Consider the following 118145-nt stretch of genomic DNA (forward strand, 5'->3'; position numbering starts at 1 on the left):
TTCTTGGTCACAAAATATTAACAGGCCACACTTTATATTTACTGGCACTTGTGGTGGTCTTTCCATTTGCTCTCCGAGCCAACGCTCTATGGTAATAACGGTCAGATTACCAGATATTCTTGTACGTGCACGATCCAGATGAAAATGGGAGTCAAAAACATCAAGCAAATTCCTCTTCTGTACCCGTAGTTCACTGGAGTGCTCCTGTTTGGATTTTTAACAGGGATAACTGGTTCATCTGATGTCTCTCTTTTACGTACCACTATTCTTCTGTCGGACTCTACCAGTGTATCCTTTATTGTCGCTGGTTCTATCTCATTTGTTTCTTCATCTATGTCGACATTCAATTCTTCTCTCATGGCAAGTACTCGAGCAATGAATGAGTATGTCTTGGCATATTCCAGTGGCGAAATTTTCCAAGTTGTCAATATTGTTCATGAACTCCAACCCATATAACACATATAAGCCGATAGCTGTTCATTCAGCAAATACTGGCTTAAGAAAACCTGGTATCTTCAATGAACTTGTACACAAGCGACATTATTGGCCGAAGAGCATACTTGTCTGGTTTGCGCCATTTTAGCTCCTCACAAAGCCCTTCCATCTGGATCCTTGCATTAGACAGGATCTCACTTCCTTTGGGTATCATTCTAGCAATGTTGTTATTTGCCCATCTTATAAGCTCAGTCATAGAACTGTGTGCAGTCACACTCACTTAGATACTGTAGCAGATTACACCTGCGTCAGTTGATGGACCTCTGCTAATCTTTTTTGCCTCACTGGTGGTTGTGGTTTGACCCACATGATGCGTGTCAGGTGGATATGCTGCACATGAAACTTTAGTTTTCTTTCCACAAAATCGCATCCCTAAAATGGACACGGTGAGTTACGAGGATCATCTTTCTTTTCTTCAACTTGTAAATGCAAGCTACCTTCTGATATTTCCTCATATACCGAGTTGTTATCATCATCCCTCGATCGCGAGCTGTTATCCCAGTCGTTTTTACTCTCAATCGCATCCAGCTTGCACGTTCTATTTACTTCAATATTCTCTGCCATCTTTGGAAACCAACGATGTTCTGTTTTTTCAGATTCTGATGAATCAATATTCTCACACTGAGACAGTAAATTTCTAATATTGGTCAAGTCTTCCTTAATTTATTTGGCACAACTTTTAGGAATTTTGGATCCTGAAGGCTCTTAAACTTTGTACTTGTTTGGCTTTATAAATATTTTGATATGATCGTCACTGATGAGTCTTATGTACAGGAAACACGCGTCTGGCGTACTAAATTATAATCCTGGTACCTTTGATATCTACTTCCTGAACAATGCATGTACGCTCCTTTTGAATATAAATTGTTCGTCCGTCCATGTTGGTACTTTAGATGGTAAATCTGATTTGGATATCTGTTCGTTCACTACATTGTCCCCAGTGGTTTCATCATAGCCTATATTAGGATAATCCTCGAACTCTTCCATATCCGCTATCGAATCTGTCCCGATGCTCTCTGCATCTAACAATGTGTCTTCCGAGCTTGAAGTTTCCTCAAAAACAATTTCCGCCTTATAACTGTCCATATTTTAAATGACCACTTCCATCGAGAGCAATATGTGACCGTCTACACGGTAAAGCACTGATAACTAAATCAAACTATCCGTATATATATATATATATATAATCCGTATATATATATATATATATACAACTACGCAAAATCAAATAAACGCAAACGCACACAAATGAAAAAATGTCAATAAAATGTCAATGTCAACACGGTCAAAACTGGATAAACCCTGAAATATAAAAAAATACAATAATTATAACTCCTATATACACTATCACTTTGCACGACCCACTTTCGGTGTTTGACATTTCGGACAGTGATACGTCGCGAAATTCTCGTCCACGTCTTGAGTGACATTTACGCAAGTCCCATGATACCAGACGTCGCAAAGGTCGCACTGTATCATGAACGCACCTTGATCCCCTTTTCTACAAATGCAAATGCCGTGTGGAGGCAGTAGACTGCCTCCCCGTGCTTCAGGTTTATGCTCTTATAATATACTAGATTATGGAGTGTGTGTCCGAGCGAGAACTGCTCTTGTTCATTACTTTAGGAATATTTATCAAAAAGTAGTATTTCAATATTCAGCCCCATTCTATTATTTAGTCAGCCATCAGTCCTACCCTGATATGCACTATCTTTTTCGGGTAATTATTACTGATAGCGTTTGACATTTTCAGCCGAACAAATTTATCAATTTTTCATACCTTAAATTATTGTATGCTGGTTCATTTTCTGGACGCTAATCTTTGCTCCTTTATTATATAATTCACTAAAAAAACAATTATGAAGCTTAGAAATGGAAAAATACTAAATACTAAACTTGTTCCAAGGGTATCTACACGTCTCAATCTTCAAAATCGGTTATCTAAAAATACTACCATCGCTAACGTTTTTAAAATTACAGACAGTTTACCCTCTCGGTCTAAATGATAATATCATGGGAATTGGTAATATATCTAGAACCAATTCCGTTAACATTTTGGATATAGTTTCTAAAACTGTTCGTAAAAACCGTTCTCACGGTCGTAGAACAAATCGCAATCAAAGAAAATTTCGGGCCAATCATACCAATATTTCGGACCTAATTTCTATTTTAAAAAACAACGGCAGACATTATCTGTTAACAAAACTCTGTTCATTACCGGTTAATAAGTTAAATAAAATTTTGGAGGATTGCAAAACAATTTCATATAGCAGTCCTAAGTATGAAATTGTTCAAATTATTATGGCATATTGTTATTCTAAATTAATTCCCAAAATTGATCGCCCTGAAGATCATTAAAAGATTTTATTAAAATTAAGTATGTCAATAAAGGCTTTGATTTTGTAAATATTGCCGGTATATTTAACGACCATTCTGTTAAAGAACAAATTCCTGGATATTTTGACAATACTGAGCTACCTCTTTTTTGTTATATTTTCAAGAAATCTACCCGGAAATTTGTGTTTAATTATAGTCAATTGTGTAAAGATTTTAATATCAGTGAAAAAACACCTACTTCATGTAATTGCAGTAATTCCGAATATATTTATGGACCCATTTCCCATGTTATAACAGGAGATCTTAACATCGTTCAAGACCTAGAGTTAAAATCATTCCTCAGTAAAGGGCCTAAATATCGTCCCCCGTCAATTATTTATTGGAATGAGTGTCGTAATATCATCCACGACTCACTCCATACATACTGTATGAAATGGATAAAACGGGAAAAAGCTGACAAAAAATCTTTGGACTCTTTTTTTAATTCAGTAATGAAGATAGTTGATATACGTATTCAACATTTTAAAGAAAATTTTACTGTTAACAATAACCGCAATAAACATATTTCTCGTATCGAACATAAACTAAAAGAACTAGCCAAAGAATTTGTTTTTGTCCCGGCTATGTATTGGCTTCCGAAGCTACACAAAACCCCTTACAAATATAGATTTATTTCGTCCTCAAGCCATTGTTCAACAACTAAATTGTCTATTCTTCTTACCAGCACACTTGGTACAATTAAAAACCTTATAATAAATTGTTCAAATAAGGCCTTCGAAAAAAGTGGAATAAATTACTTTTGGAGTGTCGAGAACTCGTTGGAAGTACTTGATAAATGGCATGCTCATATTGGTGATTTTGAATCTGTTCAAAGTTTTGATTTTTCTACCCTGTATACCACATTGCCTCACATTCTCATTAAGAAAAAATTCACACACCTAATTAAATGGGCATTCAAAAAATCAGAATGTGAATATATATGTTCTAACTCTTTTAGGTCATTTTTCAGTAGCAATAAACAAAAAAACTATTTTAATTGGACATGCTTTATTACTATATATGCCCTTGAATTTTTACTAGATAACATTTTTGTTCGCTTTGGTGATTCGTTATATCGTCAGATTATCGGAATTCCAATGGGGACTAATTGTGCACCACTTATTGCGGACCTCTTTTTGTATTGATATGAGTTACAATTTATGACAAAAATAAGCAAAGACCCATCAAAACAACATCTGATAAACAAATTTAATAATACTTTTAGATATTTGGATGATATTTTGGCTGTCAATAATGACGACTTCAGTATGTATATTAATGAAATTTATCCTGCTGAACTTACTTTAAATAAAGCTAATACTAACAATGACCACTGCCCTTTCCTCGATCTTGATATCTATATCACTAACGGAAAGTTAAATACTAAAATTTATGATAAAAGAGATGATTTTTCACTTCCTATCGTTAATTATCCGTTTTTAGATGGTGACGTTCCCTTGTCAACATCTTACGGTATATCTCAACTTGTACGATTCGCTCGTGTATGTAAAAATGTTTTAGATTTTAACGAGAGAAATCTATGTATTACTGAAAAATTATTACACCAGGGTTTTCGATATCACAAACTAGTCAAAACATTTACTAAATTTTATCATCGGTATAAAGACATCATTCGTAAATATAGCTCAACATGCAGACTTCTTATACGTCCAGGTATTTCACATCCAATTTTTTATGGAAATATTCTTTATAAAGCACAAAGGTGTCAGTATTCACCTCAGAAAACCTTTGAATAGACTTATTAAGAAGGGATATAATTACGATACTGTTGTCAAGTCATTAAAGATTGCATATTTTGGCGTTAATATTGAGTCACTGATAAGATCTTTGCGTCGGAACTAAACACATTTATTCTAAAAACAGTTGTTGGCATGACACGGGTTATGTTCTTCTTATATATGTTATGATGGTATGATACTAAACCCCTAACGGGAAGGATTGTCCCAGATGGTCATATATGTTTAAATCATAATCTTTCAGTCAGTTTAATTGAAGTCTGGAGCTGGCATGTCAGGTAACTGCTAGTAGTCTGTTGTTATTTATGTATTATCGTCATTTTGTTTATTTTCTTTGGTTACATCTTCTGACATCAGACTCGGACTTCTCTTAAACTGAATTTTAATGTGCGTATTGTTATGCGTTTACTTTTCTACATTGGTTAGAGGTATAGGGGGAGGGTTGAGATCTCACAAACATGTTTAACCCCGCCGCATTTTTGCGCCTGTCTCAAGTCAGGAGCCTCTGGCCTTTGTTAGTCTTGTATTATTTTAATTTTAGGTTCTTGTGTACAATTTGGAAATACGTATGACGTTCATTATCACTGAACTAGTATATATTTGTTTAGGGGCCAGCTGAAGGACGCCTCCGAATGCGGGAATTTCTCGCTACATTGAAGACCTGTTGGTGACCTTCTGCTGTTGTTTTTTTATTTGGTCGGGTTGTTGTCTCTTTGACACATTTCCCATTTCCATGCTCAATTTTAAAAAAGTCTCCATTATCTACTAAAATATTTTCACCATCCCGTAACTGATTTTGCGCTCTTTTCAGCCAAGCCGGAATATTGCGATCATTACACTTTTTCACTCGGTCAAGATTTATCACGAACACTGACTTTTCTAGTTTTACTCTATACACATATGACGTAATTTTCTCAACTATTATACCTGGCCCTTTCCATGGAGGGTCAAGTTTCCTACTCCGTCGTTTGACACTTGCAGTATCTATGATATATACTAAGTCACCTGGAACATATTCATTTTTTCTCATCTTATCATCATAGTCCCTTTTCATCTATTCCTGCGGAGATTAAGGTTGATGACGTGCGATTTCATGAGCTTGTATAATCTCTTCAATCAACCGACTGACATATGCCTCCTCGCTTTCATCACTCTCTTCTGTTGGTGGTCGAAAAACTAAATCTATTCATCTAGTTTACTTTCCTTCCAAGCATCATTTTATTATAGGCGAGCGCCGATTTGAGAAAAAGCCTCTCGTTAAGGTTTTTAATGCACATATCTAACACACAGCTAATTTTGGTATCAATTGAAAGAAAAACTTCTAGGGCGTACGATTTGGGTGGTCGTCAAAGTTCCCTATGGTCACGTTTCTTGCAAATCTCGCGAGAACACATACATATCGAAATGATTTGGATTATACGGTGACATTTAACATTGAATATATCGGCATTGTTGTAAATATATTTTTCATTTTTATCTAAGATAGCTTTGATTACATTCTAAAAAGACACCGAATCAAAAAAAAAGAAGATTTTATAAAAAAAAATAGTTAATTCAGAGGCATCTGTCAGACCAACCCTAAAATGTAAAAATAAATACCATCTTTTTTAAGATTGTCAGTGTCAATGACTTATTAAATCTCTCATATGTTTTGTTTTTAGAATTTCCATATACCTTGAAAAGACACACATCAAAGCTCAATGACTGATAATAAATGTTTGACGACTTCTCTAAAATCTGCATTTTTAAACGGTATTCCGGATCTGTATTGTGTTTATCCCACACGCTCAAAATTCATATAAATTGAGTGTCTATTATGCACAGGTAACATTTGAGTTGCCCCAAAACACAAGTCTTGTTTTAACATATTACTAAATCAATATTCGTATATGTGTTACCGAAAGACCATTTTAAGCATTACTAACAATATTGGCATGTGATATGTAAGCAGCAGACTGCATTTTGTAGAATAGTATATTCTTAAATATTATCATAATTTCTCATCATGGATGAGTGTCCAAGTCCTGTGAAATGTGCGTCACCTCCAATGAAGCGCGGTCGCATGTCCATAAATTGGCAACGCTTTTTAATATGTCAAAATATTGCACAAGAGACTCTCCGTATGACAACTGATAGAGGTTTTACAACCTTAATGAATGCTGTAAGGAAAAGACAAGATGATGTGTTTAGGTTGTGTTTGAGTGAGGTCAATACATTAGAGGCATTGTTGGTTTAACAAGGAAGAAGGCTACATTGATAAGATGGAATCTTACAAGGCATGTGCTTAGTCAGATAACATCGGCAATGAGAGCACGTTCGTGTCTTGTCCAGGTTGATGACCAATGTCACGATGCAGCAAAACCAGCTGCAATAAAAGGGATGAAAAACATGTACAAGACCTAATTGTTTATATAACAGAAAATATGACAAATCTATTTGACGTTGATAATCACCCCCGTCAGCTCATTTGCATTTCAACTGGTCTCTTTGCAAGTCACGACATTGAATATTCACTGTTAAAATCAGTTGAAACTGGAAGAACTAAAATGAAGCTATTTGTTGAGTCATCTCTATCAACAGACAATGCAGGTAGCTTTTACCATCCCATCAAAATATCAGGACTGAAGACCTTTGAAGATATGAACCCCAAAGTACAACTAAAATGTAAATCTGTGCAAGTTGTAAAAGGGCATTTGAATCCCAAGCTTGTGTTAAGACGTCCACTATCTATTACTAAATGTAGAGATGACGTATCTGTGGAAACTGACTTGTACTATCCAATTTGTCCCATTCCCACTGCATTATTTCATGACGTTGGAACTATGAGGAAGACAAATAAGTCTGATCTTGCCCATGAATTGGAAAATTTAGTAGGATCAGTCCCTTACATTCCTCTATTCGACCACAGTGTTACCGTACTAATAATAGATGGCATGAACTTAGTTCAGTCATTTGATTTTAAAAGGATGTCCACATTCGGAGACTTGACAAAATCTTACATTATGCAGGTACAAACAAGGTTGTTGTTTTCTTCGATCGCTATGACACTGAACATTACATAAAATCAGTAGAGCGACATAGACGATCGGCAATAACAACTACGCCAAAAGTTTAGCAAATCGCTGAAGGCCGAACTGTTCCAGACTGGACAAAATTTCTATCAGGCAACAAAATCAATCAAGCTCTGATTACTTTCCTTGGTGATTATCTGAGCAGAAATTTGTCTCATATGTTCAAGGAGGAAAATAATTGGTTCTTGCCGATGCATTTCCCAATCCAGAAATAGTGCAACAACTCTCTAATGAGAATGTAATCGCTCTCCCAGAACTTTTCTGTTCGCACGAAGAAGCAGAAAAAAGAATCTTGCTTCATGTTATACACTCTGATAAAATCTTTCAGCAGTTGAATATAAGAGGACGAATCATAATAAAGTGTTCCGATACAGATGTGCTTTTGCTCTGTGTTCATTATTTCAAGGTTCTTGTGTCGACTGAACAAATGTGTTTTTTGACGGGGTCAACTAATTCTCTAAGGGACTGTAGAAGGCACATACCAATTCATGAGTTAAGTAAATCTCTTTCACTTTTACTAGCTAACATTCTCCCTGTAGTTCATGCTTTACCTGGTTGTGAAACCACTACCGCCATATTTATTTTCGGCAAAAAGACTGTATTCAAGTTGATAAGAAAATCTCCGAGTAAGTTTACAAATCTTCAAAACTTTGACACGATTTATTTTTCCTCATCATTGTCAGTAACCAGAGAGCTTATTTCAAGCTTGTATAACCCAAAAGACAAATTCGCTTCATCATATGTTGACCTAAACAAGTTATGTGTTAAACTTGCAACATGCAAAGACACAAGTTTGTTGCGATTGCCACCAAGCGAACCTGCATTTAAGGAACATGTTTTGCGGTCATGTCTTCAAACGAAAATGTGGATGTCCTCACATCTCGATCACCCTAATCATTTGTCTCCTTATGAACACGGATGGAAGAAGAGTTCACCTGGCCCGGATCCAGTCTACTTTTTCGGCATGATGAAGTCCGATTTCCTGCAAGATTTACTATTTTCTTGCAAGGAGAAATATATATGTAGCACGTCATGTATTTGCCGAGAGCAGCAGATGTCTTCCTCTGAGCTTTGTCCATGTCAGGGTAGTGATACCTGCCAAAATATATATTGTAAAGAGGACACCGACCTCGAAGATCAAATGAATGACGATGATGAAGATGAAAACGATACCAGTGACTAATAGCGAAAGAGCATTTGAGCAAAGGGGCAACATAAAGTTTAATTTGCCTCACTGTTATTCAATGTAAATATGTATATTATTATCAATTTTGTGTTTTTGTAATAACTCTACCAGTTGAAATAAATGGTTGTGTACTTAAATTCCGTATGCGATAAAAATGGTAGTTGAAAATTGTGTTTTAGAACAAAAAAAAACAAAACAAAAAAAAAGAAAAAAACTCCCTTGCTTTTGATCTGCGACCTTGACGTGGTTGGCAAGCTCAAGACAATTAATTCATAATGTATTTATATTTGTCGAACTAACAGGAGACCAAAATAACATAGATTTTTAACTGTCCTGTAAAAATAGTAAATGTGCGCATTAAAGCAGTTTTACGTTGTGTTTTAATATAGTTTTATCAATATTTTGTCGGTATAAAAACATGCTAGGCGAGACATTATAACTTATAAAACTAGTTATATATGTTATTGATATAAAATCAATAGAATTTGTGTGTTTTCGGTGCAAAATAAATATAACCGAGCGTTTTGCGTCAACACCTGTAAAAATTATGATTTTCACAAAAATCCGCGATTTTTTCATTTTAACCACTTTTTTTTTAATTTTTATTTCAGAAACAAAAAATAGATAGACTATAGTTTATTAAATGATATTTTTCATCTTATTTTGCAGATGAATTATTTTTTAAAACTGCATTTTTCGAACAATATCGTCAAATTATGACTTATATTTTCCCCCCTTTTTTGCCGTTTTTAGAAAATTGTGACCATTTCCCAATTTGACGACCAGGCAATTCTAATAGTACTATTAAAGACCTTTCAAATGATATATCATATAGCCGTGTGTTAGTTAGGTGCATTAAAAACCTCCGAATCCTTGTTTTGGCGCTCGCCTATTAGGAGTCATTCCTGTCATTCTGTTATCTGATGATCTAATAGCACTAGCAAGTTGTGGAAGATATTCGTCCCAATCCTTTTGTGATTTGTTCACAAAACATCTTACAATATCCATCAGAGTCCGGTTCTACCTTTCTACCTGACCATTTGCAGATGGCCTATAAGCGGTGGTCCTTGTTTTATGTATCTGTAGAGTTTTACACACTGATTTAAACAGGTTGCCCTCAAAATTTCTCCCTTGATAGCTATAGATAGAGAATGGACACCCAAAACGTGTGAAAAACTCATTCACAGCTGCTTGTTTCTTCAGCTGTTTGTGATGGTGAAGGTATAATTTCTACCCATTTAGTAAACTGGTCTACCATAACCAATATATTTGTATTTCCTCTTGTTGTTTCGGTTAACGGTCCTAAGAAGTCTATATCATGTATATGGACTCGCTCCATGGGTGCTCCTGCATTATACTGAGTCAATTGACATCTTTCTTTTCTCGTTGGCTTTTTGTTCTTTTTTGCATCTTTTCCCGCAATACCAAATCCATAGCACGTGCATACGTGGATGGTGCATTGCAAAGTCGAAAAATCATGCGCGTAAACTAAAAAGTCCGTACTTTGTTATGAAGGCTGACTTTGCTAGGTCTTCCTTTGCCATTTTTACCTGCCAATACGCGCTATAAGCGTCTAACTTCGAAAACAACTAATTTCCGGCGAGTGTATCCAGACATTCCTCGATAAATGGTAACGGATAAACATCTTTTTTTCGTTACAGAGTTGAGTTTCCTGTAATCAATCGCGTAGCGCACCTTCTCGTCTAATTTTCTGATCAAAACTGGCGCTGACGCCCATTCAGACATACTTGGTTCAATCACTCCAGACTTTAACATTTTTTTCTAATAGTTGTTTTTCTTCCACAAATTGGAACGGTGTTCTTCGCATTCGTTGTTTGATTGGTTGTGCCTGTTCCGTGTCAATACTATGTTCTACTCCTCTGAATGTACCAACGTCAAATTCATCCTTTGAAAATATGTCGATGTATTCTGACAATAGCGGTTCTAACTGTTGTTTTTCATTTTCTGATAAATTCACACTAGAGCTATCTAATAACTGTCTTATTTCAGGAGATAACTCTACCTGCCCTCTTTTAGAAACTCGGTGACTTGATTCGTTGACATACAGGGTTCAATTTCATTAACCACTTCTGCTTTTGCAATTACATAATTTTTCTTGAGTGTATAATATCTGTCACTAGCATTAACCAAACAGATACTAGGTTTATCCTGATGGTTATAAAGACATCGTGGAATCAAAATCGGCAAATGTTAATCACATGGTTCAATTATATACCTTTGAAGTTGGTTCTCTAGCTTCGCATGTACCTTTACAACTGAATGTGGCGAAACTACAGTCCTTTTTCCAATTACTACTTTGGATACACCAGGTATATTTCTTTTCGGTCCAGGGGACATTTCTAACATTTCTCCTCCTATATTGAATGTGAGCTTACACCATACGCCACCATGAAGTTCAAACCTAACAACATGTCATCATCTATTGGCGCCACATACACATCTGGTTCATAACGTTTTGTACCCATCCTTAATTTTAATGGAACCACTACTATGGTCTTCATTTTCATGATCCGGCCGGCAGCATGCTTAACCGTCTCTCTCAACATTGACGGTTTCTTCTTGAGTGATTCAAAAGCTTTATCTGAAATAATGGTCACTTACGCAGCAGTGTTTATAGCCGCCACCAACGGTGTATCTCCTAACTCTAAAGCTCAATCTCAAAAGAGATGAATGACCCAACTGCATGGTTGTGAATATCCTCTCGGAGCCATCAGTCACTGTACTTGTCTCACTGATATCCACCTGGTTACCTACGTCTTTTCCTTTTGGGGGATGGACCGTAGTTAACAGTATTTCCACAGTTGTTTTTGTCCCCTTTCCACTGAATTCTTTTAAAAAAAAAATGTCAACTTTATTTCCAACACCTTCCTCCTCATAAACTACTGGTTTTCAACACACTGTTGTATCGGTGTCAACATCGTTAAATATTGTTTTATCTGCGTAAACATCGATTAATGTTTTATCTCTTTGATCAACGTTTACTGTTTTTACACTCTTAACATCGTTAAATGTTTTTTCTGTGTCAACATCGTTAAATGTTGTTTTGTTCAAATTGATCTTTTCATACTGGCGATTTTCATCAGTGTGGGACGGACCAACGCTTATTAGCCCGACCCCTTTAAGTTTAAAGCCTCTTTTGGTGTTTCATTAGACTGTGGACAAAACTTTGCAATGTGTCCCAACTCATGACAATTATAGCACTCCCATGTCGATCTATCTCTTCCTTGATTTTTGCGAGGTCTGTACTGCGACCTGCTTTGACCGCTTGTTCCGGTTTTCTTTATTTGATTCATGGTGTCCTTCATCAATTCTATTTCATCTTTCCATTTTCTCTCCATCCCTTTCATTTCTGCTCGCACAGTCTCGATGTTTTTATCAACACTGTTCTGAACATCCCCGATATTTGACTGAATGTGCTTCAAATTACGGTCCACATCCTCAGTCAATTTATCGATGCTCTGGACTTATTGCTGGTGCGAATCCATCTTGACATTATTCACTTGGAATGTATCATTCTCAAATTTTTCACTATTTGGCTCTTGGATCTCCCGTGTATTACGGGTACGCACATCCTGACCAAACAAAGTTTTGTCATTGTATTGTTGCCACTTAATTCGTTCCAATGCCTCATCTACTGTTTTAGGTCGAAAAGATGCTGCTACACTTCCTGAATGTTCATCCACAGTACTATGGCACAATTTCGTGATAACCTCACTTGTAACAAATTCTTCTGGCAACTCTCCAAACGCTTTGTCTGCCAAACTCAAAAGACGCTCTGTCCAATCGTCTAGGTCTTCTCTAGGGGATTGTCATGCACTTTGGAACTGGACTCTGACTGTCTCTGTTAATTTTCTCAAATTAAATCTCTTCTCCATACATTTCACCAGTTCAGCATATGATGTGACCTTATTACGGCGCACACGCCCCAAGTAAAGTATTGCTGCATTTCCTGTTACTGCCCAACACAGATGTGCACGTTTATCTTGTTCACTTAAACCTGCCACATCTGCATACATTTCAAACTTGCCCAAAAAAAGATACTCAATCATCTCCCTTGTCTGTTCCATCAAACTTGAGAGATTTCAACGGGGTAATAGAAGCCTTAATTGTCACAACTGATCTTGAAATATTGTTCGCTGTACTTGGCGCAAATTTTTGGCTAGGATATTGACTGCCTATTCCATAACCAGATGGTTGTTGAAAAGTTGTCATTGTTGGAGCTGCTGTAATGATGGGTTGTGCATTGTAACAGTAAGTACCTGTTGGTGCTGGTCTCTGAGTTTTCCATACTGTGCTTCCTGCCATATTTTGTGCTGAAAACATATTACTCCCTGCTGAAACTGAACCTGGCAACATAGTTTGTAGTTGTGGTGTAAACTGTTGGGGTGCGACAGGGCGCATTACTGACTGTCCCACTTAACGCTTTCTCTGAGCAATGCCTGTGCTAACTGCCTTTGGTTGGAATAATAATGTTGGTTTAATTTCATGCCTGTCTACCGGACTTGAATAGCTTCTTGGTGCCACTTGTTCAGATATTGGTACACTACCCATAACTTTGACTGATGTCACGGGATTTTGCACAAGATCAAATTGTATCTTCTTCTCTTGAGATTCTTGACCCAGCTGCATTTGTGGATATTGAAAACTAGATGCCTTTGGTGGTACAAAGGACTCATTTTTTTCAATAATTGTCTGCAAGTTAGGACATTTTGTCTCCTCTTCATCATCTTCATTTTGCTCCTCCCCCGAAAAGATGGAACACTTGTCAGCAAAATCCTCCAAATCATTCTCGACATGGTCCACAAATTTAAAATCACAAAGAGTGGTGTACAAATGTAGTCAATGAATTGTCGGACAACATCCATTCTTATACATGTTATATGCGGGATAGTCATTAACATTTCTGGTGTTATATCCCCTTGTTTACGCAATTCCCAAATACGGTCTGCGGTAATCTGACCAAAGGACGGAATTAATAACATTTCATCATAACCACAAACATTAACACACACTTTGTCCATTATTGATGTCACGTTATAAATAAGATATTTTGTTTAATTTTCACTAAACGCACTCAAAATTCACTCAGGGTTTATGATGAGAACTTTATACACTAATATAATATTTCTCCTTTTCTCTTAAAAAAAATATCAATTAACAATCCATATTTCAGAAAAAAAATCAAAGTCCCATTTGATAAATTGTTCTCTGAACACTTGTTTTTGTTCTTATCCAAAAAAAAAAAACCCACAAATTTTGCCCATTTGACCGTTCTCACGGTGATATGGTATAAAAAGAAAATCTAAATTTCCGACTAACGACAAAAAAAAAAAAGACTAAAGACTAAATTTCCAAAAACGTCTACTAATAATATACTGTGGCTAAATTGGCCACTTTTTGGTAAAAACTATTTTTTCCGTGACAAAATTTTCAAAATTTAAAAATTAACACAAAACTACTAATTTTTAATGCAAAATGATATAATTAATCACATTTATCCTTTATTCATGAATTCCACACAGTTATATCCGGTTAAACTTTCGCTACTCTGTGTTCGCGCTAACGAACTATTTTTTTCTGCACATTCCCTTTGGAAAGCTTTTCACAACACTTTAACCCAGCTCGCAGTCGCCATTTGATTATTGTTTAGCTAACTTACTAATTATGCTGTGATCGGCAAGGCTTAGGTCCTAGGTTTAAGTATTACCAAACTCTCTTAGTCTCTGCAATATATTCTATGGCACTCGTCTGCAACTGTCTTTCACACGAGAACGATTACTCTGCACACACACTTCCGGTTGGCCTCTCTTGTTCTCTCGTCCCAGTCCGTACTCGTCATGTCTAGCTTACGTAATCTTACCACAGTATTAATGTATAAGTGTGTAAATAGTCTTGCACCTGATTATCTTTTTCAATTATTGAACAATAACCAAAATGTTAATTGAAGAGATTATTTGCGTTCATCGGACAATAATTGTCTTTTCATACCACGTCCGAGAACAAATCTAATGAATAAAAACCATTTCAATATTCAGGTACAGTTTTTTGGAACATTATTCTTGTAGAAATGAAAAAGACAGAAACGATAGAACGGTTAAAATAAGTTATTATAATTTCTTGTTTCTTAATTATATTTAAAAAAATCCATATATTTGTCTTGTATATCTGACATTAACAAAATATGTTCATAAACCGATTTTGTATGTTTTTCGCCATTTGTTTTTGCATAAAGTTGTATGAATGTAAATTTCTATATTATATTACTGTTATATTTTAGTTTAAACAATATTTTATTTCAAGAAGTGCACAAAATATAATTATACAATATGAAATACAGGGATTCGGAAACAAGAAAAACTTATATAAATCCGTCTCCCTTTTAAAAAAAATGACAAAATTAGGAACATAGTATTAGAAACTCGTATAACGTAATTTTCAGGACTTAGCTAACATGTTTATTCTGTGGTTTGCCCGTTACTCAGAAGTCAGTTTGATCGAAAAATGTGATCAACTCGTATTTAAATAATTATAGTGCATGTAACTGAGAAATATGTTAATGTTTCGAAAATAAGGTTACATCAAATAAAGTTTCGAAATCTTAATCGACATCGACATAAAAATAATTGTTACGGACCAAATCTCCCCGTTTCTAAAATAAATCTTTGTACAATTTTAAAAATATTTTCGTTTTCCTCATCACTGATTAGTTCACTACCTGATAATAATGTTTGTATATTATATATTGGTAGTGTAGAAATGGTTTGTGTTCTGATGAGTCGATAATTATGACATTCTAGCAAATAGTGTTTGCTGCTCTCAACTTGCCCACATATACAGAGACTGGAAATAACAATATTTTTCTGGAAAAGGTGTTCATTTAAGCCACTGCAGTTCAACCGGAGTCTGGCGTGAAGTATTTGGCCTTTTCTACAACCAGCATTATAATATGTGGGGACTTTCTTAGTATCTCGATTTATATAATTTTTAAGTGTAAATTTTGAAGGATTACATCTAACATCTTGTGGAAGCCTGTTCCAATCACGAATTACAGATGGTAGGAAAGAATTTTGATAAAAAGTAGTTCTACAGTTCATATTTTGAACATTAAATGCACTTCTAGTATTATAGTTATAGACCTGATATAGTTGTTGAGGTACGATACTACAAAGATAATTAGGAGCTTGATCGTGAAACATTTCGTGAAATTTAATAATTTTATGTCTGGATCTTCGTTCACTCAGAGAAACCCAACCAGTATCATTATAAAGATTAGATTTAGAGCAAAGCTTAGTGGCACCTGTGACTATACGAGCCGCTTCTATTTGAATGCTCTCTAGCTTGTCCTTTAAGTAAATTGGTATGTTATCCCACACAGTGTCTGCATATTCGAGAATGGGCCTGATGAAGCTGATATATATAACTTGTAGATTATTACGCGATAGCTTAAACTTTAAACTCCTCATAAGATTTAAGCGAGGCGTAGCTTTATCAATAATATAGTTTACATGACTTTCCCAACAACCGTTTTCTTGAAAAATTAACCCTAAATGTTTATGTTCTTCAACCTCTTGTATCAGTGTATCATTCATGTATATTGGTGGATTATGGGGTTTTGCTCTTTTTCTAGATATAGTCATGGTTTCAGTTTTTTTTGGATTAAAATTAACGAGCCATTGTTGAGACCATACGTGAATTTTTTCTATATCAGAGTTCATTAATTCAGCTGTAGCATACTCGTTCTCAACAACTATATATAATGATGTATCGTCAGCAAAAAGTCGGATATTGCATGATATGTCACAGACAATATCGTTTATGAATAATAAAAATAATACAGGGCCTAAAATTGAGCCCTGGGGGACACCTGCTTTAATGCTATACACATCAGATGTCTGTCCTCCTATGACAACTCTTTGTCTTCTCTCGGATAAGTAACTTTTAAACCATTTTAATAAGTCCCCCCTTATTCCATATTTTTCTAGTTTGTGAAGGAGGCCTTCATGCCAGACCCGGTCAAATGCTTTACTGATATCACAAAACACAACTCATTTCTTTTCCAAAATCAAGGGCTTTAGCAATATCGTTGGTAATATAAATAAGTTGATTAACAGTACTATCTCCAGGCATAAAACCTGATTGCAAGTTTGTAATTATTTTATAGCGAGAAAGAAAATTAAATAAATATTTAAAAACACATTTTTCCATCGTTTTACCAATAATAGATAACAGAGAGATTGGTCTATAGTTTGATAAAATTTCTTGAGAACCACTCTTGAAAACTGGTATTACATTTGCTATTTTCCATTCATAAGGATAAATGCATAACTGAAGTGATTTATTGAACAACAGAGCTAGGGGATAGCTTAATTCTAAAGCCGCATATTTGAGAAATCTTGGACTAATGCTATCGGGGCCGGTTGCCTTAGACACATCTAACAAGAGCAGTTGGTCATAAACTTGCTCTTGCGTTATAATTATATTATCTAAAGTATGTAAAATTTCGTCTAAATTTAGATCTGGGATATTTGCAGACGAGTCATCAACACTCGATTGATCACAAAAATAACGATTAAAGGCATTTGCTTTATCCTTATTATCGTCTAAGTAGGTATCATTTAATAAAATAGGGGGGTAGTCTGAGGATTTAGAAGGAAATCCAGCCAGGTTACGCAATTTCTTCCACCAATTCTTGATGGAATCTACTTGTGAATGTAATGATTCACATTGTTTTTCAAAATAATGGGTTTTTGCTAGTTTAATCATGTTAACACATTCATTCCTAATTTTTTTAAAGTTTGCCCAAGACTCGGGAGTATTGAATTTTTTGGCTTTTTTGTGCGAACGTTTCCGTCTACGAATTTGTCTCCTTATAATTGACGTCATCCAGGGTGGATCTTTCGTGCGAACAACAATTAGTTTACTTGGTATATGCTTGTTAGCAGCGTCTAGAATTTTTTGTGTAACAATGGAGACTGCATTATTTAAATTTGTATCTAGTAAACTATCCCAGTCAACTTGTCTTAACTCCTCACAGTAGAGATTGTAGTCCCCTTTTTCAAAATCCCAAACTTTACGTTTAAATTGGGTATATTTCGGTTTGTGCAAATTTAGTATTCCACTTACTGGACAATGGAACCTAGTATTTGCTTCTAAAATATTTTCACTCACTTCGTGATATGCAAGAATATTGATATCATTAACTATAAGGGGATCGAGGAGTGATGAGGAATTTTCACAATAAAATGTTGGCTCAGTAATTGCTTGGTGCATACCATTATCTAATAATATGTTTTTTAAATTATTACGGTTTGCCAGTAATAAATTTTCGTTAAAGTCGCCCATGACCACAATACTTTTTATACCGCTGTTTACTGCGTTTTCAATTGACTGGTTTATATGATTCCAAATATAAAATGGTGAATCTGGAGGTCTGTAAAATAGGCCAAACAGTACCTTACAATCCTTAACCACTACTTCGACCCATAAACATTCGAGAGTATTGATTTCTAGATCATTTCGTCGCTTACTTGGGATGTTTTGTTTTACATACATGATGACTCCCCCTCCAAGCTTATCACCTTCTCTGTCGTTACGATAAGGAGCCTTAAAGTTTGATAATACAACTGAATTGTCGGATATGTTCGGCTTTAACCAAGATTCTGTTAACATAATTGTATCTCTATCCCCAAGCTCTGCTTCCAAAATATCAAGTTTTGTTTTGACACTTTGGATATTAATGCAAGTAAATGTAATCAAATCGCGAAGTTCTAAATTCGAAACTGAATCATTTAGGCTAAGATCATTTGCAAATGATGGCCCAGGATTTGTTTCAATATCACCAGAAAGCCAGATAGTAAAAACTACAAGAAATATCAAGTAACAAATAAGCTCAGTTTTCACAAAAAGACATCTGAATACTTCTTTAAACACTTTGGTAAAATGGTGTTCTTGGAAGTTGATCTAATTCAAAAATAACAGTATATAATAGAGCAATTGTGATCCCTAAATAACCATATCGAAGCATAAGTGAAACAAGAACAACAGTATTCATGTCAATACATTTTTTACGATGCAGTCGAGTTGACCTAGAATAATTTAACCCCACCCTTATTCTGTAAGTAGTTATATCAGTAGACATATATAGTTATATAAAAAAAGGTATACAAAGTACAAGGGTGGGGCTTCAACAATATAATAAACAATTTCAAACAGACAGAAAGCATGGCAAACCACAGAACAGGCATATAAAACAAAATAAAATAAAAAGAACAAGATAAACATATATACACAAATTGTTATATTTTGAATCATTCAGAGGGCATTAGGGGAGATTAGTATTGTACTAACAGATTTTACCCTCTATAAATAAGGTATTTATGATCATTATTATTATGTAGAGCTATTATTGGTAAAGCTTTTAAATCTTCAAAAAAGTATATGCCTCTTTTATTGATCTTTAAAAATAAATCTTTTTACATGGTTATACAATACTTCTCTACAAATGTTTTACATAAAACATAAAGCGAGTAGTCATAACTAAGAGTCAAGTCGATCTTTCCTCCATAGGGGTAAAGTTGAAGCCGCCATCTTGTGTAATCGAATATTCGACAACGGTCAAACGGTCAATGCAATACATTAATAATTTAGAGAATGGTCGTTTAGGCAATTTTAGAAATAAGTTTTTTATAAGTTCATTAAGATCATAATGCATATTTCAATTGTTTTCTCTCAATCGATTAATGGCTTTTGAACAGCGATGTACTACTGTTGCCTCTATTTATCAATCAAGAAAAGTTTTTAATTAGTCAAACGGAAATGAAATTAATTAATCAGTATGGAGGAATTTGAAATATATTATTTGAAGATTGAAAGACCCATTATATTGAACACTTTTTAGAACAGATAACATATAATAGAAATAGACAAGTGTATTTCGCTAGTCTTTTTTCCTTTACAGTACAGTCGTGACAAGTTCTACATTTATTTGGTGTATATTAACGGAAAGGTTGTAATATTTGCAATATACTTGCAATATACTTGCATGTATGTGAGCGTTGAAACCAATTTGTGTAAAGAAAACGTCTGTTTGTGTAAGATTTGTTATGTATATGAACATGAATTATAAAATAAAAAAAAAATATATGAGTTGTTTACTGATATACACTGACTAGCTAAGATCCACAAGGGTTTGTATACTTATTTTTAACTATAACTCGTTTGTGAAACACAATGCTATAGTCCATGTTTTTTTTTTTCTCTCTGTTTGTTAAAAGGCGAGAGTTCTTTTTGTCTCTTGAAATTTTGTTTTCATCTACAACTGTTATTTCGCGCATGGTGTCAAAATTTATATTTAGTGAATTTTTTAATTGAGTGTTATTCCACGTACAGTACATACAAACTATCTTCCAACAGAATACGGGGTTTCCAATTTGTAAGCACAAGTTTAAGTACCACCTGTTAAAACATGTGTCATGTTAATGGTCGGTACTTTATCTGCATGATCTCCTAGATAGCCTTTATATGGGATTCCCACTCATCATTTGGTTTTTACAATGAATAAAATTGAATCGGTATCTGAGTTCATGACACGTGGTCTCAATTTTTCTAAATATCTGTACAGTTTTAATAAAGCCTGAGCTGTAGTATATGCTGCTAATACTATATGTGTTCTTCAATAAGTTTCCAGGAATTCTTCCTTGTTTTCATCTACGTTTTATCATTTCCTCAGTAAGAAAGTTAATTCCAATTACGACATGTGTTTTTCACTGGTCAATAAATCCAAATATGTTGAGGAATTTGACAAATGCATAGTCAACTTTAGGTGACTTTTTCTGTTGTCCGAAATTACCCTAAAAGCTGTGCAAAATTGTTGTTGATCTTATCGGTTAACACTGGAATGAAATGGTTTGCGGGTAGGACACACTTTGCATTTGACTAGTCATTCATTTGATCCTAATTAAATCCATCAAAATTTTTAGTTACTATTTTTGGGTGACCTTATACAGCTTTTCCCGTTTAATCGTCTCGCCTTGTCGAAGTAAAAATGTGAGACATAGGTACGATGTTTCTGGCAAAGGCGGCTTCAACAATTAATTTTTTTTATTAAGTCTGGTTTATTGTAAACCACAAGTGGTAAATCAATGATCTCTAGTATACAGTTGTATTAACATTAACACAACTCATTTCCTTGGATATTAGTTTGCCATGCCCCCTCGGTCATGTTCTATTGACTTTAAAACGTTTGCTTAGTTTACAAGTATTAGTGTGTGATTCGGTTAGTTCAAGGGGAACAATAAGTGGTAGGTCAAGGTTAATTGGTATGCAGCTGTATAAGCAATATCACATATCATTTTCTTGGAAAATATTTGGCCTCACCCTTTGTGTTAAGGTTACTTTAACGGGTCTGACTTATGATAAGTCAATAGTATATGTATGCAGTTGTATATGCATTTTCAGATCTAATTGCCATGGGGTGTGTTCAGCCTTTAGTCATGGTGCAATGACTTTGAATATTTGCATAACTTTATTAATATAAGGATACAGATAGGTAACGTCATAGTATTTGATAGTATTTGATAGTATTTGATAGATGCATGGTATAGAATAAATGCCCCCATTCTACTTGTTGCAAAACTGTTTCTTGTTTCTAATGGAGAGAAATTATCAAAAGAGTGAATGAATCTTTTGATGCTCTCAAATTTCTTAATATCCTTGTTAAACTCACATTCCAATATACAACCTTATGTAAACCCTTGCTTTTCAATGTCGATTTTCTGTAACACAACACATGGTTATTTGGAACAGTAGTTTATGACAGCCGGCCTGGACCAGTGTCCATATCGGACAGTCTCTTCTATACAGTTAAATTCATAATTATAGATACAGAATATAAACAATGTCAAGGTTTCTATTAATTTGACCATTATAGTCATAAATCCAAAGATACAGTGATGAATATCTATTAAGTTGACTCTAATTGACATGTTTTGACCAACCTGGAAATTGATGTTTGAAGAATACACGTATGTCCCGTGTTTAAACTAATTGTTATTGCAACATGTCACCAGCTGGTCTACATGTAAACATGTTATAAGTCACGTAGCGGTCAATTGAACAAGCTTTTATAAGGTCATGATTTTCTTAATAGATATTCCCCTGTATTCATTTTATTCAATTTAATAAACAGTATGAGAATATATAATTATAAATATAAATAATCAAATGGCCATCCAACCGAAAAAAAAAAATCTGAATTCGTGGATTACCATCTTAGACCACATGTTAGAACAATGCCATCTTACATTCAAGATACAACAGATTTTTTGAAGAAAATGGAATCAATAAATCCCTTACCAAACAACACTATTTTGGTATCGATGGATGTATCTTCTTTATACACAAATATTCCCAAAAATGAAGGAATAGTCGCTTGTGAACAAGTATGCAACAATCGTAAGGATAAACATCCCCCAACAGACTGTTTGGTTCAGTTTCTTAGACTAGTGCTTGCAAACAACAATTTTTTATTCAACGACCAGCACTACTTGCAGGTTGACAGTACCAGTATGGGAACCAAAATGGCACCTTCTTTTGCCAACATTTTCATGGGGAGTCTCGAAGAACGCATTATTTCGAATGTACCATACAAACCCTTGTCTTGGCTCCGTTATATTGATGAAATCGACATCAAATGGAACGAAACTGCAGAACGTCTGCAAGAATTTCTCGATTTCTGTATACGTAACAACTTTCATCAAACGATAAAGGTCACATCTGAAGTTTAAAATTAGAAAATTGCGTTTCTCGACACCACCATAACTTTAGAAAACGGAGTTATGACAACCGTCCTTCACACCAAAAAAACTGATAAACAACAATTTCTATGATGATGATATAATACTAAACCCCTAACGGGAAGGATTTTGCCTGATGTTCATATGGTGAAATCATAATCTTTCAGTTAGTTTAATTGAAGTCTGGAGCTGGCATGTCAGTTAACTGCTAGTAGTCTGTTGTTATGTATGTATTATCGTCATTTTGTTAATTTTCTTTGGTTACCTCTTCTGACATCAGACTCGGACTTCTCTTGAACTGAATTTTAATGTGCGTATTGTTATGCGTTTACTTTTCTACATTGGTTAGAGGTATAGGGGAGGGTTGAGATCTCACAAACATGTTTAACCCCGCCGCATTTTTGCGCCTGTCCCAAGTCAGGAGCCTCTGGCCTTTGTTAGTCTTGTATTATTTTAATTTAAGTTTCTTGTGTACAATTTGGAAATTAGTATGCCGTTCATTATCACTGAACTAGTATATATTTGTTTAGGGGTCAACTGAAGGACGCCTCCGGGTGCGGGAATTTCTCGCTACATTAAAGACCTGTTGGTGACCTTCTGCTATTGTTTTTTATTTGGTCGGGTTGTTGTCTCTTTGACACATTCCCCATTTCCATTCTCAATTTCATTATTATCTTGAAATCATACAAATTAATCTATAGAAATTCATACAATTTATCGAACATCTATGAATGTGATAAACTTTTATTCCAACTTCATGTAGTTATAGTTACAAACATATGTTATGCAACATCAATCAATATGTTACACTTTCCTCAAATCTTGTATAGATTAAGCTACACACATATTTTTTTGTCATGCATCCGATTTCACTTTGAGAGATGCACACGCCTGATGAAGCTAATTTGTTTAGCAAAATATTGCGTATTTCTATTTAAAATCTAATAGAATTTTTAATGTATTAATGAGCGTGTTTAAGTTATATTCTTAGACATTTATACAATTTTAATTCAGTAACTGTATCAGTTTATTTTCACAAACTGATCCACGCTTAAATAGATTGAATGTTTATTGTTGCTTTTTTTTTTTTAGACATTATATATATATATATATTTATATATTTTTTAAGCCCATAATAATGTCACATTCCTCCCTTTCTTAAGAAATATAATTTTATATTTTAGTTAAAATCGGTGACAATATGAATGCTTGCAAATTTCCCTTTAAACAACAAAAAAATATTCATAAACAAAATCATTTCAAAAGTTCAATAACATCTGAATGTTCAGCTATGTAGTGTGTTTATAATTCTTGTGTGCATAACTAAGTTGTTAAAATTCCATTATAATATCGGAACTTCTTATTTCTAGAAAAAGACGCAACCATCAAATGCGGACCGTCTTACTCCGATTCCAGTGAACTGCTCCTCTGATCGTCGTTGTCAACTCTCACAATCCATTTATTTATCTGCACAGCCAATTTCCGTCATTGAAAAGTACTGCAATTACTCCGACCTGCTTGGATCCACCAACCGTCGTTGATAACTCCGACCTGCATGTGATCCACCATCCGTCGTTGATAACTCCGACCTGCATGTGATCCACCATCCGTCGTTGATAACTCCGACCTGCATGTGATCCACCATCCGCCGTTGATAACTCCGACCTGCATATTATCCACCATCCGGCGTTGATAACTCCGACCTGCATGTGATCCACCATCCGTCGTTGTTAACTCCGACCTGCATGTGATCCACCATCCGTCGTTGATATTACTCCTAACTGACCTATCTTACCTACCCTGTTGATGCAGGGTCCCTGACTAGGTTGCTCAGTTATCATTATTATGGCGTTGTCAGTTTGTTTTAGATTTATGAGTTTGACTGTCCCTTTGGTATCTTTCGTCCCTCTTTTATCACCTTCTGAAACATTACAGGCAAATCTACCTGTTATGCTGTAGAACGATTCCCTCTACCAATATAAAGTTATGTGTTCGTATAGTTTTATGTACAACTAAAAAGTAAAAACACAAAAATACTGAACTCCGAGGAAAATTCAAAAAGGAAAATCAAAAATCAAAAGGCAAAATCAAAAGTCCAAACACATCAAACGAATGGATAACAACTGTCATATTCCTGACTTGGTACAGGCATTTTCTAATGTAGAAAATGGTGGATTGAACCTGGTTTTATAGCTAGCTAAACCTCTCACTTGTATGACAGTCGCATCAAATTCCATTACATTGTCAACGATGCATGAACAAAACAAACATACTCAAAGAGTAAAAATGTCAAAAATAGGTGTACAACAGTCAATATTGTGTTATCATCTTAATATCACTACATAAACAAAAAATGTAACAAAGTAGCACAAAAAGGCATTACAGCCTGTGTTGTGTCCAATGATCAAAGCCAATATAAAATACTGGATAATGGTTCTTAGTGGCTGGTTCAAGTAATGGTGCAGAAGCTATTAAAACATCTCTGTAGGTAGTACCATCGCCCTCAACATTAGTTGACACCATTTAATCGCCACCAAGGTATCGTGTGACTATTTGAACCTCTCTATTACTAAATTCTCTTAACTAAGCACCTATTTGTAAACTTTTGAAAATATTAATAACAAAATATCTATAAATAAAGCAACAAAATAAATAAATGCATTTACTAAATTTGATAGTTCAAGGTCGTCCACAGTAAGTTCTTACTGCTTTAATTGAAATTATCAATGTGTTATCTTAAGAACACAAAAAATTAAATCTAAAACTTTATGGAATAAAAAATAAGAAACATTTCCCCTTGGAAGGACTACAATTTTTATTTTAATAAGGTTAGACATTTAACCAACACTTTTGACCAACCTGGAAATTGATGTTTGAAGAATACACCTATGTCCAGTGTTTTAACTATCTGTTATTGCAACATGTCACCACCTGGTCTGCATGTAGATAAAGGCAACAGTAGTATACCGCTGTTCAAAACTCATAAATCCATGGACAAAAAACAAAATCGGGATAACAAACTAAAACCGAGGGAAACGCATTAAATATAAGAGGAGAACAACGACACAACACTGAAATGTAACACACACAGAAATGGACCAAGCATAAGACAAAATCCCACGAGAATAACAAATATAACATCAAAACCAAATACATGAATTTGGGATAGACATGTACAGTGACACGTCTTATCGCAATATGAATTTACACTCAAAAATAAGAAAAAACAAACGACGCAACATCAAAATTTAGCACACACAGAAACGAACAATGATATAACAATGGCCATCTTCCTGACTTGGTACAGGACATTTTTAAAGGGGGAAAAATGGAGGGTTGAACCTGGTTTTGTGGTATGCCAAACCTCGCACTTTAATGGCCATGTTAAAAACATGTTATATGCAAGGAAGCGGTAACTTGAACAACATTTTACAATGTCATGATTTTCTTAATAGATATTCCCCTGTATTCATTTTATTTAATTTAATAAACATTTAATAAACAATGAGGGTACTTTTTATATGGCCTTCCAAATACCGTTTCGATCCCTAATATCACTGAAGAGACATTTATTGTCGAAATCCGGATCTGGTGTACTAAAAAAAATATTGACACCGTATGTTTGTGGCATAACATCGTGGCCACAAGTTAAACTTTTTCTGTTTAGTATTAAATTTATATTAAGATCCATTTTTTTACATCTTGTGATCAATTTTATTTGGCAATCGCCAATGGCAGTCAGCAGGGATAAAGAACATCATTTGTTCGACCTGTTAGTCAAATGCGTTTTGTTTAAATATACTTTTTCACTTTTTTGGTCTTTTGGAAAATGTTGTTTGTGCTGTTTTTAGACTCTCCTACAACGAAATTTGATTTACATGCACACGTATAAAAATTGCTGTTTTTATCCAACGCAATCATAGGTTTGAACGTTGTTTTCAATTCCGACTCGTTTATATTTTTTCGTTTGGGCTTGTATCATATTTTCCCTCCGGTTTATCCTTTATTGACTCTTAAAATTCAAGAGTTTATCTAAAAATGAGGGTACTTTTCCTAAACATGAGGGTACTTTTTATATATTGCCTTCCAAATACCGTTTCGATCCCTATTATCACTGAAGAGACATTTTTTGTCGAAATCCGGATCTGGTGTACTTAAAAATATTGACACTGTATGTTTGTGGCATAACATCGTTGCCACAAGTTAAACTTTTTCTGTTTAGTATTAAAATTATATTAAGATCCGTTTTGTTACATCTTGTGATCAATTTGATTTGGCAATCGCTAATGGCAGTCAGCAGGTTTTTAAGAACATCAGTTTATATCCGTCGCAGCTCATATTTAGTTGTCTCTTCCGGGTTCATATCCATCTATCATATTATCTTGGGTGGATTCAAAATCTAAAATGTAAACGTGTCCTGTACATGGCCCTGCATGTTGTTTACCGGATTTTTACTTTGTCTTCTCCGGATTTTGCTGTTGAGTGTAGAGTCGTGATTACTGTTTGTTTGTATATGGAGGATACGACAGTGTTCTCCATTGAAATGACGATTACGGTCGTTGAAACATCTTCTACCTTTTTGTGTATTTTATGGCAGAACGTGCAAATATTATTTTGTTCCTCTGTATGTTGATATCCCTATTGGAATTTGTGGCAATCATTATTACGACTCAGGAAAGCAGGCATACTAGTATTAACGTCTTTATGGTCATCTTGGTAATACAAGCAGACTGTTCGCTGGAGAGTATTGAGGACCAAAACGCCAAATATATCTACGGTAATCTATTCCAGAGGAAGAACAATCTTAGTATTTCAAAAATTCAAAAGTCCTGCAAACAGCTAATTTATAAATATGACAATATCAATGATAATTCGTGTCAACAAAGAAGTGCTGACTTCTGGGCTGGTGATACTCACAGGGTGACGTTGTCAACTATCAAGCATCGAAAACAACAGACCACATTCATTACGCTGCAATAACCACCCACCATAATTTCTTAACATGGGACGAACTAGTTTCGCCTTTCAAAAGTTTTCTTACAAATGGTACACAATGTTACATTATAATCCTGGTACCTTTGATAACTATTCTCAAACAGCGGTTTACTACTGTTGCAATTTTTTAGCAGCATGTCGAGGAAATGAAGATCCACATTATTGGCTTTCGTATTTACCTCCAATCTTTCTTTTTTGCTTGTTCTGGAAAATGTAAAGTGTCTTTGACTACTGTTGCCTTGATTTGACACATTCTCGATTTCCATTCTCAATTTTATTACTTTTTCCCATATTATCATGATGAATGAAATTCATTGAATTGTTGCGGTTTTTTATGTTATCAATTATTAATCAAGGGGAGGAGATTGCTAATAAAATATGTCCATTGTGTCACCTAGGATTTCAAAAAAGACGTTGTAATGCTACACCAGAGAAACACACATCGGATCAATTAACAATATCCGCGGAGAATTCATACAGAAGGAAGAGAAACTACCATCGCCGTTAGAACGGAGGGAGGATACAGAACTATTTATGTTCAAACATCAATTTACGATGATGGTGTGCGGTCCTACGTCTTGTGGAAAACATATTTTGTGAAACAACTTCTTCAGAATTCACGATTTATTAAGCCGACTGTACATGCAGAGAAAAATATGGTTACACAGACGTTGAAAGCCGCTCTATGATGAAAAACAAAAAACTGTTAAACCACATGTTGAATTTGTACAAGGAATACCGTAAATAAAGAGAAGGATAGCTATCTTGATCATAGTATAAGACACATGACAGTTAGGGACGATTTAATGTCGACATCAGATTAAGATCATAGAATCACTACCTGTTTTTAGATGAAAGCTATCATTGAAATCAATCAGTTGAAGTATAAAATCAAAATCTCTTCTTCAGTAAAGATCCAACACAAAGAAGCAATTGCCAATACTTTCTGTTGTTTTTCAACCCCGTAGATAAATAACAGATGATGACTTTAAGCAGACAAATGCATCCGGGAATAGTAAATGATAGATACAGTCCATACCAATTTCATTTCATGTTCTACGGATTTTTCCACTCCAGAAATTTGGGTGAGCGAGCGATTTGAAAATTGTTAGAAAAAAAAAAATGATTTGCAAATTTTAAAAGCGAAGCTTGAAAAATATAAGGGGGCGATTATATTTTTTTGTAAACATAAATAAAAGGCTATATTTACAATATTGATCAACACAAGATGGTATGAAACTTGATTTACCACTTGTACTCTGACATTTATGTAATTTATCAACTGCTGAAGTGTTATTTTTTGTTACTTCACCAAAACATGTAATGCCCACTTTTAATTGCAGCATATTTATATCTTCTTGTTTAAATGTTACTTTCTTGGGACGTCAGCTCTTGAACTGAATGATTATTTCAACTCCCTAAAATGATCTCCATTGAGTGGTCAACTATGGTCTTCCTCCTTCATTGGACGCGACTTTTTTATAACTAGTAAAACGGCGGGTGTCTGGTAAGAAGTAGAAACTGCTCATCGTTTCGGAACACCTGAGTTCACCCCATGTTTTAAGGGGTTCTCGCTCTTCGTTAATGTTTAAACGTTATAGTTTTTTTGTTTAATGTTATTTTTCTGTGTCTCAGTCGTTTTGTTGTTCTATTTGTTGTTCTTGTTCCTTTAGTAACTTTGTATGCAAACGAGGTGTGTATGAGTGTCAATAAGTTAATTCCATCCAAATTGCAATGTATTTTAGTTTATCAATTAAGGTCAAAGTACGGCTAACCTTCAACATGGAGCCTTGGCTCACACTGAAGAATAATTTATAAAGGTCCCGAAATTACCCGTGTAAAACAAATCAAACAGGAAAACCAACGGTCTTATATATATATAAAACCACACAAACAAACGACTAAACAGCAGGCTCCTGACTTAAGACAGTTGCATTAAAAAAATGTGCGGGCGGGTCCGTCGAACAAGGAATTAAATTTTTGTGACCTTACATGGATTCTGTATTTGTATTGAATTATGATGTTTTTCATGACTTTTCTATCATTAATCATACCTATACACAAAAAGTATTTAATCATACAATTTTAGCTTTCACATTTGACTGTATAAGTATATATATATTCTTTCATATGTTATCTCATCCAAAATTTTATGCATTTTTAATGCATTTTAATTTTTGTTATTATGTATATTATTTTTTTTAAACTTTCTCTGTAACCTTTGTACTTGCATGGTTTTATGAGAATAAACTATGTATCTAAATTTATGAATACTCACATCACAAATGAGGTAAAAATGTTAATGTAGTAAATTAAATGTCTACGGAGACAATCAGTTCTTTTTGTAGTTTTTTTTATTAGAATAAGGAACTTCATACTTTTATCGGGATTATTACACAAAAGCTTAATTGTAGTTTTAAAAATGAATTATTCTGGTGCTAATTGATATATTGTTAATGTTAAATTATGTCAAGATATCGAGTAACATATTACAGAATAAAGAATCTATTGTAGTAAAAGATATTTCTCGAAGTTTTGACACCATTGGCACATTTGGTTCTTAATCAGTCATCTTGCAAAATGGGTCGTGTGGTAAACTGTCACAATTCAGTACAAATGAACCTTATGAAGAACCACCATTATTCAGGCATGTTGCACATATTGACTCCTAATATATAGATATGCTGCACAGATGAGCCTTACGCAAACTGCCAATATTAGGACATATTGCATATACTGGCCCTAGTAAACAAACATGACATTATATAGACATCTAACACAGATTGGCTCTCAATAAAAAATCATTTTAGATAGACACCTTGCATATGGGCCCAATTTCAATGAATGAACAATATCATGACACCCTGTATAAATTGGTCCTATACAAATTGTCATCTTTAGTAAACTTTGAATGTATTGATTATCAACACAATTGCCCTCATTAGGAAATCTAACATCGATTGGCCAAATGACAAATTGCCATCAAGTAGACACCTTGCATATATGAGGCCTATGGAAAATTGGTCCCATAAGGGATTGCCATCAATTTGACACTGAGCACAGATTGGCCCTATGGAACATTGTCAACTAGACGTTTGCATATATGGACCTTATGATAATTTGCTGTCATTCAGAAACGTTGTACATATAAGCATTTAGAAAAATGCCGTCTTTCAGGCATCGTGCATATGGGCCTTATAACACAATGACATAATTCAGACACTTTGCATATATTGGCCTTATGAAAATTGCAATTATTAAGCAACCTTGCACATATGGAACCTAATGAAACTTCTGTCATGTAGAGATAACTATATAAAATTTAGAAAAATTTTCTTTCCTAAAATGACTGGATAGGCACACAACCTACGGAAAAGAAATCATTTGGTGTTATAATAAATTAAAATTGAGAATGGGGAACGTGTCAAAGAGACAACAACCCGACCATAGAGCAGACAACAGCAGAAGGTCACCAACAGACTTCAATGCAGCGAGAAATTCCCGCACCAGGAGGCGTCCTTCAGATTGCCCCTAAACAAATATATATATACTAGGTCAGTGATAATGAACGCCATACTAAACTCCAAATTGTACACAAGAAACTAAAATTTAAAATAATACAAGACTAACAAAGGCCAGAGGCTCCTGACTTGGGACAGGCGCAAAAATGTGGCGGGGTTAAACATGTTTGTGAGATCTCCACCCTCCCCCTATACCTCTAGCCAATGCAGAAAAGTAAACACATAACAATACGCACATTAAAATTCAGTTCAAGAGAAGTCCGAGTCTGATGCCAGAGACTGACATGCCAGCTTCAGACTTCAATTAAACTGATTGAAAAATTATGTCTTCATCATATAAATATCAGGCACAATCCTCCCCGTTAGGGGTTTAGTATCATACCACCAAAACATATATGAGAAGAACATAACCCGTGTCATGCCAACAACTGGTTTTTAAATAAATGTGTTTAGTTCCGATGCAAAGACCCTATACATGTTATAAGTGAATCAATTTTAACGCCAAGATATGCAATCTTTAATGACCTGACAACAGTATCGTAACTATATGTATGTATGGTACATATGCAATACGTATTAGCCCGGTATAAACATATTCATATACCTTGCGTATATGGGACTTTTGAGAAAAAAAAAAATTGATGAATCCAATTGGAATATGCCATCGTTTAGGGTCCACTGTAAAATAAAACAAAATATAAATCCTATGATGTTTTAAAAGAGGGACGACAGATACCAGAGGGACAGTCAAACTCATAAATCAAAAATAAAATGACAATGCCATGGCTAAAATGAAAAAGACAAACAGACAAACAATAGTATACATGACACAACATAGAAAATTAAAGAATAAGCAACACTAACCCCACCAAACACTAGGGGTGATCTCATGTGCTCCCGAAGGGTAATTAGATACTACTTCAAATGAGGCACCCGTCGTGTTGCTTATATGCTTTCGCAAATTTTTTGTTCTTCCCTCGCCGGGATTCGAACTCATGCTACTAAGACAAATTTTGACACCAAATCGCATGCACTGTATCCGACGCGCTAGACCACTCGACCACATTGGCTTTACAATAATAAAGCTTGCGGTGGCCGGGTGTTACCTTTCCCCGTCAGTTTTAATCTAGCCTCGTAAAACAGTACATGATATACAAGGCATGAAGATGGTATTGTTTCAATTCAGCTGAATTGTATATTTTAAAGGATCCTACAAATTAATGCAAGATACAGTCAAAAGATTGTTATATCATAAGTACGTCTGAACCAGTGACAACTCTACAACAGATTTATGTATCGGATCACCAGCACCGGCAGTGATACATGGATGTGAACATTCGGTACATACAACTCGTATAAACATACATATATATATATATAAAAGTCTAAGTGGAAAACAACGTTGAAACCTATGATTGCGTTGGATAAAAACTGCAATTTGTATACGTGTGCATGTAACATATTTCGTTGTAAAAGGGTCTAAATACAAAACAAATAGCATTTTCCAAAAAAACAAGAGTGAAAAGATATATTTTAACAAAACGCATTTGACAAGCAGGTCGAACAACTGATGTTCTTAAAACATGGTGACTGCTATTGACGATTGCAAAAGAAATTGATCACAAGGTGTAACAAAATGGATCTCTTTTCTTTTCTTTTTAAAATTCCTTCATTTTCATCAATTGCTTGTTCCATTGTGTTGTGAAGAATACATACAAATTTCAAAATGGATATCTATATGAATTTAATACCAAGTAGAAAACAAGAAACTAGCAAAGATGATAAACCACAACATGAGGTGCTAATTTATTTTACACCATATCCGGATTTCAACAATTAATTATTTCAGCTAAACTATCTATAGTAAAGGATCCTACTAATTAATGTAAATTACAGTCATAGAAATAACCCATAACATACATATATATATAATTGAACTGATCTGTAAAATAACATCTCCATGCCTTATATATCATGTCCTTTAGTACGCCGCTAGAGTAAAACTGACGAGGAAAGGTAACACACGGCAACCGAAAGTTTTATTTTTGAGAAGCCCAGGTGGTAGTGCAGTCTAGCGGGACGGCTGCAGTGCAGGCGATTTGGTGTCACGATATCTCAGTAGCATTGGTTCGAATCCCGGCGAGGAAAGAACAAAAAATATGCAAAGGCAAATTTACAAATCTAACATTGTTGGGTTGATATTTAGACGAGTCAGAACAGCCGTTTCACAAACAAATGAACGGCCATCGTAGCGACTACCAATGCAAGCCAGACCTGCCTCTCAGTCGACATTTGAGATCCCCTGGACACACTAAGGCAGATCTCAATCGTCTGACCATTAAAATCATTGACCACAACTCTGCTTGGTCTAAGGAGGATAGACTTGCTCGGGAAAGATTTTGGATAAGAAAATTAATAACTTTGGCACCAAATGGGATGAATGAAAAGATGTAGTTCGATTCCGTGTAGTGCTTCACATTTAGGTTATATTACAGTCTCTGTTTCTTTTTCCTAATCTTTTTTATTTATTAAATAAATTTGTTGAAGATACCAATTTAAATTGCTTAAGTTTTTAGGGATGTATAAGTACCAATCCACGTTCTTCTAGTTATACTTAGTTAACAATTATTATTACATTTTTACGGCCGTTTGTTCGTGATGTTTAAATTTTCAGACTCTGTTGTAGCTACTTTACTCTGTCAATTGCAAATATTTTAAAATTTAGATCGTTCAGTGCTGTCTATTTGGTAATTTTACAGACGTTATCATGCTTATGCATGTTATACCATCATAATTGTCGTTCCCGATAAAGTTTTAGAATTGTGCTAGTTCAAATCGCACATTATAATTTGTATTCAAAGCATATATGTGAGCTCTCCGTTGTAAAAAGCCATATAACCTATGTCATGTTTAACAAATTTTTAGAATGTTGCAAGCGATCTAAGAAGACTTAAAGATGATTCATTTTTAACATCAGAATCTGACAGACGAAGGATATCTGTTATCCGAAATATTTGTAAATAAATAAATTTATAGTTACCTTCTTTTGTATATGGAGTTGTTGTGTACACTTTTTTAGACGTTTATATAATTTATTTATTGTGTACGTGTATGGTTACTCGTAACGATCCAGCGCCCTCGTGGGGAAAATCGTTTTAGACATTTATATATACAACTCGTCTAAACATCAACATCGATTCAGACGTTTTATATATACAACTCGTCTAAACATCAACCCAACAATGTTCGATCTGTAAATTTGCTTTTGCATATTTTTTGTTCTTTCCTCGCCGGGATTCGAACCCATGCTACTGAGATATCGTGACACCAAATCGCCTGCACTGCAGCCGTCCCGCTAGACTACACGACCACCTGGGATTCATAAAATAAAGCTCTCGGTGGCCGTGTGTTACCTTTCCTCGTCAGTTTTAATCTAGCGGCGTACTACAGTACATGATATATAAGGCATAGAGATGTTATTGTTACAGATCAGCTCAATTATCTATAGTAAAGGATACTACAAATTGATGCAAGATACAGTCACAGAAAATAATTATATTTATAAGTACGTCTGAGTCAGTGACAACTCTACAACAGATGTATCCATCGGATCACTAGCAGTGATGGTGATACATGGCTGTGTACATTATGTATATACAACTCGTCTTAACATCAACCCAACAATGTTAGATCTGTAAATTTGCTACCGCAATTTTTTTGTTCTTCCCTCGCCGGGATTCTAACCCATGCTACTGAGATATTGTGACACCAAATCGCCATATAAACAAGTTTAAATTGAAAACTACGTTCAAACCTATAATTGCGTTGGATAAAAACGCAATTTTTATATCGTGAGCCTAAATCCATCAATTGGAAATACAACTTTAAAATTTTGATGGATTCAGTCGAGAATTATTCCAGGCAATGGGCTAAGCGCGAGAAGGAAGACGTAGACACTCTATCCGAATGGATTAAGGCAGTGAGGTCGTTAATACAAATCAGAATTAAGAAACTGAATGGGTCCATCAATGCCCATGCTACGTCAATCTTCAAAGACCCAAATGTTGCTAAACACCTATCCGACCTCCATGATAAATATGTTGTTGTCCCCGCAGACAAAGCCCCAAATAACATCGTTTTTGTCTGTAAAAGTCAATTCATTAATTGCTTGATAAACGAATTAGGTATAGACAATTCACTTGGAAACTCAACATATACCCCCACGACACTTAGCAAAGAGGAAATCCTGGATAATCATAGGTCTGTTCTTTGTTCCTTTGGTATTTCAACCAAAGATGAAGAACTGGATCTTCCATCACTGTATTGGATACCTAAACTACATATGTGTCCTAACAAACAACGGTATATTGCTTGGTCTTCCAAGTGCTCCACGAAACCCCTTTCTAAATTATTAACATCTATTTTATCAGCAATCAAAGACGGGCTTCAAAGTTATTGTGAAACTGCCTATTCTAGAGGTGGCGTGGATCAGATGTGGATACTTTAAAATTTCAAAGATCTTTTAGAGTACATACAATCTAACTCTATTTCATCTTGTAACAGTATTAAAACATTTGACTTTTCTACTCTTTACACAAGTATTCCACAATCCAAACTAAAAGACAAATTAAAATAGTTGGTATTAATTTGCTTCATAAAAAAGAATGACCAACGTAGATACAAGTATCTTGTCTTAGGGAGGGATAAATCCTACTTTGTAAAGAATCACTCTGATTCAAACAAAAAATTCTCTGAAACCGATATTATCAAGATGCTTGATTTCTTGATTGACAACATATTTGTAACGTTCGGAGGACGTATTTTTCAACAGACTGTCGGCATCCCAATGGAAACCAACTGTGCCCCTCTACTTGCTGACTTGTTTCTTTATTATTATGAGGCTGACTTCATGCAGGAACTTCTTAGGAAGAAAGATAAGAAGTTAGCAATATCCTTTAACTCTACTTTCCGCTATATAGATGACGTTCTTTCACTAAACAATTCAAAATTTGGTGACTATGTGGAACGTATCTATCCCATCGAATTGGAGATAAAGGATACTACAGATACAGTTAAGTCGGCTTCATATCTTGACTTACATCTAGAAATTGACAATGGGGGTCGGTTGAAGACAAAACTTTACGACAAAATAGATGATTTCAGCTTTCCAATTGTGAACTTTCCATTTCTAAGTAGCTACATTCCAGCAGCACCTGCATACGGGCTATATATCTCCCAATTGATACGATATTCCCGTGCTTGCATTTCCTATCATGATTTTCTTGATACAGGGTTACTGCTCACAAGGAAGCTATGGAACCAAGAGTTCCAAATGGTGAAGTTGAAATTTTCCCTTCCGTTTCACAAATGATATCGGATATCAAATTCATGTATTTGGTTTTCATGTTATATTTGTTATTCTCGTGGTGTTTTGTCTGATGCTTTGTCCGTTTCGGTGTTGTGTCGTTGATCTCCTCTTATATTTAATGCGTTTCCCTCGGTTTTGGTTTGTTACCCAGATTTTGTTTTTTGTCCATGGATTTATGAGTTTTGAACAGCGGTATACTACTGTTGCCTTTATTTATATGCTCCTTACGTCGTAACTACAATCCCCTTCCCTTTCATGAATTTGACCTACCGAATTAGACTATTTACCGGATTTGTAATCACATACGCAACACGACGGGTGCCGCATGTGGAGCAGGATCTGCTTACCCTTCCGGAGCACCTGAGACCACCCCTAGTTGTTGGTGGGGTTCGTGTTGTTTATTCTTTAGTTTTCTATGTTGTGTCATGTGTTATATTGTTTTTCTGTTTGTCTTTTTCATTTTTAGCCATGGCGTTGTCCGTTTGTTTAAGTTTTATGAGTTTGACTGTCCCTTTGATATCTTTCGTCCCTCTTTTATACGTGTGCATGTAAAACCAATTTTGTTGTAGAAGGTCTAAATACAGCACAAACAACATTTTCTAAAAGACCCAAAAAGTGAAAAAGTATATTTAAACAAAACGTATTTGACTAACAGGTCGAACAACTGATGTTCTTTAACCCTGCTGACTGTCATTGGCGATTGCCCAATAAAATTGATGACAAGATGTAACAAAATGGATCTTATTATAAAATTAATACTAAACAGAAAACAAAAAACTTGTGGCCAATATGTTATGCCACAAACATGAGGTGTCAATATTTTTTTTGTAAACCAGATCCGGATTTCTACAATAAATGTCTCTTCAGTGATGTTAAGGATCGAAACGGTATTTGGAAGGCCATATAATTTACCCTCAATGTAAGATAGAACCTTGAATTTTAAGAGTCAATATAGGATGAACGGATCATATAAACCGGAGGGCAAATATGATACAAGCCAAAACGAAAAAATATAAACAGGTCTAAATTGAAAACTACGTTCAAACCTATGATTGCGTTGGATAAAAACCGCAATTTTTATACGTGTGCATGTAAAACAAATTTCGTTGTAGAAGGGTCTAAATACAGCACAAACAACATTTTCCAAAAGACCAAAAAAGTGAAAAAGTAAAACAAAACGCATTTGACTAACAGGTGGAACAACTGATTTTCTTTAACCCTGCTGACTAACATTGGCGATTGCCAAATAAAATTGATCACAAGATGTAACAAAATGGATCTTAATATAAATTTAAAACTAAACAAAGAGCAATTAACCTGTGGCCACGATGTTATGCCACAAACATAAGGTGTCAATATTTTTTTGGTACACCAGATCCGGATTTCGACAATAAATGTCTCTTCAGTTATGTTAGGGATCGAAACGATATTTGGAAGGCCATTAAAAAAGTACCCTCATTTTTAGATAGACTCTTGAATTTTATGAGTCAATATATTATAATTACTCTGATTACCACCAAAATAATTATTTATGTTTAATTCAGTGAAGCAAATGTTTTGTTCTTCCCTCGCCGGGATTTTAATTCATGTTTATATTATTACTCTAAATATCAGCACTGCTTCTGAGAGCGCTTGATCTTTACGAATGAAAAAAAATCATATACACAATAAATAAATTATAGAAAAGCATTAAAGGGTATAAACAACACAAATATTAAAAAAATTAAACATTAAATGTTATCATCTATAAATATTTAGGATAACATTTATACTTGATTAGTATAATTGTGATGTAAAATGAGTAATATTAATCTATTCTGATTTAAAGCTGTAACACTCTTTCAATTTTTACAATTAAAACCGAAAAAACGCTTGTAACGTATTTACAACAGAGAATGCATAGATATGATTCTACTAAAAAGATAATATGCGAAGTGAACGGTTACATTTTTAAAATGTCGCAGGAATCCTTGATAGAGGGTTACTGTTCAACATTTAAGATACATATAATCAAGACAAAAACTACGAAGAAATATATTCCTTATGTATAGCACTGACCGATTTGAGCTGGTAAAACATTCAATTTTCAAATTTGACAACGGTAAAGTAATTAAAGCAGTGGCTGTGTGTTTACACATCTCAAATAATAGAAGATTGATAATGATTAAACTATTTAATTAACTTTATTTATGAACAGTTGATTTTGTAACTTTCCATTTATACTTAAGACCTTATACTTTTCAGATGTGGCGACTAAGAACTCGGCACAAAATTTTACTTACAATAACTGCGGTAGCTTTATTAGCTATAATGACCTTTTTTATAACAGGTAAGGAAATAAATATAAAGTAAAAACACAAAAATACTGAATTCCGAGGAAAATTCAAAAAGGAAAATCCAAAATCAAAATCAAAAGTCCAAACACATCAAACGAATGGATAACAACTGTCATATTCCTGACTTGGTACAGGCATTTTCTAATGTAGAAAATGGTGGATTGAACCTGGTTTTATAGCTAGCTAAACCTCTCACTTGTATGACAGTCGTATCAAATTCCATTACATTGTCAACGATGTATGAACAAAACAAACATACTCAAAGAGTAAAAATGTCAAAAATAGGTGTACAGCAGTCAATATTGTGTTATCATCTTAATATCACTATAAAAACAACAAATGTAACGAAGAATCACAAGAAGGCATACATATTTTTAACATACTCATTTTGCTTTTCTTGTACCACTTAATTTATGTATATAAAGTCTGCCCGTAAAGGAAAAAAGGTATTCATTGCTGGTGTAAAAATGCGCGTTTGAAATTCGTACAGGTAGACATAAAAATAATTTTGTCGTTCAAAGTATGAAGGCATACATACATACATCACTATAAAAACAACAAATGTAACGAAGCACAAAAAAAAGGCATACATTAAATTTAACATACTCATTTTGCTTTTCTTATACCACTTAATTTATCTATATAAAGTCTACCCGTAAAGGATAGAAGGTTTTCATTGTTAGTGTAAAATTGCGCGTTTGATTTGTATAATATGCTTACACAAAGTAAAAAAATGATAAACCAGCAAAAGATAAAACAATCAATTGATATGCGATAAAAATACAAAGACAGAACAGCACATGAACATTAAAGGCGTTCATCCAAAGTTTTCAAATTCAAACACAAGAAAAATTATGTTTGTGACAACTTTTTTATTCGTCAGATGAAGGTGTAATCATGAGGATTGCTATTGCATTTAACTTTGACTATTTGTAAATATAATTAGGTCTTTCCATTTTTCCGTGGAAAGAACTATTGAATTGGCTCTGATTATTATTTTTCTTCATCTTCCGCCGAAGTTTTGTTTCGCTTATAAATACATTCTGCATATGACAAAATCATTGCACTTTTAAAAATGACCCTGTTTAGTCGAAGACGTTTTAGTGTGTTCCAAAACACTGTTAGTGAATCACCTTTCTAACCTAAAAGGATAACAACAGATTTTTTTCCCTGGATTGTTCGTTACGTCATCAGAATATTTTGCCAATTTGGATCGAAGTAATCCAGTAAAATCTTACGGGAGTAATCTATCCTAACCAAATTAATTTGTCGTCATGTTTTTGTAAAAAATAAACTGTAAGCCATATCAACCTAAAGTCTTTTAAATTGAGGTCTTTGAGTCCTAACTAAAAAAAATGAGGTAAAGGATCGGTAAAAGGTCAAATTCAGGTTATCAATTTTGACTTGTGTATTTAAATTTTCTTTAACACAATTAAAGATCTATATCAAAGAAAGAGTTTAAAATATTTTGGTCATTGTGATGAAGATAATATAAATAGCATCGGTCTGTAATAATCCAATTTAATTTACATCTTATAGGACTTTAACCGATTGAAAGTTGATATTACTTCAAATTGGTTCATAATAATTTGGAGTTTCAACCAAAAACGAATAACTGGATCTTCCGCCACTGTATTGGATACCTAAACTACGTAGGTGTCCTGCAACGGTATACTGATAAGTCTTCAAAGTGCTCCACAAATCTCGTTCTAAATTATTAACATATATTCTATCAGAAATCAAAGCCGGGCCTCAAAGTTTTTGTGAAACTGCCTAATCATGAAGTGGCGTGAATCAGATGTGATACTAAAAGATTCCAAAGATCTTTTAGAGAGTATACAATCTAAGACTCTTTTATCTTGCAATAGTATTAAAACACTAAACATTTCTACACTTTACGCAAGTATTCCCTATTCCGAACTAAAATACAAATGGAAAAAAAAAGAATGACCAACGAAGTAATTTGTCTTAGTTGGGGATACATATTACTTTCTAAAGAATCACTCTAAATCAAATCAAACAATATCCGAAACTGACATTATCAAGATGCTTGATTTCTTGATTGACAATATATTTGTTACGTTTGTAGAACGTGTTTTTCAACAAACTGTCGGCATTCCAAGGGGATTCAACTGTGTCCATCTTCTTGCTGACGTGTTCCTTTATTATTATGAGGCTGATTCCATACAGGAACTTTTTAGAAAGAAAGATAAGAAATAAGCACTATCCTTTAACTCTACTTTCCGCTATATAGATGATGTTCTCTCACTAAATAATTCTCAATTCTTCAACGCATCTATCACACTAATCTAGAGATAGAGGATACAACAGATACAGTTAAGTCGTCCTAATATCTTGACTTACTTCTTGAAATTGACAATGAGGGTCGGTTGAAAACACAACTTTACGACAAAATTGATGATTACAGCTTCCCAATTGTGAACTTTCCATTTCAATGTAGCAACATTTCAGCAGCCCCGGCATATGGAGTATAAATTTTTCAATGAAATTAACGATATTCACGGGTTTGTATTTCCTATCATGATTTCCTTGATAGAGGGTTGCTGCTCACAAAGCATGGGCTTGTATCATATTTTCCCTCCGGTTTATATGATCCGTTCATCCTATATTGACTCTTAACATTCAAGAGTCTGTCTAAATAAAGACAACAGTAGTATACCGCTGTTCAAAACTCATAAATCCATGGACAAAAAACAAAATCGGGGTAACAAATTTAAACCGAGGGAAACGCATTAAATATAAGAGAACGCACAACACCGAAACGCAACACACACAGAAAGGGACCAAGCATCAGACCAAACACCACGATAATAACAAATATAACATAAAAACCAAATACATGAATTTGGGATAGACAAGTACCGTGCCACGTCTTATCTAAAAATGAGGGTAATTTTTATATGGCCTTCCAAATACCGTTTCGATCCCTAACATCACCTGATCACTGAAGAGACATTTATTGTCGTAATCCGGATCTGGTGTACTAAAAAATATTGACACCGTATGTTTGTGGCATAACATCGTGGCCACAAGTTAAATTTTTTTTCTGTTTAGTATTAAATTTATATTAAGATCCATTTTATTACATCTTGTGATCAATTTTATTTGGCAATCGCCAATGGTAGTCAGCAGGGTTAAAGAACATCACTTGTTCGACCTGTTAGTCAAATGCGGTTTTTTTTAAATATACTTTTTCACTTTTTTTGGTCTTCTGGAAAATATTGTTTGTGCTGTTTTTAGACCCTTATATATATATATAAAATGACTGTATAAATTGTCAACGATCAATCTTACAGGGCGATGGATCATGTAATATGATTCTGTACACTGCAAAATATAATATATAACAAGTCAAAAAGGATACATCACCATTGAATAACTATAAAATGAACAAATATTTGATATTTCGGATAACAGATATCCTTCTTCAATAATAGCACGATGTCAAATGAATCATGTCAATATATTCAAACTGAGAAACTTTTTCTAAATCTTGAATTTATACAATTTAAGCGAACACAACAGACGCTGATACAATTTTAAAATTTCCAAACACGGCGCAAAGATTACAAAGGTATGCCAAATGAAAATAGTTATTTTCGATGTGAACTGGCACAACTCTTAATTTCCAAATGTTGTGACAGTTTAGATGTTTTAACTGCATTGATGGCAGTCCTCAAACAAAAAAATCAAAAATGTCCTTACCGATCCTAGTTGGTATAATATTTCAAATTTGACAACGGTAGGGCAAATTGCAACAGAAACTACATATTTAAGCCTCCCAGACGAATAGCAGTCTAATAATGATTAGAAAAAAAAGTTTTATCTAATGAGGTAAAATAATTGAACGTGGCCACGTACTTATACATCCATCCCGAATGAATGGAGCCCAGTGGTATTTAAAAAAAAAATCGAACTGTTAAGCCAGTACTAAAGCCGGAGTTACTGGAAACAAGTGATGACAGGAAAATGAGGGACTCATTCTATGTTTTTTCATTTATGCCCTCTTGGGAAACTGTCCGTAACTTTCGAATCAAAAATCTTTTCCGAGCGACTCTGTTGACCGTCGACCAACCCATGATTGTGATGGTAAGGTTTTTGAGATCAGCTTGTGTGTGCCCAGGTGATCTCAAATGACGACTTACGGGTATGTCGGGCTTGCAAGTGTAGTCACTTCGATGACCATTCATGCGTTTGTTGAGTGACTGCTCTGTCTCGCCAACATACTGCATGCATGCCACATCGACACTGAAGGAGGTATACAACATTCTGGGTTTTGCAAGTTACATTGCAAAATATAGTGTCCACAGACCCAGTCGAGTGGCAAGTAAATGTTTGAGTATTTAATATTTGTTGACAAGTCAGAAAACGTCTGTTACCACATGACTTGCACCATCCTGCAATTATACAGCTTTTATTTGAGGAGACGTCAGCTCTAACAAATAAGTCTTTAAGATTTGCTGGTCTCCGAAAAGCTAAAACAGGAGGATTGGGAAAGATCATGGATAATTTAGGGTGTTTGTCAATAGTTTGCCAATTGGCACGGATCAAACGTGAACGGTTAGTAAAGGCTGGATTGTATGTTTAAACAAACGGGACTATTTTGCTGCGCCTCTTCCCTTTGTACTGTAAGACAGTAAACTGTACTGTTTAGACGAGTTGTATATACATTATGTACACAGCCATGTATCACCATCATTGATGGCGATCCGATGGATAAATCTGTTGTAGAGTTGTCACTGACTCAGACGTACTTATGAATATAATTATTTTCTGTGACTGTATCTTACATGAATTTGTAGGATCCTTTACTATAGATAATTTAGCTGATCTGTAACAATCACATCTACATGCCTTATATATCATGTACTGTAGTACGCCGCTAGATTAAAACTGACGTGAAAAGGTAACACATGCCCACCGAAAGCTTTACTTTTGTGAAGCCCAGGTGGTCGTGTAGTCTAGCGGGACGGCTGCAGTGCAGGCGCTTTGGTGTCACGATATCACAGTAGCATGGGTTCGAATCCCGGCGAGGGAAGAACCAAAAATTTGCGAAAGCAAATTTACAGATCTAACATTGTTGGGTTGATGTTTAGACGAGTTGTATATACATTATGTACACAGCCATGTATCACCATCATTGATGGCGATCCGATGGATAAATCTGTTGTAGAGTTGTCACTGACTCAGACGTACTTATGAATATATTTTTTTCTGTGACTGTATCTTACATGAATTTGTAGGATCCTTTACTATAGATAATTTAGCTGATCTGTAACAATCACATCTACATGCCTTATATATCATGTACTGTAGTACGCCGCTAGATTACAACTGACGTGGAAAGGTAACACATGCATACCGAAAGCTTTACTTTTGTGAAGCCCAGGTGGTCGTTTGGTCTAGCGGGACGGCTGCAGTGCAGGCGATTTGGTGTCACGATATCACAGTAGCATGGGTTCGAATCCCGGCGAGGGAAGAGAACCAAAAATTTGCGAAAGCAAATTTACAGATCTAACATTGTTGGGTTGATGTTTAGACGAGTTGTATATACATTATGTACACAGCCATGTATCACCATCATTGATGGCGATCCGATGGATACATCTGTTGTAGGGTTGTCACTGACTCAGACGTACTTATGAATATAATTATTTTCTGTGACTGTATCTTACATTGATTTGTAGGATCCTTTACTATAGATAATTTAGCTGATCTGTAACAATAACATCTTCATGCCTTATATATCATGTACTGTAGTACGCCGCTAGATTAAAACTGACGTGGAAAGGTAACACATGCCCACCGAAGCTCTTTTTATGAGAGCCCAGGTGGTCGTGTGGTCTAGCGGGACGGCTGCAGTGCAGGCGATTCGGTGTCACGATATCACAGTAGCATAGGTTCGAATCCCGGCGAGGGAAGAACCAAAAATTTGCGAAAGCAAATTTACAGATCTAACATTGTTGGATTGATGTTTAGACGAGTTGTATATACATTATGTACACAGCCATGTATCACCATCATTGATGGCGATCCGATGGATACATCTGTTGTAGGGTTGTCACTGACTCAGACGTACTTATGAATATAATTATTTTCTGTGACTGTATCTTACATTGATTTGTAGGATCCTTTACTATAGATAATTTAGCTGATCTGTAACAATAACATCTTCATGCCTTATACATCATGTACTGTAGTACGCCGCTAGATTAAAACTGACGTGGAAAGGTAACACATGCCCACCGAAAGCTCTTTTTATGAGAGCCCAGGTGGTCGTGTGGTCTAGCGGGACGGCTGCAGTGCAGGCGATTTGATGTCACGATATCACAGTAGCATGGGTTCGAATCCCGGCGAGGGAAGAACCAAAAATTTGCGAAAGCAAATTTACAGATCTAACATTGTTGGGTTGATGTTTAGACGAGTTGTATATACATTATGTACACAGCCATGTATCACCATCATTGATGGCGATCCGATGGAGACATCTGTTGTAGGGTTGTCACTGAATCAGACGTACTTATGAATATAATTATTTTCTGTGACTGTATCTTACATTGATTTGTAGGATCCTTTTTTGTTTTTTGATTTTGCCATGTGATTATGGACTTTCGAAATTGATTTTCCTCTGAGTTCGGTATTTTTGTGATTTTACTTTTTACTATAGATAATTTAGCTGATCTGTAACAGTAACATCTTCATGCCTTATATATCATTTACTGTAGTACGCCGCTAGATTAAAACTGACGTGGAAAGGTAACACATGCCCACCGAAAGCTCTTTTTATGAGAGCCCAGGTGGTCGTGTGGTCTAGCGGGACGGCTGCAGTGCAGGCGATTTGATGTCACGATATCACAGTAGCATGGGTTCGAATCCCGGCGAGGGAAGAACCAAAAATTTGCGAAAGCAAATTTACAGATCTTACATTGTTGGGTTGATGTTTAGACGAGTTGTATATACATTATGTACACAGCCATGTATCACCATCATTGATGGCAATCCGATGGATACATCTGTTGTAGGGTTGTCACTGACTCAGACGTACTTATGAATATAATTATTTTCTGTGACTGTATCTTACATTGATTTGTAGGATCCTTTACTATAGATAATTTAGCTGATCTGTAACAATAACATCTTCATGCCTTATATATCATGTACTGTAGTACGCCGCTAGATTAAAACTGACGTGGAAAGATAACACATGCCCACCAAAGCTCTTTTTATGAGAGCCCAGGTGGTCGTGTGGTCTAGCGGGACGGCTGCAGTGCAGGCGATTTGGTGTCACGATATCACAGTAGCATGGGTTCGAATCCCGGCGAGGGAAGAACCAAAAACTTGCGAAAGCAAATTTACAGATCTAACATTGTTGGGTTGATGTTTAGACGAGTTGTATATACATTATGTACACAGCCATGTATCACCATCATTGATGGCGATCCGATGGATACATCTGTTGTAGGGTTGTCACTGACTCAGACGTACTTATGTATATATATATATACAACTCGTCTAAACATCAACCCAACAATGTTAGACCTGTAAATTTGCTTTCGCAAATGTTTTGTTCTTCCCTTGCGGGATTTGAACCCATGCTACTGAGAAACGTGACACCAAATCGCCTGCACTGCAGCCGTCCCGCTAGACTACACGACCACCTGGGCTTCACAAAAATAAAGCTTACGGGGGCCGTATGTTACCTTTCACTGACTCAGACGTACTTATGAATATAATTATTTTCTGTGACAGTATCTTGCATTAATTTGTAGGATCCTTTACTATAGATTAATTTAGCTGATCTGTAACAATAACATCTTTATGCCTTATATATCATGTACTGTAGTACGCCGCTAGATTAAAAATGACGAGGAAAGGTAACACACAGCCACTGAAAGTTTTATTTTTTAGAGCCCAGGTGGTCGTGTGGTCTAGCGGGACGGCTGCAGTGCAGTGATTTGGTGTCACGATATCACAGTAGCATGGGTTCGAATCCAGGCGAGGGAAGAACCAAATATTTGCGAAACCAAATTTACAGATCTAACATTGTTGGGTTGATGTTTAGACTAGTTGTATATATATATAACTCGTCTAAACATCAACCTAACAATGTTATATTTATATAACATTGTAAATATTATATAAAAAATTTAAATTTGCAAAACTACATTTCACATCAAATAATAACAGTTCGTTAAGATATTGTCACTAGCGCTTTCATCCCTTCTGGTAAATCTATATATATACGAGTCTTAATTGAAAACTACGTTCAAACCTATGATTGCGTTGGATAGAAACCGCAATTTTTATACGTGTGCATATCAAACAAATTTCTCGTTGTAGAAGGGTATAAAAACATCACAAACAACATTTTTTCCAAAAGACCAAAAGAGTGAAAAAGTATATTTAAACAAAACGCATTTGACTAACAGGTCGAACAACTGATGTTCTTTAACCCTGCTTACTGCCATTGGCGTTAACAAATAAAATTGACCACAAGATGTAACAAAATGGATCTTAATATAAATTTAATACTAAACAGATAAAAATTTACTTGTGGCCACGATGTTATGCCACAAACATACGATGTCAATATGTTTTAGTACACCAGATCCGGATTACGGCCATTAATGTCTGTTCAGTGATGTTAGGGATAGAAACGGTATTTGGAAGGCCATAAAAAAAGTACCTTCATTTTTAGAAAAAAGTACCCTCATTTTTAGATAAACTCTTGAATTTTAAGAGTCAATATAGGATGAACGGATCATATAAACCGGAGGGAAAATATGATACAAGCCCAAACGAAAAAATATAAACGAATCTAAATTGAAAACTACGTTCAAACCTATGATTGCGTTGGATAAAAACCGCAATTTTTATACGTGTGCATGTAAAACAAATTTCGTTGTAGAAGAGTCTAAAAACATCACAAACAACATTTTCCAAAAGACCAAAAAGAGTGAAAAAGTATATTTAAACAAAACCCATTTGACTAACAGGTCGAAAAACTGATGTTCTTTAACCCTGCTGATTGCCATTGGCGATTTCCAAATAAAATTGATCACAAGATGTAACAAATGGATCTTAATATAAATTTAATACTAAACAGATAAAAATTAACTTGTGGTCACGATGTTATGCCACAAACATACGGTGTCAATATGTTTTTGGTACACCAGATTCGGATTTCGACAATAAATGTCTCTTCAGTGATGTTAGGGATCGAAACGGTATTTGGAAGGCCATATAAAAAGTACCCTCATTTTAAGAAAAAAAGTACCCTCTTTTTTAGATAAACTCTTGACTTTTAAGGGTCAATATAGGATAAACGGATCATATAAACCGATGGGAAAATAAGATACAAGCCCAAACGAAAAAAATAAACGAATCTAAATGGAAAACTACGTTCAAACCTATGATTGCGTTGGATAAAAACCGCAATTTATAAACATGTGCATGTAAAACAAATTTCGTTGTAGAAGGGTCTAAAAATAGCACAAACAACATTTTCCAAAAGACTAAAAGAGTGAAAAAGTATATTTAAACAAAACACATTTGACTAACAGGTCGAACAACTGATGTACTTAAACCCTGCTGCCTGCCATTGGCGATTGCCAAATAAAATTGATCACAAGATGTAACAAAATGGATCTTAATACAAATTTAATACTAAACAGATAAAAATCAACTTGTGGCCACGATGTTATGCCACACACATACGGTGTCAATATGTTTTTAGTACACAAGATCCGGATTTCGACAATACATGTCTTAGGTGATGTTAGGGATCGAAACGGTATTTGGAAGGCCATATAAAAAGTACCCTCATTTTTAGATAAACTCTTGAATTTTAAGAGTCAATCTACATTGTTGGATGAACGGATCAAACCTATGATTGCGTTGGATAAAAACCGCAATTTTTATACGTGTGCATGTAAACCAAATTTCGTTGTAAAGAGTCTTAAAACAGCACAAACAACATTTTCTAAAAGACCAAAAAGAGTGAAAAAGAATATTTAAACAAAACGCATTTGACTAACAGGTCGAACAACTAATTATAATAATAAATTCTTTATTTAACGAAGGTAACTCATTAACATACAATAGTTAATCTCACACAAGGCCTTCACACATTTAAATGAATAATTCATATAACAATCAATGCATATAGAACAATAATCAATAGATGTGTACACAATTACAAATATATATACAAACATAAAAAACAGACTGTAGAACTAGCATGTCAAGAATGTCCTAAAAAGTTTGTCTATTCATTTTGTTTTATGATAAAGAGACTATCACATTTCATCTTGAAGCTTTCTACATGTCTTAAATCCTTTATATCATTTCGCAAATTATTCCAAGTGATTAGACCAGAACATTGAAAAGTCTTTTTGAAGTATTCAAACTTTGGCCTTGGTATGTGAAGATGTCCAGATGTTGTTGACCTAAGATAATAACTATATAGATCACTGCACGCAGTAAATTTACTTGTAAGATAATCTGGCGCTAGTCCATACATTTAAACATTAAAATGGCTTGAAAATATGTTATCCGAGTAAAATTGGTCATCCAATTAAGTTCTTTAAACATTGATATTGATGTTCTTTAACCCTGCTGACTGTCATTGGCGATTGCAAACTAAAATTGATCACAAGATGTAACAAAATGGATCTTAATATAAATTTAATACTAAACAGAATTATTTTTTTCACTTGTGGCCACGATGTTTTGCCACAAACATACGGTGTCAATATTTTTTTTAGTACACCAGATGCGGATTTCGACAATAAATGTCTCTTCAGTGATGTAAGGGATCAAAACGGTATTTGGAAGGCCATATACAAAGTACCCTCATTTTAAAATAAATTCTTGAATTTTAAGCGTCAATATAGGATGAACGGATCATATTCACCGGAGGGAAAATATGATACAAGCCCAAACGAAAAAACATAAACGAGTCTAAATTTAAAACTACGTTCACACCTATGATTACGTTGGATAAAAACCGCAATTTTTATACGTGTGCATGTAAAACAAATTTCGTTGTAGAAGGATCTAAAAACAGCACAAACAACATTTTCCAAAAGACAAAAAAGGGAAAAGTATATTTAAGCAAAACGCATTTGACTAACAGGTCGAACAACTGTTGTTCTTAAACTCTGCTGACTGCCATTGGCGATTGCCTAATAAAATTGATCACGAGATTTAACAAAATGGATCTTAATATAAATTTAATACTAAACAGATAAAATTAACCTTGTGGCAAAGATGTTATGCCACAAACACAAGGTGTCAATATTTGTTTTTTTTACACCAGATCTAGATTTCGACAATATATGTCTCTTTAGTGATATATATAAATTAGTACGTCTGAGCCATTAACAAATCTAGCATTGTTAGGTTGATGTTTAAACAAGTTGTATATAGAAGCCAATGTGGTCGTGTGGTCTAGCGCTCCCAATTGGTGGAATGTTCGACGCACCTTTCAGCAGGATGTTAACTTGATATGTGCTCCGTTTGAATTGTGAATTTGGTGAGTTATATGAAAGTTATTGTTGTATAAACTGTTTCCGTATTTTATATAGATGTAAAAGAATTGAATAACACAGAAAACCGCGTGTTTAACTGTTTATTTTCCCCTTATTCCTGCTGTGTAGCGCAGGATAAGGGGGATAGTTTCGGTGTGTCTGACTTTTTTGAGATATGTACGAAAACCCAAAAGACATTGGAAAAATGGATAAGAAAGCACTAGAAAGTGTGGTTAAAGTAAATGAAAAGGAAAATCAAAGACAAAAGAATAAATATAAGGAACCTAGATTTGTAAGAGGTAGTAGGATTTATAGGAAAGAATGTACGGTGCGTATTGACAATATACCTTAAGCTTATTGGAAATATTTCGCTACTAAAGTAATTGAAGTTTTAGAGAATTTATGTGGAGAAAATACAATTTTAGCCGTTGTTCCGTCGGAAAACAAACTGTCATATGAAGTGACAACGGACGATGAGGATACCGCTTTTAGAATGACAATTGGAGTTGAAATTGGAGGAGATAAATTTAATTGTATATTTCAATTTAATGATGTGGTAGTTATGTCAATTATGCATCTACCAGCATACATGGACGATGAAGAAATCTTACAACCGTTGATCAATAAAGGATGTGTAATAAAATCTGACCTGTTTAGACATGTTCATCCGAGGACACAAGTGGCAGATGGAACGCGATATGTTCATGTCAAATTTCCTCCTGGAATGGTTTCATTGCCGTGGTCAATGAAATTTGAAACAGGTTTAGGACCAAAATTTGTTCGTGTTGTTCATAATCATCAAAGGACATTGTGTAATAAGTGTGGATCCCCGCATCACAAATACAGAAAATGTCCACAGCTTATTTGTGAGGGTTGTGATGAGCAGGGCCACAATATGAGAAAATGTACTGCGAAGAAGTGTGATACATGCCGCAGCTTACCGGATAGATGTTTTTGTAAAAAGGAGGATGATGGAATTTGCCCATATTGCAGAGGAAAACCTTGCATATGTTATTGCGCGGAATGCAAACAACATTACAATGACTGCTCTTGTGGCGTACAAGGCACGACAGGCTCTGGAATTGATAGCAATAAACAAGTAAATGAGATAATTCAAATTGATGAAAATGAGACGGAAATGGAGGGAAATGATGAAGCTCTTGTGTCAGGGCAAGATGGTAGTGATGATCAGCTTCCTGAAGGAGATGGTGAAGATAATGGAGAGGCGATTATGGTAGATGAATTGGATGTGAAGAATAATGGTGACAAGATTTCAAGGGAAGAAGAAAATGAGAATTCAAAGGTTCCTGTGAAGACAAGAGACCAAGACGAGTGAAGAAAGGAAAAAATAAAAGGTTCAAGAAAAGAAAGAAGATGACTTTGATAATGAACTTAGTCTAAATGTCAAAAATGTAAATGATAAAAATGATATTGCCATTAATGTTGATGTACACAAGTGCATTGATACTCAAGTACATAATTTTGTTACTAAAGATTATGTAGAGATCAGTGATAATGAAACTGAAAATGCGAGTGAAAATTTAGAGAGTATGGAAACTGACTATGAGTCTTTTGATGAGAATAGTGATAATGAAGAACATGTATCTGGTTGCGTTGATGGTGCAAAAGGTAGAGACAGAAAAAATGAAAATATTTTAAGTGTCTCTGGTTCAAGATTTAAACAAAGTCAATTAAAAAAGTCAGTCAAAACAAGAAGAAATATAATGATTTTTTTTCCTAAGGTTGATAAAGTTAAAGTTAGATCGACTCCGTATGTAAACAAAGGTAAAAATGGATTATAAAATATTTATTTTATTACTGTACTTAGCCATGGTACTGTTAGTGAGTCACAACTGTAATGGCTTGAGAAATATAGTTAATTGTAAAAAATATTTTTCAATTGCTAATGAAAGAAATATTGATATATTGTTATTACAAGAAACATTCTTGGATATTGAGTTAGTTGAAAGTTTTGAACAACTGTATAATGGTAAAATACTGATGAGTAATGGCATAAATAGAAGGTAAGGTGTTGCTATTTTAGTAAGTAGAAAATATTGTGAAAATGTAAAACTTATACATAATGATGAACATGGTATTTATTCATATAGAATTTCAATATAATGATATTGTTTGTAATATTGTTAACATATATGCACCAAATAACGTCAATGAAAGGGTAGATTTTTTTTAGCTTTTTACATAATTATATGTTGAATTTTTATAACATTATTATTGGTGGTGACTGGAATACCACATTGTCTGACCTAGATAGATGTACCAAAACAGGTCATAAGGTTGATAATGCTTTTAGAAAGTTGGAACATTTAATGAATGATTCGGATTTGTATGATATTTGGAGATTTAGAAATCCCAAGAAAAGAGTGTTTTCTAGGAAAATGATATATAGTGGAGTTTTAAAGCAGTCTAGGCTGGATTATTGTTTGGTGAATAGACAACTAACTGTATTTATACAAAATATTTTTCACTATGATACTTCTTTGAGTGATCATAGTTTTGTAGAAATGAAAATTAATTTTGAAAATGTAGAAAAAGGACCAGGGTTGTGGATATTGAATAATTCTTTACTTACAAATAATGAGTATGTTGAGAAGATTAAACATATTATAAAAGAAGCAAAATAGTTATCAAAAGTACCAGGATTATAATTTTATACGCCTTCAAAAAAGTGTCCATTGTATGTCACTGAATTTTTGATATGGTGGGATAACCTGAAATATAAAATTAAAAAGTTTAGTCAAGTTTTTGGAAAAAGAATTTTTAAGGAGAAACATTCTGAATTATTTTCTATACAGAGTAAATTACAAAGAATATCTGAAAGAATAGCTAATGGCGAAATGGTTGATTTAGCTTATTATGAAAATTTAAAGATGGAATTAAGTGCTTTGGAAGAAGAAAGATGTAAAGGAGCAATTCTTCGCTCAAAGGCATACTGGGCTACTGAAAGCGACAAATTTACAAAATATTTTTTACATTTTTTACAACTTGAGAAACATAAACAAGAATCAAATTGTATCAAAGAGTTATTGAATGATAACAATGAAAGTAGATATAGGGAGATGTGGTGTGAGTGCCAATGAGACAACTCTCCCTCCAAGTAACAATTTAAAAAGTAAACCATTATAGGTTAAAGTACGGCCTTCAACACGGAGCCTTGGCTCACACCGAACAACAAGCTATAAAGGGCCCCAAAATTACTAGTGTAAAACCATTCAAACGGGAAAACCAACGGTCTAATTTATATAAACAAAACGAGAAACGAGAAACACGTATATATTACATAAACAAACGACAACTACTGTCCATCAGATTCCTAGTGTTTGTAAAATTTAATAAGAAACTATACTCAGTGTTAAAATTGATGAAACTGTTATGAATGAATTTTGAGAAAATGTTGATGTTAAAATTACAGAAGATGATAGTCTTATGTGTGATGAAGATATTTCTTTACAAGAGATTGAATTTTCCCATAAAAAGATGTAAAAAAATAAAAGTCCAGAATCAGATGGTTTGACAGTAGAATTTTATTGAACATTTTTTTATTCTTTGAAAGATATTCTTTTAAAGCCTTTTCAAACTGTAGAAGAACATTTATGTATGTCTAGATCAATGAAATGTGGTAGAAGTTTAATATATAAAAACAAAGGTGAAAGAAAATGTTCAAAAAATTATAGACCAATATCATTACTTTAAGTAGATTATAAAATTTTAGCAAAAATAATGGCTAATCGTTTTAAAAAGGCCGTATTTGGCAAAACCTTTTCAGCTTTTGATCTTCAGGGCTGTACTATTTTGTATTTTTTCACTTTCGATCTTTTATATCTGGGCGTCACTGGTGAGTCTTGTGTGGACTTGACGCGTTTTTGGCGTATTGAATTTTAAACCTTATGCTTTTTGTTATCTATTAATCATGCTTTTCTTTGTCTAATATGTTCTCCTTTTTATTTGTATTGTAGTCCTGTATTATTTTGTTTTCATTTCAATGTTATATTTAGCTGTGCCATTAAAGTGCGAGGTTTGCCATGCCATAAAACCAGGTTCAACCCACCACTTTTATTCCCCTTTAAAAGTGTCCTGTACCAAGTCAGGAAGATGGCCATTGTTATAATATTGTTCGTTTCTGTGTGTGTGTTGCATTTTAACGTTGAGTCGTTTGTGTTTTCTCCTTATTTTTGAGATAAGACGTGGCAAGGTACTTGTCTATCCCAAATCCATATATTTGGTTTTGATGTTATATTTGTTATTCTCGTGGTGTTTTGTCTGTTGCTTGGTCCGTTTCTGTGTGCTGTTGCGTCGTTGTTCTCCTCTTATATTTAATGCGTTTCCCTCGGTTTTAGTTTGTTACCCCGATTTTGTTTTTTGTCCATGGATTTATGAGTTTTGAACAGCGGTATACTACTGTTGCCTTTATTTATCACCACCGGACCGGAATCTCTGCTGGTGGACAATCTGTCCCCGAGGATTCTACCAGTCCGGTAGCCTAACAGCATGAAAACTAGTAGAACAAATAATATTATACTGGGTGACACGACGCCCAGGATAAAAAGGTGTCAATCGGCTGTTGTCAAGGACACAACAACACCGATTTTATCAGGTGTCCCCAGGATCATCTTAAATGATGCTATGAAAATGACACATGTGCAGTCTTCTGAATCCTCATTGTACTATAAAAATCCAGACAAGTTTGAATATATTCGGCCGTGTACTGTTCAACTTTCAGATATTTTAGATTTCAATGACAACCATCAATATTGCTCTATTTCCAAATGTAACCGTAAAAATTGTAAAACCTGTGATATACTAATAACTGATACCCACTTTCAAAGTAATTTAACCACCAAAAATCACAATACACATAGCCATGAGGATTTGAATTGCACTGCCTCCAATATTGTTTACGGTATTGAATGTACTCTTTGTGGATTGATCTACGTCGGGGAAACTCGACAAAGACTCAATTTTAGGATGAACGATCATCGGTCAAATGTTAATGATCCTAATAACAACAAATTTCTCTATAAACATTTTAATCAGCCTGACCATTCTATTGTTTCAATGAAAGTCCGGATTATAGAGAAAATATATCATCCTACAAATGACCCCATATTGAGTACACCACATCGTTTACAAAGAGAAGACTTTTGGATTAGAGAGTTGGGAACAGCCATTCCCTATTGATGCAATGACAAAATTGATGGTGTAGGTATTTTATCTAGTCCCAGGTGTAGTACTGTCAATACATAAAAATTATTTAATACTTCTGCTCGACGAAATAGAAGTCATGGTCACAGAAATATATATACCACCTGCTGTACACACCGTGACAATTGATAGTCTATTATCGTCTGCTCAAAAACCTTTAGGAATTCATAATATTAGAACTAAATTATACTCCATTCCATTGTCAAAACTTTCTTTAATATTTCAAGATGCCAAAAATACTTCCGTTACTGATTCTCGTTCTGTTTTGTATAGATTAGTTGCAATTATTATGGACATTGCTAACCATAGACTATTTAAACCAGTATTGACTACATCCAATATTGAGGAAAACGTTACTTTTTTAAGGTAGAATTCGCCAATAAAGGTTTAGATGCTGAAAATATTGGCAATATTTTCCATCAAAAATCAGTACAAAAAACTATACCTGATTACTTCAAAAAAAAAGCTACACCTGTTATTTCTTATACCTACACCAAGTCTATTGCATCCAAGATTTTCAACCACATGAGAGTTTTAGAGGCTTTTAACCTCAAAGATACGAAATCCAAGCCTCCGGATTGCTCATGTGCATCTTCTCAATACAATTATAGTCCAGCTGGTCATATTATTACTGGTGACCTTGGTATTGTTACCAATGAACAACTAAGAGAGTTGCTAGCCAAGGGACCAAAGTATAGAATCCCCCAGCCCATCAACTGGAAAAAGAATTTCAAGTTACTGATGGATGCAGTTGAGGACTATGCAAGAAAATGGGTAAAGCGCGAACCAGACGAACACGAACTGGACACTTTGTCTGAATGGATCAAAGCTAGTCGATCATGCATTCAGAGGCGCATACAAAAACTACGATGTAATATGAGTACTAGAGTTTCTAAACCTTTCAAGTATCCGGAGGTTGTGGATGCTTTATCCTCTTTGCATGTCTAATATGTCGTTGTTCCGGCAGATAAAGCCTCCAATAATATTGTCTTCATATGTAAAAAACATTATTTGCAATGTCTCACTACAGAGCTTGGTATTGATAAAACTACTGGTAATCCTACATATTCTTTAACATCATTTACCAAGGATGAAATTTTACAAAATCATAAATCTGTCCTTCTTTCTTTTGGTATCAACATCAAAGAAAACGAAGAAAACTTGCCCTCAGTATACTGGATACCTAAATTACACAAAACTCCATATAAAGAACGATACATAGCTGGGTCTTCAAAATGTTCGACTAAACATCTTTCTAAAGTATTGACTACTATTCTTTCTACAGTTAAAGATGGGCTGCAAAAATATTGTGAGGAGATATATTCTACCAGTGGTGTTAACCAGATGTGGATTCTCAAAAATTCGAAAGATCTACTGCTTAAACTTCGATCAAAATCTTTACAATTTTGTAGCAATATATTTGTTGAGTTTGGAGGATTTATATTTCAACAGACAGTCGGTATTCCAATGGGTACTAGTTGTGCACCCCTGCTGGCTGATTTGTTTTTGTATTCGTATGAAGCAGAATTTATTCAGAACCTTCTAAAAAACAAAAAGAAAAAGCACCTTGCGAAATTCTTTAATTTTACTTTCCGATATATTGATGATGTTTTATCATTGAACAACTCATACTTCAGCCAATACTTACATCTCATATATCCTAGTGAACTTGAAATTAAGGATACTACTGATACTAGAAGGACTGCTTCATACCTTGATCTTTTCCTAAATATTGACGTAGATGGACGACTTCACACGAAAATCTATGATAAACGGGACGATTTCAACTTCCCAATTATCAATTTCCCATTTCTTAGCAGTAACATACCCTCTGCCCCTTCGTATGGTGTTTACATATCACAATTGATACGTTATTCACGTGCTTGTTCACACTATACGGATTTCATATACAGGAGTGTGCTCCTTACGCAGAAACTGCTCCAACAAAGTTATGAGGAGGACAGATTAAAATTGACACTCCGTAAATTTTATGGACACCATCACGAATTGGTGGATCCATATGATGTCTCTTTAACCAAACTAGCTAAGGACATTTTTACCACATGGTAGATTGTGGTTTGTCATTATGTCGTCTTATCTTTTAATTAACAAACGTGACTTATTCCCGATTGTGACTGTTTTGCTGAATGTGAATTCGTATTACTATAAGACGTGTTTCTGTACTTGTTTATCCCAAATTCATGTATTTAGTTTATATGTTTAGTGTTATATTTGTAATTCTCATCTTCTCATTTTGTCAAATGTGTTGACGTCTTTTTATTATATTTAGGTGTTACGGATAGAAAAATTAATCGCCGCCTTTATTAATTATATTTAATTTTTTACGATTAATTACGTTTAAAGTTGGATTCATAACAAACTGGACATATATATATATTACAGTTAATTGCTATTAATAAGTATTGCAATATGCATTTTGTTTTAATGAATTATCAGTATTTAGTTCTAATATAATCTTAAAGCAATCCTAATTCTAGCTCACTTTTAAATTATTTTTTCATATTTATCAAAAGTACCAGGATTCATGTGTGACGTCATGCTGTTTCTAAATTTCATAAATTCAAATGTAGCATAACGTTTGCCTTTTCGCCATCGTATGTGACGTCATTTGTTTAATTGCGTTGACGCCTGGACTGATTCTGCTGTGTCTATGCTGTATTGATCTTGGCATCATGTATTCGGGTTTAGTTTTCTGTAACAAGTTAATACTGCAGTTTCATTATGAATATATCTTTCGCATTCATTTGTTAAAATTTACTTTTTGCAATAGCATGAATCGTTCTATATAATAGTGTTCTTATCCCGGGCATAAAAACAATGCCGTATTTAGCAAAACTTTTTCAACTTTTGATCTTCAGTGCTGTACAACTTTGTACTTTTTTCACTTTCGATCGTGTATATCTGGGCGTTATGTACTCGGGTATAGTTTTCTGTAATTAGTTAATACTTCAGTTTCATTATGTATATCTCTTTCATATTCATTTGTTAAAATTTACTGTTTGCAATAGCGTGAATTGTTCTATATAATATGAATGTTCTTATCCTGGGCATACAAACAATGCCGTATTTGGCAAAACCTTTTCAACTTTTGATCTTCAGTGCTGTACTATTTTGTATTTTTTTCACTTTCGATCTTTTATATCTGGGCGTCACTGGTGAGTCTTGTGTGGACTAGACGCGTTTTTGGCGTATTGAATTTTAAACCTTATGCTTTTTGTTATCTATTAATCATACTTTTCTTTGTCTAATATGTTCTCTTTTTTATTTGTATTGTAGTCCTGTATTATTTTGTTTTCATTTCAATGTTATATTTAGCTGTGCCATTAAAGTGCGAGGTTTGCCATGCCATAAAACCAGGTTCAACCCACCACTTTTATTCCCCTTTAAAAGTGTCCTGTACCAAGTCAGGAAGATGGCCATTGTTATAATATTGTTCGTTTCTGTGTGTGTGTTGCATTTTAACGTTGAGTCGTTTGTGTTTTCTCTTATTTTTGAGATAAAACGTGGCAAGGTACTTGTCTATCCCAAATTCGTATATTTGGTTTTGATGTTATATTTGTTATTCTCGTGGTGTTTTGTCTGTTTCTTGGTCCGTTTTTGTGTGCTGTTGCGTCGTTGTTCTCCTCTTATATTTAATGCGTTTCCCTCGGTTTTAGTTTGTTACCCCGATTTTGTTTTTTGTCCATGGATTTATGAGTTTTGAACAGCGGTATACTACTGTTGCCTTTATTTGAGTAGAATTATATCAATATTTCAAACATGTTGTATACCGGGTAGAGACATAGCTGATGCAATTGCTAGCATTAGAGATATTATTAATATAATTGAGTCTGAAGGTTTAGAATGGTATATTGTAAAAATGGACCAGGAAAAAGCTTTTGATAAAGTGTCCCATACATATCTTATTTCTGTTCTTAAAAGATATGATTTTGGTGAAAGATTTATTAAATGGATAGAAATATTTTATACAGATATAAAGAGTTCCATAAAATGTAATGGTTTTTTAACAAAATATTTTAAGATTAGCAATGGTATTTGTCAAGGGTGACCTATTAGCGCTCTTTTGTATGTATTGTCAGCTGAACCTTTGCAATGTGCTATAAGTAAATGTATTGATATAAAGGGAGTAGTAATACCACATGTAAATATTATGTCACTTATTTATCAACATGCAGATGACACAACTCTGACTTTAGGTGACAAAAATCTAATTGTAAAACTATGGATGTATTTGATAAATATGGCAAAGCATCAGGATCAAAAGTAAACAAGCAAAATCTGAGATATTGTGTGTAGGTACTGCGAAAAGCAGAGCAATAACATATAGGGCTCAAATATTGTGAGGATTGTGTTCAGGTTTTAGGTGTATATGTAGGTAAAAATAAGAATATGTGTGATGAACTTAATTGGAAAGACAAGGTAAATAAAATAAAAGCAATTACTAAGTTGTGGCAACAAAGACAGTTAACGCTTTTTGGAAGAGCAACTGTTGTTTCTACATTACTTATGTCTAGCCTTTGGTATACCATAGTTGTAACCTCGATACCTGAATGGGCTTTAGATGATATCAAAAAGTGTTGTTTAGATTTTTTATGGGGTCATGCGTCGCATTTAGTAAAGTATAGACTTTTAGTGGGAAAAAAGATGAGAGTGGAATAAATTATCCAGATATATATTAAAAATTATTATCATTCAGGTTGAAATTTATTAGTAGATATTTCAATGAGGAATGTACAGCTATGTGAAAAAATACCATGAAATATGTTTTAAGAAAAATTCGTGGTATGAATATTGATAATTACTGTTTTTGTATGACACTTAAGAAGGAAGATAGTAAATTACTTCCTAAATTTTATATTGAAATAATAGATGTCTGGCAATATGTTAAACATTTTTTTTTTTTTTTTTTACAACAAATAAATATTCTTTATTCATCAAATTGCTTGTTACAACTTTACTTCATTGTCCAAGTTTCAATAAAGTATCCCTGTGAAATACTTTCTGAGTATCCAGGAAAATACACAGAATATAAATAAATATAAACATTAATTTTTTTTCCATCAATTATATCAATCTTTTTAACTTTATGAAAAATACATTATGAGATATTGTTTTGTTCTCATTCATAAACCTTCGTAGTTCCTTTATAAACATAGCATACACATCTAAAAAATTCAGTTTTTGCTCTGACACATAGTACGACTTGTAAATACAAAAACCTAAAATTGTCAAGAAATAATTTAAACCGTTATATCCTTGATCTGATATTTTGTATCCAAATACTATATGTTTTGCCAATATCTTGTTTTGAAAATTCATTTTGGCTAGAAGATAATGTACTTTCTCCCAAAAATCTTTCAAAAATGAACATGTAATAAAGAAATGTAAATGTTAAAAATCTTGTATAGATCTAGATATGAAATCTATGGATATTTTACAACAACCTCTGTTTTTTAAATCCAGATATAAAAGTACAAGGAAAAATTGCCTTATGGCAACATTTTATTGTAGCGGGTATAACTCAAATCAAAGACTTGTGTTTTGAAGTTATTCCCGGTTTTTTGTCTTTTAATGCTGTCAAAGAAATGGTTTTAGATATGTATGATGACGTAAATGTTAAACAATGTCAATATAGAGAATTAATTGAATGTATGCCAGAAGATTTGAAACAATGTATCAAGCATGGTGTTTTTGATGCTAATAGAGATAGGTCACCATATTTTATTGTAAACTTTGGCGATAAGGTGACAGATTTGATTAATTGCAAAACAAAAGATTTTTATGTGATTTTAATATCAAAAGTTTTTATCAAGCCAGATTTTGAGCAATTTTGGTTAGAAATTTTGAATGAACAAACTTTACCATTATGTCATATGTGGAAATCGGTACACAATTACTGGAAGCCACCAGATTGTGTTCAATTAGATTTTAAACTAATGCACAATAGAATTTTAACAAATTTCAAACTAAAGAGAAATGGATTGATGGATACAAACATATGTGACAGTTGTCAATCTGATATTGAGGATTTGCTACATCTTTTTCTAGATTGTCAAATGTTAGTGTCTTTTCATGATTATATTAACCAATTGTTGGTTAAATTGTAGGAACGATGTGAGACGGATGTGATTGTAACACAAGGTTATAGGAAGCTGATTTTGTTAGGCATGTCAGGGAAATTCAAAAGTGTAAATGTTGTTTTTGTGAATTATTTCTTATCGATTGTCAGACTGTGTATCATGAAAAAACGTCAGATCGTAAAACGTTCTACCTTAAATTTCAATCTAATAGCTTTTTTCAAATATACAATGATGAATTATGTTACATATATATTTCCATGCTTATTGTAAAAGAACTAACAAAGAGAATGCGTTTGAGAAATATTTTATTGAACACAATCCAATTTTAACAGAGACTGATGACATTTTATTGTTTTACTTATAGACTTAAAATATGAAATAAAAAAAATATGGACTAATTGATACTCATGTATTGTTTGTGTAAATACTATGTATATAAATTGTCATAACATGCTGTATATTTCAAATGTTTTATGAATAAAGATAAAAAATGCGCACCCAATACAGTGCAGGCGAATTGGTGTCATAATATCTCAATAGCATGGGTTCGAATCCCGACGAGGGAAGAACAAAAAAATTGCAAAAGCAAATTTGCAGATCTGACATTGTTGGGATAATGTTTGGGCGAGTTGTATATACATGTTGTACACAGCCATGTATCACCATCATTGCTGGTGATCTGATAGATGAATCTGTTGTAGAATTGTCACTGACTCAGACGTACTTATAAATATAAGTATTTTCTGTGACTGTATCTTGCATTAATTTGTAGGATCCTTTACTTTAGATAATTGAGCTGATCTGTAAAAATAACATCTCCATGCCTTATATATCATGTATTGTATTAAGACGCTAGATTAAAACTGACGAGGAAAGGTAACACCTGGCCACCGAAAGCTTTTTTTTGTGAAGCCATGGTGGTCGTGTGGTCTGTATCTTGCATTAATTTGTAGGATCCTTTACTTTAGATAATTGAGCTGATCTGTAACAATAACATCTCCATGCCTTATATATCATGTATTGTATTAAGACGCTAGATTAAAACTGACGAGGAAAGGTAACACCTGGCCACCGAAAGCTTTATTTTTGTGAAGCCATGGTGGTCGTGTCGTCTAGCGCACCTGCTACATTGCAGGCGAATTGATATCACGATAGCATGGGTTCGAATGCCGACGGGGGAAGAAAAAAAAATTGCGAAGGCAAATTTGCAGATCCGACATTGTTGGGTTGATGTTTGGACGAGTTGTATATACATGGTGTACACAGCCATGTATCACCATCATTGCTGGTAACCCGATGGATGAATATGTTGTAGAGTTGTCACTGACTCAGACGTCATAATTAAAACGACGTTCTAACCTATGATTGCGTTGGATAAAAACCGCAATTTTAATGCCGTTTGAAAATTTTGGTACCTTATGTTTTGATGCGAATTTTACCTGAACTTTTTTTTACTTTTTTTTACTTTAAACAATCAATCATAAGGTATAAAAAGTACTTCATTATCAAGCCAGTACAAGCATACTAAAATTAAAATATAGTCACTTTTTATTGTTGTCGATATAAATATTAGTTAAAATTGACTTATGGAGCTCTCAATTTGTGTAAAAATAGGAACAAGAGGAACAGAATTTAAATGCCGATGTATAATATTCTAAAAAAATGGATAATGTGGTCAACTTTTGTTTGCGTGCGAATATAAATTGCAATTTTTAACTTAAATTTCTTAACTTTTATGTCTAACAATCAATCCTGAGGTATATAAAGTACCGTATAGCGGGTTATTTTCGCGGGGTGCAAATTTTCGCTTATTTTCGCGGACAGAACTTAATCGCCAAAATAAATTCCGCCAAATTAAAAGTGTACATACAAAGGTATAAATAAAAGTTTTTAATTCGCCAAAATAATAACCGCCAAAATATTTCGTATACCTTGTTCAATGAAAATCGCGAAATTTTACACCCGCGAAAATAACCCGCTATACGGTACTCCATTATCAGGCCAGTACAAGAATAAAAAAACAAGAAATATAGTCACTTTTGTTTGTTATCGATATATATATATACAAGTGACTTTTGACTTATAGAGCTCTCAATTTGTGTAAAATATTCATTCTTAGAGACAAGAAGAACAGAATTGTATTGTCGTTGAATACTATTTCAACAAAATTGAAAATATTGGCACCTTTGTTGATGCGATAACAATATTTGCAATTTTTAACTTAATTTCTTCACTTTTTTTCTGACTATCCATCCTGTGGAATAAAAAGAAATCTTTTAGCCTGTAAAAAATATTAAAATAAAAAAGAAATATGGACAAAATGTAACTATTGGGAACTGTAGACTTATAAAACTTTCGATTTGAGTCCAACTATTCATCAAACAAAGTTTTTATGCCGTTTTATAATACTATAACTAAAAAAAGACAAAACTATAAAATATCAACTGAAATGGGTTAACTCTATCTAAAAGACATTTAACAAATACACGTGAACATTTTGTCTTTCTTATAATGTTTTACGTCTCCACCTTTTCTAATATTGTATTTATATTGTGTCATATATCAAATTTATTCGTGTAGTGTGTGCTTAAGTCAGGAATATGACAGTTGTTATTCATTTTTTTATGTGTTCGAGCTTATGATATTGCGGAGGTATCGTCCCTGTCATAGTTATTATGTTAATGGAAAATACACTGACAAAAGCAATTTGTTGTTCCTAAATATTTGTCGATACGATTTCCTTACACCTTGTTCGTAAATGTTTATCTGTTACCCAAATCTTTAGAATTGATATATAAATACAATATTGTGTCATTGTTTTAGGACTTTACATGTACAGGTTTTCAAAGGGGAAAGCCTCTATATCCAATGAAAACAATAAAGCTAGTAGTGAGAAATGTTTCGTTGATGTGTTCTATATTTTGCTGTCAGGAAACATTTTGAATGAACAAACTTATCCTTCTCAAATCAATATATTATTAAACAAAATTTACGCTTTAAAAAAAAAACTGTTAAGTTTTATCTGATTGACATGTTTTAAACTGGAGTAAATTCTGCGTTTAAGCCTTTCTCAAATTAAACTGTAAAACAGCAGTTGATGCACGTGAATAATATTTTTTCATGTAATTGTTTGATTTGATGTTCATGATGTTTTAAGTACATTTGTACACAAACATAAATGCGTTTAAGACACATGTGACCTCTCCTTGCTTACTGCGGGAAGAACACATATGTCCTTTGTGTAAAAAAATAAGTTATTGTTTCCTTTTCTTAACACTTTCTAAAAAATACCCTTTCATTGTTTTATTGAATACATTTTATATATTTCATTCATAATGTGGTTAATATTTTTGTTTTTGTTTACTTTAAAAAAATGTTTCCATCGTTTTCATTAAACGTCATCATTACGTAATATATCATTTGACGTCGTAATTGCGTTAAAGGCAGGATAATGTAAATCATTTCTAACATGAAATCAAACGGCATTATTTATAACATTACAATTTATTAGAAACATTTGTTACATACATGAACCAACCACAACCACTGAATTACAGGCTCCTTACTTATAATGTGAACACAGGAGTATTTGAGAGTGAAAACTTATATCTGACGTAATCGATTTTGTTTAAATTAATAGGTTTTTTGTCTCCTGCGGCGCCAATTATTAAACCTTTCACGGTAGTTTTCGTATTATATATATGGTACTTTTTATATGGATTCCAAATACCGTTTGGATCCCTCAAACACCACTGAAGAGACATCTATTGTCGAAATCCGGATGTGGTGTACTAACAAAATATTAACACCGTATGTTTGTGGCATAACATCGTGGCAACAAGTTAAAAAAAAAATATATATTTCTGTTTAGTATTTAATTTATATTGAGATCCATTTTATTACATCTTGTGATCATTTTTTTGGCAATCGCCAATGGCAGTCAGCAGGGTTAAAGAACATCAGTTGTTCGACATGTAAGTCAAATGCGTTTTGTTGAAATATACTTTTTCACTTTTTTGGTCTTTTGGAAAATGTCGTTTGTGCTGTTTTTAGACCCTTCTACAACGAAATTTGTTTGACATGCATACGTATAAAAATTGCGGTGTTTATCCAACGCAATCATAGGTTTGAACGTAGTTTTCAATTTAGACTCGTTTATATTTATTCGTTTGGGGTTGTATCATGTTTTCCCTCTGGTTTATATGAACCGTTCATCCTATATTGACTCTATGAGATTATCTAAAAATGAGGGTACTTTTTCTAAAAATGAGGGAACTTTTTATATGGCCTTCATAACACCGTTTCGATCCCTAACATCACTGAAAAGACATTTATTGTCGAAATCCGGATCTGGTGTACTAAAATAATATTGACACCTTATGTTTGTGGCATAACATCGTGGCCTCAAGTAAAAACAAATTCTGTTTAGTATTAAATTTATATTAAGATCTATTTTGTTACATCTTGTGATCAATTTTATTTGGCAATCGCCAATGGCAGTCACCAGGGTTAAAGAACATCAGTTGTTCGACCTGTTAGTCAAATGCGTTTTAGTCGAATCTGCAACTTTTGTTGCAAAATGCTCGACAAAGGGATAGTGATCCGGCAGCGGCGGCAGTGATGGCCAACTTCTTAAAACCTTTTTATTTTAGAAGGTAGAAGACATGGATGCTTCATACTTTGTATATAGATGCCTCATGTTACGAACTTTCCGTCAGTCACATGTTCAATGTCCTTGACCTCATTTTCATGGTTCAGTGACTACTTGAAAAAAAGTTAGGCTATGTGCGTACCTTGCAAGGTCCTCATGCCCGTCAGACCGTTTCACTTGACCTCGACCTCATTTCATGGATCAGTGAACAAGGTAAAGTTTTGGTGGTCAAGTCCATATCTCAGATACTATAAGCATTAGGTCTAGTATGTTCGGTGTATGGTAGGATTGTAAGGTGTACATGTCTAACTGGCAGGTGTCATCTGACCTTGATCTCATTTTCATGGTTCAGTGGTTATATTTAATTTTTTGTGTTTTGATCTGTTTTTCTTATACTATATGTAATAAGTCTACTATCTTTGGTGTATGAAATAATTGTAAGGTGTACATGTCTAACTGACAGGTGTCATCTGATCTTGACCTCATTTTCATGGTTAAGTGGTCAAAGTTAAGTTTTTGAGTTTTGGTCTATTTTTCTTATACTTCATGCTTTAGGTCAACTATATTTGGTGTATGGAAATATGTTATGATCTATATTTCTGTTACGCAGGTTTAATTTGACCTTGACCTCATTTGCACGGTCCATTGCTAAGTGTTAAGTGTTTGTGATTTGGTCTGTTTTTCTTAATTTATAAGCAATAAGTCAACTATATGTGTTGTGTTGAAGAATTGTTAGCTGTACATGTCTGCCTGGCATGGTTCATCTGCCCTTGACCTCATTTGCATGGTCCATTGATCAATGTTTAGTTTTCTTGGTTTATGTTGAGTTTATGTGACAGTTGTAATAAGGCTTTGTATTTAGGTCTATCAACATAATATCAACGATTAGTAAGGAAGGCGAGACATTTCAAATATACTTTTTCACTTTTTTGGTCTTTTGGAAAATGTTGTTTGTGCTGTTTTTATGCCCTTCTACAACGAAATTTGCTTTACATGCACACGTATAAAAACTGCGGTTTTATCCAACGCAATCATAGGTTTGAACGTAAACCCAACAATGTTAGATCTGTAAATTTGCTTTCGCAAATGTTTTGTTTTTCCCTATATAATTTTATGACGTGTGTATTGTGATAACTCGACGTTACACCATTGGAACTGTTTAAATACCACAAGAATAGTTTCACATTTTTAAAGGGCAAATTTGAAATTCCTTTACAGTAACACCTTAAGCGATGTTTAAATTTTAGATATTTTCAGGTATAATATTTTAACTCATATCATGATCTATAATGCTTATACTATATACGATGCTTTAAACCATAATTTCCTTATACTTCACGTGTTTAATAAAAGTTGAGTGTAAAATGAAAAGTTGGGGAAACAATAAATATCGAAAATGTAATAAAAAGATCTTGTTTAGATATGTGTAAATTTTACTTTGATGTCCATATATAAATTAACACATACAGTGTTTATTTGGATTAAATTTTCGTCGGTTATATTTTACCCATATAGCTATATAAATTTGAAAGCGCCCTTTCATCATTTATCCTGTAAATATAAACATTTACAAAGAGTTTAAATATACCATTGACAAATATTCATTTAATCATAGAAATTAAGCTGTTTTTAACAAAAATATAAGAACCAAACCTACAAATTAAGAAACAGAAAAAAAAACCATGCAAATTATAGTTAATAGCGCAACCGATCCACAGTTTCCAACACCTGAATGAAAAATTACAGTTATGGAGAGATAAAGGAATTGTATTACAGCTGTAACTAGTTATCATATAGGTATAAAGTTGTGCTTGATTTGGATTTGTCATTCGTCAAGCGTCAGTGTGATATGAAAATGAATATGAAAAAAGAGGGAAGAAAGTATGAATATGACATATGTTATGAATACATATATAACACAGAAAATTATACCAATAATAAACACAAGAACTATTTACGGGGATGACACTTACTCCACATGCATTAGGAAATAAGCTCCAACTCAGATTGTTTTGTAAAACTTGCTCATTGTTTGACTTAAAAGTAACCTATGGTTGCTATTTTTATGGGATGATACAGTTTACCAAAAACATTAGCCACTGAAAGTTCTTTACATTTTTCAAAAAATATTTGAGAATAGAACATTAAGTGTGCACAAGTAAACGTAATATGGGTAAGATAAGAACATGTCAATCCCTATGAAAAGGTTATATTGATTGAAACGTCCAGCAGGTAGCAAAGGTAGCTCAAGATCCTGTATGTGCCTTAACATTCAAATCTACTTGTACAAACTTAATACAAATAGTGTTATCCCTGATGTATGATTTCAGACGGTACACTTTTTACACAAGACATTAGTACTTCAACACCAGGCAAAAGTACTACAACACCAGACATTAGTACTACAACACCAGGCATTAGTACTAAAACACCAGGCAATATTACTACAACACCAAGAATAAGAATTAGTACTACAACACTAAGCAATGGTACTATAACACCTGACATTAGTACTTCAACACCAGGCATTAAAACTACAACACCAGGCAATAGAACTACAACACCAAGCATCAGTACTACAACACTAGGCAATAGTACTACAACACTAGGCAATGGTACTACAACACCAGGCAATAGTACTACAACACCAGACATAAGTACAACAACACCAGACATAAGTTCTACAACATCAGGAAATAGTACTACAACACCAGACATAAGTACTACAACACCAGACATAAGTTCTACAACATCAGGAAATAGTACTACAACACCAGGCAAGAGTACAACACCAGCAATTAGTTCTTCAACACCAGGCATAAGTACTACAACACCATCCAATGGCACTACAACACAAGGCATAATTACTACAACACCATGCAATAGTACTACAACACCAGGCAATAGTACTACAACACCAGGCATTAGAACTACAACACCATGCACTAATATTTCAACACCTATTATTGATACTGTTCCTGAATTTTTTTTGTCGGGAGGAATGTAAGTTAGAAATTTAAATAGAGATTCTAGTGCAATTTTTGTGTAACAATCTTTTACTCATTGGCTTACAGTTAGCGTCAACGCCACTGTTATCCAGTCGTAACTAAGAAGAAACGCACCATTTTAGATTGATGGAATAACTAAATGTTGGATTACTAGAATCTATACGTTTAAATGAGAAGACCTCATTTTGGGTGTCGCTTCTCTTCTTTCCACAATAAATTTATCAACACGCCTCTGTGTCCTATAGGTACAGTGCATAGTGCCATTTGTCATCCATTCATATGATTATTCAGATTGAGTTATTTTTGGAGAAAAACGAGAAAAGAGGCATCCGGATTTTGTCCCGTCATTGGACGAAATTCTAAGTCAGATTAGAACTCCGGTTTGCGTTTTTCTGTATACTTTGAACATATATATACAAAGAATAAAGTGTATTTTCAGAATTCTATCTGCTATCATTTTCAAGTTTACTATCCACGGCAGTCACAGAGATTATTAAATAGAGAGGGTCTGTATACTATATCAATGACCACTATGGATCGATGAGTAAATTTACTTAGAATTGAATGTAAATACACTATATTTATATATACTGAGTGCCAATGAAAACGCAACACTTTTGTTTTCAAAAAACATCCCGGGTACTAAAAGCAAGAAACGCTCAGCCAGACCGATAAATTTGGTCTTAAACATATTCGATATTGACTCTGATGGGTGTACAAAGGTCACGAGAGTTCAATGGTGGTCACAGTAGATCCTTTGGAGCAATTTCAGTAAAGCACCATTTGCGCAGAAATTGTTAAAGAGCACCAAAGTCTTTCCTTAGTGACATCTAAACGGCCGCAAGACGTAAATATCGAATTCTGTAGACCAAAAATCATTCATTGTGTAACAAAAACCGTCGGTGGCGGTTACATAGACATTTGGCACCCATCTTGGCCTAAAGTCATGTGTTTCGCCCGATTTTGGTCCGACCGAGCAAATTTCGCATCAGGTTGGACATGGTTTAGACGATGAAAACCACCACCAATATCATAAAGTCAGATTGAGTTTGATATGCGGGACAAGTAGAACAACATTCCTCAAGATCACATTAAACGTCCGGGATGATTAATTCCACGGCGCTGTCGAGATTGCGCTGCACAACGGTGTTGTAACATGTTTTGTTAGGACTGTAAGTTGATGATTCGACATTGAATGTTTCGTTTACCTATAGCGTCTAAAAGATGACAATGAAACATTTTTGTTTGATATCGATCTATTGTTAGGATTGTTAATTTTCAAAAACAATTTATTTGGAAAGATTATCATTACTAATATAAATTTTATTTTTGAAAAACCAAGTGTTGCGTTTTCATTGGCACTCAGTATAGTAATGAATGTTCATAATATACAGATAAGCGCTAAAAATATTCATGTGAACTTTTGATACCTTTTCTGAAATTGTCCAGTCATTAAATCTTTTACAAAATTCATTGATTACAAAAAAAAAGAAGATGTGGTATGATTGCAATGTTGAGACAACTCTCCCGGCACAAGAGACCAATATGACACAGATATTAACAACTATAGGTTACCGTACGACCTTCAACAACGAGCAAAGCGCATACCGCATACTCAGCTTTGAAAGGCCCCGAACTGACAATGTAAAACAATTCAAACCAGAAAAATAGCGGCCTTAATTATGTACAAAAAAATGAACGAAAAACAAATATGTAACACACAAACAAATAACAACCACTGAATTACAGGCTCCTTACTTGAATGTTCATAACATACTTAATGTTTGTTCATATTGAAATTGATAGAAAACAAAAAATGGGAATATTAAAAGTAAAGAAGCAGGTATAAAAAAAAAGCATTTTCCTGTCCCCAATAACCTATGACTTATGATACTTTTGCTGAAATTCTGCAGTCATTCAATATTTTACAAAATTCTTCCAACAACACTTTACATACTTTAAACTACGCTTTGAATGCCCGCGATTTCGCGGGTGTGTTCTAGTATTATAGAAAATAAGACAACACTTACCTCAACATCGCCGTTTCAATTTGATTTATCCAAATATGAATCGTAGAGGTAACGTTATAACCTGTTTGTTTGTAAGTTTTCATTTGTATTACGTCACGTTTAGTCATGACGTCCTTGCACCAAAATCATTCATGAGTTTTCGCGGAATTTTATTTTATTTCAAGTTTAAACATTTTTTGCAAACTCTAACGTAATACTTCTTTTTTGTAATGCATTGGAATCGGAATAATAATACCTTTATTGAAAAGTTGCCACCGTCAATTTCAATTTGATGGTTGCAAACTTCCATTTTGTTGTCTCCGCTATGCGTCGCTAGTAAAACTTTATTTTTTACCACAAATTGCGAATCGACGGTGGCAACTCTTCAATTACACAGTACTGTTATTCCTTAATAATCATATTGTTTTGTATTTATCACACCAGTAGCAACAGGAGACATCAATATAATCCCTAGAGCTCAAGTACAAATATTCTTTTGTTCACGTGACATGTCTGATGACGAAAACATATATTATCTGTTTGATGAAGCCTTTGCAACCGAAACCGATATCGATGACGGTTGGTTGCTACAGCATGAGTACCATCGATTGCATTGCACGTACAATGTACTTGTATTTACTACAAAGTAAATGATAAATGTATTTAGTACATTGGTGGCAATGATGTTCATTGATACCCCTGTGAAATAAAACAATGACAATTTCACATGTGAAATAAACGTGGTTATTTCACTCCACTGACGTCATACAACACTAGGCGTTGTCAAGACGTCGAATTTTTAATACGTAGAAACGATGTATAAAAAAGTATGGTACAATTTCTAATGAGACATCTCACTGCAAGAGACCAAATGACACATCAATTAACAACTAGAGGTCACTGTACGGCTTTCAACAATAAGCAAAGCACATACCGCCTAGTGAGCTATAAATGATATATGTAAAACAATTCAAACGAGTAGTACCACACGAGGGTTTGGATTCCGCTAACATGTTTAACCCCGCCCCTTCTGTATGTATGTGCTTGTCCCAAGTCTGGAGCCTGTAATTCAGTGGATGTTGTTTGTTTATGTTTTACATATTTGTTTTTTGTTCATTTTTATACAGAAATTAGGCCGTTAATTTTTTTCGTTTGAAATGTTTTACATTGTCATTTTGGGCCCTTTTATAGCTGACTATGCGATATGGGCTTTGCTCATTGATGTTCATTGATACATACCCCTGTGAAATAAAAAAATGACAATTTCACATGTGAAATAAACGTGGTTATTTCACTCCTCTGACGTCATACAACACTAGGCGTTGTCAAGACGTTGACGCTGACGTCGGATCATAATAAATTTTTAATACTTAGAAAAGATGTATAAAAAAAAGTATGGTACAATTTCCAATGAGACATCTGACTGCAAGAGACCAAATGACACATCAATTAATAACTAGAGGTCACTGTATGGCTTTCAACAATAAGCAAAGCACATACCGCCTAGTGAGCTATAAATGATAAATGTAAAACAATTCAAACGAGTAGTACCACACGAGGGTTTGGATCCCGCTAACATGTTTAACCCCGCCCCTTCTGTATGTATGTGCTTGTCCCAAGTCTGGAGCCTGTAATTCAGTGGATGTTGTTTGTTTATGTTTTACATATTTGTTTTTCGTTCATTTTTGTACAGAAATTAGGCCGTTAGTTTTTTTCGTTTGAACAGTTTTACATTGTCATTTTGGGCCCTTTTATAGCTGACTATGCGATATGGGCTTTGCTCATTGATGTTCATTGATACATACCCCTGTGAAATAAAAAAATGACAATTTCACATGTGAAATAAACGTGGTTATTTCACTCCTCTGACGTCATACAACACTAGGCGTTGTCAAGACGTTGACGCTGACGTCGGATCATAATAAATTTTTAATACGTAGAAAAGATGTATAAAAAAAAGTATGGTACAATTTCCAATGAGACATCTCACTGCAAGAGACCAAATGACACATCAATTAATAACTAGAGGTCACTGTATGGCTTTCAACAATAAGCAAAGCACATACCGCCTAGTGAGCTATAAATGATAAATGTAAAACAATTCAAACGAGTAGTACCACACGAGGGTTTGGATCCCGCTAACATGTTTAACCCCGCCCCTTCTGTATGTATGTGCTTGTCCCAAGTCTGGAGCCTGTAATTCAGTGGATGTTGTTTGTTTATGTTTTACATATTTGTTTTTCGTTCATTTTTGTACAGAAATTAGGCCGTTAGTTTTTTTCGTTTGAACAGTTTTACATTGTCATTTCGGGTCCTTTTAGAATTTGCAATCATAACACATCTTTTTTTTTTATATTAACAAATAGAAATACATCTAACATATAACTTGGCCGGGTTCTTGTATATCCATCCAAACAACAAAAAAAACTAAGTACTAAAATGAGAGTTCCCACATTTATTCTGTGTCAGAGATTACAATATGCCAAATATTCAATCGCAATCAAAATTCAGCGCTGTATTGCACAATAGAAGTTTATCTTTAAATGTTACTGTGACTCTTGCTTTTGTTTATTTCATTAAGAGTTTACTTATCTCTCTTACAATCTAATTTTATAATAAAATATGACTTAGAATTTTGTAGATTCAGATGTATCAATTTTAGCGATTATTGTTGATGCATTGTGTTCTATTTAAAGATTGTTTACATAGATATAGGAAGATGTGGTGTGAGTGCCAATAAGACAACTCTCCATCCAAACATGTATGAAAAGTAAATTCCATTGGAAATTGTAATAGACCTTTGTCCATCTGCAAATAAGGGGTAAAAAATGTTTTATACCATAAAATTTTGGGCTAAAATTGTGGGGGATTGGTGGGTTTGTGTGTGTGTGAGTGTGTTATGGCCCTAACTTTTTAGAGAAAAGAGACAAAACCACTACTTTTTAATACTATGTTTATTGATTTTTACTTGACCAATTTAAAAAGGGTAAATTCAAAGTCTTGAAATCATTGGTTTTTTTTATGCTGCATCCAACCACTTATCTATATTTGGGATTCTTGGTCGTGTTTTTATATTGGTCCACATTGGAACCATAATAAAATAGTGTTTGATTTTTACCAAAATAGGAAGGTTTTTTTTATATACTGAAACGAAATGCATCATATTATTGCTTTTTGACCCATTTTTTAAGTTGGTCAAATCAAGGTTAATTTCATTTTAAATTTGATTCATGCTGTTGTCTATTTTGTTGAATCCGACAGTGTATTTAGAATTGTGATTTTGAATTTCTTACATTCTGTGTCAGAAACCATCAAAATTAAACTTATTTTGATTTTAACAATAATTAAATTCAAGTTTTTATATGCTGAATCTTAACATGTTTTTATATTTTTTTCCAATTTTGGGCCAAGTTTTTAAGTTGGTCTAAATTGAGGTCCAAATCAACTTAGTTTGTTTTTAACAAAACTTGATTAATTGAATTGTTTTTATATGCTGTATCTTACCATGTATTTAGATTTTGGATATTGAATCATTATAAACAAAAGTCCAATTTCAAATTTGTAGATAGTCCTTAGATAACATTCAGTATAAGTCAGAAACCTATGCTATGTCAAATATTTAATCACAATTAAAATTCAGAGCTGTGTCATACAATCAATTCAAATTATAAGTAGAGTATAGTTGAAAATAGATATAGCATAAGATTTTAACTCAGCAGTCGTATTAAGCTGTGTCGCGGTAATCGTATTATGAATAAATACAATTCTAATTAATTTTAGTACTGGTATAGCTGCTATAGGCATTGTAGTAATGGCAGTCATTGCGGGCATAGTAGCAAATCGTTTATGGAAAAATGGAAAATGCAAGAGACACAGTAATAAAGGTATTAGTGAAAAACTATCAATAACGAATTTAATTAAGAAGCAGCCAAAGTTTACACACGTTCAAATTCCAATATAATTCGATTCGAGCTGCACTGTTCATTTGTCATATTTTCTAGAGGAAACCCGCGTCGGTCATACACAATTGTATCTTTAATGAGTGTATTTATGCACATAAATTTGTGAAACTATAATATTAAATGCAATTGCAATTTTCAACGTTTATTGAAATTTATATAGATACATTGAATGTTTTTCGTGTAAAATTTTTATTTTTCTCAATTTTTTTTACAAAAGGTTTGAGTAAATTGTTTTTTTCAACAACATCTATGATTCAAATCTTTTCAAATTTTAAACATGCCTTGGTTTAATATATTGATGCAGTCTCAACCAGTGCAAAAGTTGACTTGGAGCAGACGTGTTGACTGCCTTCCAAGTTAACTTAAGAAATTATAAGCAGACAAGCAACTAAACTTTTTTACTGCAGCACACCTACTGACAAGTCTGCCCAAGACTAGACATGCTCTTGAACAGTCATAAGGACAGACCTGCTTTTGACAGGTTACCGTTTTTAAGACTTTTAATATCAGACCGAAGTTGATTTTATAAGTGATAATCTTAGTGTTATATTATCCAGCACAGCAACATACTATTACTCTTATTATACCTTACATATATTATAAACAACAATACTATAGATTAACACGTTATCCAATCAATTTTCATTTACTTGCAAGGAAGGCCTCACAAACCTAACAATTTACACCGGTGGTGAAAAGCCCTATTATCCACGGCGAATGATATTTTTAGTTTCTTGGTTTAGTACACGAGTTATCTTCCATGAAAATAACGTCAGAGACGTAAGTGCATGTACACATTTTCAACATTCACGGTACAGAAGGACCATCGAGTGACGAAGAAATATGCATCTTAGTCTTGAACGGAGAGTTGTCTCTTTGACACTAATACCTATAATCTCCTTATATCTATCTTGTGCAAATGATATCTCTAATAAACTGTCCGTTAAAAGCCATCACTATTAAACAATAAAAAGCCCATATGATACCGCCATATACTTTCATTATAAAAACATATATGGTCAGTGTTAGATGTTGCGGGCATAAATTTTTATAAAAACCAACCTGACATATGAAATGTACTGATAGTGACGGTTCAATAATTTTCAATGAAAAGAGGACATGCTGGCACTCTAAAATGACGTGGACAAATGTTTTTAGTCATTGTGTTCCAGTATTTCTCTATTTTGTATTATAAACTCCACCCTGAGTATTTTTGAGGTAAGAAATTTACTGGTATGGTTATTTAATTTTAATAATAGCCGATAAATATGATTAGTCAAATATTTTTTTTATACAATCCAGCATAAGGTAGGAGAGAACTTCTTGTTTATATGGTTCAATTTTTTGAATAAAAAGAGTATATGCTGGCACTTTAAATTGATGGAAAAAAACAGAAGAAATGAGGGAACTCTGATTTATGGCCGAACATAATTTTTTGTATGGCCTCGCAACGAAGTTGTCGTTGCCATATAGTTTTACCCTTGTCAGAAATTACGTTATTCCGTAATTCTGTAATTCTGTAATTTCGAAATTCTGAAATTTCGTAATCCGTCATTCCGTAACAAACCTTTATACGGAGTTTTTGTGAAAACACCTTCAGATATTTGGTGAGGGCGTTAACCATGATGAGTTACAGATCAAGTTAAAGTTTCGTTCCGCTCCAATAATTTGTGCAAAAATTACGGGCTTTGGACTTTGATAAATTGTTGAAAATCACATTTATCCGGATTTTTTTCCTAAACACCTTCAGATACTGCGCTAATTTTTGGTATGTTAGTTAACCATGATGAGTTACAGATCAAGTTTTATCTCCCTCCAATAGTTTTTGTCGAAATTACGGGCTTTGGACTATGATAAATTGTTGAAAATCACAGTTATACTTTCCTTAACTCTTTCAGATATTGGGATTTTTTTTGGCATGTGAGTTAACCAAGATAAGTCACAGATCAAGTTTAAGTTTTGTTCTGCTTGGATAATTTTTGATGAAAATACGGACTATGGATAAATTGTTGAAAATAACAGGTAGAGGGTTACTGTTCACAAGGAAGCTATTAAACCAAGAGTTACAAATTGTGAAGTTGAAATCACTCCTTCGTTACTTTTACGGACGCCATCACGAGTTGGTTGACCGTTATGGAATTACCGTTTCACAAATGATATCGGATATGTTCCGTACGTCGTAACTACAATCCCCTTCCCTTTCATGAAAGTGACCTACCGAACTAGACTATTTAACGGATTTGTTATCACATAAGCAACACGATGGGTGCCACATGTGGAGCAGGATTTGCTTACCCTCCCGGAGCACCTGAGATCACCTGAAGTTTTTGGTGGGGTTCGTTTTATTTATACTTTCGTTTTCTGTGTTGTGTCATGTGAACTATTGTTTGTCTGTCTTTTTCATTTTCAGCCATAGCATTGTCAGTTAATTTTCGATTTATGAGTTTGACTGTCCCTTTGGTATCTTTCGTCCTTCTTTTATACAAACTTTTTTGCTAAACGCTTTCAGATATTGGGCTATTTTTTGGTATGTGAGTTTCTCATGATGAGTTACAGATCAAATTTAAGTTGCGTTCCGCGCCGGTAATTTTTGCCAAAGTTAAGGTTTCACAACTTTGAAAATGGTTGGAAATAACTGTTGTACAGACCTTTTTCTATACGCCTCCAGTTTTTGAGTTGATTTTTGACATTTGAGACTACCGTCGTGTTCGCGTCAACATGTGTTATTGAAATTGCAGATTTTTCAAAATTTGTGAATCGGGGCCATTCGTGTCGCTTTGAAAATTCTCTGAAACCGATATTATCAAGATGCTTGATTTCTTGATTGACAACATATTTGTTACGTTCGGAGGACGTGTTTTTCAACAGACTGTCGGCATCCCAATGGGAACAAACTGTGCCCCTCTTCTTGCTGACTTGTTTCTTTATTATTATGAGGCTGACTTCATGCAGGAACTTCTTAGGAAGAAAGATAAGAAGTTAGCAATATCCTTTAACTCTACTTTCCGCTATATAGATGACGTTCTTTCACTAAACAATTCAAAATTTGGTAACTATGTGGATCGCATCTATCCCATCGAATTGGAAATAAAGGATACTACAGATACAGTTAAGTCGGCTTCATATCTTGACTTACATCTAGAAATTGACAATGAGGGTCGGTTGAAGACAAAACTTTACGACAAAAGAGATGATTTCAGCTTTCCAATTGTGAACTTTCCATTTAAGTAGCAACATTCCAGCAGCACCTGCATACGGGGTATATATCTCCCAATTGATACGATATTCCCGTGCTTGCATTTCCTATCATGATTTTCTTGATAGAGGGTTACTGCTCACAAGGAAGCTATTAAACCAAGAGTTCCAAATGGTGAAGTTGAAATCATCCCTTCGTAAATTTTACGGACGCCATCACGAGTTGGTTGACCGTTATGGAATAACCGTTTCACAAATGATATCGGATATGTTCATTACGTCGTAACTACAATCCCCTTCCCTTTCATGAATTTGACCTACCGAATTAGACTATTTACCGGATTTGTAATCACATAAGCAACACGACGGGTGCCGCATGTGGAGCAGGATCTACTTACCCTTCCGGAGCACCTGAGATCACCCCTAGTTTTGGTGGGGTTCGTGTTGTTTATTCTTTAGTTTTCTATGTTGTGTCATGTGTACTATTGTTTTTCTGTTTGTCTTTTTCATTTTTAGCCATGGCGTTGTCAGTTTGTTTTAGATTTACGAGTTTGACTGTCTCTTTGGTGTCTTTTGTCCCTCTTTTATTACCACTGGGTCGATGTCTCTGCTGGTGGACATTTTGTCCCCAAGGACATCATCCGCCCAGTAGCAAAACTACAATTGCATGAACTTACGAAGAACTAACAGGAAACTGGCTCGGACGTCGCCCAGTATAAAAAGGTCCGAAACAGACGTCACCATGGACACGGTGTCGTCTGATACGGCAGGTGTCCCCTCATCACCAGACTTGACAAATAACCCAAACACGACTCATTCAGATCATCGTCCTAGTGACAGCAGCAATATTACACATATACAGCCTTGTTCAGTTCTCCTTAAAGACATTTTGGTTTTTGATGACACAGTACAACACTGTCGCATTTCAAAATGTGAGACCAAAGGCGGCAAAACTTGAGCTATCTTAATTACAGATGCTGAATTCACTAGCAATTTGACCAAGAAGTCATATTTTACCAGAAGTTACGATGATCTGAATTGTAAATCGATAAATGTCGTCTACGGATTAGAGTGCAACCTTTGCGGCTTGGTATACGTCGGTGAAACGAAAGGAAGGCTAAACAAACGTATGTGCGGTCATAGATCAGACATTAACCTCAATGCTAACGACATTCTATACCAGCATTTCAATCAGCCCGATCATTCCATCGTTTCTATGACAGTTCGAATTATTGAAAAAATATACTATAGCTCGAACAATCCTAATCTTTCAACGACTCTCCGTAGACAAAAAGAAGACTACTGGATTAGACAATTGGGAACTGCAACACCGTATGGCTGCAATGACAAAATTGTTGGTATAGGTATTCTATCTAGTCCTTCGTGTAACTCGGTGAATGTGATGAGTATTTTCAACTCGACTCCTCGACGTAGACGTAGTCATGGCCATCGTCATTATACATCACCCTCTCTGCATGATGTCTCTATTAATGACTTGCTGCCATGCATACAAAACCCGTTAGGTATTCATCACATTCGCACGAAACTTTCTTCATTACCCCTTTCAAAACTTCATTCTCTGTTCAATTTATGTTTGGAATCCACTGTAACAAACCCTCATTCAAACCAATACAAACTACAAGCTATAATTTCGGATATTGCTAGTCACAGACTTTTCAAGCCAGTTCGCATTGGAAAAGATGAAAAAGAGAAAAGATCTTTTCTAAATCTTTCCTTTGCCAACAAAGGTCTCGATGGCGTCAACCTAGGCAATATCCTTCATCATAAATTAGTTCAATCGAAAATACCTCCTTATTTCAAAGACCAGTCTGTACCAATAATTTCTTATACCTATACCAAACCTATTGCAACTAAAATTTTCAATTACAAACTCGTTTTGCAGGATCTCGATATTGACGACTTCAAGTCTAAACCTCCTGATTGCACTTGTGCTAGTTCCCAATTCACATATACTCCTGCTGGCCACGTTATTACCGGTGACCTTAACATTGTTTATAACACTTCTCTACGAAACGTGTTATCGAAAGGTCCGAAATATTGTGAGCCTAAATCCATCAATTGGAAACACAACTTTAAAATTTTGATGGATTCAGTCGAGGATTATGACAGGCAATGGGCTAAGCGCGAGAAGGAAGACGTAGACACTGTATCCGAATGGATTAAGGCAGTGAGGTCGTTAATACAAATCAGAATTAAGAAACTGAATGGGTCCATCAATGCCCATGCTACGTCAATCTTCAAAGATCCAAATGTTGCTAAACACCTATCTGACCTCCATGATGAATATGTTGTTGTCCCCGCAGACAAAGCCCCAAATAACATCGTTTTAATCTGTAAAAGTCATTACATTAATTGCTTGATAAACGAATTAGGTATAGACAATTCACTTGGAAACCCAACATATACCCTCACGACACTTACCAAAGAGGAAATCCTGGATAATCATAGGTCTGTTCTTTGTTCCTTTGGTATTTCAACCAAAGATGAAGAACTGGATCTTCCATCACTGTATTGGATACCTAAACTACATAAGTGTCCTTACAAACAACGGTATATTGCTGGGTCTTCCAAGTGCTCCACGAAACCCCTTTCTAAATTATTAACATCCATTTTATCAGCAATCAAAGACGGGCTTCAAAGTTATTGTGAAACTGCCTATTCTAGAGGTGGCGTGAATCAGATGTGGATACTTAAAAATTCCAAAGATCTTTTAGAGTACATACAATCTAACTCTCTTTCATCTTGTAACAGTATTAAAACATTTGACTTTTCTACTCTTTACACAAGTATTCCACATTCCAAACTAAAAGACAAATTAAAAGAGTTGGTATTACTTTGCTTCATAAAAAAGAATGGCCAACGTAGATACAAGTATCTTGTTTTAGGGAGGGATAAATCATACTTTGTAAAGAACCATTCTGATTCAAACAAAAAATTCTCTAAAACCGATATTATCAAGATGCTTGATTTCTTGATTGACAACATATTTGTTACGTTCGGAGGACGTGTTTTTCAACAGACTGTCGGCATCCCAATGGGAACAAACTGTGCCCCTCTATTTGCTGACTTGTTTCTTTATTATTATGAGGCTGACTTCATGCAGGAACTTCTTAGGAAGAAAGATAAGAAGTTAGCAATATCCTTTAACTCTACTTTCCGCTATATAGATGACGTTCTTTCACTAAACAATTCAAAATTTGGTGACTATGTGGATCGCATCTATCCCATCGAATTGGAAATAAAGGATACTACATATACAGTTAAGTCGGCTTCATATCTTGACTTACATCTAGAAATTGACAATGAGGGTCGGTTGAAGACAAAACTTTACGACAAAAGAGATGATTTCAGCTTTCCAATTGTGAACTTTCCATTTCTAAGTAGCAACATTCCAGCAGCACCTGCATACGGGGTATATATCTCCCAATTGATACGATATTCCCGTGCTTGCATTTCCTATCATGATTTTCTTGATAGAGGGTTACTGCTCACAAGGAAGCTATTAAACCAAGAGTTCCAAATGGTGAAGTTGAAATCATCCCTTCGTAAATTTTACGGACGCCATCACGAGTTGGTTGGCCGTTATGGAATAACCGTTTCACAAATGATATTGGATATGTTCATTACGTCGTAACTACAATCCCCTTCCCTTTCATGAATTTGACCTACCGAATTAGACTATTTACCGGATTTGTAATCACATAAGCAACACGACGGGTGCCGCATGTGGAGCAGGATCTGCTTACCCTTCCGCAGCACCTGAGATCACCCCTAGTTTTGGTGGGGTTCGTGTTGTTTATTCTTCAGTTTTCTATGTTGTGTCATGTGTACTATTGTTTTTCTGTGTGTCTTTTTCATTTTTAGCCATGGCGTTGTCAGTTTGTTTTAGATTTACGAGTTTGACTGTCCCTTTGGTGTCTTTCGTCCCTCCTTTTTTGACACATCTAGTTTGTATCTGTACATCATTATTGCTTTCATTTATCTTGTTTATTTCGTACAATGTACGTTCCCTGTGTTTTTTCCATTGTTAATAGATGCTATCAGATAACCAAGTTTTCAAGCGTACAACACTTTATATAAAAACTTAAATACTTAGATTTTTTTAATGCCTTTTTTTTAACGATAACAAATATTTTTCTTCAATCATTTCCTGATTTATAAATACCTAGGGATCCCTGTATTTTAACAGCATCACTTGGCCAGGAAAAAAATCAAATGAGTTTACACACATATATTTAAAAAAACAATTACCATTGATTTTACCTGATAAGCTTCATTGTATAATACATAATATTTTGATAAAGATAATAATCCAATGTTGACTGCTGTACCCCTAATTTAGATTTGTTACCCATTAGGTCTGTGCATGTTCGTACTAAAAGTAATTTTGTTTGTTTTATATTGATTAAGTTATAGAACAATGGTGACTGCTGTTTCCCTTTTTGGACATTTTTATCAATTGTGTCTGTTTGTTTTGTTCACGCATCGTTGTTGTCAATATAATAAAATTTGATGTGACTGTCGTACAACTTAGAAATTTAGCGCTATAAAAGCAGGTTTATAATCAAATATTTTCTACATACAAAAAAATGCCTGTACCAAGTCAGGAATATGACAGTTGTTATCCATTCGGTTTATGTTTTTGAACTTTTGAATTTACCATTTTGATTAGGGACTTTCCGTTTTGAATTTACCTTAAAGTCTGATTTAAAAGTTATGCTTATTTTAAAGCAATTAAGGTATTGTCACCTATGCCAGTATTTGAACATTTAGGGGAACATATTGTATTAAGATATGATGGCATATTTTGAAGTTTAAGGAAACAGATTTTAGTTTATTAAAACATCGAGTAATAGGAAGCGGACCATTTTAGTTTTGAACGTTAGGAATAATGCAATGATAGATATAGGGGTGATATACACATTCAATCCAAAGCATCATTGAACAATTTTATAAATTAACTGACATTTTGATCTGAACAGCTTTAAGGCAAGTGAACAACGAATTACAAATGCAGTCCAAGGAAAATTCAATCGAAAAGTCTCTTACCAAATGGCAAGATGAACAGTTCAAATATATCAAACGAATGGAAAACAACTGTCATATTTCTAACATGGTACTGGGGTTTCTTATGTATAAAATGGTGGAATAAACCATTTCTTTTATAGCTACGTTAACCTCTTACTTTTATGACAGTCGCATTTAATTCCATTATATTGACATCCATGGTGTGAACGAAAGAAACAGACATAATCGAAAAAATTTCATTAAAGGGGAACAGCAGTCAACATTGTGTTATTATCTTAAGCACTATCAGAACGAACAAATATGTCACCAAAGAAAAACTAAATGGCATATAGAGTTGGGTACAGACCAAGCATTAGATGTTAATGGGCGGAAAAGTTAACGCGGCGTTTACTCGCGTGATCATTATATAAACGCCGCGTTATCTGTACGTTAAATACGAAATTTTAGTAGACATAAAAATTTTAATTTTACTTTCGCGTTTTCCTCCGCGTCATCGCGAAAATGACACGTCGCTTAATTCTGTTTGTAAAAAACGCGTGTTAAAGCAAATTATCACCGTATCTAACTATAACACGTCATAACGCTGATAAACAAAGTCACTCATGATAGTCTATACATTAAGACCATCGTGTATTATTTGTAATGTTGATACATAATGATTATCAACAAAGTATAGGTATCTTGCGATGAACCTTTTTTTATTGAAAAAGGACGAGCCTTATCTCCTGCAAAATGCACAACTACTCCCAATCCCAAACACAAACACAAACACAAATTAAAATGATCAGACTTTTCCCTTTTTTAATATTTGTATGAAGTTTTACTTTGTGAAATGATAAAAGACTTTTATGTGAATATTGGCAATACTGCACCTTTAATTGTTAATCCGTTATAGATATTATAGATATTAAAGATATTATTGTAAGGTATTGAAAACTACTGACTTTGATTTCCCCATGTAAAGCACCATACAAGCACCAATTGTCATTTGTAATTTGTTTGATGGCATATGTTGAATGTGTGTATATGTTTAAGACACCACACATTTAACCACCTGTAATAAATGTCTTTAAGAATGTTTCTTATTTTTTTGAAAATCGAGATATTTTATTTGTTTCAACCAGCGTTTGTATCTTAAAAGTATACATTACTATGTATAAAACAGCAGCTCCAGTTTCGTACGATTTGCTTTTCGGATATTTTGTGAAATGAAGTATTTAAAATACTCAGATCTGTGAAATGTACTTCAAAAATATGTATCAAACAGACCATGTCAGACAAAGTATTTTATTGTCAATATATTTACACAGAGTTGGTACTAGTCGAGTCCAAACTTTTTTTTTTTTTTTTTGAAAATAATTCAAGAGATTTTAACGAGACTGAACGTGACTGAAAAGTCAGAAGAATACATCCTTAATAATATTATTAATAATATAAATGTTTGATTTCATATTTTCAGACGAAGTTGAGCGTGGAAATTTACTACGTAAGTGATACCTTTATTTAGAAATAAACGACCTGTGTAAATATGAAATTTATATCGTTTAACATCTTCTTTATTATAAAATATTTATTCATCCTCCCATTCTTCTTTAAAAAGTTTTAAGTTAATCAAACTAAGACTTTCCTACGCAATACACTCTCCACAAAACCAGGTTCAACCCACCATATTTTTTTAAATGTCCTGTAACAAGTCAGGAATATTGCAGTTGTTCAAACTTTTGTATATGGGCGTCACTAGTAGGTCTAATGTGGACAATATGCACCTCTGGCGTATTAAAATGTTAAACGTGTTGCCTTTTGTTAGCTATTATTCGTGTTTTTCAATGTCAATTGTGTTCTCCTATTTATTTATATTGTAGACCTGTAATGTTGTGTTGTCATCTTAATGTTATATTTGACATGACCATAAAAGAGGGAGGTTTGGCATGCCACAAAACCAGGTTCAAGCCACCATTTTTTCCTTTAAAAATGTCCTGTACCAAGTCAGGAAATATGGCCATTGTTATATTATAGTTCGTTTCTGTGTGTGTTACATTTTAACGTTGTGTCGTTTGTTTTCTATTATTTTTGAGTGTGCATTCACATTACTATAAGACGTGTCACGGTACTTATCTATCCCAAATTCATGTATTTGATTTTGATATTATATTTGTTATTTTCATAGGATTTTGTTTAATGCTTAGTCCGTTTCTGTGTATGTTACATTTTAATGTTGTGTAGTTGTTCTCCTCTTATATTTAATGCGTTTCCCTCGGTCATGGTTTGTTGCCCCGATTTCGTTTTTTGTCCTTGGATTTATGAGTTTTTGAACATCGGTATACTACTGTTGCCATTATTTATCTATAAATTAGTTTCTATGTATGTTGAATTGTCGTTTGTTTTTGCTGCACTTCAGTGCGTCTGTTGTTTCATTGTTTTCCATATATTGTTGTATTTTTCTCGCTTTGAGTTTGTAAGCCGGATTTATTATTCTCACCCAATTATTGACTTTTGAACAGCGGTATACTGCTGTTGCCTCTTTATAACATATGCATACCATATTGCATAATCGTTACATCATAAACCAGTACGATTTTAACATATTTAATAGAATCATACAATATTCTCCATTGCACCATACATCATAAACTGTTTTAATTACATCAAATTTTATTTAAAACCACACAACAAAACGTATCCTTGTAAATCATACACCTTTCCCTTATTCCACCATTTACTATCCCAAATCATGCACTACTCCACTTACATCTAACACTTTTCGAAAACATCATACCTATCCCGAAAACTTTATACTCCTTCCCGAAAACATAAAACCATCTCGAATGCACCATACCCGTCCAGAATAAATCATATCCTTCCCGAATTATTCACACCCTTCCCGAATACATCATACCCTTCTCGTAAAAATCATATCCCTTTTAGAAAGCATTGTATGAATACATAATACTCCTCTGGATACATCATACCCTTCCAGAATACATCATACTCCTTCCATAAAACATTCTACCCTTCTGGAATAAATTATACTCTTCTCGATTAATCCTGTCCTTTTCGAATAAATCATATCCGTACCGAATAAATCATATCCTTCTCAAATACATCATACCCTTCTCAAATACATCATACCCTTCTCGAATACATCATACCCTACCCGAATACATCATACCCTTCTCAAATACATCATACCCTTCTCAAATACATCATACCCTTCTCGAATACATCATACCCTTCTCAAATACATCATACCCTTCTCGAATACATTATACCCTACCCGAATACATCATACCCTTATCGAATAAATTATTCCCTGATCGAATACAGCATACTCTTCTCGAATACATCATACCCTTCCCTAATAAATAATACCCTACCTGAATAAATTTAATCCTTCCCAAATAAATCATACTCTTCCCAAATTCATAATACCCTTTTTAAATACGTCATACCCATCACAAATAAAACATAATCTTAGCAAATACATTATTCCCTTCTCGAATACATTATATCTTACCTAAATACATCATATCTGTCGTGAATAAATCATACCTTTACCGAGCACATCAAGCACGTCCCGAATTCACCATACCTTTCCCTAATGAAAAAAACTTTCCTCTCATACAGCATGTACATCAAACCCTATCTGAATACGTCATACCCGTACGCAATAAATCACACTTTATCTTATACATCATCCACTTACATCTAACCCTTCTCGAATACTTTATACCCTTCTCGAAAACATCATACGCCTTCCAGAAAACTAATAAAAAAATCATGCATCTAAGACTAAACTATCAATCCGTACACATCCAACATCCAATGGATGTAATGAAAAGACGTCATGACCAGCCAGAGAAAACATGGCCTTGTGTAATGCAAAGTTACAGGTATCGACAGATTGTAGATCCATGAATATGTATATGTATAGCATACTAGTGAAATTTAGTTAGCTTTTCATACCCTTTCGAATACTTCATACCTTCTCGAATACATCATACCCCTTCCCTAATAAATAATACTCTTCTCGATTACATCATACCCTACCCAAATAAATTATATTCGTCCCGAATAAATCTTGTCCTATCGAATAAATCTTGTTCTTTTAGAAAAAATCTACTCGTCTCTAATAAATCATAATCTTCCCGAGTACATAATACCCTTCTCGAATACATCATACCTTCTGAATACATCATTCCCTTCTCGAACACATCATACCCCTTCCCTAATACATAATAATCTTCTCGAATACATCATACTCTACCCGAATAAATCATACCCGGCCCGAATAAATCCTGTCCTTCTCGAATAAATCCTGTACTTCTCGAATAAATCATACCCGTTCCGAATAAGTCATACCCTTCCCGAATAAAGCATACCCTTCCCGAAAACAACATACCCTCATCCTATAAATCATACCCTTCCCGAATATATCATATCCGTCCCGAATAAATCGTACCATTCCCGAATACATCATTCCCCTCCGGAATACTGAGATGTTGAGAGAGATATTTTCTCTATTGGATTGGCCGTCGCATACATGTAACGATTGGTTGTCCTAGCAAGGTTGATTGGCTGGACTGCTAAACACAGTGGGGGCGGAACACGGTACATATCATCAATTTATTGCTCGCAAATGAGCAATAGGAACAGTATCATTCCATGCAAAGACAAATGCATTGTATTCACACCCAAAACCGCATTCGACTTGTATGTGTGATTTCCATAGCTACCCTAATGATGCACTGTTTTACTGAATGCCATATATAGAACTTGGAATTCAACATGATTTCATATAAAACCTTTTTTATATGCTAACCGTTATCCAATAATGATGGGCCAATGTCGAATAGCAAACTTAAATGTTATAATAAACTTGATACAATGTGATGTCTACCGCGCTGGAAAAAATCAGATGGTTAAACTTTGCGCTGGTTTGGTATAATTTGATTGACTGAATATATTGCGTTATGTTAACGATAGAAAACATCAATACGTCTTTCAAGACGACCCCTTTAAAATGTTTATCATATCTCGACTCTCGTTTGTTCGTCAAAAGTATTTATTATCTATCACGTCTAGTAGTACATCTTAAATAACATTTTGGAAAGACATAATTAGCATGGGTCTTGTAAAGTGGTATGATCCTTCAGCTGCACCTGCATACTGGGTACATATCTCCCAATTGATACGATATTCCCGTGCTTGCATTTCCTATCATGATTTTCTTGATAGAGGGTTGCTGCTTACAAGGAAGCTATTAAACCAAGAGTTCCAAATCGTGAAGTTGAAATTAACCCTTCGTAAATTTTACGGACGCCATCACAAATTGGTTGACCGTTATGGAATAACCGTTTCACAAATGATATCGGATATGTTCATTACGTCGTAACTACAATCCCCTTCCCTTTCATGAATGTGACCAACCGAATTAGACTATTTACCGGATTTATAAACACGTAAGCAACACGACGGGTGCCACATGTGGAGTAGGATCTGCTTACCCTTCCGGAGCATATGAGATCACCCCTAGTTTTTGGTGGGGTTCGTGTTGTTTCTTTAGTTTTCTATGTTGTGTCATGTGTACTATTGTTTGTCTGTTTGTCTTTTTCATTTTTATCCATGGCGTTGTCAGTTTGTTTTAGATTTATGAGTTTGACTGTTACTTTGGTATCTTTCGTCCCTCTTTCATAATAAAATGAAATAAAAACAAACTTCCCATCCAGCTCAAACTTATACATCCTATAATTAACTGCATGTAGTTTTATTTCCAATTATAGTATTGGAGTATTTCTTCAAAATAATGTGATTTCAGCCGAATCACTAGAAAATTGCCCACATTTGCTTTTTACTGAGGTTCCCAAAAAGTATTTACTCTCCGTATATTGTGATTTGATAGTGTGCACCTGGTTGGTCCTCTTATCTTTTGGGGAAAATCAAATATAGCTTTTTAAAAAAAGATGTGGTATGAATGTCAATGAGACAACACTCCACAGGAGTTCAAATTGATAAAGAAGTTAACAACTATAGGTCACCGTACGGCCTTCAACAATGAGCAGCAAATCTGATACTGCATAGTCAGTTTTATTAGTTAGTTCGTTCGAGAGACGTTTACTTTCCAAATTATTATCTTATTTTGAAACGGTTTGAAAATACAATAGTCTTTTTCTTAATTGAAATATATAGCATAAAAATAGTAAAATCACAAAATACTGAACTCCGAGGGTAACCAAAACGGAAAGTCCCTTATCAAATAGCAAAATCATATTCTTGACTTGGTACAGGCATTTTCTTATGTAGACAATTGTGGATTGAACCTGGTTTTATAGCGCTGAACCTCTCACTTGTATGATAGTCGCATTCAATTCCATTATATTGACAATGATGTGTGAACAAAACAGACATTATAGGTAAAATTGACAAAATAAAGATATATCAGTCATCATCGTGTCACAATCTCAATCAGAACAAAAACAAACAATTAATTAACAAAGTAGTACAAAAAAGCATATTTCAAATTAAACAACCACGTTCATTGCTTACTTATTTTTGTATTTTATTTAAGTATATTAAAATCAACCCATTAAGGATAGAAATACTTTAATTCAAGATACCGAATCGCTAAATTAACATCATCTATGTTTTAGAATAGCGAGTTTTGACGTCAGAATGTAAACGTCACATAGGTAAAGATATGTATAAAAGAAACGTAAAGAGTCACATGTACAAATTACACTATTAACAATGAAAGATAAAACTAACAACACAATGACGGGAGGCATAAATACCGAATAATTACACATACGGATTCATTCTTCGACCACACATGTGTTTAATTTTTCGAATCAATTAATCTGTTATATACATTGCATACAGATTTTTGAACATTACTTTATTTTTATTTTAGGGCCTTTATTAAAGAAGCGGATTCAATACCATGGTTATAAATTAAACAAGTTATCTTTCAAGCTACAAGACACAGGTAAATATAAAACATAATAATCTGAATGCAAAAGGCCCCTGCAGATAAATAATGTGAACTTGAATGATTATCATACAGGTTAGAAGTTGAACTTGTTTTAAAATGTCATTCGAAGAGATATCATTTAACTAGCCATACATGGACATAAAAAGTAAAATCACAAAAATACTGAACTCAGAGGAAAATCAATTTGGAAAGTCCATAATCACATGGCAAAATCAAAAAACAAAACGCATCAAAAACGAATGGACAAGAACTGTCATATTCCTGACTTGGTACATGCATTTTCAAATGTAGAAAATGGTGGATTAAACCTTGTTCTATAGCGCTAACCCTCTCACTTTAATAACAGTCTCATCAAATTCCGCTACATTTACATGATGGTTTAAATAAACAGTCACAATTAATAAAATAGTCAAAATATGGGTACATCAGTCATCATCGTATAACAATTTTAAAAGTTCACTGTGAAGTTAAATACATTTTATATCCGGTTCTTACATAAATCGAGATCAATTTTCATTTAAAATATGTTAATTACTTTTTTACTAAAACTAACTAGTTGCTCTTTTCATTTATATGGATTCCATAGTTGCAATTTTTAAAATAATGTATAATTGATATCGCTTTATTGAGTAAGGTAGCAATAATGGCACTGACAGCACATTCAATTGTTTCGTAAAGTTACAAGAATTTTTCAAACCAACAGGAAGAATTATTATAAAAAAAGACAAAACATACCAACGGGACAGTCAAACTCATGATAGATCATAAATTGAAAGTTACCATGGCCAAAAACGAAAAAGACAAACAGACAATAATAGCACAAACAACATAGAAAACTAAAGAATAAGCAACACGAACCACATACAAAAAACTAGGGGTGATCTCAGGTGATCCGGAAGGGTAAGCAGATCCTGCTCCACATGTTGCACCTGTCGTGTTGCTTATGTTACAAAAAATCCGGTAAATAGTCTAATTCGGTAGGTCACATACATGAAAGGGAAGGGCACGACATAAGGAAAATTATGTGAAACGGTTATTCCATAACGGTCAACCAACTCGTGATTGCGTCCGCAAAATGAACGCAGGGATGATTTCAATTTCACCAATTGGAACTCTTGGTTTAAAAGCTTCATAGGAGCAGCAACCCTCTATCAAGTAAAACGTTCCTGAATGTTTTTCAATAAAATTACGTCTCGGTTGCTTTTGTGCAATTTTGCACAATACAAGTTTTTGTTAAACCTTTTTGTCGTGTAACAGTACACTGGATCAAGTATTTAAATTGTTACTGAATGTTTTGTCTTGATGTGAAATGACTGTTCTGGTGTCGAGGACTATCATTCTTTTATTGTAAAATACTAGGTAAAATATTAGGTTTGTATACCACAAATATCATTTTTGCTTCTTCACTTGGCGGTTTGTTTGATGGACCGTCGAAATATTTTTTTAAAAATTATAATACTTCGCGATTAAATTAAGTACAAATTAATCGTTTTGGCTATGTTGTAATATTAGTATACCACCTGAAAAACTATGTTAAATTACTTATTTCTCAGCTTTTATATTTATCAATGGTTTTACATTTTGTTTTGCATTTTATGATGCAAAACTATATTATCTCCAAGACTGTAAGATGTACCAGACATTCACTTCCTTGCAATACCTTTTTTACATACTTTATGAGAATGAAGTTTTCGTCAGTGTCTTATGACGTAGAGGAATACTACGCACAAAATCACTTTCAACGCCTTCATTTAATATAATCGTGACTCCATCCTGTACAAATTGGAATATAATTTAGTACATAATATTGAACTTTTTTCCAAAAGATTAAAGCAAGTTTCAAAATTTTCTCCTCTGCATTAATTTGATGTTAGTAAGTTTTTAAACTGTTAATTAGGCAATGAATAAACAATCACGCTACCTCTTAATCAAGATAGATAGTGCTGCTGATTTCAAAAAGTGTTGGATATTATTCGAACTATCATTCGGCCACTGAAATTACAAAACATAGTAAAATCACTCATACTGTTCAAAATTAAGTTATTTTTGTATTGATACATGATCAGGACTTACAATCTTAGTACAGAGAGGTCGCTTAGATGAAATAAAGATGCTGAAATGAGAATCTCTTATACAAATTCGTTTGCCTAATTTAAGTGATTCGATGGAACTTTTTAGAGAGTTTGTTTCATAATACACAATGAGAACAATAAGTACTGTGGTGCAATATAATTGTTATTAATATATTTAATTATATATTTCTTATCAAATAAATAACTTAAACCTTGGTGGCAACATTAATTGAGAACCAGAGCTTTATTCAAGACAAAATGTACAGTAATGTCGTTGCTGAGAACATCTGATAGAAAACATACATGTTTAAGGTACCCCTTGTCGCTTTGTAATGAGTCCATACATCCAAAAGTCATATACTGTTAAGCTGTTTACAATTAGTTTCATGTAATGAACACCGGTTTTATATTAAATTGTCTTCATCTGTCCCTCATTTTTTAAAACCTGTACATGTCAATTGTTCACACCAGTAAACCACATGTACACGTATTTACATGTATAGTACATGGAAATTGAACACAAGTTTCTATGGAAACTTATGTACCAGTTAAGAACAGACCAATTCATATTGTGTTATTTTGGAATCGACTTTTGAATACACAACGTATCGGACGTAAGTGGTTTTGAAAGCTATTTTTCTTTTATTGCATTTAATTTGTGCTTTCAAGGGAATGTTATAAATGCTCCATTTATAGTTCCTGCAATAATGACAACCTTTTGACTTGCAGAAACTGCAAGTGCATTACACATTAACCGTTTGGATAAATGTCCATTGCTTTTCATTATTGGATTCAAGTTACATTATAAGAGGAGTGAAATCTGGTGTACATTTTATGCTTTATATGTTATGAGTTTAGTGTGAAGCGATGTTTTTGTTTCTCATAACGAATAGCCTAGAACTCAAAGCCGACCACTTAGTGTTCGACCAATGGTGATATAAAATAGCAGGACTTAAGTCAATTCGAGATTTGGATGTAATGTTTATAAAATTTAAAAGCAATTGTACTGTCGACTGAGCTCGACATCACTACAATGAATGGTCATAACATGAAGTGACTCAATCTCTGTGTTATACTATTCTCTGTGGCGATTAGCTCATCAAATTTCGTTTCAATGACCGCTAGAACTGACGCGGAAAGGGTAATTTCATTATCCTAATCATAACTTTTGACATGGCAATTATTGGTCAAAGTACGGCCTTCAACTCGGAGCATAGGCTCATGACACGTGTTAAACAATTATAACAGGAAAACTAACGGAAAACTATATATAAAAGACGCGAAACGAGAAACACTAATCAGTTTGACTGTCCATCTGGTATCTTTCGTCTCTCTTTTATGAACTAAATCAACAAACTTCCGAACAATGGGTTTCTGACTTAGGACAGGCGCAAACAAAAGCGGGTTTAAATGTTTGAACAGGCATTAAACTTAACCCTTACCTAAAACAGTAGTGTAACATTACGACGTAGACTATGACAAAATATGAATACGATACAAAAATAGCCTGTTTTATTTGATTTTTGAGTTTGAAATGCCAGTTGTAGTTTTTTTTTTCTCTTCAAAACCTTCATTGGGTAAACTACAAAGAATTCTACCTGATAAATAGGAAATTGAATAAACTCAAAAGATCAATGTCAAACTGCATCAATCGTTATGAAGTTCATTTTTTTTTATCATTTTTTTCAAAGCTTGGTTCTAATATTTTCTAAAGTATTTGTCAAACAAATCTGGTATCAATAAGTTGAAAGCAATAGTCCAAGATAGATACACTCGAAAAACTTAAAAAAAGAAGAAAAATTAAAATAAAAGTTCCCTGTCCTTCAACAACTCACTTTCACTTTCCATTTGTAGCTGGTGCACTGGCTGAGATTGTACAAACATATTTTGAAATCTAACAAGCAAATAAACTGTTTCAGAGCAGTTAAAAAAAGCTAAATAAAGTAAACACAAACCAGGGCATGGATTATAGTCTTTGTATGAAGATAAGACCCTAAATTCAAAAGATTTTGGCTTTGAAACCGTAATTATATTCAGTCAACAAATCAGTGTATCATTAATTCAATCATCAAATCATAATTCTGATATATTGTTATTTATTTTCGTTTATACATGTATTTAGGCTCTTTCCAGACAACAGGAATATTATGTGATGGTTATTATATTGATTGTGATGTGCATACGATTGCATCACCTCGCTTATTTTGGAAAACAGCAACAGGTATAATATAATTCTTTTAAAAACTCATACAAACGTTACTATTATTTGCCCTTATATCCTTGGTCATCGCCTTTCTATATCACAAGTCGTTCGATATGTTCAAAACATGATCTCTATCATCAAGACATTTTGATTTCAGACAATCATATGTGTGCATGTAAATGGATCACTATCAAATTGTACTACAAGGTTACATAGTACAAAAGAAAGGTCTGGGTTTAGTTTGGGGTTATTGTTCCAACTTTTTGAATTCTATTTTAGCCGGAGTGCCCGGAGAAAACTACCGACCTTCGATAGTAAAACTGACAATCCAAGTGAATTAAGATTGGAGTCGAGTGCACCCGCACGAACGGGGTTCGAATTCACAAACTCAATTTTGACTGGCTAGTAAATACTGTAGTTACTACTTAGACTATTCAGCACCCGAGGCCCTTCAATTAATACATTCATGAGAGATGCCTGTTGTTATTCTGTGGTTGAAATGTACTGTTTATGTTCTTTATTTATGTATTTATTCATGTATTTCTTTGTCCTGAGTGTTTTTTGTGTTTTTTGTTCGGTGTTCCTGTCACGTAATGTTGTCATTTCAGCTGTATTTGCAACATTGAATCCAAGCGGGAAGTTTTGTAATACATTGCGTCGGAACTAAACACATTTATTCTAAAAACAGTTGTTGGCATGACACGGGTTATGTTCTTCTCATATATGTTATGATGGTATGATACTAAACCCCTAACGGGAAGGATTGTGCCTAATGTTCATATGATGAAATCATAATCTTTCAGTCAGTTTGATTGAAGTCTTGAGCTGTCATGTCAGTTAAATGCTACAAGTAGTCTGTTGTTATTTATGTATTAATGTCATTTTGTTTATTTTCTTTGGTTACATCTTCTGACATCAGACTCGGACTTCTCTTGAACTGAATTTAAATGTGCGTATTGTTATGCGTTTACTTTTCTACATTGGTTAGATGTATAGGGGGAGGGTTGAGATCTCACAAACATGTTTAACCCCGCCGCATTTTTGCGCCTGTCCCAAGTCAGGAGCCTCTGGCCTTTGTTAGTCTTGTATTATTTTAATTTTAGTTTCTTGTGTACAATTTGGAAATAAGTATGGCGTTCATTATCACTGACCTAGTATATATTTGTTTAGGGGTCAGCTAAAGGACGCCTCTGGGTGCGGGAATTTCTCGCTACATTGAAGACCTGTTGGTGACCTTCTGCTGTTGTTTTTTTATTTGGTCGGGTTGTTGTCTCTTTGACACACTCCCCATTTCCATTCTCAATTTTATTTTTATAACCCATGTTCAAACCACCATTTGTTCTTAAAACGGCCTATACCAAATCAGGAATATGTCATTCGTTGTCGAATTAACGTTTCTAAGTATGATGGCGTTTATATTTGTAGCATTTCAGAGTTTCGTTGTTTCATCTTAAAGTTGATGTGTTTCTATCGGTTGGTTTAAGTTTCTGATCCGGCTTTATTTTCGCTCAATCGATGTTTGAATATTGAACAGCTGCATTACTATTTTATTATTTATACAAAAACAAGTTGAGTGTTGAGTTCAATTTTAGAGTTATGGTCCTAACCCTTTAAATAAAATCCCAAAAAACAATATTTTTGGTAAAATACTTTGTATAAATTACTTATTTCTTGAGCAGTCTTAACGGGTTATGTTTAAATGTCTTACTTTTTATGAAGCTAAAAGGGGCAAATATAATCCGATTTGGATAATAGAATAATAACAAAATAACAAATCTTAAATACAGTAATAGTCAATTTAGAGTAAAATAATTTAATTTATCTGCTGCTTTGACAATTAATCCTCATTTCTTAATCAAAAAGAGATTTGTTCAGAGCTATTACATCTATAATACTAAAATTACGAGGTTCATTTGTCAGCCGTCATCACGTGAAAACGACGAATCAAATAATTCAACTTTATATATAACTAATATAGTACAAAGGTGTAGATTGAAAATTACACCACTCCAGGCACTTTCGTTTTCCACGTAATTAATATTGCCAATAATTAAGAAATTCCGGGTCGAGTCCGATACCGATACCGATACCAATAGTATATTCACCTGTTACCGATTACATTATCTGTACGTTCCGCATCTGAGAGGTGCACCACCAAACGGTGTATTCTTGATTAATATGCTATATATTATTACACGGGTCATAATCACAGGGTTGACACTACTTAATTGTCAAATTGTTACCTATTGTAGTATTTTAATCAGTAAGACTTTCTACGATAACAACACGATTACTAAAAATCTGGACTAAAAATAAGGCGTATAGGTACAGTTTTTAATTTGTTAACGGACATGACGTAAAACAGCGAGTCAAAGAATTCAACTTTATCTATAACTAATATAGGACAATGCTGTTGATTAAAAAATACTCCATTCCAGGACCTTATGTTTTCCAAATAATTAATATTACCAATAATTGATAAGTTCCAGTTCGACGGGTTCAAAAAGAAAGATTTGAAAGCAGAGAAAACTGTTTATCTTATAATCGCCATGACTTTATCAAATGACAATACTAATACTAAAATAAGGTTTGCGCATAGTTATATACTTTAATTTAGTCACCGACCCGCGATATCACGGGTGTATTCTAGTTAAATAAAAAGTGCAACGTCATTTGTGTCAGGAGGGACAATTTATATTAAGCTGATAAAACTCTTAAGAACAGATGTCTAGACAAAACAGGGCATGAATTCCGGGCTTTGTATGAGAGAAATCATCCTATTTCAAATATTTATAGCAACAAATTACAACAAACAATTGTCGTTTTTGCAAGAACTGTATTTTTTCTCTCGACACATCAATGTATCATCATTCTAATCAGTCTGTTTTTTTTCATAACTAGGTTCTTTGTTGACAGAAGGAATATACTGTGATGGTTATTTTATTGATTGTGATATACATCATAGTTTGATTGGATCAAACAGTTTTTGCAAGAGAACAGCAAAAGGTATAACAAAATTCTGTTACTTATTCTTTGCTAATAGACCCGGTCATCACAATTATATGTCACAAGTCGTTCGTGATGTTGCAATACATATGTGATATGGATGGCTTCATTGAATATCAGCCATACCGCACCGTTGTGTAAGCTTAAGAACTAAAATATTGTGAAACTGGTATCTGACAAAAATGAAAAATAAGACGTCATGACTATTTCGGAATGGAAGCATTAAAAATTAAACATCAGTTAAAACAAAGGGGTGAAAGATACCAAAGGGCCTTTAAAACTGACGAAAGATTCTCAAATCAAATCGCATGCAGACTTTGAATGGTTTAACACTAGTAATTTTGGGGCACTTTATAGCTTGTTATTCGGTGTGAGCCACAGCGTCGTGTTGAAGGCCGTAAACTGACCGATAATGGTTTACTTTTATAAATTGTTAATTGGATTGAGAGTTGTCTCATTGAAACTCATATCACATCTCCCTTTATCCAATTTAAGCAATAAATTTCATCAGAGATTAACAACTTTGTTGGCCTTTTTGAGAAATCGTTTAAAAGAAGTAATCGCAATGCTTTTCAATACAAAAATGGTATTACACGTTTTATACAATAATTGCCATACGGTGTATTCTGTTACTAGTGAACAAAACGTTAACACATATTAAACAGAGGAACAAGCGATTCAGTATGATGCAGTTTCTTTCTGATAACAGTTTTGTTGAATTTGAACGTTGACTTTTTTCAACATATTGTCGGCTTCCAATGGGAACAAACTATGCACCTCACCTTGCAAACCCTTTCTGCAATGAGTCGAAGTTCCTTCAGACACATATGAAAAAAATAGACAATAAGGAATGCAGCTCATTTAATTTCACATTCAGATCGATGTAATCAAGATTTTCTTTCTATTAGCAATCCAACATTTTTCGATTGGTTTCCATCAATATATTCTTCAGAACTAGAAGTAAATAAATTGATACTGTATCACACTCGTTATAAATATGATGTAATTTACTAATTGGTATTTGGCAGTTTACATGACAAATTATCTGAACCATTGATTTTAAAGGAAGATGAAAAATGATCAAGTGTAAAATTAAAACAATGTTGATTTCGTTCATTAACGTAAACGCGTTTGCAATCAGACTTGTGCTTATCTTGCCTTTTTCAACAGTAGTCATTATATCAATAGCTGGAGTTTAAGACATGTTCATCTGACCCACGATATTGTCAATAAGACACAGACGATACGCTGTATGTCATTGTTTAACAAAGACTGTTCGCAAGGTTAAGGGGAATCATCAAACTTTATATGTGATCGTCTTGGTTGTTTCTGGACGGTGTGAATTGATTGATATTTTATAAAAAGTAGGATAACAATAATACTGAGCTCCGAGGAAAATTCAAAATGGAAAGTCCCTAATCAGATAGCAAAATTAAATGAAAAAAAACATCAAACGAATAGACAACAATTGTCATATTCCTGACTTGGTACAGGTATTCTTGAACGTAGAAAATGGTGAATTGTACTGGTTTAATAGCTCTATGTAATACAGGAAGATATTTGAATAAATTTGTCGTTCAAAGTATTTTCAATATTATAAATAATCAATGCCATGAATACATTATAATAGAACAATAACATATATGGTGGTATGTTAAAAATACAAAACTTCGTCATATGTACCAATTTTTTTTTACAGAAAGTAGCATTCAAAATATTCAAAACGAGAAGTCTCTAATCAAATTGAAAATCAAAAGCTCAAACACATAAAAGATACCAGCTGTCATATAACTGAATTGGTACAGACATGTTGTTATTAGACAATAGTAGATTAAACCTGATTATATAGCTAGCTAAACTTATTACTTGTATAAAAATCGCATCTAATACAATTATATTGACAACGATGTGTGAACAAATATGCTAAACAAAGAAAATAGACAAAGCATATTTGTAAAAATTAAAGAAGACAATAATACAAACAATTACCATAGAACAACAACACAATAATGGGACGTATAAGTACAGAGTCACGTCAAATCTTTATCACCAAACAGTAAACTAAATAGTAAAAGTTATATTCATAAAGGCAAATACCGTGCATATCAAACTCGACGTATAATTCTTAAAATGAGGCGGAAGAAGTCGTATATGATGTTTACTTCTGGAAGATATATTGATGGAACCCAATCAGAAAAATTTGGATTGTTAATGGAAAAAAAAACATCATTAATATAAATGACCTGGGCTCTTTGATCTTCTTGTTTTTGAAAGTGTCTGAAGGACTTTCGATTGATGGGAAAATAAGAAATTATTTGTCAGTTCTTTGGAGTTTTTTTTAGAATCCACATATGTATAACACCACTAAGCGAGTATACATTCAATAGGTTATTTCATTGATTTGTTGTTCAATGCCATCATGGCAATGTTCATAGAAGTTATGAAAGACAATCATGATTCGCCAAAATGTCACCCATGTCAAATGATATGATTTTGTATGTGGAATACCTGCTCATTTATACCTAGTATTTTTATAGGACACTCGTAGTAGTACGATTTATATGAAAATGAAATAATATTTGAAATTTGTCCGTAATTAAAAAGGCCAGAGTCAAAGTTTAAGTTGGGATCAAATAGACGGGAGTAGGTTGTGTAATAATCATGTTACTAATTGGTCCGGGAAGAAAGTCATTTTTTAGGTGTATTTCTTTTAGACAATAAGTGAAAATTTTAAGTAGCTCTTTTTCAACAAATCAAACATGATAAATAGTGACCTTATATTTTTGGAATATATACAGAAAACTATTTCGTCAATGTAATTTTTGCGACACTTACAATACTATCCTTTCAAACAGCGATTATTTTCTTGATCTGGAAGGTGCTACAATAAACTCTTTTGGTACATCTACAATGGATTAAAGTAGATACCGAGATAATGTATTAAAAAATAAAACATAGTTAATGAATACATAATGAAAAATAAAACTCCCATTTATAACTCAGTAACGTTTTATTTCAGATAACATAGCGATTAAGAGTAATTACAATTTTGAATCAACGAATGCATTTGAATGTTTGGTTATAACATCCTCATACTTGAAAAAAGAACAAGGGCGTTTATCATTACTTAATGAGGATTCGTTTCTACAGGCAGTGGTAAAAAGTCGAGACTTGATTTGTAGATTAATGCTTTCATACATTGATGACAGTGAGGCAACTCTTGTATACCTTTTAAAAGTTCTGGAATTTGCCATGGAAAGAAGACATAATGATATATCAATGTCAATTGCTTGGCGCTTAACATGGGTGTATTTTACCAGGATCAAATATGATTTTCCAACTTTAAAGGATATTTGGCCTGCCTTTCGATGTACTTGTAAAAACGAATCAGAAGAACAGTGTGATATTTGCTTATCAGAGACAGTAATTGTTGTTCAACTCGATACTTATTCAGCAAAACCTTCAGAAATGTTTTATTCCATTCCGGTTATATTTTACACAGATGGAATCGGCGATAAATTACCATTAGCCACTAGTACAATACCTTATATTGACGAAATGCCAATAACTGATTCTAATGCAGAATGTTTATTTGATAATCACCGAAATCTAACACTTATATGTAAATCCTCATGTCTAACGTTGCCGATGACATATAGACCTTCAAACACAATATCTGAAATCAAACCATGTGTCCAACTGTATTGTAAGGCAAAGGGGTTGATACCAATCGGTGAGCAACATTTTCCAAAGTTTTTTTGCGGTATGCCTACTAAAGTTGTACAAGGAACGCCAACATTAATGGGCGGTTTACAGATTGGAAACGCAATCGGCACAGACAGCTTTAAGAAAGGCACACTTGGAGGGTTTGTAAGATTTAGAGGCGAAGATGCTTTTCTGACCTGCCTCCATGTTTTCCTTACAGCTGAACAGTTAACAGAGGATAAAATAACTCTTGACGATAATGAATCCTATCGTGTAAAATGTTATCAAAACACAACTGCATGGAGTAATAAAGACGACGGGTTTGTATGTGGGAAAATTCAAGATTTCGGCTTTGAACAAAACTGTGATAGAACAAGTGTAGATGCTGCCCTAATACAACTGGAGAAAGGAATAGGAATAGATTCTTCGCATTTTCTAGCAACGACAGGTAAGTATATACCTTATGAAAATAAGTCTCTTACACGTATTTAAACTCATTTATTGACAGAAGAATGCGTCACGAGTTTATATGATAATAAATAGTTATCAAAAGTACCAGGGTTATAATTTAGTACGCCAGACACGCGTTTTGTCTCCATAAAACTCATCAGTGACGCTCCCATCAAAATACTTATAAACCCTAACAAGTACAAATTTGAAGTGTATTGAGGATCCAAACTTCCAAAAAGTTGTGCCAAATACGGCTAAGGTAATCTATGCCTAGGATAAGAACATCCTTAGTTTTTCGAAAAAAATATAGTTTGTAAACGGGAAATTTATAAAAATGACCATATTATTGATATTCATGTCAACACCGAAGTTTTGACTACTGGGCTGGTGATACTCTCGGGGACGAAACGTCCACCAGCAGTGGCATCGACCCAGTGGTGTAAACAGTACCAGGGTTATAATTTAGTACACCAGACGCGCGTTTTGTTTGTACTATTGTTTTTCTGTTTGTCTTTTTTAATTTTTAGCCATGGCGTTGTCAGTTTGTTTTAAATTTATGAGTTAGACTGTCCCTTCAGTATCTTTCGTCCCTCTTTTGTCTCCATTAAGTCTGAGAATTTCAATTAGGAGATAACTGTGTTGTTCTTAAGCAAATTAAGTAATTAGCAACGCGTCACCGGATCATGTAAACGAGTATTTGCTTGAAATACAACATCGTTATCTTCATTCTAATGAAAGTGCCAGTAAACAACGTCATATCATACTTTTAAAATCTGTCAAAAATTTGTCGTACTTTTTTCATAATATCAATTGCTAATTTATGACCTAAAAATTGATGACTCTATTCAATTATAATGAACGTCACGCACGAAGTTGCATTATGATGAATGTTTACATGGATTGAATATGAATCTCCGTCGACGTACAAACGTTTATGAAAACAGACCTATTTCCTTAATATGCTATGCTGATTGTTGTTTCATACATTACGAGGGCTCAAACTTATTACTTATGAGTTGACTAAATGATATTTGGCATGAAGTGTATAACGAGAATACGATGTTTTGTGTATCATCCTTACATTCGCTTGACATTGACATTTTAACTTCATCAAAGTGATTCATTTTTATATATTTTCCGTTATTGTCATAATGTTTTCCGGTTTTTATAAATAGTTTAAATTGGTATTTATAACATTATAACAAAGTCCTTGATCCCCTAAGAACAAATCAACCGCATATCATCTCATCTTGAGCTTCAAACGCAAAGTGAAGTAATTGAATGTTCTCATCAAATCGTTTCCATTTTTCCCCCGTTTTTAATTGCAAAAAATAAGATTTTTTTTTATTGAACTCCAAGGAAAATTCAAAACGGGAAGTCCCTAATCAAATTGAAAGATCAAACGTCTGTACTAATTCAGACTGTTGAACATTGTTCGGACTACAGCCGTGAAATATCGAAATAATGGTAGACCATTTTAGACTAGTTGTGTGCCGATATAGGCCATTTCAGACTTTTATTTGTTTGTTTATTTTTGAATTGATCATATTTTATTGAAATCTGCAAATTTGTTAGTTGAAAAACATTAAGTACCGGTACCTTATCCCGGTCTCGTTAACATTAGTAAATAACATATTTATACAGTTGTAAGGCTTTGTTAGTATTATGCATACAGTTTTCCATACTTATACATATATATATATTCCATGTCAGTAATTTAAAAATAAGAAGTTTACTACGGAAGCCGATAAGGGCCATTCAAAAAAAAATAATTATGTCGTAATTACGACATAGCATGTCGTAATTTCGACATAACATGTCGTTATATCGACATCGCTATGTCGTAATTTCGACATAACATGTCGTTATAACGACATCGTTATGTCGTAATTTCGACATAACATGTCGTTATAACGACATCGCTTTGTCGTAATTTCGACATAACATGTCGTTATAACGACAACACTATGTCGTAATAACGACATATCTATACTAAAAGAATATGTATTATGATTGATAAGATACTAACAAATGACACAGAAATTAACAACTATAGGTCATCATAATGCCCCCAATAATTAGAAAGGGCCCCATATATATAAAAGAGGGGGAACAGATACCATACGGAGAGTCCCCGCAATGCTGTGTGGCAGACAGTGTTATTATTTAATTATTAGCTCCCTTGGTAAAACTCCAAATTTCATATTTAATGTATTTTATTGTTAAATAATTTACAAGAAGCTTATAAAGTATATATTTGTTAATTGCATAGCTTTTGCTATTTGAATTCATTGGTTAAAGATTTCTATTTATATTGTAAAGTTAAATATTTGCATCGTCGCAAAATCCTAGGCTACCTTCTTTGAATACCTTCAGTGAGAAACTTATATATTTTTGAGATTCCATATCCATTAATTATAAATAAGAATAAGAATAATGCTTAGAGATAATGTTGTGTAATATGTAATATTTCCATTGTATATAAATGATGAAGAATTGTATAAAGTTAACAAAAAAATAATAATTTACTGGACTTAAATATCGTTAATTAAAGGGCTGTACAGCCAGACAAGGGTGTATCAGATTTTTATTAGTTGGAAGATTATTTTTGGGATTGATATGGGGACTGATTTTGCAAGCCAAGCATCCCATCTCCCTTTACATAAGCACAAACTACATGGCATCTTGTATTAAGGGTGATTTGAAGTATTGATAGCTCTATTTCTACTAAATTCAAACGTTGGGCACGATTTTCCGTTACACTTAAAATGCGGTGTCAAAGAGGGATTTGGACTTCGATTCATTTTTGCAAGTTTATTCGTTTTTTTATAGTGTTGGTTGATTCTGGTTCTGTTCGTTTTGTGATGTCATTTTATCAAAAATTACCTCGAGTTGTGGAAATCGATTTAATAATGTTTACCCTTTAAGTTATTTCAACTAAAAATGCAGTACAGTCGCAAGTAATGTAGGAAGGAAAGACAGGACGGAAGTACATGTATACGATTTTCTATAATTTTTTTTTATCATAGGATAGGATGTTTATCTCTCAAGGTGCATATCATCCACTGTGATATCATCCGTCATTGTAAACTTTCTATATCTTAATTCAACCTCAATACAAATATATCTGACACTCTGCAAGGAAATCGAACATGTTTACCCTTGGTTAAATTTGAATAGAATTGTATTTTCCCTGGCACATATGTTTTCGAAATACACCCTTCAATTACTTGAACCTAAGTTTGAGAATTATTTCCCCAAGTCATCTTCAAATATATACATTTTAAAATATAGTAATCTACTCCTTGATCGTCCGCGAAAAAGGCAAATATAATCCCGGGTTTTTATTAATTCGATGAAACGGTTTTCGTCGCTGTTTGGGATTCGTCTTTCAATTACCTCCATTTCATGCACAAGTTTATATTGACGAAAAGTTCCGGCTTCGCTAGTACAGGAATTAATTTTTATCACGACAGTTATAACATGAATAGCAGGACAAATCGAGAAGTAAAACATTCCGTGAACTGGTATTAGTCTTGTTTTGCGGACGAAATTGCGAAGATTCTGTTTTAAATCCTAGGGGTTGTAGGAACATCGTGCCCAACGTTTTAAAGTTGAAATAAAGCAAACATTACTACAATTTACCCTTGTTACATACAGCCATATAGTATGCGCTAATTATAAGGAGATAGAAAGAATTGCTTGCCTTGGTAGGACAAATGAAACGTGGTTTGTTTTACAGCATTTTGACCATTAGTGATCTATATATAAATTTCTTACTTTACGTATCCAAAGAAGGTAGCCTAGGATTTTGCGACAATGCAAATATCAAACTTTACAATATAAATAGAAATCTTTAACCAAAAAATTCAAATAGCAAAAGTTATGCAATTAACATATATATACTTCATAAGCTTCATGTAAATTATTTGACAATAAAATACATTAAATATGAAATTTGGAGTTTTACCAAGGGAGCTAATAATTAAATAATAACACTGTCTGCCACACAGCATTTCGGGGACTCTCCCTCTGGTATCTTTCCTCCCTCTTTTATAGCTGACAATTCGGGGGCTTTTCTAATTATTGGGGGTATTATGATGACCTATAGTTGTTAATTTCTGTGTCATTTAGTCTCTTGCAAATCATAATACATATTCTTATATATATAGCGATGTCGTTAATACGACATAGCTATGTCGTTAAAACGACATAGTTATGTCGTTATTACGACATGATATGTCGAAATTACGACATAGCGATGTCGTTATAACGACATGTTATGTCGAAATTACGACATAGCGATGTCGTAATAATGACATGTTATGTCGAAATTACGACATGCTATGTCGTAATTACGACATAAAATATTTTTTTTGAATGGCCCTTATCGGCTTCCGTAGTTTACCATTTAGATTATCAAACATAATTACCTATTATAAAAATGGACAGGTTTTAAAAAATACATTTGTTTTTTAAAATGAATTTCTTTTTTACTTGCACATGAACATTATCACCTATACACACTTCGATGCACAATAGTTATAAACACTAAACAGAAGATATATAATATATTTAATAGACACAGTTGTTTTAGTTCGGTTCATTGCAGAAAATGAGTGCAAGACAAAGGCTGTTTGGATATGAAATATATATACAATATATCAGTCTTCTCAAATATCAAAAAAGTTAAGGCCTTCCCATAAATTTGATATATATGGACATGTCCAGAATATATGTAATATGGTTTCGATCCCATCCACACTCAAAATTACACTTATTTGCATCTTTAATTTTCATTTTAAAGAGAAGTTCATTCGTGCTTAAAATTTTATGTATTATTCTGTATTGGAACCACTGCAATTTTGAATTGTTAGCAGTATAAAAGGGTTTTACATGAATATTTTTCCAATTGAAGTTTCTATTGAGAATTATTGACCATTTTTGGTCATACTAATGTTTAGGATTTGACTTGTTACCATTCAAAATATTATACATGTCTTTTGAACCTCTCTGGGATTTAAAAAAAACTTAAACACTGAGGGCAAAACTAGACCGTTTCCTCTCATTTGGACATATTTATATTCTTTTAGATACTTTTTTATTGAAGACATTATGCCTTGATATGTGAGAAAAGTAGTTTTGACATTGTATACATTATTAAAGTGATCAAAATTTATAAACTTTCCTCCTTCTTCTAACAAGTCATTGATCAGCCAAACCCCTTGTTTTGTCCGGTCTTAATTTAACACTAAATGGTTATCAGTCGAATACTTTTGAGAAGTATCATCTGCATATTGTGAAATGAGATACTCTGAGTCATCTATAGTGATTCCGTTTAACTTTGTCATTATTTCGTATAAGTATACCAAGTAGTTTTGCACACAGTAACAATATATAAGATGACAGTGGGTCATCTTGTCGTCAGCCCCTCTGAATCTTCAAAACATCTGAGATATGACACCTTTGAGTTACTTGAAGTTTGGTATAAAAAGTAGTGGTCCAATGTTTAATAAATGGTCCACCATTATAAATTTCAAATAAATACAACTTGGGTTCAACCCCAAACTAATACTATTCTCTCAAAAGTAATCAATTAGACATTAACACTTCAGCCCGTAGTAAAATAACCAAACAAAACATCAAAGTTGTCCAAAAGAGAACTAGTGAAATTTTTGTCTTTCTTCAATTTTTTTTCATTGATTCATTAATATATGATAAGTTAATTTAGAAGTAATATGAGAAAGATTTTCTGTACTCTTGATTATTTAAACGAGAGCTAAGTAAACAGTTTTAGCATCTTATCAATTCCCATAGAATAGAGAATAGAGCTTGTTTATGTATAATTCATATTTGAAAGTATTTGTCTTCATAAAACATATAAAAGAGGGACGAAAGATACCAAAGGGACAGTCAATCTAAAAAATCTAAAACAAACTGACAACGTCATGGCTAAAATTGAAAAAGACAAACAGACAAACAATAGTACACATGACACAACATAGAAAACTAAAGAATAAACAACACGAACCCCACCAAAAACTAGGGGTGATCTCAGTTGCTCCGGAAGGGTAAGCAGAAACTGTTCCACGTTCTTCTAAAATTATAGAAAATCAGGAGTCGATAGTTTAAAATTGAAATAGGTCAGAATTTTCCAACCTTTTTACCGGAGGAATATTGTCGTCTGTATATTATATTTACGGAAAAGTCATATCCAGTTCCTGTCTTTTAATTTATTAAATTATGTTGTATATATTGCAATTGTTTCCATTAAATATCAACTTCATGAAGTAAAATTGTGGTGAACTTTCGGTATTTTTTTCATTTCATTTTAAAATACTTTTTTTATTTTCTACTTATAGGACTGGAGTCTTGTTATCTGAATGACATCTGTATCGATTATAAGTCATTCATTTATAGCGATCCAAGACCAGAAATTACAACTGTGTCCATCGGAGCTATAACCGGAATGTCAAAAACAAAATCAAATGTCAGGGTAGAGAAAGCTGTTGATACCGACATTGAAGCATTTAACAAAACGTTTAGTGACGCAATACTTGAAGGAATGAGAGCGCATGTAGTGGCCGTCATTCAGACGCTTCAATCAAGGTCCGATCCTGCACAACCAATTCAGCTAAGAATTCGCACCGCTACAGACGAAATATGTGGTGCGGCCATGTCAGCTGAAACAAAAGAGGGAATCGTTGAAATCGTTGCTTGTATTTATCCTAAAATAATAAGAGGAGACAATGAAGACCAGTCAGAGAAAATCAATCAACTTTTACATGAAGTAACAGTTGAAAAAACAACCAGTAAATTTTCAGGAATACTTAGTGATGTACATATGCAAACAACTGTACTGAAGATGACCATAGACTCAGCCAAAAGAATGTCTAGAAGAATTTATAATCAAATTCACATACCAGACATCCCTTTTAAAATGGGTGATTCAGGAACATGTATATATGTTGTTAAACCAATTAAAGGCTGTATAGGAATGGCCATTGCTAGTCACCCACAAGGTGGATGTATTGCTACTCCAATCATGGAAATACTGAAATATTTTAAAATCCGTTTTAAAGATTCTTCTTAAATTTTTTTAGACGAAAATTGATATTGTAATTAGATTGAACTGATTGCTTCTATATATTTTTGTGTATATATATTAATATTTGAGCTACTAGATTATTTCATTACATTGCTACTGTACATACATTGTATACTGCCATTTAAAAAAAGAAAAGAAAAAAAAGGATCAGTTTGTATTGAACGATGTTAATGTGTCCACCAAAATATTGATCTAAAAAATAGTGTTATTTTAAAAGGTGCCGAAGCCAAAAAAAAGTCAAACATTAAAAAATAATAAAGCAGTCAACAAAACAATCAACGGAAACAAACATATAGCAACAGTAACATCAATAAAGGCGGGAACTGAATTTGGAGCTCAGAAAACCCCAACATATCATGTTTAAGGTATCCGTCGAGTTGTTGACGTAAAATCCTGAAATGAGGAAAGGAGAAATAAGTTGAGTATATAACACATGTTTTATACATGTGAATATTTATGTACTATTTTGTAACCCTTAAGGAACTCATAATAGCGTCTGTAAACTTTCAAAAAGCTTACTTCAGTGTAAATAGATTTTACTACCAAAGGAAAATGAAATTGAACGTACACTCTCGACAACATTTTCGATATTAACTTTGAAATACATATACTTAAAAATACATAATTTGCTACGCAGAAATGGCAAGAAAAAACTTATATAATAATAATATTTACTAAATTGTATGTTCATTTCTAAACTATAAATGGACTAGACGTAACTGTAACGAATCCATTATTTTACCTGTTTTATTGATTAATGACTAATCTATGACGGATTGTTTAAATGTATTACAGATGTTCTGGATCTGACTTTTTGGATCCGTCAACTACCTGGACAATTTGGAATGCTATTTCTGCAAAGCATTCAAAGATAGCAACATATAAATGTTATATAAAGGGGAGACATTTGTGAGAAAGTATGGTATTATCAGCTTACTGAATTAATTGCAATCAAGTCTTAACTGCTAATTTTTTTCTGAGAAATAAAAAAATGGATTAAACGCAAGATCTATCAAAGAAATAAGGGAAGTGACCAAGCTTATGTTTTTTAAATCTAGAAGTGGAATTTCTAGTAGTTTTCTTTTAATGTTATTCCATACAAGTTACAATAAATAATCTTTATTAGTTCCACTTGTACTGTACATGTGTCCTTGTATACTATGCTGGCTATACTATACTTCTCACTAAAGTTCGGTAATTTTGTTATTTTACTTTTCGGTAAGCATTCTCAGCGTAACAAGGTTGCACATTTTAATACTGAGAAATTGAAAATTGACTAGACAGATACCATACGTCCCGATTTGATTTGATGTGAATTAAAAATGAATAAACCTTAATTGTTTGAACTGCAAAGAAAGTTACATATAAGAAAACTTACAGGTCGATATCAGAGGTCAAACTTTGGGTTCTGGTGAGACAACCCACATTTCCTTTCGCAAAGCTTTTGATAAATAATGTTTCCTTAAAGGATATGGACCCAACTTTTGAGGGTAATGAGGATCGATTGGTTTACTTCTGGGACGTTTGAACGAAAGATGCAACGTTTTCTGATATTATTAAAATGCTGGACTTTTTGATCGACAATATATTTGTTGAGTTTGGAGGATTTATATTTCAACAGACAGTCGGTATTCCAATGGGTAATAATTGTGCACCCCTGCTGGCTGATTTGTTTTTGTATTCGTATGAAGCAGAATTTATTCAGAACCTTCTAAAAGACAAAAAGAAAAAGCACCTTGCGAAATTCTTTAATTTTACTTTCCGATATATTGATGATGTTTTATCATTGAACAACCCATACTTCAGCCAATACTTACATCTCATATATCCTAGTGAACTTGAAATTAAGGATACTACTGATACTAGAAGGAATGCTTCATACCTTGATCTTTTCCTCAATATTGACGTAAATGGACGACTTCACACGAAAATCTATGATACACGGGACGATTTCAACTTCCCAATTATCAATTTCCCATTTCTTAGCAGTAACATACCCTCTGCCCCTTCGTATGGTGTTTACATATCACAACTGATACGTTATTCACGTGCTTGTTCACACTATACGGACTTCATATACAGGAGTGTGCTCCTTACGCAGAAACTGCTCCAACAAAGTTATGAGGAGGACAGATTTAAATTGACACTCCGTAAATTTTATGGACACCATCACGAATTGGTGGATCCATATGATGTCTCTTTAACCAAACTAGCTAAGGACATTTTTACCACATGGTAGATTGTGGTTTGTCATTATGTCGTCTAATCTTTTAATTACCAAACGTGACTTATTCCCGATTGTGACTGTTTTGCTGAATGTGAATTCGTATTACTATAAGACGTGTTTCTGTACTTGTTTATCCCAAATTCATGTATTACGTATACATGTTTAATGTTATATTTGTAATTCGCATCGGATTTTGTCAAATGTGTTGACGTCTTTTTATTATATTTAGGTGTTACGGATAAAAAAATTAATCACCGCCTATATTAATTATATTTAATTTTGTACGATTAATTACGTTTGAAGTTGGATTCATAACAAACTGGACATATATATAGTACAGTTAATTGCTATTAATAAGTATTGCAATATGCATTTTGTTTTAATGAACTATCAGTATTTAGTTCTAATATAATCTTAAAGCAATCCTAATTCTATCTCACTTTTGGATTATAGTTTTTCATGTGTGAAGTCATGCTGTTTCTAAATTTCATAAATTCAAATGTGGCATAACGTTTGCCTTTTCGCCATCGTATGTGAAGTCATTTTTTTTTTTAATTGCGTTGACGCCTGGACTGATTCGGGTGTGTCCATGCTGTATTGAACTTGGCATCATGTATTCGGGTTTAGTTTTCTGTAATAAGTTAATACTTCAGTTTCATTATGAATATATCTTTCACAATATTCATTTGTTAAAATTTACTGTTTGCAATAGCATGAATCGTTCTATATAATAGTGTTCTTATCCCGGGCATAAAAACAATGCAGTATTTGGCAAAACCTTTTCAACTTTTGATCTTCAGTGCTGTACAACTTAGTACTTTTTTCACTTTCGATCTTTTATATCTATGCGTTATGTATTCGGGTTTAGTTTTCTGTAATTAGTTTATACTTCAGTTTCATTATGTATAACTCTTTCATATTCATTTGATAAAATTTACTGTTTGCAATAGCATGAATTGTTCTATTTTTAAATAAGAATGTTCTTATCCCGGGCATACAAACAATGCCGTATTTGGCAAAACCTTTTCAACTTTTGATCTTCAGTGCTGTACAACTTTGTACTTTTTTCACTTTCGATCTTTTATATCTGGGAGTCACTGGTGAGTCTTGTGTGGACAAGACGCGTTTTTGGCGTATTGAATTTTAAACCTGATGCTTTTTATTACATGTCTGTATGAATATTTATCTACAGTCATGATGGTCAGAATATCGATCTTTTTATAATGAATAAAAAGAAAATTCTATGAAAAATAAATGTAAATTGTTTTTTATAAACTAATCTATATTCCTGTACAAAATTATGGCATGGGCATGTATCTATTAATCATGCTTTTCTTTGTCTAATATGTACTCCTTTTTATTTGTATTGTAGTCCTGTAATATTATGTTGTCATTTCAATGTTATATTTAACTTTGCCATTAAAGTGCGAGGTTTGGCATGCCATAAAACCAGGTTCAACCCACCACTTTTATTCCCCTTTAAAAGTGTCTTGTACCAAGTCAGGAAGATGGCCATTGTTATAATATTGTTCGTTTCTGTGTGTGTTGCATTTTAACGTTGAGTCGTTTGTGTTTTTTTCTTATTTTTGAGGTATTGAGATAAGACGTGGCACGGTACTTGTCTATCCCAAATTCATGTATTTGGTTTTGATGTTATATTTGTTATTCTCGTGGTGTTTTGTCTGTTGCTTGGTCCGTTTCTGTGTGTGGTAAGTTTCGGTGTTGTGTCGTTGTTCTCCTCTTATATTTGGTGCGTTTCACTCGGTTTTTGTTTGTTACCCCGATTTTGTTTTTTGTCTATGGATTTATGAGTTTTGAACAGCGGTATACTACTGTTGCCTTTATATTTATTTCTCTCCTTAACCGGATTTGAAAATAAATTAATTAACTGCCACCAGAGGTAAATAGCAAATAAATGCAACAGTAGTATACCGAAGTTTAAAAGTCATAAATCGATTAGAAAAAACACTAGTTTTCATGCTGTTAGGCTACTGGGCCTTATGTATATGATTAACGTTAATCAGATAATATTGTATCGATTTCACTCAGTAAAAAAATGCATCAACAATGATGATTTGTGATAAGACGATTCATGCAATGTGCATCGAAACTTTTTGTATATGATTCACATCAAACAGACTGACTCAATTGAGTTTTTTATACTCAATTTTGTATGTTATATAAAATTTACCATGTTCACAGTTGACATTAAATCAGAGATCAGACCTTAAATTCGAAATTCGAAGCAAAGAAAGAAGGAATATATCAGTTAGGAAAATATCTTACCAAATGTTTGCTAAAAGCAAAGAAACAAAATTGCTCTAGGTAAATTGTTCAGGGAAACATCATTCGACCTTGATGCACATTTCTTGTATGGATTTATTAAAATTTAAAAGTACTATTTGGCATCAATTTCTAATATATTTATTTTTTAAATTTGTGTGGTATTAAAGGCATATCGTCAGAAGATTGTTACTGTCCAATTGATATTCTAATGCCACTATGATGTTTAATGCTCCATATAAAAGGATATTGTTAACATCATGGCACCAAAAACAGTTATAAAGAAAAAATACATTTAATTCGTTTTATTCTGCAAAATATAGTGTTTCAGCAAAAACAAAAAGAAATATGTTTTTCATATTACTGTGGATTCATTTATATTCGTTTTTTCGTGGATTTCGTAGGTAAAAATTAACCAAGAAATTTAATGTTCACGAATGACAAATTTTCTATAGGCTTGTATGGAGACTTTGGCAAAACCACGAATTAAAATATCCACAAACATAAAAGGTTTTTTTAATCCACGAAAATTTGTACCCACGAAAATAAATGAATCCAAAGTATTTCTGTTATGTGATTTTCAAACAAAAACATATCAGAATTTAGTTCAAAAACAAAAAGAAATATGTTTAACCAACGTTTTAATTCTGTTAGGAAATGTTAGTGAAGAAAAAGTCTTAACTGTCCAAAGTAACTAATCCATGAAGCGTCCGTTCAATTTCGTAGGATTTGTTTCAATCTTACCCATTGAAACCATAGGTTTAATAGCTTTCGAAATCATTATTAAGCTTGGAGATAGATATTCCATATATACAGGCGAAGATGAATTTTTGTTACAAAACAGAAAAAACGAATCCACTTTCAATTACTTTTATAAAACTCGGGTAGATTCCACCGCTGGTTGAAATTTTGTTCCCGTAGATATCATCTGCAAGTTTTTGAAAAGAAAGCTGACATGACAAACAATTCGGTTTTAGTCTGCACATTTACTGTTCACAAAATGTTATACTATCCACCCAAATACAGGAATGACCCAGTAAGATACGTAATGGCACATCATAATTTGTTTCCTTTTAAGTTTTAGAAAATTTGACAAATCGGTGTTATGTTAAATAATAATTAAGAAGTTAGTTCAGTGAAAATTGACGTCATTCTTTACACAACAATTCTAATATGAAATGAATTCGTCTTTGTCAAGGTGTTCAATATGTTAATTTCAGTCAACGATACACTAAGTCACTGTTAAATACAATGACATGGGTGTTTTGATTATTGAATGAATCTCCCTCTGGAATATATTTCGCTATACAAATAGATCCGGATTCTCCTTTCACATTTAAAAATCTAAATTTAACACAGGAAACCAGTAAGATAATAATAGAAATATTACAATGATCTAAATTTAAATCACCTCTTTTACAATTTATAGAAACAGTTATCTCCATATTTCATAACGAGGATGGTCCTCTAGAAACAGAAGACATGGGTGTGTAGGTGTGTATACCAATAGCATTTTATGTTTATGTTAAAAATGTAATACGAAAAAATTTCATACTTTAAAGGAATATGCATATTCACATGAATGTTTGTAAATGGCTGTCTCTCGAAACTGTGCTGAATGAATTTGATCGATTGAAAATAGTCGGCTATTTTAAATGTTTGGCTTTGATCACCAGGCGAACCATTCACACATCTTGACATTATTTTATCGTAGATAATTTGTGTATCGATGTTCATATTGTGTATGAACATTGGTACATTTATATAGGAATTTACATAGTAATGTTACGTGTTATGAGTTTTATAACGACAAAACAATACACTTGAAGTTATCAAAACAGTCGTGTGTAGACGAGAAGCAATTCTTTCGTACCAGGTGTTAAGAATGGTTGATAAGTTTGTAAAAGATCTTATTTTTTTATCACCTTTTTCTGTGAACTTGAAATACTGTCATATAGATACAGACTGAAGGACACAACAAGACGAAATTGGTTTTTAAAATGGGTATTCGGTTCCAACACACATTTCAATAATAATTAAAAAAAAAGCAATAATCGCGCAATGTTGATTATCTACATTTTCTAAATAAAAGTTTGGCCCGTATTCTCACCTTAATATTCTTAATTTGAAAAGAGGAATCTTTAAAATATAAATAGATTCATTACATTCATCTAAATTTAAATCCACCCTAGCTGATATGATTTATAGAAACAGGTATTCCAATATTGCATAACGAGGATGGTCCCCTAGAAAAAAGGCACAGGTGTATACATCTTTATCGCTGTATTCTAAAACTTTAAAATGATCTGAATTTCATGTTATTTTTTAAGGATAAACAAGTTATTTTCACATGCAGGTTTTTCTGCTATTTAATAATGTTGGTTTATCACCAAGCGTACTAAAACAATTTATTTTCACATGCAAGGGTGTATTTAGCTGACTGACAACTGCGCAGACTTATTATAGTGTGACTGAGTAGGAAAAAAAACCCAGTTTGTTATTTAGTTTTGTTTGGTTTATCGCCAAGCGTACCACTCACATACATTGACATTATTGTCTTGAAGAGAGTGTGTATATTGATGTTGATGTTCATTTTTCACCTTTCGGAATATTGATGATGTACGTATACTGTCTCTTAATGATAATAGATTCAGTGATCACTAACCTTGTTAATCATTATTTATAACTTTTAATGTAAATGTCCTTTGGTTTTGTGAGTCTTTGTTTACTCCTTGGTTTTGATTATTATTGTCTTATCAATTTTATTTTAAATGCCATATGATTCAAAACACGACGAAACAATACACTATTAATACAACTGTGTTGTGTAGCGAGATTAGTCTCTGTCGTACTTGATTTTTAAAATATTTGATGAGTTTTAAACTTTTCATAACAGATCGAAACGAAGTTATGATAGAGTGTTTATCTTTATTTACATCAATTTCTGTAAACAGGGTAAAGTTGAAGGAATATGGCAATTGTGATCAAAACGTTCGTTTAGAAATATTTGTAATAGAAATTTTTTTTTAGAAAAGACCCGTCTTCTCATTTTCTGTGTAATTATCTTTATTTTACACAGGGCAGCAGTAATATATTAAAGGTTCATTTCAATCACCTAAATTTAAATCAACCCCTGTACCTATATTTTGAAACAGGTATCTTCATGTTTCAGAATAAGGATATGACCTTAGAAAAGTACACAAGAAGGCGATGGTTTTGTATTTATATAAAATTGAGAATGGAAATGGAGAATGTGTCAAAGAGACATCAACCCGACCAAATAAAAAAACTCAACAGCAGAAGTTCACCAACAGGTCTTCAATGTAGCGAGAAATTCCCGCACCCGGAGGCGTCCTTCAGCTGGCCCCTAAACAAATATATACTAGTTCAGTGATAATGAACGCCATACTAATTTCCAAATTGTACACAGGAAACAAAAATTAAATTAATACAAGACTAACAAAGGCCAGAGGCTCCTGACTTGGGACAGGCGCAAAAATGCGGCGGGGTTAAACATGTTTGTGAGATCTCGACCCTACCCCTATACCTCTAACCAACGTAGAAAAGTAAACGCATAATAATACGCACATTAAAATTCAGTTCAAGAGAAGTCCGAGTCTGATGTCAAAAGATGTAACCAAAGAAAGTAAACAAAATGACAATAATTCATAAATAACAACAGACTACTGGCATTTAACTGACATGCCAGCTCCAGACTTCAATTAAACTGACTGAAAGATTATGATTTCATCATATGAACATCAGGCACAATCCTTCCCATTATGGGTTTAGTATCATACCATCATAACATATATGAGTTGAACATAACCCGTGTCATGCCAACAACTGTTTTTTAGAATAAATGTGTTTAGTTCCGACGCAAAGACCTTATCAGTGACTCAATATTAACGCCAAAATATGCAATCTTTAATGACTTGACAACAGTATCGTAATTATATCCCTTCTTAATAAGTTTATTCAAAGGTTTTGTAAGTTTCTGAGGTGAATACTGACATCTTTATGCTTTATACAGAATATTTCCATAAAAAAATTGGATGTGTTTAAACTGTTTGTTTATGTGTTACATATTTGGTTTTCATTCATTTGTTTTGTATAAATAACGCCTTTAGCTTTCTCTTTTAAATTATTTTACATTGTCATTTCGGGCCCTTTATAGCTTACTATGCGGTGTGGGGTTTGCTTATTGTTGAAGGCTGTATGTTGACCTATAGATGTTAATTTCTGTGTCATTTTGGTTTCTTGTGGAGATTTTTCTCATTTGAAATCATACCACATGTTCTTTTTTTATGTTTGATGTTAATAATGGACAGTAAATTAAATTTCCCGAAAATGTTAAAGGAAAAACTATTTATTTTCACACTAGGCCTTGTATTTAGTTGCTCCGAATCTTAATACATTATTGTTTTCCTAATT

The 118145-nt window shown here is 33.7% G+C and overlaps 1 protein-coding gene across 1 annotated transcript; it reads left to right on the plus strand.

The window, feature by feature from the left end:
- Positions 1-52021: 52021 nt before the first annotated feature.
- LOC139500529 (uncharacterized) lies at positions 52022-110163 on the plus strand. The gene is made up of 11 exons (XM_071289277.1): positions 52022-52100; positions 52411-52495; positions 52786-52918; positions 53288-53558; positions 68777-69449; positions 75244-75347; positions 85129-85155; positions 90577-90651; positions 97834-97938; positions 100958-102091; positions 108456-110163. Exons 1-11 carry the CDS (start codon positions 52022-52024, stop codon positions 109184-109186), a joined length of 3417 nt encoding a protein of 1138 aa, XP_071145378.1. The 3' UTR covers positions 109187-110163.
- The last annotated feature ends 7982 nt before the right edge of the window (positions 110164-118145 follow it).

Source organism: Mytilus edulis, chromosome 13 (genome assembly GCF_963676685.1).
Source record: "Mytilus edulis chromosome 13, xbMytEdul2.2, whole genome shotgun sequence".
In the NCBI taxonomy this organism is placed as follows: Eukaryota; Metazoa; Mollusca; class Bivalvia; order Mytilida; family Mytilidae; genus Mytilus; species Mytilus edulis.

Excerpts from the sequence above, each read along its gene's own strand:
- LOC139500529 (XM_071289277.1), top strand. The coding sequence starts at position 52,022 with ATGGAAACTGACTATGAGTCTTTTGATGAGAATAGTGATAATGAAGAA. Across the intron at positions 52,919-53,287 it reads CTAGGCTGGATTATTGTTTG|AGTAAATTACAAAGAATATC; the intron begins GTGAATAGACAA and ends TTTTCTATACAG. Across the intron at positions 97,939-100,957 it reads TTGCAAGAGAACAGCAAAAG|ATAACATAGCGATTAAGAGT; the intron begins GTATAACAAAAT and ends GTTTTATTTCAG.